Raw genomic sequence first — 131169 nt, 5'->3', positions numbered from 1 at the left:
GAATGCCGCCTCAGAGAAAAGAAAATGATGTTTTTGTCATAAGTGGTGCTGTGCTCCCAGGGAGCTTGCTGGGTGGGGAGAGAGAAAGGCGGGGAGCAGGGGCTGGGAGACTCAGGGGGAGGGAGGAGAAAGCCCATGTGGAAACGTTAGAATCTGGGGGAATCAGAGGTCTTTGTATTAATTCCTTTCGCAAATTTTTCAAACTCTGATATTAAATCAAAATAAAAAAGCTAAAAAAAAAAAAAACAAACTACCAGGACAGACATATACAAATATTATTAACTGAAATAAATGTTCCATTAAAAACGACTTACCTTAAGTACATGAGTTACATTATGATTTCTATTATTATTTTAATACTAGTCTCCATCCAGCACATCACTGGTCTTCAAGTGGAGGTAACTTTGCCCCTCAGGGGACATGTAGGTCTGTCTGGAGACTTTGTTAATTGTCACCACTGGGAAGCGCCCATGGCATTTAGTGGGTAGAGTTTGGTTAGGATGCTGAACACCCTGCGAAGCTCAGGACAGTGCACCACAACAAAGAATTCTGCCCTCCAAAATGACAGTACTGCTGAGGTGAAGAAACCCTCATCTAAAACCCGGCCAACGTGGTGAAACCCCGACTCTACTAAAAATACAAAAAATTAGCCAGACCTGGTGGCGGGTGCCTGTAATCCCAGCTACTCAGGAGGCTGAGGCAGGAGAATCGCTTGAACCAGGGAGGCGGAGGTTGCAGTGAGGTGAGGTTGCACCAATGCACTCCAGCCTAGGCGACAGAGTGAGAGTCTGTCAAGAAAGAAAGAGAGAGAGAGAGAGAGGAAGGAAAGAAGAAAGGAAGGAAGGGAGGGAGGGAGGGAAGGAAGGAACCCAGGAATGGGTCAAAAGTTGCAGTGGGAGAAACAAGGCCCTCAAAATTCTGGTGGCAGGAAGGAGACCAGAGGACCCACTTCCCTGAACACCAGGTGGCAGAAGGGAGCACCTTGAGATAATCTCAGCCAGTGCAGTCCCTGCAGGCATCAAGCTGCACATCAGGAATGACAGAAGGAGAACTGGGCAGGGAAACGGTCTACCAGGCGGACAGGCTGGGCAGCCTGGTCTTCCAGGGTACAGGGTAGGGAGTGTGGGACTCTTTCTGCCAGTCAGCCTGCAGGCATCCCTCTGCAGCTCTGAGCACATTATTCCAGAGCTGCTGGGGTAAGGCTAGGCAGGATGAACTGAACTTATTTTTGGAAGGTATCCACCCAGCCTGGGAAGCATGCTGAAACATTGTCTACCAAATACACGAAAATTAGCTGGCCATGGTGGCCCTTGCCTGTGGTCCCAGCTACTTGAGAAGCTGAGGCGGGAGGATCACTGGAGCCTGAGAAGTCGAGGCTGCAATGAGCCGTGATCATACCACTGCACTGCAGCCTGGGTGACAGAGTGAGACCCTGTCTCAAAAAAAAAAAAAAAAAGTAAAAAAAAAGTCAAATTTAAAAAGAAGGTATCTACCTATCGTGCATAGAAATGTCTCAAAAGTCACTGCCAATTTGCAATGACCTGACTGGACTCTCCCTGCATTTAACACCCCCATAGGGGTGGCCAAAAGTTGAATATATAATAAGCACCTGATGACTGCCACAGACATAGATATGAGTGATGCCAGTCACCACAGAGGCAGCCCCCTTCCCACTGTTCACCCACCCTTCCAAGCCGGCCAGAGACCCTCACCCAAAATGAATCGGCAAATTGTGCAAGCAGATGTTTTGATCTTTGGAGCCTTTAAAATAATGATCAACAGGAAAATTTACCAGGAGATAAGAGGATACCTTCCCTCAAAATCTCCTTGGAGTTTACTGCAAGGCATCTCAGACAGTGCTTTCCATATAGAAGAAGCCCACAGGTAATAGATATGCTGTAGCGTTTTATCTTGTTTGATTTTTTAAAATTTACTCATTGATGATGGTGACCCACTTGTGTTTTTTTTGTTGTTGCTTATTTGTTGTTGTTGTTTGCTATGTGTACCAGTAAGGGTTCTTCAAAATTTGAAGTGACACCACTAAGATAAGCCTGTAGGAAAAGTGTGTGTTTATTTATAAATGTGTCTATCTGTTATGGGAATTGGCTCACACAGTTTTGGACTGGAGAAGTCCCACGATCTGCTGACTGCAGGATAGAGAAGCGGGAAAGCCAGTGTTATCATTCAGAGTCTAAAGGCCTCAGAACAAAGGTAGGGGTGGGAGGCAATGCTATTAGTCCCTGATGAAGTCTGAAGGCCAGAGAACCAGGAGTGTGGATGTCCCAGGATAGGCGGAGATGGATGTCCCAGTCAGAAAGATCAAATTCACCCTTCCTCTGTCTTTTTCTTCTCTCTGGGCCCTGACAGTTTAGTGGATGCCCCCCTTCATTGCTGAAGGAAATCTTTGCTCAGTCTTCTCATTCAAAGGTGAATCTCTTCTGGAAATACCCTCACAAATACAATAATTTTACCAGCCATGTGAGCATCCCTTAGCTCAGTCAAGCTGATGCAGAAAATTAACCATCACATTATGCCACAGGAAACCTAGAACAGAATCACAATTAATTACATTGTGCCTATTGGAGAAAAGCCTTGACTGCCACAAGATCATTCTTTAACCTTTCTCCAGGAATTGACTAAGCCACAGGTAGAGAATGGGTAAACAGAGAGTTTTATACAGGAGATTCAAGGACAGGTAGATTCAAGGACAGGTAGACTGTGATTCATTGGCAGAAACATGCACACACAATAAACAAAAAAGGTGAAGGTAGAAAACTTGAAGGTATTCTTATAAATCTTTAAAAATATCATAAGATGAAACTGCGATCCCTCAAGTACCTAAGGTAGTGCAGAAAGATCCATGTGCCTTGCAGATGGCACCATGAATTAAGTTATTCTCTCTGGGCCGGGCACGGTGGCTCACGCCTGTAATCCTAGCACTTTGGGAGGCCAAGGCAGGCAGATCACCTGAGGTCAGGAGTTTGAGACCAGCCTGGCCAATATGGTGAAACCCCATCTCTACTAAAAATACAAAAATTAGCTGGGCGTGGTGGTGCGCACCTGTAATCCCAGCTACTCAGGAGGCAGAGGCAGAAGAATTGCTGGAACCCAGGAGGCAGAGGTTGCAGTAAGCTGACATCACGCCACTGCACTCCAGCCTGGGTGACAGAGCGAGACTCCATATCCAAAAAAAAAAAAAAAAAAAAGTTATTCTCTCTGGAGAGCAATCAATTTATCTACGATAATACCGTAACACCATCCTCACCTTTGCCTTGTAGTAATTGCCTTGGGGGACCAACTCAAATAAAGTAACCAAAAACCAGAGAAGGAATTAGTTTAAACATGATCACCCTGTTATAAAAAGAAATAAATCAGAAAAATCCACATGCCCAATAGGGTAAGAATGACTAGGCAAACTATAATTTATCCACAGGAAGTAGTGAGAGTCATTAAATGTTAGAAATAGGCATGCATATAGACTGCCAACATGTACAGATTCTTAAGTAAAATGTTAAAGAGGAAAAAACTGTAGAACCTAAGAATGTGTATGCACATCAATCTCACCTATCCAAAGAAGTAGGCATGAATACAAACCTAAGAGAATTTGAAGTGACACACTATGATGAGCGTATAATTTGTTTATAACTATTTAGTGAGAAGCTACTATGCTCAGGGACTGTCCTAAGTGATATGCAAACACCTGTAACATCAGTGAACAAGAAGAGACAAAAACACATGCCCTCATGACATTGACATCTTATGCAGGAAAGCAAACAAACACAAGCACACAAATAATGTAAGACATATGTGCATGCTTTTCACTGAAGTGTCATATACATACAGTGCACAGGCCTTAAGTGTGCTACCCTGTGGGCTTTTCCACTTGTATACTCTTCTGGAATCACCTCCCAGATAAAGAGAGAAAACTTACAGCACTCCACCAGGCGCCTTCAATAGGCAACCTTCCAGTTCTCACCAGGGTCACCAATCACCTGACCTGTGATACCATGGACTCATTTCCCTCTCCTGATTTTCATGTAAGTGGAATGAGATCGTGTGTCCTTTCTCCTGTCTGGATCCTTTTACTCAACACGCCTGTGAGGCCCATCCATGTTTTTGCACATAGCGTTAGCACGTTTACTTTCGTTATAGCGGAGTAAGTATTCCATTATACGAATGATGGAATTATGTTCATAAACCACAGTTCATTTGCTCATTCTTCTATTCAGGGAATTTGGATGGTTTTCAGTTATTGGCTATTTAAAATAAAGTTGCTTTTGGCATCATTATCCCTGGCTCTTGGAATCCATTAGGACTCATTCCTGTAGGGTAGGACTTCTGGGTCCTGGGGAGATGTATGTTTAGCTCTAGTTGACACTGCCAGTATTCCAAAGTGGCTCTCCCACCAGCAAGGCATGACAGTTCCAGTTACTCCATAAATCACCAACAATTGTCAGTCCTTTCAATGTCAGCCATTCTAGTGGGGATACAGTAGGACCTACGGGTTTTTAACTTTCTGTTGTCTAATGATGTTGAGCTTCTTCACATGAGCTTATTGGCCATTTGGATATTCATTTTTGGGAAATGCCTGTTCAAGTTTTCAGTCATCTTTTAATGGGTTGTATTTTTGGATCTACAGTTTTTGGAGAAGAGACCTTTGTTGATTTGTAGTAAGTTCTCCCTGCTGAGCATTACCTGAATTCCTGACCCAAAAAATTAACAACTATTCGTGGTAACACAGCTTGGGAACTGCTGAGCTGGGAGAACCTTCCGGTGGAGCAGCTCACGGTAGAGCTTGGGTCCTAGAGATCTAAGAGCTGTGATGGAGTCAGACAGTGTGGAAGACAGAAGGATCCTTGTTCTCTGTGATGGGAATTCCACCACCTCTGGGCATCTAAGACTTACTCACTGAGACTAGCTCTGCCTAACCATGGAAAGCACTGAATAATACTGAATATAAATAAATGAAGATCTAGGCCCAGAAAGAGGCATCCTTTCTATAGAGCACTTTATGTGGCTTCCTGCTGTAATGCGATCAGAAAAGGGATCAAGAAGTTGGAAACAGGGCCAGGCGTGGTGGCTCACACCTGCAATCCTAGCATTTTGGGATGCCAAGGTAAGAGGATTGCTTGAGCTCAGGAGTTCCAGACCAACCTGGGAAACATAAAGAGACACCATCTCTACAAAAATTTTTTAAATATGGCCAAGTATGGTGGCACACCTATAGTCTCAGCCATTTGGGAGGCTGAAGTGGGAGGATTGCTTGAGCCCAGGACTGGATGCTGCAGTAAGCTATGATCCCACCAGTGCCCTTCACCTTGGAAAGCAGGAGACCCTGTTTCAAACAAACAAACAAAAAAGTGTTAGAAACACCTTACTAAGCCCATCATAATTTCTATGAACCCAGCTACTGCCAGGGTCACTAGCCAGTCCCTCGGAAGGAGCAGTGACAGACACGGTCTGGGCAGCCAGGAGCAAATAAGACAAGACTATATATAGCAAATGTGGTTGAGGCTTTATTTTGATCAGGTAGGCCTAAGGCAGGGGCCATGCTACAGGAGCAGGGCCTGTAAACCAGTCAATGCTGCTCTTTCATGCAGCACGGGGACAGCTCGGGGCTGAGCTCCACAGGCGAGGGGCCAGGCAGGCCCCTCAAAGCAGACACAACCACTAACAGGAAGGAAGGTCAGGCTGGCTTTAGTGCAGGGAAGGGTAATGTTGGGAGGGGGATGTTCATGAAGGAAAGTGGGTAGCTAAGGCTTTAAAGCGCCTGCATGGGACAGGGGTTTAGGGGAAGTGAGGAAGCCCAATAAAGTCTTGGGGGTAAAGATGGGAATAAACAGGAGAAAAGGACGAGGAGCCAGGTGCTGGGATGCACAGTCCAGCTGCACTCCACAGCCTGGGCAGCAGGCTGAGTATGGGCTCCTCACTCCCACCTCCTGGCCTTCAAGGCATTACTTGTTGCCCCAGACAGCCACCCTTGTGTACAGAGGTTTTGGGAGGAAGCGGCTGGACTTCATGTAGGCAGAGATCTTCTCCAAGCCCTGAGATGGGGGAAAATAAGGCCAGAGCTCAAGGTCAGCTGCCCATGAGGGCTGGGGTAACCCCACTGCAGACACAGCAGGTCAGGGCCCTGGCCACAGCCTTTCCACATGGGCTCCAGTGCTGAGGCATCACACAGCCTCTTAGGGTCCCCAGATCTGCAGAGTTAACTCTTCCAATTTCCTTGAAATAATGTCATACCATAATAACAGCTACCACTTATGAAGATTCTACACTGTGCTGGGTGGTCTATATCCAAGAGAAATTACAACATAAGCTTCGAAAATCCACTTGACTATTCTGCAAGGCTGAATCTATTATCACCATTTCTCATGTGGGAAACAGAAGTTCAGCAACTACCTCACACTCAAATAGCTAGTAAGGGGGACAGAGCTGCAATGTAGCCTGGTTCTGTCTCTCTCCAGTTCTGGCATCTTTCTGCCAAATTCCCATCCTCCCCCAAATCCCTCAGGAGGTCCTCTTGCTCTCTGACTGCACAACATTCTCCTGTTTCATGGGGAGGTTCCTGGCTTGCCTAGGTTTGCACACACAGAGGGGACATCTGAAAATGTCCGTGCAGCCTGGAAGAGGGCCCAGATCTCACCCAAGGAGCCAGCAAAACCTGGATGAAAGTGGACAAGGTGCGTTGGGCTGGCAAAAGAAAGGTCAGACCAGGCTCTAATCATTCCTTGTAAAGCAGAAAGTCTAAACCTCCCCACCTGGTACCTGAGCTAAATACCACTGTGCCCTAACCCACCTCATCTCCAACCCCACTACCACAGACCAGGCTGTATGACACTCAGGTGTGCTCTGCACAATCTTCCCAGGATCAAATGGCCGTGTAATTTCTAAGGATTCAGACAGAGCCAGGGCTGCCTATTCCCAAAGGGCCACGCCCAGGCGGACCCTATGCTGCAGCCCTCAGCTCTCCTCCCCTCCCACCACCTCTTACATAACCCCAAGGCCACTCAGCCAGGACCAGAGCCAGAGCTGATGGGAACTAGCTGAGTAACCAGATCTCTTGATGGGGAGTGGGAAAGGAAAACAAATTCTAGGCTGAAAAACTTGTTGGACTAGTGCCTCAAATTCCCAAATTTGTACTAAAGTAGGATTTGCTGCTCTCAAACAAGTTCAGCACGGGTGAGATGGTTCCCCATGAGTGGGGGCAGGCCCTGGGCCCGTTACCCAGGTGGTGCCACACACACCTCACAGGCTGCTCTGCCTGCACTGCAGGCCTCTCACTGCACTCATTTCCAGGATGGGGCGGTCATCTATGCATCTCCCACTCTGCCTCACACCCTGCCTCATGCAGAGGAGAAGGTCGGTGAATAGGAGTAAAATCAGTGTGCTACTCATCTCACAGGGGGAACACTTGGAACATTGGAGGGAAAAAAGAGAGGAAGGAAGATAAAGAAGGAGAGTGCCCCAGCACAGAGCTCTTCAACACATACTCCTTCAACAGGGGCACCCACATATATAGCCTAATCCAGCTCCAGCCACAGCTCTGGCTCTCAGGATTTTCCACATGGGGGTCCGATCGTGCATAGCTTTTGGGGGTAGCTATGAATACTGCCTGTGGATTTCGTACTCAACATCAATGACACCGTGTGTCAGTCCTACTATTGCCAGCTGCATCCATGCTCCTAAAGTTCTCTGCCTCTTCCAAAGTGTCCTGGGTTGTGAAACCCAGGCTGGATGAGGCCTGAGGATTTTTTCTTTTGTCATAAAAGGGAGAGCCCTGACTGCCGCCCATAGATCCAGAGGCTCACAGGGAGCCCAGCACAGCCTCCACTGGCTCTGGGACCCTGAGCAAAGGCCTGACCGTCTCATTCTCAGTTTCCTTATCTCTAAAATGAGCAAGATAATTCTGTCACCCTGTAGGAATGTTGTAATGTTCAAATTCCACACAATAGGTATAATGTGCTAGGCACGGATCCTGGCATAAAGCCAGCACTCAATAAATGCAAGTTATTCTTTGTGTAGCTCCAGGACTGGGAAAGCATCTCAAAGGAGGTAACGGAACAAGGGGCATCAAAGAGAAAGGAGGATGGGGGCATCACCTCAAATCGGGAGATGAAGTCCTTCAGGTTTGGGAAGGCGTCCAAGCACTTCGGCTCAAATATACAGTGGAGGTCAAGGACATCATAGGCGAGGAAATCTACAAAGGTGATCTGCAGAAGGCCAAGAATGTGTGGGCTGGAATCTCCGTAACATAGGATGTATGACAAATCTCTAGTGTCCCCATCACATGCCCCCATTACCTTGTCTCCAACAAACCATGGCCTCTTCCCCAGGAACTGTGAGAAGTGCTGCATCATTGTAGGAAGTCCCTCCAAGTATTCTGGCTTCAGTTTCTCCTGAGGCAGAAAACAGCTGTCACCACCGTCAGACACAAGCTCCCTGCACAGATGCAGCCTCCCTAGTTCTGTGTATGGCCCCAGCCGGCCACGAGCAAGCAGCCATCTTCCCCACAGCTGGAACTGGCTTCAGTTGGACATACCAGCATTTATTAGACTCCAAATGGGTAGCTGGAGGCTTTTGTGGCGATGGGAAGGCAGAGAGGAATGCAACACTATCCCTGAATCTGTCCCCACTGACCTCCCAACCACACTCCTCTGGGTCAGCCCAGGAGCACCTGAGCACCTGGCAGGCTCTGGACCCAGACATGAGCAGAATCAAGGATACAAAGAACTTAAGGAGCTCAAAGAAGTTGAAAGTTCCTCCTAGTGGAGTGGCAGAATAATACAATGGACATTGAGTAGTTTCTGGAGAGATGAGATTTTGAGCGGCTGAGTGGAAGGAGACAGAGGAACAAAGGCCCTCTGGCCGCCACTGAGCTGCCTATTAGGAAAATGCATTCATCCCTGGGCGTGTCAAGGAGAAGCACTAGGAAAGGAATAGCACGGAATTCCACAGAGGAGGGTGCTATTACTTCTCCACTACGTACTTCTTTACCCCATAGTGTGAGTCTGCGTATTTCCCAAACAGGCAGATGGAGTGAACCAGCTGGGTTAGATGACCTGTGGCAGAGGTCAGGGGTCAGAGGTGAAGGGAATTCTGAATGCATGACTTTATTGTCTAGGAACTGAATTTCTAGCTTGGGATGTACGTACTTCCTATGATTGGTGGGGACTGATTTCAAGTTTTTAATTTATAGAGTTTAATGATATGTCAGTCACTCTGCTACAGTACAGGGAACCCTCAGAGAACCAATAGCAGTGAGGAGTTCAAATTGTGAATAGGACCAGAGTAGATGGGAATACAAGAAGCCTGGCTTCTGGCCCAGACCAGGGAGGTACTCACAAAATCAGGGCTGTAGCAGACTCTGGCCAGCTGATTGGAGACGTCCATAGCCTGGTTCTCCAAAATGTCCACACGAATCTTCTCCTCTTCTGTCTCCCCACCTGCCACCCACAAAACACACTCACTCTGAGCATCGCACCCCAATCCAGCCAAGGAGGAGGCCACTTCCCCCACACCCTGCAACAAACCACACTCACACAGGTTGTGCTTGCGGGCAATGTAGCGCAGGATGGCGTTGCTCTGGGTGATCTTGTGAGTCCCATCAATCAAGTAGGGCAGCTGGATGAATGGGAAACCAGGGAAGCTCAGTTGGGCCACCAGGCTCCCCAGCATCCCCTTCCCATAAGCAAGAACTTATGAGAAGAGAGGAGACCGGGCACTCACTGTGCCTGCTCATGGCAGGCCTGAGATAGAAATACTGTCACATGAATGAATGAGCTTGGACACAGAACATCATGGAAGGGCTGTGTAGACAGCCAGGAGTGACAGGAATTGGGCAGAAGACTCCTGATCCTAACCCCTCTAAGCTGGGGAGAGGAGATGCAGTCAGAGACACTTTGCACTTTCCCCCAAAACCGCCCCTTCCCCTGCACCTACATTGGGAAAGTCCAGGCCCAGCTTGAATTTTTCATTCAGCCACTGGCTTCTGTCATAGTCAGGAGCTGTGGTGGGGAAGATGAAGTGAAAACAAACCTCCCCTGAGCCCAGCCCTCCTTCCCCGGGACCCTCCCAAGGAGCCAGTGGCAAGACCCCTGAGACAGGTGGATCTAGAATCTGACCACTCAGTCCCACATCCCAGGGTTCAGAGAGAAAGAATCCCGGTGAGGGCTCTGGACCTCACACGACTAAGGCTTCCAGGGTTTAGGCAAGCCCTGAGGGACACCCATCCCAATTACCCAGACAGGGGGCCCAGCATCCCGTCCCAGCATTCTGCCTTGCAAGGCCAGAGGGCTCCCTCACCGGGGCTCAGGGAAGGGACAGCCTGCAGCTCCAGCAGGGGAGGCCTGCAGAGTCAGCCACAGGTGACCACCATGGGTTGCTTGGTGCCAACTCAGCGTGAGTGGGCAGGGCCCAGACACGAGGGTGCCCATTACCGTCCCCCATTGTGTACTTCTTTTCCTCATAGCTTGAGTCTGTGTATTCCAGGAGCAGGCGGATGGCGTGGGCCAGCTGGGAGAGATGGCCCGCAGCTCGGGTCAGAGATCGCGGGTCCCTGACTTGGTGAATTTCTCTGCACCAGGCGAGCCCCCAGTCTACACTGCACGCACCTACGCACCTGCCCTTCTTCTTCCCCCAGTCTACACTGCACTGCACTGCACCCCACCCCCACCCCTGGGGCGCACACACACACACACACACAGAGGCATGCACAGGCCCTCCTGTGAGAGACAGCCCTAAAGAGGAACCGTCCCTAGAGCCGGTCCCCAGCCGCTCCGCACTTCCCCGCCCACGCGCCCGGTCCCACCGTGCAGCGGACCCTCACTAACCCCGCGGATGTCCCAGTACCCCAGTGTCATGGACATGATGCTGGTTGGTGTGGATTCTGCAGACAGGCCTCAGCTGGGCACTTGCGACCTCCTCTGGGGTTCCTAGTGTGCAGGGGCGGGACCTAGCGCCAGGCCCGCCCCCTCGGCCCTGCTGCGCCCGCCGATCTTCAAGGTCGTCACTTCCAACCGGCCGATCTTCAAGGTCGTCACTTCCAAACAACAGGCGCGGGGGGAGGCACGGAGAAGATTGCTGGAGCCTCACTGGCTGGAAGGAGTAAGATCCACCGCTACCTCCGAGTGTTCAGGGAGCAACGTCAGGAGGCCCTAGGCGGGGCTCGACCTCGCCAGCTTCCGTAGCCACGCCCCGGGGCGCCCCGCCCCGCCCCGCCCCGCCGCGCTTCAGACCTCTGCTGGGTCCCCAGGGACTTGGCTGCGCCCGTGAGAGTCAAGCCAGAGCCTAAGAGAAAAGTTCTTTCCCAGGTTCCTCCTCCGGACGTCGTCCAGCCTTCCGCCTCTCGGTTGCCGAGTTTCCACAGGCTCTGGGAGACTGAGGCTGCCAGAGTCAGACCAGAGAGAGGTCTCAGAGAGTTTAATTCAACACTTCTTGGCAACTAAGTCTTAGAAGTCTGATGGTGTGCTCTCTCTGCTGACTTGGGGAGCGTGGATGGAGGCCATGTCACTGAAGCTGGTAGAGCGCAGTCTCTGTTCCAGATGCTCCCGACCCTTTTGCGCTGGGCCAGTTCCCCAGCTCTGAGACTGGGTCCAGCCTCAGGAAGTGGCCTGTGTGTCAAGGTGGATTCCCATGTAGGTTTGCCTACAGCAAGGCGATAGCAGCATGCACACACAAGTGCTTGGACTTCTGAATAGTTATACTTCTCATTATACATTAAGACATTAAGAATTTGTCATTCTGAGTCTTTTTTTTTTTGAAACGGAGACTCACTCTGTTGCCCAGGCTGGAGTGCAGTAGTGCGATCTCGGCTCATTGCAACCTCTGCCTCCCAGGCTCAAGTGATTCTCCTGCGTCAGCCTCCCGAGCAGCTGGGATTACAGGTGAGCGCCAGGACGCCCTGCTAACTTCTTTGTATTTTCTGTAGAGATGGGGTTTCACCCTGTTGACCAGACAGGTCTTGAACTCCTGGTCTCAAGTGATCCACCCGCCTCTGCCTCCCAACGTGCTGGGATTACAGGCATGAGCCACGGTGCGTAGCCTGTCATTCTGCGTTTATCCATCTTGAGCTGGGAAAGATAAAATGTCTAGGTCCAATTGTGAAAGTGATTTTTTAAGAAAGCTAACACTCATGAGAATAATAATTATGACAGAAACAGAACTGATATTGTTACATTAGTATTCACCCATTTGGTCATTCCTTTATTGAAATAACAGTTGTTGAGATCTTACCATATTCCAGGCACTGGGAATAAAACAATCCTTCAAAGATATTGTACTTTGGCCACCTAAGACTAGAAGGCAGGTGGGAACTACAGGGGAGATATTTTGAAAATACGGGACACTTCTTAGTGTTTTTGCACACTGAGAGTCAGTGGAGTGGGAGAGGGGTTGAGTGCAGGAGAGAGAAGCAGTGCCTGCTGTTGCAAGGACTCTGAGGAGCCAGGAAGACGGGGCCCAGGCCCCAGGTGGCTTCTTCAGAAGGAGGAGTACAGCTCTGCGGAAGGCGGGAAGGACTGGAACAGCAGGATCTCCAAAGTAAGGGCCACAGTGGCCACGAGGATCACACCAGTGTGGGAAGTGGGTCTGTGGACAGGGATCGGGAGCAGTGGGGATGGGGAGGCAGAAGTGGTACCCTGGGGAAGAATGTGCACGCTGTTGTCAGTTCATTTTCTGCATGTCTGTGAGATCTAACCAGTTCATTGTGTGTTCACATTCTGCATTTCCTTACTTACGTTCTATCTCAGCCTTTCCATAATTGAAAGAGGGGTTTTAAAGCCTCCCATTGTTAATGTAGAACTGTCTATTTCTCCCTTCAGTTCTGTCAAATTTTGCTGCATATATCTTGTTTTATTCCTACTATAGGAATTGCATCCTGTATGAGAGAAATCAGTTATCCTTCCTGGATGGTCTACCAGATTACCTGTGCTTTCCTCATTTTAGAAGCTTTTGGTTATTTATTTATTTATTTATTTTTTGAGATGGGAGTTTCACTCTTGTTGCCCAGGCTGGAGTGCCATGGCGCGATCTCGGCTCACCACAACCTCCACCTCCCGTGTTCAAGCAGTTCTCCTGCCTCAGCCTCCCAAGTAGCTGAGATTACAGGCACACACCACCATGCCCAGCTAATTTTGTATTTTTAGTAGAGACAAGGTTTCTCCATGTTGGTCAGGCTGGTCTCGAACTCCAACCTCAGGTGATCTGCCCCCCTCGGCCTCCCAAAGTGCTGGGATTACAGGTGTGAGCCACTGCGCCTGGCCACTTCTGGATATCTTTTTTAAGAAAACATGATTTCCTGGTGGGATGGTAGTTTTAAATATCTTGCAGTCTGTAACAATTCATTGGAATCACAGGGTAAGTTACTGTGCAGTGGACAGAATGAGCCTGATGTCATGTAAGAAATAAGATTTTAGTGGAGCACTGATTACACTGGTATTAAGTATCATTTATTACAATAGGAATGAGTCACTTTTGTGTTCCTCAAGATGGACAGATTCCTTGAGTAGAATTAAATAGTTTCTGCAACTCATGCGCAGATGTCTCTGAAGAAAGCAAACAACCATGGTAGCCAGAATAAACCCAATACTAGTCCTGATTGATTGGCCTTGTAACGGCCTCAGCAGAAGCAATTTGTTGGCATGAAGTCCAAGTGCAATTGTTGCAAGACTGAAGGTTGGGATTAATGATGTGAGTGAAACATAATTACCATAAGGAGCCAGTTAAAGGGAGGTTGCCTTGTGAAGTTTTTAAAAGGACAGCTATGAAATTTTTGTCAGCAGAGTTGTTAGATTCAGAGTGGCAGCAATGGTCTGGAAAAAAAAAGTATAAGAAAATTTTGTTTTCTATTAAGTGGTAGATCGAGAACATAAGAGGTCAGAAGTAATAGGATGAGGGCCAGGTACAGTGGCTTGTGCTCATCATACCAGGTACTTGGGAAACTGAGGTGGGAGGATCACTAGAGCCCAGGAGTCTGAGGTTGCGGTGAGCTATGATTGTTCCACTGTACTCCAGCCTGAGCAACAGAGTGAGACCCTGGCTCTAAAAAAAAAAAAAAAAAGAAGAAGTAATAGGATAAAAATAAGGAAGCTAACATTAATATTTTAGATGGCTTCAAAGTAGAATAATAGCCAGGAAAGGATATTGGGTCAGAATGTTAATCCTTATCCAGAGTGCTGGGCAGAAGCTATCCACCTCTGAAGTCAGCATCTTCTGCAGCATACCTAAGAATCTCAGTTGAAGATTTCCAGTGGAGGCCGGGCGCGGTGGCTCAAGCCTGTAATTCCAGCACTTTGGGAGGCCGAGGCGGGCGGATCACAAGGTCAGGAGATCAAGACCATCCTGGCTAACATGGTGAAACACCGTCTCTACTAAAAAATACAAAAAATTAGCCGGGCGTGGTGGCGGGCGCCTGTAGTCCCAGCTACTCAGGAGGTTGAGGCAGGAGAATGGCATGAACCCGGGAGGCGGAGCTTGCAGTGAGCCAAGATCGAGCCACTGCACTCCAGCCTGGGAGACAGAGCGAGACTCCATCTCAAAAAAAAAAAAAAGATTTCCAGTGGAATGGGTGTCCCAGAGTCAGGAGGAAATATTGTATGTCTTTTGAGCTAGGAAATAGTTAACCTAAGGATCCATACTTTGGAGTATTACTGCTGCGTCAGTTGTTAACAGTATCTGATAAGGTCCATTTCTTCGAGGATCAAACGTAGTTTATCTCAGGTCTTTTCCAGAACACTAAATCTCTTGTTGTGAATCATAGGTGAGTGGTTTGGAAATGCAGATCATATCTGTTGATGATAAAGTGGAAGATATTCTATGATGCCCTTGCAATTCTTAATCATATTTCATCATCATTGTAATAGGACCAAATCAAAGATTAGTAGTGAAATTTTCAAATACATGAACGGACCATTTTTCTTTTTCTTTTTTTTTAGAGACAGGGTGTTGCTATATTGCCCAGGCCGGAGTGCAGTAGCTATTCACAGGTGCAATCATAGTGCAGTACAGCCTCAAACTCTTGGCGTCAAGCAGTCTCCCACCTCAGCCTCCTGAGTAGCTAAGACTACCAACGCGAACCACCACACAGCTTGGCCTTGTATTAATTCATAACGAGGTAACCTGTTGGTCCCAGAAGGGGTTGATCTTATACACACTGAAGCTAGAGGTAAGATTTTATTTTATTTTTATTTTTCAATTTGAGAGCAGGTACTGTTTATTAACTGACCAGCTTAGAAAAATAATCATGGAAGACACCTTAGTTCATTCTTCTAATAAGCCTGTTGATCTGGTCCTCCCTGTTGCCAGGATCTCCACCTTCTACAAAATGGGTGGTCTTTTCCTTCATTCTACCTCGTGGAGAAGATAATTTGAAGGGCCACAGGAAGTTATTTGTTTCTTTGCAGAGTTTTCCAACAGTATAGATCTCATGAATCAGATCCTTCATGCAGATAATGCCATATTTACCAAGAGATCGAGCAATCAAAGCATTGTCTGTCAAAGCAATTCACTTCTTATTGATTTTGCCATAACCACGCTTGTAGATTAGCTCATTTACTGACTTCAGATTGGGGTATCCCCATGCAATATATGGTTCTACAATCCTCAGCATGTTAACTGAAGCCTTGTTGAGCTTCACAAAGGTTCCACTGAAGATTTGATGAAGGCGAAAAAGCTGAAACACCTTTCGGACCTTTGGGCTAACACCATTGATACCTCTGATGCTGATGACAAACACCAATGTGGGTTCTGCAGGCACATAGAAGTTGCCAGCTTTTCTTGCCCCCCTCGCTAGTTGAATTTCAGTTCTATACATCTGCCTATTCGCTTTTTCACAGATACGCTTCCTCCTTGTCTTTTGAAGCATCTTTTGGGCAAACTTATTTCTCAGGCGCTTGATCTTCAGTTCTGTGAAATTTGTTTTCTTTTTCTGAAGGTTTTCTGGCACAGCAGGAACCTTCTTCTTCTTCTCTTTGACACCCTCCATGGTTCCAGCCAGAAAAGAGAAGATTTTAGACCACTGGAGTTTAAGGGAGGTTTGTTCATCTTAGCTGCCAAATTTCATTAGTTCTCTCTGTTTTTCCTGAGGACCATGGATGATAAGGACAGTAAAATTTTGGGGTAAAAGGCAAACTTTACAGAGTTCCTTAGTAACAATACCAGTAAAATGAGTGTCGTTGTCGTTATTAGATAAATAAGTGGAAATTTCCAGGTTGGAAAACTAAATCAAGCAGAAATTTTTGCCACAGTTATAACAGCCATAACTCTCCAGCAAGGAAAAGCTTTAATCATCCATCTTGAAAGATAAAATAATAATAATAATAATAATAATCAGAACATATTTATAGTGCATTGCAGGAGGCATTCGTATAAAGTGATTGGAGGTCTGAAGGGCCCTCGAGATTTTAGTTCTTATTCATATCCCACCTTTGCATTTACTAGGATCACATTGCTGGCAGTAGGACAAGTTTTTACAATATCCTTAGGAATACCTCTAAAATTACCCCCACCAATGTTGGTTTAGTATTGTTGCCAGTTTATCCCTGCTATTATGAGTAATGTCACAAAGCATTTTTCTGAAATTCCACTTTAAATTATTTGGCATTATGTGTCAGCTATCCTGAGAGCATTAAATAATCTCTTTGGCCATGAACACCCAAACTTTTCCCACTTCCAGATTTGTTCACTTTTCTACTTTTTGGAATCAGAGGTTTGTCTCTGACAGTTAAAAATGGCCTCTTTGAATCCTCTAAGACCCCTCTTTTCTGTGTGATTTTCAGGAGCATTGATCTTGGTGATGCTACTTGGGTTAGCATGGTGGTCCGCTAAAGTATTACTAGAAATTCTGGGCCTTTGTGCATTGAATGGTGGTCTACTTTTATTACAGCTATTTCCTCAGGTAACAGCAAAGCAACTGAAAGTTTTATTTTTCATCCGTCATCCAATTTTTGCAGGTTTTTGTGGAGGTTAGAAAACTCTTCATTTTGGCCAGGCGCCGTGGCTCAAGCCTGTAATCCCAGCACTTTGGGAGGCCGAGACGGGCGGATCACAAGGTCAGGAGATCAAGACCATCCTGGCTAACCTGGTGAAACCCCGTCTCTACTAAAAAATACAAAAAACTAGCCGGGTGAGGTCGCAGGCGCCTGTAGTCCCAGCTACTCGAGAGGCTGAGGCAGGAGAATGGCGTAAACCCGGGAGGCAGAGCTTGCAGTGAGCTGAGTTCTGGCCACTGCACTCCAGCCTGGGTGACAGAGCGAGACTCTGTCTCAAAAAAAAAAAAAAAAAAAGAAAGAAAGAACACTCTTCATTTCCAAAGCATTCCCAATTCACAGACTCCCTAAAAGTGCATCTGCCATTAGTGTATATGCTTACTCTTTTACACTTTACCAGCCAGCAGACCCAGATGAGGGCAATTATTTCAGTCATTGCAGCTGATTTACTTTCTGGAGTGGTCTCTACTTTAAGGGTGAATTTAGGTTTGTGATAGCATTTTAAAATACGAACAAATAAAATCAGATCAGGGCTATCCAAGGGAATTTTCAACAAGATGTTTTAAGAGCATGTGAGAAACACTGAGAGTTAACAGAATAATTTGGTGAAAAAAAGAGCCTCTAGTAATCTGGTTGTAAGACAACTGAGTCATTTCACATGACAGAGCCAAATCCTAATTTTACTCCTTTAGTACATAATTTTCTAATAGATTATAATAAAGGCTCTATTAATATTCCTTTATTTGTATGCATTTAGGCATACACAGATATATAAATATACAAATAGGTAACAAATTAAAACTTTTTTTTTTTTTTTTTTTTTTTGTTGTTGTTGTTGTTGAGACGGAGTCTTGCTCTGTCGCCCAGGCTGGGGTGCAGTGGCCGGATCTCAGCTCACTGCAAGCTCCGCCTCCCGGGTTTATGCCATTCTCCTGCCTCAGCCTCCTGAGTAGCTGGGACTACAGGCTCCCGCCACCTCGCCCGGCTAGATTTTTGTATTTTTAGTAGAGACGGGGTTTCACCATGTTAGCCAGGATGGTCTCGAACTCCTGACCTCGTGATCCGCCCGTCTCGGCCTCCCAAAGTGCTGGGATTACAGGCTTGAGCCACCGCGCCCGGCCAAAACTTTTTTTAAGTTGTAATAAAAACACTTAAAATGAGATCTGCTTTTTAGCGGTGGAGGGCGTTCAGGTTCTTGGCATTTTGTTTTTTTGTTGTTGTTATACTTTAAGTTCTAGGGCACATGTGCACAACATGCAGGTTTGTTACATATGTATGCATGTGCCATGTTGGTGTGCTGTGCCCATTAACTCGTCATTTACATTAGGTATATCTCCTAATGCTATCCCTCCTCCAACCCCCTACTCCATGACAGGCCCTGGTGTGTGATGTTCCCCACCCTGTGACCAAGTGTTCTCATTGTTCAATTCCCACCTATGAGTGAGAACATGCGGTGTTTGGTTTTCTATCCTTGCGATAGTTTGCTCAGAATGATGGCTTCCAGCTTCATCCATGTCCCTGCAAAGGACATGAACTCATCCTTTTTTATGGCTGCATAGTATTCCATGGTGTATATGTGCCACATTGTCTTGATCCAGTCTATCGTTGATGGACATTTGAGTTGGTTCCAAGTCTTTGCTATTGTGAATAGTGGGTTCTTGGCATTTTGAACAAAGAACTGGACAGAACAAAGCAAGGAGAGAATGAAGCAACAAAAGCAGAGATTTATTGAAAATGAAAGTACACTCCACAGGGTGGGAGCAGGCCAAGCATAGGGGCTCAAGAGCTCGGATTCAGAATCTTCTGGGGTCCAAATACCTCCTAGAAGTTTCCCATTGGCCACTTGGTGTTCACCTCATGCAAATGAATAGTGGTCCACAATCAGAGGCTGAAGTGAAGTTACAAAGTTACACTCCTATGCAAATATGTGATTGGTTGCTTTCTGCAACCAATCAGAGGAACTGTCCATTTTCCACCTGCAGAGCCCAATAGCAGGGGGTTTGCAAAGGGAGTAGCTTCTCCTCCTTTTGTTACTTCAGCATGGAAAGTTGGGATTTTCTTTTCGATTTAGTTCTAGGAAGTCAGTGTGAATCAGCCTTAGGTTCCCTGCCTCCAGCCCCTATTCTCCTGCCTCATACTCTCTCTTTTTTTTTTTTTTTTTTTGTTGTTGTTGTTGAGACGGAGTCTCGCTCTGTCGCCCAGGCTGGAGTGCAGTGGCCGGATCTCAGCTCACTGCAAGCTCCGCCTCCCGGGTTTACGCCATTCTCCTGCCTCAGCCTCCGAGTAGCTGGGACTACAGGCGCCCGCCACCTCGCCCGGCTAGTTTTTTGTATTTTTAGTAGAGACGGGGTTTCACCGTGTTAGCCAGGATGGTCTCGATCTCCTGACCTCGTGATCCGCCCGTCTCGGCCTCCCAAAGTGCTGGGATTACAGGCTTGAGCCACCGCGCCCGGCCCTGCCTCATACTCTCTTAGCAAATTTTTAAGTACACAGGTACACAGTATTGTTAACTGTAAGCACAGTGTTGTACAGCAGATCTCTAGAATATGTTGTATAACTGAAACTTTATACCTCTTGAATAGCAACTCTTCATTTCATTACCGAAACACCAGGGATTCAGTCTGAGTCCTGCTGTTTGCTGCACAGATAGCCAACAACTGAGATGATTACTGCCAAGTAAGAAGGCTTTAACTGCTGCAGTAGAGGAGATGAGAGATCAGTCTCAAATCCATGTCCCTGACTGGCTAAAATTAGGGGTTTATATAGCAGAGAAAAAATGTAACTATATATGGGAAAACAGGAATTCTGGAGGGCTAAGGAAGCAATTATGACAAATGAGGGGCCTGGCATCTCATTGTCTGGATGTGGTGATCTGTTGAGTTTCCGTTCTTTGATACCTTTTGAGAGGCCTGCTATGTCATTATCTGGATCTGGTGAGATTCAAGCTTTAAGTTTGTTTCAAAAAACAAAAACTGTCTATGGCCGGGCGCAGTGGCTCACGCCTGTAATCCCAGCACTTTGGGAGGCCGAGGCAAGAGGATCATGAGGTCAGGAGATTGAGACGATCCTGGCTAACACAGTGAAACCCCGTCTCTACTAAAAACATGAAAAATTAGCCGGGTGTGGTGGCGGGCACCTGTAGTCCCAGCTACTAGGGAGGCTGAGGCAGGAGAATAGTGTGAACCCGGGAGGCAGAGCTTGCAGTGAGCCGAGATCGTGCCACTGCACTCCAGCCTGGGCAACAGAGCAAGACTCTGTCTCAAAAAAAAAAAAAAAAAAAAAAAAAAAAAACTGTCTATGGACAGTTGGATTGGTTTTAATTTCCTCCTCTCCCAATCCCCTGAAAACAGTCATTCTACTTTGTTTCTATGAGTTGGCCTATTTTGGATACCCCACGTCAGTGGAATCATGCAGTATTTGTTCTTCTGTGATGAGCTAATTTCTCTTAGCATAATGTCATCCAGGTTCATCCGTAGTGTTATATATTGCAGAATTTCCTTCTTTTTAAGACTGATTAATATTTCACTGAATGGCCGGGCGCGGTGGCTCAAGCCTGTAATCCCAGCACTTTGGGAGGCTGAGACGGGCGGATCACGAGGTCAGGAGATCGAGACCATCCTGGCTAACACGGTGAAACCCCGTCTCTACTAAAAAATACAAAAAACTAGCCAGGCGAGGTGGCGGGCGCCTGTAGTCCCAGCTACTCCGGAGGCTGAGGCAGGAGAATGGCATAAACCCGGGAGGCGGAGCTTGCAGTGAGCTGAGATCCGGCCACTGCACTCCAACCTGGGCGACAGAACGAGAGTCCGTCTCAAAAAAAAAAAAAAAAAAAAAATCAAATGATCATCTCAATAGATGCAGAAAAAGCATTTGACAAAATTCAACATCTTTTCATAGTAAAAACTCTCAACAAACTAGGTATAAAAGGAATATGCCTTGACAAAATAAAGACCATATATGACAAGCTCACAGCTAACATTATACTCAACAATGAAAAACTGAAAGCTTTGTCTGTAAGGTCAGGAACAAAGCAAAGGATACCTGCTCTTGCCACTTCTAGTCAACATAGGAAGTCCTAACAGAGCAATTAGGCAAGGAAAAGAAATTTAAAAGTCATACAAATTGGAAACGATTCAGTAACACTTTCTCTGTTTGCAGATGACATAATCTTATATGTAGAAAACCCTAAAGACTCCATACAAAAAAAACTGTTACAATGAATACACAAATTCCATAAAGTTGCAGGATACAAGATCAACATACAAAAGTTAGTTATGTTTTGGTACACTAACAACAAAGTATCCAAAAGAAAATTACAAAAAACAATCCCATTTGCAGTAGCACCAAGAAGAATAAAATAGTTAGGAATAAACTCAACCAAGGAGAGGAAAGACTTGTACATAACATTGATGAAAGAAATCAAAGAAAACTACATAATATTGATGAAGGAAATCAAAGAGGACATAAGTAGATGGAAAGACATCCCATGTTTATAGATTGAAAGATCTAATAATGTTGTTTAAATGTTCATGTTCATGCTGCTTTAAATGATCTACAGATTCAATGTGATCCCTATCAAAATCTAATGGCTTTTTTTTTTTTTTTGAGACAGAGTCTTGCTCTGTTGCCCAGGCTGGAGTGCAGTGACGCGATCTTGGCTCACTGCAACCTCTGCCTTCTGGGTTCAAGCGATTCTCCTGCCTCAGCCTCCAGAGTAGCTGGAATTATAGGCACCCGCCACCATGCCTGGCTAATTTTTGTATTTTTAGTAGAGACGGGTTTCACCTTGTTGGCCAGGTTGGTCTCAAACTCCTGACCTCAGGTGATCTGCCCATCTGGGCCTCCCAAAGTGCTGGGATTACAGGCATGAGCCACCTCACCCAGCCTCTAATGTTATTTTTTTACAGAAATAGGAAAAAAAAATCCTAAAATTCATATGAAACCACAAAAGATCCCAAATAACCAACACAATCTTGAGAAAGAAGAACAAAGCTGGAGGCATCAACTTCCTGATTTCAAAATATATTACAAAGCTATAGTAATTAAAACAGTATGGTACTGTCATGTAAACAGACACAAAGACCAATGGAACAAAACAGAGAGCCCAGAAATAACCTATGTGCATATAATCAACTGATCTTCAACAGGGTGCCAAGAATACACAATGGGAAAATGATGGCCTCTTTAACAAATGGTTTTGGGAAAACTGAATATCCACATACAAAAGAATAAAAGTGGACCCTTGTCTTACACCATACTCAAAAATGGGCTCACAACGGATTAAAGATTTAAATATAACACCTAAACCTGTAAGACTCCTAGAAGAAAACGTAGGAGAAGGTCTTCATGACATTGGTCTAAACGATGATTTCTTGTATATGATACCAAAAGCACAGGCAACAAAAGCAAAAATAGACAAATGGAATCACATTAAACTAAAAACCTGCACAGCAAAAGAAACAACAGTGAAAAAGCAGTCTATGGAATCAGAGAAAATATTTGCAAACCACATATCTGAGAAGAGGTTAACTAACATCCAAAATACATATAGAACTCCCACAACTCAATAGCAAAAGTTATTTTAAAGCTTTTAACTATAGGTTTAAAATATAATTGAATAAAATATGTGTATATTAAATGTATCTTTTGACTAAACTGTAGTAACTTTTCTAAATAAATAGAAAATCATACCTTATTCTGTACACATACCTGTATCTCTCTGCATTAGTGTGTCCAGTACAATTAACCATCTATTCTTATTATTATATTTAATTAGAATAAGCAATCTTTTCTTGTTTTCTCAAAAAAAAAAAAAAAAAAAAAAAAAACCCCAGAGAATAGAAAGTTTAAAAACTGTCCAGCTAAGACTGGGCACAGTCCCACCATGCCCAGCCCAGTACTGATATTTTCTGAGATTTGATCTCACACTTGGCTGCGGGCCTTTTACTTAATTCCTTGGAGAACAATCCTACCTCTGCTACCTTTGGCCAGCCATTGGAAGGGGCATCCAGCTCTCTGCCAGCCACCTCACCCTACTCAGACAGGGGGCCCAACTCCACCTCAAACCAGCAGAGGTGGAAAAGAGTTCGTCTGAAAGTGCAGGTCATCCCTAAATGCAAGTGGCAGTCCAGGTCTCCCCTGCACCCTGGAACATCCTTCTCCCTGGCCTCTGCTCCTGGGTGTCTTCAGGAACATAACTTCTTGATCACCAATTTAACTATGACAGTGGTGTTTAGAAAAAAGCTATGTTCCCTTTAAAGAAGGGGCTTATTCACTTTTGCTAATAACCCCAGCCAATACTTATTGAGTGTCTATGACATGTCTACTGTATGTACCTCTTCACCAAATTCTCAAAACATCTCTTCGAATTCTTTCTTTCTTCCCTCATTTTATGGATGAGAAAACTGAGTCTCAGGAAAATTAAGTAACTTGCCCAACGACACACAGCTAGCAAGTCACCAAGTTGTATCTAACTAGTCCAGTCAACCACAAGGCATGGGTCTACCCAGGACACCACACTGCCTACAAAAGGCTGCAGGGTGCAACCACAGGACCCGAAGAGCCAACAGCAATCCAAGGCTCTGCAGACACCGGGGGGGCTGAGAGTAGACAAACTTGCACTAAGCCGAGAGGCCCTCACGTGCCAAGCTCAGTAGGCATTTCTTAGAATTCTTTGTGTCTTTTGTTTTCATTATCAGCAAGAAATGCTAGTTCACAAGACTGGAATATTGCAGTGTAATGTAGATCCTATAAACACATGCTAAGCGGGGAGTAAACAAGGCAGCAGACATGCGGGGAGAGACCTGAGCCCGACTGTGTGGGAAAGCTGCAGAGCAGTGCACTGGGGAACACAAACACCATTGGCTGCAAAAAAAAAAAAAAAAAAAAAAAAAAGCTCCCTGTAATGAGTCTTTGGGGTTTACTGTTGCTGTTTCCCTAAATACAAGAAAGTGCACAGAGAGAATGAGGTCAAGAGGGGGAGGCGATGAGTTGGATCTGGCAGGAATGCAAAGTAGGTTTTAAAGACGGCCCCAGAAAACGGGAGCTGGGCTATAGATACATGCAGGGGTCTGACCTGGGGTTGGGGACAACCAGGTAGCAATCTTGGTGGTGGTGGGATTCTATCAGTTCTGTCTGTGGTGCAGCATCAGGGGTTAGGGATGTCCTCCAGAGGAGCGGCGAGGGAAACTAGGGGTGTCGGTAGACGATCTGGGATTCCAGGTCGCCTCCGGCCTGGCTGAGAACTGCCGGATCAAACAGAAAGCAGAGGTGATGCTTTCTCATGCAGACGAGCTGGGTGGGAAGGAAAGGCTGTGGCTTTATGGCACACACAAAGTGTGTGGGGTCAGGACATACCGCAGATCCCCAGCTCCTCTGCCTGCCTCTCCCGCGCTGGCCCAGCCCCGCAGGCAGAGGCACGGGCCATTGATGCAGTATTTGGGGGTGGCTGATCCCAAGCAGGAGGTGCAGCCTCTCCCCGAGAGGGGGTGCAGGCAGGAGAAGAGTGGGAGAGAAGCCTGGAGGTCTCCTGTGGCCAATGGGCCCCATGTCTGCCCCTCAGCAGCATGGGATGACTAGCGAACCCCGGCAGACCCCACATTTACTAGACTCCACGGCTACTTACTGGTATGGTTACAAGTTTAAGTGACTCTGAGGCCTAAACCTCCGTCCGATTTCTGGGAAGGGAGAGTCCAGCAGCGCGCCCTGGTGGCCAACCGTGCACCTCCCAGGTAGGGAAATGCCCGCGGGGTCCCTCCCGCCTGCGGGATCCCCAGGCCAGTCCCGCGGGCGCTGCTCTGCTCTCAGCGCTACCCACCAGTAAGGGGCACGGCTCTGACCACAGTAGAGGCACAGCCCTCTACCTCGCAGCAACAACTCTTTGGGCTTTTCGGTTCTTTGCGCAGGAACTTAAGCCACGTCTCCCAGGGGCCAAGAAAGAGATTTGGAGCACCCCTTGTTGCAACCCCAGAGAGTAGCATTCAGAGAACATTGGCTACCCTTTATTCAATAGCTGAATGCTGGCCACTTTGCGCCTATTATTTTATTCCTTACTCCCTCTCCATGAAATAAGTAGTGTTATTAGCCTCTTTTTACTAGTAAGAACACTGAGGCTGGTTTTTCTCTCTCTCTCTTTTTTTACATTGAAGTGAAATTCACACAATTTAAAACGAACAATTTTAGAGTGAACAATTCCGTGGCAACTAGTACATTCACAATGTTGGGCAACCGCCACCTCTATCTAGTTTCAAAACATTTTTATCACCCCCAAAAGACACCCCATACCCATTAAGCAGTTGCTCCCCATCATCCCACTTCCCCAGCCTCTGGAAACCACCAGTCTGTAGGTGTCTCTACAGATATACTTATTCTGGCTATTCCATATAGATACAGTCATACAACACGTGATCTTTGTGTCTTGTCTGGCTATTACTGCTCAGTATAATGTTTCCAGGTTCACCCACTGAATGGAAGCATCAGTACTTTGTCCCTTTTATGGCTGAATGACATTTCATTATATGGATATAACACATGTTGTTTATCCATTAATTTGTTGATGTACATTTGGACTATTTTCACCTTTTGGCTATTGTGAATATTACTGCTGTACACATGAGAGTGTGTGTGTGTGTATAAAACATTTATTTATTTATTTATTTATTTATTTATTTAGACAGAGTCTCACTCTGTCACCCAGGCTGAAGTGCAGTGGCACATTCTCGGCTCACTGCAACCTCCGCCTCAGGGGTTCAAGCGATTCTCCTGTCTCAGCCTCCTGAGTAGCTAGGATTACAGGTATGTAATCCGGCTAATTTTGTATTGTTTTAGTAGAGACGGGGTTTCACCATGTTGGTCAGGCTGGTCTCGAACTCCTGACCTCAGGTGATCCGCCTGCCTCGGCTTCCCAAAGTGCTGGGATTACAGGCGTGAGCCACCATGCCCAGAGAGTGTATATATATTTTTGAAGTACCAGTTTTCACTTCTTTGGGGAATATACCTGGGAGGGGAATTGCTGGGTCATGTGGCAATTATATGTCTCACATTTTGAAGAGCCATCAAACTGTTTTTCATCGTGGCTGCACCACTGTACATTTCCACGAGCAATTATGAGGGTTCCAATTTCCCCACATCCTTGCAACACTGATTTTCCATTCTTGTCTATTGTAGTCATCCTAGTGGGTGTAAAGTTGTGCTGAGGCTTATGTGGATAGGGTGGGTGAGACTGAGAAACTCAAGGCCTATAGCTTGGATAGAAAAGCGCTTTCTGCAGGCCTGTCCCTCTCTATTGGCCCCATCGCCTCCCCTCTAGTAGCCCATGCCAACCCCAACCCTAACTCCATAAGAGGGCAGCAAATCTTCTTTTCTATCCCCTGCCACACAGTGAGCTCCTGGTCATCCTCTTTAGGGCAAATCTCCTCAGTCAGAGGACCATCTTTTTGTCTCTCACCTTAATACCAAGAACCTAACCTTTGAGCCCCAAGTGTCCTTCCTGGGCTCTGCTATGGCCCTGTGTCCTTATCCAAGATCAGCAGAGTTCCCAGGGCTAAGCACACACTGGGAACAATGATTGGACTAAGTGTCATGGGACAAGCTTCCCGTGCCAGCAGAGCCTTTCCCTCTCTCTCTCTCCCTCTCTCTCTCTCTCTCTCTGAAGAAGGCAAGATCATCTGGTTTCGATTTCAGGGAGACACTAGTCTGAGGGTGAAGGGCAGTGCCATCCTCTTCTACCATGGGCCTTTGGAGCACTGACCCCACACCAAAGCAGGATGGGAAGATGCCCTCAACACAGTTCCCAAATGCCTTCCTCCCTCCTCCTCCTCCATGCAGGCTTTCCCCATCCTTACCATCTGGTCAAAGCCCATCTCCTCCTTGGAGACTTATTTAAGTGCCCCAGACCCTAGAGCTTCCTCCCTGCCCTGACTACCCACAGCCCATGTAAGCCTCTGCCAGGGCTCTTAGCAAGGAGCTTTATCTCCTTTGGGAGCTTTATCTCCTGGGGTGTGACCAGGCTATGAGGGTGACAATTAGGCCTTCCTCAAAGCTCTAAGGGTTACCAGAAAATCCACTCAGAGATGAAATAAACACCCCCAGAAAGGCCAGGCACGGTGGCTCATGCCTGTAATCCCAGCACTTTGGGAGACCAAGGTGTGTGGATTGCTTGAGGCCAGGAGTTCAAGACCAGGCTGGGCAACATAATGAGACCTCATCTCTATAAAAAGTACAAAAAGTAGCTGGGTGTAGTGGTGTGTGCCTATAGTCCCAGCTACCTGGGAGGATGAGGTGGAAGGATTGCTTAAGACCAAAGGTGGAGGTTGCAGTGAGCCAAGATCATGCCATCCTGGGCTAGAGAGCAAGACCCAGTCTCGAAAAACAAAAACAAACACGCCTACAGACATCATCTAGAAATTCAGAGGCATTCCACTTGAAGAGCAGGAAGAGTCTGGAAATCCCATTAGGTTTTGCCGATGTGAAGAAGATATGGCCGGCCGGGCGCAGTGGCTCAAGCCTGTAATCCCAGCACTTTGGGAGGCCGAGACGGGCGGATCACGATGTCAGGAGATCGAGACCATCCTGGCTAACACGGTGAAACCCCGTCTCTACTAAAAACTACAAAAAACTAGCCGGGCGAGGTGGCGGCGCCTGTAGTCCAAGCTACTCGGGAGGCTGAGGCAGGAGAATGGCATGAACCCGGGAGGCGGGGCTTGCAGTGAGCTGAGATCCGGCCACAGCACTCCAGCCTGGGTGACAGAGCGAGACTCCGTCTCAAAAAAAAAAAAAAAAAAAAAGAAGATATGGCCTAAACACATGTGGCCCACGTATCTGGAGGAAAAAATGTGGTCACGAGATAATGCGGGTAGTGTGGGGGCTTAGGACAGGACAGCCAAAAAGCCAGTGTGTGCATGTGGCTCCAGCCTTGCCCTGCAGAAAGGGGGTCTGCCTCAGCTAGTGGCAGTGCAGCTCTCCTAGTGGGGATCCTGGCGTGAACCTAAGCCATAGCTCTCACTGGAGGGGTCATGAACCAGCCTGCCCACCGCGCTGGTGGGTGGGGCCCCAGGTGTGCCCGCTGCCAAGTTAGTGGGCATGGGTGCCTAGAGAGGGTGCTGCAGCCCATCCATTCCCAGAACCCAACCTCAGGCAGGAGAAGCTGTTCTCAGGAGGTACCGCCACCCTGTGGACAAGTTGGGTACTGCACAAGGACTACCAGCCAAGGGGCAAGCAGGAGCTGAAACCCAGCCTACACTCTGCTCACCCAAGAACTCACACTGCACAGCTGCAGTCACCTGGAGAGAGAGACACTCTTGTTTACCAAAAGATGCCCTTCGTTCTTTGAGCTTTCAGGGGTATATCTGCCCAGAAGGCTCACCTTTTCCTAACTCACACAAAGGTGCAGGAGGGTGTTTCAGCTCTGGGTTTGTGCATGACCCCAGGGCTCAAGCAGCCCAGCAAGGTATCTGGTGCACGGGGAGAGGATGTGACAGAGGGAAAGGTGAGAGCCATACACTGGGGTTCTTCAGGGTGGGGGCTGTGGCCCCCATGGCCGACCACTCTGGGAACACTGAGGCATGAATATGCACACTCCTGTGGCAACCTGAGGCGCCTAGGCAGCTCTGTGGGCACTGAGCCATATTCAGCTGCAGGACACAATTGGGGTGGAGCTGGGGCTGCTGGAACTTCAGCTGATTTACAAACTCATGTAGGATGCTGCCTGGAACGTTCAGACCTGGCTAGGTGACATCCTCCAAGAGTAGGCACAAGAACTAGTGGCATCAGTGACAATGCAGCTACATGTGCACCCTCAGGCTGTGGGCGCTCCAGGGACCCCCAGCCAGGCTGACACAGATGTCAGGTGGGTTACATGCTGCGCAAGAGCCTCTGGGGGCGGTGGGGGGATCATGGACTGCAAGCCAGCCTGTGCTCTGCTGGCCAAGCTGTGCTCCCCATCAGGAGGCTGTGTCTACCCAATGAAGGGACATCTTTTTCTAAACCAATAAAGGCACTTTCTGGGCCAGCAGGGCTCTGCTCAAGTGCACATGGGTGCAGAGGAGAAGGAGGCCCAGGGCTGACCAAGACTCTTCAAAACCCCATTTCCAACCTACTGCTCATCAAGTCACTTCTGGTTGACTTTTTAAAAAAACCCTGTGCTTGTTGTTTGAGTCTTTATCATAAGCTGATAAGTAGCTTATCAGCTCCTGTGTGCTGGGTTAGAGGAATTTGTTTCTATGGGCAGTCATATTTGCATGAGAGAACAGAGCGAGGGCCTGCCCTGTGGCCTCCTGAACACCAGCTGCTGGTCCATCTTGCATCTGTCCACCCACGGCCTTCGATGAACCCCGTGGAGGAGCCTCTCCTCCTCTCTCACCTCCTCCTTCCACCTCGCCCCAGCACCTGCTTCTCTCCCAACCAACTTCCATCCTGACTCCAGGCTCTGAGGAAAGAGCTGCAACAGGCCAGGCACCTGCAACAGGCCAGGCACCTGCAGCAGGTATTGGCCTCCTGGCCTGCTGGGGAGAAGGAAGAGGTGGGTAGAGAGAGGGAGGCAGTGAGGAAGCCATCAGGAAGGCAGGAGGACCAGCTAGAGCAGGCTCACCCACGCAATGAGGCAAGAAATATTCCCCCACAAGGGAGCAGTTGGTGGGCCACTGGGTATTGTCCCGGGTTCCCCTGCTACACTGTGACAGAACCTGAAGGCTGCTCATCTCAGCCGCATCCTGGCTGGATGCTGCTGTGTCTCAGTTGATGTGGGATTCCGATGCTCTGAGACAGCTTGGTCATGCAGGATTCTGGAGGTTGGCAGTCCTCTGGAGACGATATGCCATAATGGTTCCGCTTGGAGTCTGGAACTGGATGGGCCTGGGGCTGAGTCCTGGCTCTACCTCATGCCCGCTGAGTGACCAGAGCCGATTACTTAATTTCTTTGTGCATTAGGATAACCATCTGTGAAATACGGATAACGCTAATACATACTGCACAGTGCTGCTGTGAGAGTTAAAAAAGAACAGTTACTCAGGAAAAGAAATGAGGTAAACGGGAGTTAGCTGATGGGGCCAGGAGCAGAAGAGCAGGGGCAGGTGCGAGAGAGGCTGAGATGAGGGCAGGGCGCTGAGCCTCCACAGCTGCCCAGGAGGTGCACTGAGATTCAGAGCCAGCAGGGGCTCTCCCAGAAGATGCACAGGCCCAAGGCGGTAGAAGGAGCAGAGAGGAGGGAGCTCAGCGGAGGTAAACGGACACACATGGGGCCAGGCGCAGTGGCTCATGCCTATAATCCCAGCACTTTGGGAGGCCAAGGTGGGTGAAATCACCTGAGGTCAGGAGTTCGAGACCAGCCTGGCCAACATGGTGAAACCCTATCTCTACTAAAAATAAAAAAATTAGCCAAGTGTGGTGGTGGGCACCTGTAATCCCAGCTACGTGGGAGGCTGAAGCAGGAGAATCACTTGAATCCGGGCGGCGGAGGTTGCAGTAAGCTGAGATCATGCCACTGCACTCCAGCCTGGGTGACAAGAGTGAGACTCCGTCTCAAAAAATAAAAACATAAATAAATAAATAAATAAATAAAGAGACATATGGGCACTTGCCTTTGAAAGTCTTGGCCAGGCGCGGTGGTTCATGCCTGCAATCCCAGCACTTTGGGAGGCTGAGGCAGGAGGATCAACCTGAGGTTGGGAGTTCAAGAGCAGCCTGACCAACATGGAGAAATCTCATCTCTACTAAAAATACCAAATTAGCCCAGTGTGGTGGCACATGCCTGTAATCCCAGCTACCTGGGAGGCTGAGGCAGGAGAATCGCTTGAACCCGGGAGGTGGAGGTTGCCGTGAGCAGAGATCGCACCATTGCGCTCCAGCCTGGGCAACAAGAGTGAAACTCCATCTCAAAACAACAACAGCAAAACAAAAGTCTTAGTGACCCCATCAAGGCCCAGACCTCACACCCTGTTCCACCCTCGCCATCCCCACCTCAGCTTCACGGTCACCTGGAGTCATCCTCCCACCCCCAGTTAAGGCCCCTGGCCAGGCTCGGACTCAAAGCTCCAGCAGGTCCCAAAGGGAGCACAAAGATAAGAGCACTGGGCTGGGAGTCCGGCGCCAGGACCTCACTCCACTCTCCACCTCCTATCCCCGTGACCAGGCAAAGTATGGGACTCTTTGACTTTTGGTACCATTATCCATTATGGACTTGTAACATTTTATGGCTTCTGTTTAGCTCACACCTGGTTCCAAAAGGATTTGAGGCTGCTGGGAGGAATAAACACACTCTTGACCAACTCAAAAGGCTGTTGCAAAAACTAAATATGGAAAATTATAAAGCACAAAGCAAGCATGGTATTGTTGCTATTTTCTCCAAAAAGGAATTAGCCCACCCTTCTCTGTCCCCCCAGTGGAGTTTCTGTCCTAGCTCCATAGTTGTTCAAGTCCCCTGTCCTTGAACTCAGCCTTATAAACAGCATTTAATCTCCATGGCAGGCCGGGCGCGGTGGCTCAAGCCTGTAATCCCAGCACTTTGGGAGGCCGAGACGGGCGGATCACGAGGTCAGGAGATCGAGACCACCCTGGCTAACCCGGTGAAACCCCATCTCTACTAAAAAATACAAAAAACTAGCCGGGCGAGGTGGCGGGCGCCTGTAGTCCCAGCTACTCGGGAGGCTGAGGCAGAAGAACGGCGTAAACCCGGGAGGCGGAGCTTGCAGTGAGCTGAGATCCGGCCACTGCATTCCAGCCTGGGCGACAGAGCGAGACTCAGTCTCCAAAAAAAAAAAAAAAAAACTCCATGGCAAACCAATACACATGGACTCTGATATCCTCATTTGATAGATCAGAGAACTAAAGCTCGGAGTTCCTAGAAATTTTTCAGGATCTTATGGCTAATAAGTGACAGCTGTGCCATGGGATAGACCCCGCCCCCCCCGCCAGGGATCACAAGCCCAGTATCTCCCTGGCCGTGTATAAGGACTGGGATGGGTATAAGGTAACCGGGAGGGGTCAGGCTAGCAGCCGCCTCAGAGCATTCATATTCTCCGTCTCTTACCAGGCTGTGCCAGCCAATCACAATCCTGTGGCCACCTCTACCGCCTCTGTCTTAACTACTGGTCTTAACAGCCTCCCCACAAAAGCTCCTCTCCACCCACACTGCCACCAGCCAGGTCCTTGTCAATCACACCCGGGATGTGGCAGGAGCCTCCTCCATGACCCTTCTGCCTCCAGACTCACCCGCCCTGATCCGTCTGCTCATCAGAGCCTGACCCTGTCCCTTCCCTAAGCACCCCACCCCTAGAGGGACCCCCTCAACCAGACACATATCCCAGGGACCATGATAGAGTAGGAGGAACAAAGACTTTGCAGCCTGACAGTTCTCAGGTCACATCCCAGCTCTGGCACTCATTAGCTGAGTCATCCTGGATGAGTTACATAACCTCCCAAACCTCATTCTCCCTGTTGACGTGCGGGAATATGGTGATAGAGATCATGCAGAGTCCTAGGAGCTGGAAGTACTTTCACACTTACAAAGAGCTCAGCCCACTGCCAGGTGCTCATAGGTGTTTTACCCCCCCATGGCAAATGCGTAGTAGATACACCAGCATACCCCAGCCGTGGCTTGGGACCCAGGCTGGTAATGGATTGGTAGCCACTCCCCTTTGCATATCTCCTCCAAGCCTGGGAAGTCAGGGAGGAGGGCTGACTTGCCCAAATAATAAACAGAACACTCAGGTTTAAACCCAGGTCAGTCTCTCATCTGCAAAGGGGAGACAGAAATTCCAGCTGTGCGTATCCATTGCACAGATTCAGGGAAGATGCCAGTGGCAGCAGTAGCTGCTCCAAATCTGCCCAGACTATTTAGGGAGGCAGGAGGGGCTGAAGGTGACGGCAAGACCAACAACTGAGCCAACCCCCTGGCCCAGAGTGGGACTGCGGGGCTGAGCCATTTTAAGTAAGTCCTTTATAGACCCTGCATCTGATTCTTGGAGGCCCCACCCTCACTTGCATTTAAAACGCACTCACACCCCTCATTAAATAGAACTCGGCTTTGCTTTGAAGGGGTTTTTATAAATTTGCTTTTGAAATTACTTGACTCTGAGTAACTCATTTAATTTACTATTGGCTATGATTTCTGTTTAATCATATTGCATATTCTGGAACTCTTGTCAAAAATCCAACTTACAAATTGTTTTCAAATATAATGACACGTGACTTAACAAATATTAAAGTTGACATGCAACTTTCTAAAGGCATTTCATTAAACATTTGTCAACTTCAACTTTTTTTTTTTTTTGCAGCCCTCAAAGATTTTCTTTCAGCTCTCCTGTGTTGCCCTGGGGGTGGGGTGGCATTGAGGTTCTGCCAGAAGACAGGTACGCGCACAAAATCAAGGCATTTGGATGGTCCCCATCTCTAGACCTGCAGGCTGCCCGCTTCAGGTCCAGCTGCAGAGACCATCCACCCCAGGTTGTTCAGGGCATCCTAATTTGGGCAATTTCACTCTCATTTTGAAAATAAAGTGATTTGTCAAACATTGGATTAAATCTGAGTTAATGCTTAGGCCTTTATTGGAATTTCATATGAATACATTCATAAGTGAGGCAATACTTTGATATGGTAAATGTTCTGATGTAGGGTTTAGAAATCAGGATTATTGTCACCCAACCAAACACGCTTACCCATCCTCTACCCCAGCCTGGGGGCCCAGATAGCTCCCCAGTTACTCTCCTCCACTCCCCCAGGAGTGGGCATGGAGAGGCGACCCCATGCAGGGCATGTGAGATGTGGCCTGGCACACGGCCCTCATGCTTCCCAGTCCGAAAGCTTTAGGGACAGATGAGGGACAGTCCCTCAGTGTTGACTTCACTCAGGACAGGCCCCAAACATTGGAAGGAGACAGGTTGGGTTGCCTGTTTTATTTACTCCCTCTGCCACCCACCCTCTTTCCCCCAGCCCCCGATTCCATGTAAGATCTGGCCACTGACCAGAAAGAAGATGTGGGCTCCTTCACACACACAGGCACACAGAGCAGGTCGAGAGGAAGGGCGGGGCATGGGGCTCCAAAAGAGGAGAGGAGGTGACGGGCTGGCATGGAAGGTGCAGGCAAGGTCGAGGGCAAGGAAATGACTTTTTATTTCGGCTCACATACTTTGATTCATTTCTATCAAGAACAGTAAAAAAATTCTACCTTGGACCTGGTGATTTCACTCAGGGCATCTACACTAAGGGAATAATCCGGAGAGATTTATGCAAAGATAATAATAGCTAATATTTACTGAGTTCTTGCTTAGTGCTTTATATCCAGTGGCCAATTGAATCCAAAATCAACCCACGAGAAAAGTGCTATTATTATCCCCATGAAATGGGTGAGGACGTAGAGGCACAGACAGGGGAAGTAACTTGCCTAAGATCACACAGCCTGAAAGTGGTGGAACCAAAAGTCAAACCCAGAGTGCACATTGTTGGTCACATTAGGCCACAGTTATTCTTAACAGAGGAGAGCTGTAATCATAAACCACGGGAGGCTCACCAGGGGGTGGTGCACAGTAGTTCACATTCATATTTGCAGAGTATTTTAATGACATGTGGAAAGAAGTATGTTAAAATAATTTTTAAAATAGGCCAGGGTCACGCACGGTGGTTCACACCTGTAATCCCAGCACTTTGGGAGGCTGAGGTGGGTGGATCAGCTGAGGTCAGGAGTTCGAGACCAGCCTGACCAACATGGTGAAACCCCCGTCTCTACTAAAAATACAAAAAATTGGCCAGATGTGGGTGTCATGCGCCTGTAATTCCAGCTACTTGGGAAGCTGAGGCAGGAGAATCACTTGAACCTGGGAGGCAAAGGTTACAGTGAGCCAAGATTGCACCACTGCACTCCAGCCTGGGCAACAGAGTGAGACTCCATCTCAAAAAATAAAAATAAAAAATTTTAAAAAGCCCAAATCATCCATGTGAAATCAATTCAAAAATACCATTTTAAAAAGACCTGAAAAGGCCAGGCACGGTGGCTCAAGCCTGTAATCCCAGCACTTTGGGAGGCCGAGACGGGCAGATCACGAGGTCAGGAGATCGAGACCATCCTGGCCAACACAATGAAACCCCGTCTCTACTAAAAATACAAAAAACTAGCCGAGCGAGGTGGCGGGCACCTGTAGTCCCAGCTACTTGGGAGGCTGAGGCAGGAGAATGGCGTGAACCCGGGAGGCGGAGCTTGCAGTGAGCTGAGATCCGGCCACTGCACTCCAGCCCGGGCGACAGAGCAAGACTCCGTCTCAAAAAAAAAAAAGACCTGAAAAGAACACACAAATATGCATAGATATGTATTAAAATATCTACATATATCTCAGGCATGCAACAAATATTTGGTGAAACTGAATTTGGTAGATTATGAGGGGGCTTTTTACTTCTTCCTGTTTTTCTTCATTTTCCAAATTTTTTTTAATGAAAACGATTTTCTTTTCAGATAAGAAGAAGTATTAGGGGCTTACTGTTTTAAGATTATTTTCTCTTCATAAATATTTGAAAGAGAAATTTCTGAGAAACTAAGAAACCAGAGGGAAGTTGTTTAAAAAACAAATTGTGGGTTGGGCGCGGTGGCTCACGCCTGTAATCCCAGGACTTTGAGCCCAGGAGTTCAGGACCAGCCTGCACAGCATGATGAAACCCCATCTACAGGTGGCACGTGCCTGTAGTCCCAGCTACTCATGAGGCTAGGGTGGGAGGATCACTTGAGCCCAGGAGGTCACTGCAGCCTGGATGATAGAGCAAGACCTTGTTTCAAAAATAAACCATGGAGAGGCTGCTAGGAACTTCAATTTAGTAAGATTCTTAGAGCTAAGCCTCAGCACACACTAAGAAAAACAGGAGACAAGAAAGTGAACTGAAGGATTCTATTAAATGACAAATTCAACGAGTAAATATGGAGTCCTAAGTGCTGGCAGACGGGACAGGCAGTTCTTGCCTCTGAAAGACCTTCTAGAAAGATCTTTTAATCCTGCTTCCTTGTTAAAACAAAGACAAGACACAGCTCAGGTGTGTTATTATTCACCTACTTGAAAAGTGAGTTCCTCTCACCCTTGTAAAGGGGGATCCTTGGGCAGCCAAGGCCCACCATGGGTGGGGGAGCCCCGGACTCACCACCTCCCACCCTCATTGGGCTCCAGCATTCAATTCTGTGACATGTAAGTGGCCAGGATGAATTGGCAAGGGGTGTCTTCTAAACTGAAGGGCCTTGGGTCTTGACCAGGAGAGGGCTTGGCCAATGGGAAGTGGGGAGGGATGAGGAGAGCTTCTTCCCGGGGCACCTGCTGGGAGGCCCAGGGCCAGGTGCAGACCTGCTTGCTGAAAGAGGCTGGGGTGAGGGAGAGCAGCTGACAAGAAGGGAGGAGGAAGCCAGCGGCCTCCCAGCCTCCCCCTCCTGCTCCAGCTGCTCTGGCTCTGGGCAGGCCCTGAATTACACAGGCTCATGCTGTTCCAGGGCTAATCGCTTCTGAGGCAGCCAGCCAGCCAGCAGCAGGGGCAGCGACAGGCTTCTCTCCGCCCACCCAGGACCCTGCACAGCCCAGGGCACATTCCACTTTCCTTCTTTACCTGGGGAACAGACTCCAGCAACCTCTGTGCCAGGGGGGTGCTCCAGAAATTGTGTATTAAACATGGGACAGAGGCTGAGGTTGTGGGGGGAGGCGCTGGAATCAGAATGCACAGGCTTGTTCCAACCTCTTGCAATAGAATCTGCCGGAGAGTTTGCAGATGTCTGTGCCACACCTTCTGCCTATTGAATCAGAATGTCTGAGAGTATGGCCTAGAGAGGGCCATCTAAATAAGACCCCCCAGAAGACCCTGGCCTTGGGTTTGCCTGTAGGTGCACAGTCCCCACCTACCAGGCCATCCCCTCAGAGGCTGGAAGAGGGGAAGAAGTACAAGGTGGGAAAGACACCAGCCCCCGAGCTGGTGTGACAGGGATGTGCTGCAGACCTGGGGCTAGCTGTCCCCCTCATGGGGGACAGGCTAGATGAGGGTCGGATGGGTATCTCCTCTCTCCCACAGTTTCCTTTGTCAGTTTCCACAAGCATAACATACACATCACCCAAGACTAGTCCCTCCCCTCAGAATGTGCAGTGCCTCCATCCACAGCCACCTCCCACCATGGTGCTTCCTCTCCCAACAGAAACCTCACCTGCTTCATTAATTAAATAATCTTTATTTCTCATGCACTAGGAAAGATGGGTCGTATGAAACACTGCAGTTCACAGCAAAGGCCTCGGTCCAGAACATAACACAGGGGCCAGCTGGGATCAGGATCTGGTCAAAGCTCTGGCAATCACACTGGGAACACCACTCCCAGCATTGAGTGGCAGATCCAGGACCTTGCAGCGACCGTGGCCCCAGACATAACACAAGGCAGCTGCCCTCTCCCACAGAGGCACAGGAAGCTGACACCCAAGGAGCACGTGGGCTGGGGATAGGACGGAGAAGGCTGCTGGGCAGTGACTTGGCGGAGATGTGGTCCAGCACCTCTGCCACCTGCGTCTACCCACTTAGGCCAGGAAGCCCGGGGCTGTGACTGAGCTCTCAGCCCAGCTCTAGCCAGTGCGGAGCTGTTGGAGCTCCACAGACCCTCAGCAGCCACGTGCCCACAGCAGAGGTGTACAGGTCCCCCGCCTGCCCCTCGGTTACATGAACAAGACAGGGGCCTAAACTCCAGCCCTGGCCAAGGCTTAGATTTGTCCAGGAAGGACCTGAAAGGCTAGAGGGGCCAGCCCCCCACAACCATCCCAAGCCCCTATGGACACTGGAGAAGCCCGCAGGACAGTCAGGCTTCTGAGGACCCCAGGACAGGGCCACCAGCAGGGGGGACCCTCAATACCTGGGCCGTCAGGTGCTACCTGAGCCCGAACAACAACGAGCAGATTCCCAGGCTTTGCTTTCACTGGGCGGCTCAGGGACAGTGACATGGTCGGAGACATGCAAGACAGAGACAGACAAGAACGGAGACATGCAGAAACCACACAGCATGGGAGGGGTCTGAGGACAAAACGTGGTAAAAGTGCTGCGATGTGGTGGGCACTTCATGGACCAGGCTCACTGAGGTCCTGGGCTCATGGTGATACCCGCCTCCTCCGGAATGGTCTCCAGCATCTCACTCTGGACTGCCTGCGTGATGAGCGCCAGCTCCTGGCACAAGGTCTCGTAGCGGTAGCCCACGCGGATGTCTGGTACATTGGTCCGGCGGATGTCATTCCCCTCAGGGCCTTCCTTGGTATAGTTGGGTCCCAGCCAGTGGCTCTTTACCTGCAGGGAGCAGGGGTAATGGGCAGGGCTGCAGCCAGTGCTGAGGGGCCGTGCCCCACCCCAAGCCATCCCAGGGACAGGTCAGGACCCCAAATGCAAAAGAGGGGAGGAGCAATGCCATGCCAAGTCCAGGTAGGCGCTGTAGTACCTTGTGCGAGAAGCCACTCATGAGCACGCTGTTGCGGGCCAGCTCACACATATCACAGGAGCTGAGCTTCCACACCTGGGTGGCAATGCTGTACTCCTCCATCAGCGGCTCCTGCACGGGCCAGGTTCCCTCAGACGAGTGCGTCCTGGCTAGCTGCCCCTGCCTCCCTTCCCCCACCTCCCCACATGCTCTACCCACCCCCGCCCCTCCATCCGCCCAACCCCCCAACTCCATAGGACTTGCCAATTGGCCTGCTATGCTCTACCACCAGGGGGCAGCACCAACCCGAGAGACCCACCCCCCCCCCCCCCCCCCCCCCCCGCAACCTGAAAGACCCCAGCGTCCTGGGACCCGCCCGCCTGCCTGGCTGCCTGCTGGGCTCTGACCTTGGTGAAATGGAACTGCAAGGGATCATCAGTGGACAGGGAGACCATGAGGCCGCGGGACAGGTACTCCGGTAGCGGATTCCGGTGGTAGCTGAGGAAGAGGCTGTTGTTGCTGAGCGGGGACATGGCGATGCCAATCTGGGCCAGGTAGTACAGGTACTGCAGGACGGGGGCCTGGGCAGGCAACAGGGAGGGAGGGCCTGTCAGGTGGCCTCGAGGCTGGGCAGGGCACAGTGATTCTGGGGGTCCAGGCCACAGCAGAGGGAAGGGGGAGGAGAATCCAGGCTGGGCCTGATGTGCAAAGGGTGAATTAGTCAAAATCCAAGTTGGGGCCCCAGGCTGGAGGCTGGGGCGGGGGAAGGGTAGTTACATTGGGAAGGCAGAATCTAATCTGAGGGCTGGGTGGGAGGAGGATCGGTTACTGAAGGGGCCCAAACGGTTCAGAGGAAGGTGAATAATTGGGAGGGAAGGCTGGGGGTGCAGATCCTGACCTTGCGCAGAAGCAGCCCGTGGGAAATGTTCTCAGCCAGCATGAAGGCTGACACCAGGTGGTGGATGGGTCCAGCCTCCCCACAGTGTGGCCTCAGTACGAACGTGTGGAAGCCCCTCTGCCTGGGGGACACGAAGACGGTGTCAGCTCCTGAGCCTGGGATCACCTGGGCTCACTGGAGCCCCTGACCTCCCAACCCAGCCTACGTATGTCCACCAGCCAATAACTATGCAGGCCTGGGATAAGGGGGACAGGGGTAGGTTACTGGCTGTGAGGGGTGAGAGATGTAGCTCCAAGGGCAGAGAAAGAACCCATCTAGTCCAGGCAACAGGTGGGTCAGAGGTCTAGTGGTCCCAGCCCAAGGTGCCAAGAGTGAAGTTTGTTGGGCAAGAGACGGCACAGCAAACAGACACAGGGTGGTGCAGGCACCTGCGCAGGTGGTTCAACATGGCCATGTTGGCAAAGGTGTAGTACAGGTAGTAGGCATACGGTGGGTTGTCCTCCTCCACCCACGCCTCAGGCAGGGGGCTCTCCAGGTTGAAGACATGGTTCTCAGGCTTGGACTCGTCATCCACACTGTCAAAACCATCCACCTAATACAGAACCCTGGGGTCAGACCCAGAGCTGCAGCTGGACGTGAAGCTGGCTGTGCTCCCCACACCCAGCCCTGTGCTGCCTGCTCACATGCTCCAAGAACAGATGCAGCTCCGGGTGGCTGGCAGGGTGCACAGTGGCCTCGAACAGTGGCAGGAAGATGTTCTCCAGCATCTCCTGGAAGTTGGCCAGCTGGCCCTTGGTACGGTACACATCACTGCAGGCGAGATATAACATGCAGGCATGTGCAAGTCAGGGCCAATGGGAGGAAACCCAGCAGGCCAGTAAGGGTCAGAGCTCGGCCCAAGAGCATAGGGGCGCATCTGAACCACAATGGGAAAGCAAAGATACCCAGGTGGGCCAGGCTGGACAGACCATGGGTGGGACCAAGAAGCCCTTCCTTGCACTCAGAAGGGTTGGCAGGGACAAGTGAGGCTCAGCCATCCTAGAAGGGCAGGAGGCAGGCCCTGACCCCTTGAACATGACCCCACAGGTTCCCCTCCCACTCCAAGGGACACTCACAAGAGGCGGGGCACCTGCACCAGCCAGCGCACGTTGGGGGAGTGTACACGGTGCATGACGGCCCAGCGCGCCAGCTTGTCCCACTCATCCCTCGAGCGCCCGTAAATGGAGAGCCGCAGCTCTGCATTCTGGTATTTGCTCTCCTCCAGGTCTGACATCACCTCCTAGACATGAGGTGAGCGGAGTCAGAGCTCTTCAGGGGGTCATCTGCCCACCCTCCTTGAGTCTCACCCCCTAAAAGCCCCCAGACCCTCAGGCTCGAGGCTTGGCAGGGAAGGCGGCCTCCTTACCTTAATGATGTGAGCAAAGTACTTCCCAGATACCCTGTTGTCCGTCTTGATGAAGATCTCTCGGAGGACGGACTCCCCAATAGGGTTGTATTTGGCATTAAACTTGTCAAAGCGATGGAAAGTGTTCCTGTCCTGGGGGACGTGGGAAGGCTCAGGTCACCCCTGACTCCTGGTCCCCTCACTGACTCAGTCCCACAGCCCACACCACTGGCACAGACCGCATGCACATCCAGCGTGTCCACACTCAGGTCGTAGGCCGTGAGATTCATGCTCTCAAAGACCTCCCGCAGCGTCTGTTCACGGCCCTGCTCCACGTGCACGATCTCCTCCAGGTGCCGCTTCATCGCCCGCTTGATGAAGCGCAGCAGATGCTTCTGGTTCATGCAGGACGAGGCATGGATGTGGGTGTCCACCTGGAGTGGAGCAGGGCACTGCTGATCCACCAGAGGCCAGGAAGGTCTGGGGCCCAGGGCAGTGCGATGGGAAAGGACCCTCTGTACTCGATGCTCTGTGGGGGGCCTGGCCCTTGAAGGGGAGGCTAGGCAGAGGTGTGGGATGAGGACATGGAGAGGGTCATGGGGTCAGGGCCCACCTTGCGGATGTTGTAGAAATCTCGGTGTGGCACTTTCTTCTGGGCAGCCAGCTCCTTCATCTCATTGAGTAGCACGTGCATCTGGAACTTGGAGCTCAGGTACTGCAGCCGGCGGTAGCAGAATGACTTTCTGGGCATGAGGAGAACAAGGCAGGGACTTAGACCCTGAAGGGAGGCACCTGGGGAGGGCTTAGGTAGCAGATCAGAGGGAGCAGGTGGGAGGGTAAGGATGGAGGCTGCCAAGAGGCCAGTAGACTGCAGGCAAGTAGAGGGCTCAGCAACTAGGAAGGGCAAGACACCAGGTGATGGGAGTCTGGGGCAGAACTGGGGCTGGAGAATCTGGGCTAGGAGGCAAGCTAAGTGTCTGGGATGGCAGGGGACTCACATGGGGCCATTGATAATCAGGGCCATCAGCACATTGACGTCAGCCACAAATTCCTGCAGGTCAGGGTATGGCAGCTCCACCTCTGAGCAACTGGCATGGAGGGGAGCTTGGGTGAGGAGAGCAAGCTGAGCCCTGTGGCCTCTCCCAAGCCAATGCAACCTCCCACGCTGCATCCCCCCAACACGCACCACACCCCTCTTACTGCTCGTCAGGTTCCCTTCGGGTGTAGACGTGCACCACACCCCGCACCATGCGCAGACCCAAGCCCAGGTCCCCAGGCATAGTGCTTGGCTCACAGTGCTCATACGGGTGCTGCTCCAGTGCAGGGGGGTGCACCGGGGCATCTGCAGGGGTGAGGAGGGTAAAGTCAGAGCAGGGCTCTTCCAAGCCACCCACTGCCCAACCCAAAGTCCCCACGGAGGGCAAGAGATGTTGAAGACCCAGTAGGTCAGACAGCTCCTGCCCAACCTCCACCCCTGCACACCAAGAGGTTGGAATGAGGCTGGGTGTAGGGAGAGGCAGGCAGGGCAGAGGTGCCCAGGCACTAGGCTGAGGAAGCCCAGGAGGTTAGGGCACATGGGGTGGGGCAGAGATGGGGGGTCCCACCAGCAGACACAGGGGTGTCGGGGCCCTGCTCATAGGTCCGGGTCTCCAGAGGCTTTTCAGCCAGCTGCTGCAGGTAGCGGCGGGTGGTGGGGCAGAAGCTCTGCAGGGACAGGGCCGTGTACTTCTCCCGGATGAAGAGCGCCCGCACCACACTCTTGGCTGCATCCAGCAGGTCTGTGAATGGCACCTGAAGATGAGGACATGCAATCACCATCCTCAGTCTCGGACTCAGAGACCTCCTCCCTGAGGCTTTATCTCAGACCCCAAACTATCCTCACTTCCCACAGGCCCTGGCCCCCAGGAATACTCAGATCACCCTGGTCCAGCACATCAAGTGGCTCCCAGCCAGCCCCTCTGCCCCTCCAGCTGCTGGAAAGAGAAACACCCTCTCCAGCCCCCACCCCTAGGTCTCCAGGTTGGGGGAACCCACTAAGACATAGGTGATGGAGATTCAAGGCCCTGCCCCATGTGCACCCCATACTCACCCCACACTTCTCCTCCCCGGAGATGGTGACCCGCTGAAACTCCCGTTCCAGCACATCACGCTCCCGCAGGCTCCGGTCACCCTGCCCCTCACCCTGTTCCTTGTAGAGCCTGCAGGGGATGCATTCAAGGGAGGGGTTTGGAGCTGGCAGAAGGGCAGACTCCAGCTCCGCATCCCCTGTGCCCCTCTGCCCTCCTCACTGTAGGTCCGAGTCACTGTCTGTCTTCAGGAAATCTTGCTTGGCCCGAAGCAGGATGTCCGGCTCCAGCCTAGAGGCAAAAGGGGTGAGAGGTCAGGCAGATCACGAGGGACGGCCCTTGCTCCCAGGTCCCGGCACCACACTAGGTGCTGTGCACATGTTGTCACATGTGATCCTCAAAGGCAGAGCTGCAGAACCCTGTGCTGTTCTCACCCACTTTAGAGATGAGAAAGCAGACCCATAAGTTAAGCAACATGACCCAGCCACACTGGCGGCTAGAAGACAGAACAGAACCCAGCAGCCCGACTCCAAAGCCCACTCTATGCTCCCTGTGCAGACCCCCCAAGGGAGGGCGCGAGGGAAAGAGGCAGAGAAGGGGCTCTGAAAGGGTCTGGACGGGTATGGAGGGAGACTAAGCAGCTGCCTGCTGGGCTCACTTGACATCCTGGCTGATCTGCCGCTCCAGCCGCTGCCGCCGCTCCTCCAGCTGTTCAATGGGGCTCTCCTCCGGGAACTCATACGGGGCACTGCGGAGCTCACTCTCAGCCAGCGAGCGGGTGAACAGCTCCTGCGGGGAGGGAAGGAAGGTCAGCATGGCTGGCCCTCCGCCCTCGGGCACTCTCCTACAGAGTCTAAGGGTGGGATGAGGGCAGCAGGACCAGGGGTACCTGGGAGAGGCTGAGGATCAGGAGACAGCCAAGCGTGAGGTGAGGGGACAGCTGAGGTGAGGGGTGTGGGGAGCAGAGGCAGGGCATGGAGACACAGGGTGAGGGTGCGGGTGGTGCCAGGTGATACCTCGGCGATCTCCTTGCATTTGCCATCCATAGACGTGCGCAGGTCGAGCGGGAAGTGCTTGAGGCAGGGGGCGGGGCCCGGCAGGGATCGGGCAGACTGCAGCGGAGGGGCCCCCAGACCACCCCGAGCCTCTGCAGAGACAGTGATGCCAGGGTCAAAGGGTGGAGGGGCAGCCCCTGAAAGCCCTGGGCCCCTGCCCTGACTAGGCCAGCTCCCGAGAGAGCCCAGGGTCGGGAAAGAGGGCAGTCTTTCCTCAGTAGCTGAGGAGTAGGCCTGTGTGTGTGGCTCCCAAAGGGCTCACCCTCACCTCTAACACAAGGATCCCTCACCATTTCAGGCTCGGGGTGGGGATTCTGAGTCTGCCCCTAGAACAAGTAGATTCATTACCTCCACAAATGAGAACTGAATCCCAGACTAGAGCCTGCTCCCTGAGGCCATGAGAATCTCCACATGACTACCTCTCAGAGGCAGGTGCACGTGTACATGTGCGCACACATGCACGTATGCACAGACACCCGCAGAGACACACACCAGGCGCTTGGTAAGGACCAGGCAGCCACACCAGGGACCCCCAGCTTGCAGCTCCCAGGGCAGACAACCCAGGATCAGACCCGTCCCTGGACTAGCAGATTCTCCAGTCAAAGGGGCAGGGCCCTGCGCCTGACATCCTGGACCTGTGCAGCACAAGAAAAGCCACAGCTGCTGCTCAGCTCTGACCTGAGGACCAGCCCTCAAGGGAAGAGGAGAGGAAGTGGAAGGCCTGGTTGGCAGGGGAACCCTACCTCCTCCCTGGAGGCCTGCCCTCTCCCCTAGGGCCCCACGGCTGCCAAAATGTGGCCTGGCCTGCCCCTCTAAAAGGAGCTGCCACAAACAGTCTATGTCACTCAGGCTCCAGGATCTGGGCTGGGGGCACCACAGAGGGCCCTGGGGAATGGAGTGTCAGAAGCCAGGGGTCTTTTTCCATCAAGACTAGACTTTTCATCTGTGCCACCCGGAGGATGGCACCAGAAGGCCGTGAAGCCGCCGATCTATGGGGGCTGCCAAGGCTTCCAGCCTACCCCGAAGGACCCTCCCTGGGCTCAGCAGCCCCAGCTCCTCAGTGGGAAGCTTTCCACACCCAAACTGCCTCTATCAGCCGGCTATAAGGAGTGCTCCCCTCCAGCACCCTCCACCCTGGCTTAGGGAAGGATTACAGGATCTGCCTGGATAGCCGGCCTTAAAGTCTCTGCACCCATTTCCCAATACTCCAGGACTGGTCCCAAAGCTGGACGAAGGGAAGAGGGAGGGGCCTTCCCCAGATCCAAGACCCCGTCCCCTGCACACCCTGGGCCCTGCCTGAACCCTACCTGCAGAGTGCAGGCAGCTCCAGCCAGCAGCCCTGTGCCCCTTGCCCGCCTGTTTGCCAGTGAAGCTGCAGCCAGTCCCTCAGGGGCTGGCACAGGCTGTACCAAGTGCAGCTGCAAGCAGGGGAGACCCTGAGATGGCCGTGAGCACAGAGCTAGGGGAGTTCAAGGGAGCCCAGAAACCAAGGAAAGGAGCATCAGAGTTGGGAGATAAGATGAACTCCAGAACTGAAGAGGGCCTCTACAGTGCCAGGGAGGACCCAGCCAGATGTGAGGCTCCTAAGGGGGAGTAGCAGGGTAGGCTGATTTGGGCAGGGCAGGCCGACAGGGAGGAGCCAAGCCTCCTTAAAATCCACTGCCCTAGGGGACAGTCAGTGGACAGGGCCTGGCTGGCCAAAGAGTAAGAGGGGAGAAAAAGGAAGGGAACAGCCCTCCTCATCTCCACACCCACAGCCCCAGGTCAGCCTCCCCTGGCAGTGGCCTTGTTGCTCACCACTGTCCTCTGGGCCCTGACTATGGGGTCCCTTAGGAGAGACAGGGCCTTTGCTGGGGAAGAAGCTAACTGGCAGTTGAGGAGATGGCCCAGTCTAGGTAGGGGCCAGTCACTGAGGCTTCCCCACTGCCCAGCTGCTCAGGGAGCTGGTTCACAGGCCCCTAGACTTGCAATCCCTGATCCAAGCCTCTCATCAGGGATGGGACAAACTGTCCAGAATAAGTTTGGGAGAAAGGGAGCTAGAATTTGGAGGGCATGGGTCTGATTCTGTTCCTGCTTCCAGGCATGTCTCTACCTACCACTGGAAGGCTTTGGGTCCTCATCTACAAGTGGGGCGGTAAGTGCTGCCTTCCCTGCCTAGCCACAACTGCCATAAGGCTCACAGAGATAATGGCTCTGCAAGTGTTCTGCAAAACACCAGGCTCTGTGTTGAGGCGAGGCCTGCAATTATGAACTCCTGGGACCCTCAAAATACATCCTACTTGTAGCTCTGCCCACTGAGGACAGTGGGAGGTTCTCTGGGCCCAGTGCAGGGTGAAGGCAATAGGCCAGTAAAGGGCAGTTAAGTGAACTTGGCAGGGGTGGAGATGGGGTGACTCTATCTCTTACTTGGAAAAGGACAAAGTAGAAAGAGGAAGAAAAGAGGGGAACCTGCCTCACCCCCAGAGTGTAAGATCTTTTCTTGCCCAAGAACCCTGATTCTACACACCTCCTCCCTACATATGGCCCCAGACCACTTCTAACTCCATCTAGGGGAGGCCGACCACAGACCTCCATGGCTGGTTCATATTGGGTTAGCAGGAGTTGAGTCAAAGGCCTAAATCTCAACCCCCTCTCCTAGCACAGGGGTCTGGGGCTCCACAGCAGTCCTGGGGTGAGCAGGACAGATTCCAACAGCCAACGCCATCCCCCCAGCCTGCCAGGCCACTCTCCAGGGCTGCCACAGGCTCACTGAAGGTGACACATAGGCAGTAACCTCTACGTTCTCAGAGGCCAGGCCTAGAGGACTCAGCTGCCTACTACTGGTCCTTTCTCTAGGGGCCAGCACCACACACATACACCCACACTTACAGAGAAGCCAAGCAAAAGCCAGAGTGGGCCGCTCCAGAGCCACTCCCACCAACTCTGAGATTCTGAGCACCCCATCTGCCCTCTCGACCAGGAGCCCCTCACACACTGCCAGGACTGCCTCAGTAGGCACAGGGGTGTCCACGGCTTTGACCCCACAAGTGTCAAATGCTCTTACCATCTGACCACTGAAGGGTCTCCAGTTCTGGGCTAGATCCGTATCAGTTGCCCTATTGCTGAACCAAACAGGGCCAGGGAGGGCCCCACCCAGGGGACACCCTTTCTGGATGGCACAGACCTGGGCACAGAGAACACCCTCAGGACAGTACAGACCATGCACCAGGCATCTTCAATGAAACAAGAAAATATAGGAGGTTGATAATAGGGCTATAGCTACAGACAGCTGCAAGGGTGGGGGCAGTCAGCATGATCTGGTCATCAAAGTCAGGGTGGGTCTTTCCTTAGCCACAAGGCCTGGGAGCAGACAGCAGGCAGACAGCCCTCTGCAAGCACAGAGCCAGGCAGCCAAGCCCTCACTGAGACAGGCACTGCCGCACCTCGCTGCCTGCTCCAAATGATGCAGAGATGCTTACTAGAGTGAGAGACGAACCAAAGGGTGCAGGAGCACACGCAGTGCGGGCGGCAGCCCCAGTCTGAAGCCTGCACGGACCTGACCAAGGACACCCCATACTCCTAAGGAGGCTCATGACATAGACAAGGAACAAGCAAACAGCAAACGATAGATACAGTCAAGCCTCCAGTTGTGGGATGCCAGCCAACAATGGTTGTGCCCAGATGTCAGACCCCCAGTGAAGGGGATCTAGATGTGAGGTCCTAAAAAGTGGAACTAGTCACAGAACAGCCTGAGCCTGTCTGGTAAAGGCACAGGCACCAGAGTGGCCAGTCCACAAAACAGTCCCACACACCCCCACTCCATTCACACATGCTCCACACGCAGTCTTAGCACATGCACACGCTGACACGTGTGCACACACACCTCTTGCTGCACCCACACCATGCCCACTCCTTGTGACAGAGGACAGCATCCCTGGCACAGATATCTCAGATCCACCCCCACCCCCCGGCAACCCCTCACCCCACCTTCCAAGCCGGTTGTCCCTGGGACTGAGGTTAAGAGGCATCACCACAGAGAGGATGCCAGAGGAGGTGTCCTCCTCTGAGGGGACCAGCAGCTTGGGCGAGAGGTGGCAAGACAGCCCAGCATCTATCCTGAGACCAGGAAGCACACACTCACCTGGAACTGCAGTGGAGGCCTGCAGGCTGGCCCGCTTCTTAAAGGGATATTTGGCCTTGGGCTTGCCAGAGCCAGATGGATAGGATGCCATGGCTGGGACCACGGCGGCGACAGCGGGGGAGTCTGAGCGGCACCGGCTGGGGCCTGGCTCTGCCACATCCAACCCCTTCCTCTGCCCCGCCCCCAGCGGGAGTGACTGATGCAGGAAGCAGCGGCTCCGCAGGCGGAAGAGGCCCTGGCCACGATTTCTCATGTTGTCTAGGCAACCTCGGGGAGTGGGGCCTCCATCTCTGCCCCCTATCCCTCCCCTCCCTCCTCAGTCCCAGGAGTGACGTGACTGATGGTGGCTGGGCTTGGCGGGGGGCGGGGGAGGGAGTGGGTGGAAAAGAAGATGGGGAAGGGCCAGCCCCCAGCTCTTCACTAACCCACCAAGAGCCCTCACCCCATTATGCCACGGCTCCAGGGCAAAGAAGCCAAAGTCTAGGCTAGCTGGTCCTTCCAGCTAGTCTGGAAGAAAAAAGAATAATAAATAGGAATTCAGCAGCGAGCGAGCCCAAGCTCAAACACAGTCCTCCCGGGGCAGGGCTGGCATACTCCGTGAAAACCCAGCACCCACTTTCCTTCCACATCTGACCCTCAGCTCCGGGGGTAGCTCAGCTCTGGGAGGAGAGGGAAGAACCGAGAATCCCAGCCCAGGAGGGAGGGGCCTGTCTTGGGAAAATTCCACCGTCGCCAAATAGCTACCTCCTAGGAAGGCAGGAAGGCCAGGAGACCCCCTTGTCTGGGGGTCTGTGACAGAGACCCTAGCCTCTTCGGATTTTTCCTCTGTCTCTGCACACTCTGGCTCTGCTCCCCAGGCCCTCGTAGGAAGAGCTGACCGCCTTCCCTACGTCCTGCTGCTGTGCTGTGACTCCCACCCTCTTGTCACCCTGGCCACAGCACTTCTCTGTCCCAGAGACCCTCCCTCCAACACACGTACACACACTCACCTGAGGCCATGCTGTCCGAGTTCCGAGGGGAGGCTGCCCGCGAGGGTCTGCACAGCAGAAAGCCCGGGTCCTGAGAGAGGGCAGGGTGGTCGGGCCCCAGACTCCGGCCAAGTCACTCCAAGGGCCCCTGCCCTGGCACTGAGATGGGGAAAGTAAGGCAGTCTTTCAAAATTGCCAGCTGGCCGGAGGTGGACTCCCGCAGATCTCGGCAGCCAGAGTGGCCTCAAGGCGACCCCGGTGTAGCGACCACCTAACCCCGCAATCGCAATCGAGAGACGGGTAGGCCACGTGCTCCCAAGGGAGCGGGACCCGGAACTCGTCCAGGTTTCTCTCAACACTCCCTGAGCATTCAGGGTCGGACTTCCGCGGCCGGACTGTGGGGGAGTCACGCAACAGGTGCGACCCCACGAAAATCTCGCCGGCTCCGCGCCAGGCTCTGCGGCCCTTGGCCCCGCCCCCGCCTGGCCCCGCCTCCGCCTGCCGACCCCGCCTCGCTATTTTTTTCTCTTCCTGGGCGCCACGTGGGCAGCCACCACACCGCGGTAGGGCTGGCCTGAGCCGACCCTGGGTCTTGGGCCAGTTTCGTGCGTCAGCTTCCTCATCCGTAAGATGGGGTAATGACAGTACCTCACTCAAAGGGGTTACTGTGAAGATTAAACGTAAAGTCTCTTTACACAGTGCCTGGCACGAAGTCAGGGCCCAGTGAAAGGTAGCTGTTGTTATCGTCCCAGGATTCATTTTAAGCAGAAGTCCTGCCCCTGCAATCTCACCTGGTCGTCTGTTTTCTTCCGGCCGGCATAGGTAGGAGGCTGTGCCCTGCAATTCTGGCTCCCCTTCCCACATTTCTGTATTTGGTGGTTAAGAGCTTTAACTCTAGCCAGAATGTCTGCGTTCAAATCCAGATTTCACCTACTTCCTGACTGATACTGGGCAAGTTACCTAACTTCTCTGTGCTTCTGTTTCTTCCGTAAAATGAGTGTAAGAGTACTTGCTTTATATGGTGGTTAAGATGAATGAGTTAATATAAGTTAACTGCTTAGAACTGTGCCTGGCCTGTAGTTAGTACTCAATATTCATGTATTACCATTGCTTTAGCCTTGGCCTTGGTTCTTTATTGACACTCACAGGTTGATTCACTTACAGCCGTTCTGGGGTCTGCAGACATCCTATCCAACAAGCATCCCCACTGCCAAGAGGTAGAAAATCCGACCTAAAGGGAACTTGTGGAGGGAAGTCCCTGAGACTTCACTGAATATAATTAAATGCATTAGCAGGAATTAATCTCTTCCCTATTTTCCCTCTTGTGGGAGGCCTTTGCTCCCCAAACCCAGTTGTTCTAATGCTGTTTGTCTGGCTCCTCCCAGTTCTCACCACCCCCACAGCAAAGTTCCTTCCCAGACTCTGCCTGCCTCTTCTCTCCCCACGCTGGATTCTGGACCTTGAACCCTGTGCTCCACCTGCATCTGGTGCCACTTGCATTGATCCCTGTCTACTGTTCCCTGAACAAACTTAAAAAAACTTGGCCTCTTCACCTCACACAGAATCCATAAAACTAAAAAGAGAACAGAGATAACCAGGTTTACCTATCAAAATAGCAAAGACTAAAAAACAAAAAAACAAACACTAATGCAGGTGGCAAGGGTATAGTTAGTGAGATGGGAGACACACATACACGTACATGTGCACACACATTACTGGTGGCCTTGAACACTGATATAATCTCTCTGAAAGCCATCTGGGAATATATAATCAAAAGTTTCGCAAAGGTTCTTATTATTTGACCCAGTAATCAATTTTCTGGAGTTTTTCTAAAAAGAGCTGCCAGAAAAATACGTATGCAAAAAGTTGCTCAGCACCACAATGTGTATTGCATAGGAAAGTTAGACACTTTAAAGGCCCAACAGTAGGGGAATGTTTATGTAAGATTCATACCATGAAATATAGCCATTAAAAATTGTTCTTGGAGAAATGTTTAATGATGTGGAAATGTTTACAATATAAAGTCAGGTAAAAGAATGGATGCAAAATACTATATACAGAATGGTCCAAGATATACCTGGGTAGAAAAGAAACACACCAACACGTTTACCAACACGTTTACCAATGATTATCTGTAGTGATGGAATTATGGGTTATATTTATTTGCATTTTGAAAATTATCATACATACCCATAACTTTTATAATCAAGGGACTAGAAATCAACAAAAATCTGTAAAAATCCATAATTGACTCCACAGTCCCCCCAGCCCAGACTTCCCTGGGTCTTAACCCCAGACTTAAACTAGTCTGTTTACATTTATGGCCCACTGAATTGGTCTTGGGGCCCTTAGGGATTTTGAGGCTGATGGACTCTCAAGAATGAATAAAATGAATCTCAAAAATCAAGTACCATGTAACTACATAGAATGTCATGTATCTTCTGATAAGATGCAAATGTTGACATAGTTTTAAAGATAGTATCTTGCATTGGGCCAGGCCTCTTGAGCATCCTGCTTAATGCAGACCTACCTACCTCAGCAGCCGATAGGTGGCAATCCTTGCCCTCCACCCAGCCCAGGCAAACCAGTTCATTAGTCCCTTTATGCTAGTCCCCTAGTCCCATCTGCAACACACCCCTCACTCTATAACCCTCCCCTATTTCCAGGTCATCTGGTGTATTGTCGCTGCTAGGAAGTCGGCCCTGATTACAGTTAAGCATCAGTCCCTCCACCCACTCAATACCAGCAAGAATCTCAGTGAGGTTTCATTGTCTATGCAGAATAGAGCTTGGGAAATAAAGGCGTGAGTCATCCTATGGCCTGGGCTTTTTTCACACTGAGGCCTTAACATTGCTTTTGAGCCTCTGGGATCTTCCCTAGCTCCAAACACAGCTTCCTCCCCTCCTAGCCTGTTCCCCATATGGCTCCTTAACTGACCCTCCTGGAATCCCAGCTCCCTAACTATGGTGCACTCCTGTTTCTCTGAAGAACTGCTTTTCTTTGCTTCTGGACTTCAGCTCACTGTGATGTCAGCCTCCCTAGCTAGGCCAGAACAATCTTCACAGATACTAAACTTGGAAGAGAATATCTGCATCTCCAAAAAGGTCCTTGGCCAGGGCAATTTCCCAAACCATAACTTATGCCTAGGCCCTTCTAGAAATAAGCTGTGCAGCTCTGCTTTCTCAGCTTCTCCCAGCAGCCAGCTCCCTCTACCCCCCACCTCAGTCACCCAGCATTGTGTTTATAGCACCATGCAGCTGTTTCCATCTGTACTTGTTTATAAGACCCCAGTGGGCCGGGGGCAGTGGCTCAAGCCTGTAATCCCAGCACTTTGGGAGGCCGAGACGGGCGGATCACGAGGTCAGGAGATCGAGACCATCCTGGCTAACACGGTGAAACCCCGTCTCTACTAAAAAATACAAAAAACTAGCCGGGCGAGGTGGCGGGCGCCTGTAGTCCCAGCTACTTGGGAGGCTGAGGCAGGAGAATGGCGTGAACCCGGGAGGCGGAGCTTGCAGTGAGCTGAGATCAGGCCACTGCACTCCAGCCTGGGTGACAGAGCAAGACTCCGTCTCAAAAAAAAAAAAAAAAAAAAAAAAAAAAAAAGACCCCAGTGGATTTTAGCCAAACCCCTTGCCATTGAAGGCGCTTCACTAACTGGCTCCAATTTCCCTTTCTTGTCCTTATCTTCACCTCCCAGCCCTCCACTCCATGTACCTTTCACTCCAGTCCAGTCACATCAAAGTCCAGGTCTTCTCTGAGCACACCTTGTACCTTGTACCTCTACCTCTTTTTTCATGCTCTTTCCTTTCCCCAAAACACTAATCTCCCATTTCCACTGTTGTTCTGCTTCTCTGTGGAAAGTCTATTCATTTCACGATCACCCTTTTCTTTCTTCTGCCCTAGAATTTGTCAATCTGACAGTCAGCTGTGTGTTTAATTGCCTTTCCTACCAGGAGTGAATGCTAGGTCTTAAACAGCTCTGAATTTCCCAGCACTACTGCAGTATCCCTTTCACTAATTTGTTTTTCTGTGAATTTCCCCCACCTCTGCCTATGGACTAGAAGGTCCTGAAGGTAGTTCCTCATCCTTCATGTCCTCCCACTCCATCTGGGACAAGTCTTTACCCACAGTTCACTTAAGACAAGGCTTACCATGGATGTCAGACAGATCTCTTAACTCAGGAAACATGCCCAAATCACTGAGAAACAGTGATTTACTTTTCATCCAAAATGATACGGTTATAAAGGGCTGTGAATCAAAACAACTGAGCTCTGGCTTGGCTTCTGATACTACCTTGCTTATTAATGTGAGGATCACTTTTCTGTACTTCAGTTCACTCACCTCCAAAATGGAAATAGCACTACATACCTTACTTACTTCATCAGGAAACTGTCCCTAAATGTGATCATAAAATGGAACAGCTACAGCAAAGGCACAGAGTTGACAACAGAGGCAGAGGCAGGAGGTCACGGGCATCAGGATGATGTATGCACAGTAATGGATCTGTGCTCTCAGGCCAGGCGAGGGCTAGCAGTTCCCTCTCTCAGCTTTCCAGTGAGAATGGGGAACTTCCACCCAGTAGGTCAGGGAACAAAGCAGAAGCAGCACAGAAGTTTGCAGAGGTAGTAGTAGAAAAAGGAACGAGCCCGCTTTCCCTATGTGTGAAACAAGTTAGTGGTTCCTTTAACAAGGGCTGCTGTTATCGAGTTCATGCATTTGCCCATGCTTTCTCTCTCTGGCTACTTATGTGGGAGTAATAGAAAGAAAGATCACTGGTTGTCTGTTTACTAGGCCATATAACTTTGTTTTTTTGTTTTTGAGACAGAGTCTCACTCTGTCGCCCAGGCTGGAGTGCAGTGGCGCAATCTCGGCTCAGTGCAACCTCTGCCTCCCGGGCTCAAGCGATTCTCGTGCCTCTATCTCCCAAGTAGCTGGATGTATGCCACCATGCTGGGCTTTTTTTTTTTTTTTCAGACAGAATCTTGCTGTCACCCAGGCTGGAGTGCAGCGCCTCCTGGGTTCAAGTGATTCTCCTGCCTCAGCCTCCCAAGTAGCTGGGATTACAGGTGCCTGCCACCATGCCCGGCTAATTTTTGTATTTTTTTTTTTTTAAGTAGAGATAGGGTTTCACCATGTTGACCAGGCTGTCTCGAACTCCTGACCTCAGATGATCTGCCCGTTTCGGCCTCCCAAAGTGTTGGGATTACAGGCATGAGCCACCACTCCCAGCCTACTTTTTGTATTTTTAGTAGATACAGGGTTTCACCATGTTGGCTAGGAACTCCTGACCTCAGGTGATCCGCCCACCTCAGCCTCCCAAAGTGCTGGGATTACAGGCATGAGCCATTGTGCCCAGCCAACTTTAAACGAGTTACTTAACTCTCAAGTCTCTGTTAATCTAGTCTGTAAATTGGGGACGATAGCAGTTATTGTGGGAATTAACTGTTATGAGCCACTTACATTGTTCAGCAGTTATTATAATAACTATAACATAATAATTATTAATAGTTCCAGGCAGCCTCTTGAACAGTGTAGCCTTCAGCATAGCTCTGGCCTCAGTGTGAGTTACCAGTATTGTGAGTAGGCTACAGCACATCTAGCAGTGGGGTATAATTACTGAAACCTTATAATGAAGATTCCAAGATAGTCACAATTTCAAAGAGACTCTCCTGTTTTCCCTTAGGTCAATAAGCACTTGCCAATTTGATGGGAAAACATGCTACCATGGAAAGCCCCTCAGCAGCTGCCTATTTCTCCATCAGCCCCGACAGTCGCTGAAAGGTGGTGTGAAGGAGGAAGATAATTAGCTATGGCTCAGGGTACCTGATAGGCGGGGAGACCTAGATTCTACTCCTGACCATGCCAGTCCCAACTGGCCACTGCTGCACAAGTCCAGCTCTAAAATGAAAGCGCAAATTACATCCTTCGAGCTCAGTTCTCCACCTTGGCTGTACACTAGAATCAGCTGGGATGTTTTTAAATTCTTGTGCCTGGACTGCACTCCAGACCAATTTAATCAGTATTTTTTAAAAAGCACTCCAGGTAAATGCCACTGTACACTAAAAGTTGAGAACTGTTTCAGGCCAGGGTTTTTCAAACTTCACAGACGTAATAACTACCTGTATTAGCTTAAAATATTTTCTCTGGCTCTGGAGTTTGATTCTAACATACCCTTTAAAAACATGTACACTATTTTAACATCTCAGAAAGCAGGGTGATCTTCTAGTCAGTGGCACCTAAGACTTGAGGACACACAGAAACCAGCAACCCAGCTGATTCTTAGGATTAGGTAAGTTTAGGGGAAAACAGTTCCCTAGGGCAGTGCTTCCCAATCTTTAATGTCTTTAGAGTCACCTGAGATCTTGTTAAAATGCGGATTGTGAATCAGGAGTTCTGGGTTAAAGCCTGAGATTCTGCATGTCTAATGAGCTTCTGGGTGACCTGATGTTGCTGGCTCTTGATCCGCATTTTGGGCAGCAAAATTCTAAAACATCTCCACCTGAGGAGGCTCCACCAGCAAGACTCATTTAAGTCAACTGAAATAATTGGCATAGAGGAGTACAACCTGTGGAGTCCTAAATGTCTGTGAGGCAGTTACGAGACCACACCCTCATTCTTCCCCCACGAAAGGGCAGCTGGGATGAGAGCCAGAGGGAGAGAGAGCTGCCCCAACCTTTGAGAAGCCAGAGTCTGGAGTCCAATTTCCCAAAGAAGCAGAGTTTGTTGTATGAGGCAGCACAAACCCCACACTGAATACCAGCAAAGTTCACTTATGAAGTGAAGCTGGGACTCAGCTGGCTTTAGTGGGCCGAAGGGAAGCAACCCCATTCTCTTCACCATACACCCTTTTTCTACATTTATTCATTCACCAAACCTTTTGATCCACGAATAAACTACAGGTTCTGAGAGGTTCAAAGATGAGTCAGATTTGGTCTGTTGAGCTCCAGGGGGAGAAATGCAGTGAGGGAAAAGATTTGTAAAACAACATACAATATGAAATGATAAGTGCCAATAACAGAAGTACAAAGAGAGGGGCCAGTACAAAGGAGCAATGCTAGTAGCTTCCTGGAGCAGCAGCCACTGTGGGAGCTGAAACATTCCTAATCTTCCCAAGGAAGGGCACCACCCAAAACAAATTTCCTTGCCAGGACCAACCTATGGTAAACGAGTATGCTTTGATACCCCGAAGCCCTTGAAACCAAGACCTCATAATCTGGAGACTCAACATAAGGAATGCTTCCTACCTATGTGCCCGTAATCTCTAGCTCTATGATGCAAATAAATCCAAGGAAGCAAGAGACTTTCAGGGGATGAGCCCCTTAAAGGATGGAAGTGGTTGTGCATCCTATCCTGCCAGAACCCAGCAGATCATTTCCCTAGTTACATAAACATTTGAGTCTTTACCCCTTGCCATATTGACAAAGCTCTTAATTGGCTTGACCTATCACATTGCTAGATATAAAGGCTACAATCCCCAGACTAAGAAGTAGGTCTCCAGTTGGAGTAGGGAGTCTCAGTCAATGTAGGCAGAGTACAAGACCCTACAGCCTGCTCTCTTACCTGGCCTCGTACAGACCAGCTTTTAGGGGAGCCACGTTGGGATACTCAATTCCAACTCTTTTCCTTCTCTTCCGTCTCACGTACAGGAAACTTTACGAGAAAGGTTTAGGGGCCTGAAAAAGGTGACAAGACGGCAAAGATGGGAAGTGGAGCCAGTGCTGAGGACAAAGAACTGGCCAAGAGGTCCAAGGAGCTAGAAAAGAAGCTGCAGGAAGATGCTGATAAGGAAGCCAAGACTGTCAAGCTGCTGCTGCTGGGTGAGTGAGATTGGAAGATCAGCCAGAGAAGGCAGGGGTCATTCCTGCTTTCCTGAAGGGTCAGTGGGTTCTACCTCACCCCATGGGAAGGAGGGGTGACAGGTCATTTTTCCTGTCCTCTACACAGTCTCAGGCTAGGTGATCAGGAGATCTAGAGCTGAGTTAATATGGGGCTTAAAGAGCCACCCCAAGGGGATCCAGAATGCCAAGGCTATTCCGGAATTTTTCTACTCTTGAGTGAGGAATAGTGCAAGGGCCACCATGAACCCTCCCATTTCCAAATCTAACCAAACCTAACGTATCCTTTAGGCTTCAAGGACCCTGGACTTGCACATTGTACCCAATCTGCAGTCAGAGAACCCTAAGCCAAGAAATCAGAAGAGAACAGGACCTTCCCTCACCAACAGGCTCACAAGTCCCAACATACAGTCAGTGCCAACAGTCCCAGAGATAGTCCCACTGGTTTTTGCCAAGTATAGTGGTTTCTTCTTGTTTGCAGTAAAAATTCTGGAAGTAGGGGGCCCTGAGTGAGGAGGAATGGTGTCTATGTATAGCAGTCCCTTCCTGGCTCTCTATTCAATAGCCACCTTCAAAGCCCCTGCCAGATGGAAGGTTCATCAACTTGATGAGCTCCTAAGCAGGTCACTGGTCTGTGTTGAGAAAATAAAAGCACCTCAATTTGTCAGGGAAATTGATCATGGCTGTAAATAAAACCAAGACAAGAACATTTGAGACATGTGGCTTAGGAAAAGAAACCACTGGTACCACAGAAGTAGGGTAGCTGGAGCAGGTGGGGTCTATGTAGCAGAAGATTGGATGCCTGAGCTGGGTTTCCAAGCCCTCATAAGGGATCTGGGAATTGACGCACTAGGCTAAGGTGCCTTCTTTTCCCCCAGCTGATCTGTGGCACAGTAGTAAGGACACACTAAAGGAGCGTATCTCTGTAAGCTGGACCCAGACTCTAAGGAGCCCAGGAGGTTACGCAGGGGGAAACAGAGATGGCGGGGCCACTGAGAGATCTTTTAAGCCTAAGCAGATTTCTTCTAGATTCAGGATAAGCTGCTTAGAGGGAACAAGCACAAGTGAAATGGGAGGAGGTCGAGGCATTAGGGTGGGAGGAGGTCGAGGCATTAGGGTAGTATAAACTCAGTATTGAAGGTATAAGTTTTTGATGGGGAGAGCAGAGTGTGACTGAGGACATTAGGACACTTTAGTCAATAAAGGAAACCCACTTAGTCCCATCCAACATCAGGCTGAGCAACATGGTGAAACCCTGTCTCTACAAAAAAAAAAAAAAAAAGGCTGAATGCAGTGGTGCACGCCTGTAATCCCAGCACTTTGGGAGGCCAAGACAGGTGGATCACCTGAGGTCAGGAGTTTGAGACCAGCCTGGCTAACGTAGTGAAACCCTGTTTCTACTAAAAATACAAAAATTAGTCAGGCATGGTGGCATGCACCTGTAGAGTCCCAGCTACGCAGGAGGCTGAGGCAGAAGAATTGCTTAAAACCTGGGAGGCAGAGGTTGCAGTGAGCCAAGATAGCACCACTGCACTCCAGCCTGGGAGACAGAGCAAGACTGTCTCAAAAAGAAAAAAAAAAAAAAAAAATGTAGCCGGGCATGATGTCGCACGCCTGGAATCCCAACTACTCAGGAGACTGAGGTGGGACGATCACTTGAGCCCGGGAAGTCGAGGTTGCAGTAAGCCGAGATCATACCATGACACGCCAGCCTGAGCTACAAACCTGAGACCCTGTCTCAAAAAAAAAGGGAACCGGCAAGGTGATGAAAATATAGTATTTTGGTGAAATGATCCAGCTCTCTCCAATCCTACCCCAAGATCACTCTCCTGAGTCAAAAATAGGCACAGAGGAGAAATGTTAAAGGACTCCCCCTGAATCTGTTAGTGGTTTTCAACAGGGAGATTTTGACTCCCAGTGGTCATCTGGAAATGTCTGGAGACACTTTTGTTTGTCACAACTAGGGAAGTGGGGTGCTATTGGCCTCTAGTGGGTAGAGGCCAGGAATGCTGCTGAACATCCTACCATGCATGAGACAGCCCAAACTAAATAGTACTGAAGTTAAGAAACTGCTCTAAATCCAGGTTGAATGGCCTAAGCTCAAGCCTGCCAGAAATTGAGGGCAGCAGTCATCCCTATGTGTTCTCCTCTAACAAGACCCCCAAGCAAGCAGTGGCTCTGACTTCTCCCAAGCCATCTCCTGGAAGGCTGGGGAGAACTGGTGGAAATCGAAAGCATAAGCATTTTTCCTTCCAGGTGCTGGGGAGTCAGGAAAGAGCACCATCGTCAAACAGATGAAGTGAGTAGCAACAAAGCCCCAAAGTACTGGGATAGGGTGAAGAAGTCAGCCAGTGGAGGTATTCAAAGTGAAAGGCTCTTTAGCCTCAAGCAGCCCAGGTATAAAGGATCTGATTCCAATGCCCCTCATCTGTACCTCTTGCCCCCACCCTCCACTTTGAGAAAGCAGTAGCAACAGAGAGATAGGATTCTTATGACCCTTTAAATACCCCCAAATTCCTAATCCCTTAGGTCTGGTTACTCAGGTCCAACTAAAGACAAAGAGTGTCTGCCCCTTGCAGGATCATTCACCAGGATGGCTATTCACCAGAAGAATGCCTGGAGTTCAAGGCTATCATCTATGGAAATGTGCTGCAGTCCATCCTGGCTATCATCCGGGCCATGACCACACTGGGCATCGACTATGCTGAATCAAGCTGTGCGGTATGTGGTTACTATTATGTGGTTAAGGGTGGAAGCAGAAAGGCTAGAAGAAACATACAAACTATATGGAAAGATGGGTAAGAAAAATAGTAACTAAAATCCCACCTGCTGAGTTTCAAATCTCTTAATGCAGTCCTGGAGAAGTAAGCAACCTCCACCCTTATCTTTACTGGGACAGGGTCTTGCTCTCTTGCCCAAGCTGAAATGCAGTGGTGTGATCATGGCTCATTGCAATCTCACCCTCCCAGGCTTAAGTGATTCTCACACCTCAGCCCCAGTAGGTGGGACCACAGGTGTGCACCACCATGCCCAGCTATTTTTTTTTTTTTTTTTTTTTTTTTGTCAAACTCCTGGCCTTAAGCAATCCTCTGGCCTCAAACTCCCAAGGTGTTGGGATTACAGGCGTGAGCCACCGTGCCTGGCCTCAAGCCCTACTTTATAAGAAATATTTACAAAATAAAGTTGCTCACAGCTTCCTCTGCTTTTTTACTTTATTTTACGTTTAAATTGCTACCCTTGGGTTCCTGGCCATGGAACTTTTGTAAGTGAAATCCCTACTTCTAGTATTGGCCTTTTTCTAGCTTTAAATCGCTGAAGAACAAAGGTGATGGGTCCCTGTCTTCTATCTTGTCTATTTCATGGTCAATCTGGCCTTTACATTCCCAGTCTCTCTGCAGCAGAGGACCCACGTTTTGTGGCGGTAAACTTTCAGACTAAGGATGGAAGCCAGAAACTCCAGAGAGGAAATACCTGGGACCCCTGCCCTGCTTTAGACACATCCCAGAGCTGGGTATAGTGCCACCCTCTGCATCTGGGGAGCATACTCAAAAATTAATCAGTAGTTTTCTTTTTTTTTTTTTTTTTTGAGACGGAGTCTTGCTCTGCCGCCCAGGCTGGAGTGCAGTGGCCGGCTCTCAGCTCACTGCAAGCTCCGCCTCCCGGGTTCACGCCATTCTCCTGTCTCAGCCTCCCGAGTAGCTGGGACTACAGGCGCCCGCCTCGTCGCCCGGCTAGTTTTTTGTATTGTTTAGTAGAGACGGGGTTTCACCGTATTAGCCAGGATGGTCTCGATCTCCTGACCTCGTGATCCGCCCGTCTCGGCCTCCCAACGTGCTGGGATTACAGGCTTGAGCCACCGCGCCCGGCCCAATCAGTAGTTTTCTTACATAGAATCTTCACTGGAGATTGCTTCCATCTTAGGTCTTTGTAGTAATGTAAAATGCTCCATTCAGCAGTCTTCCCAGAAGCCTCTTGGAAAGCTATTACTCCTGTGAAGTTCTTAACCAGGTTTCTGCATTACAGGACGATGGGCGACAGCTCAACAACCTGGCTGACTCCATTGAGGAGGGTACCATGCCTCCGGAGCTCGTGGAGGTCATTAGGAGGTTGTGGAAGGATGGCGGGGTGCAAGCCTGCTTCGAGAGAGCTGCAGAATACCAGCTCAATGACTCCGCATCTTAGTAAGACTCTTGACTGGGGAGAGGGTGGGTTGATGCTTAAGCAATCTTCTAGCCAGTCTTCTCTGTGGTTGGGAGAAATCTCACCCAACCCAAAATTTCAGGCATTGAAAGCTGGAGACCCAGACTGAATTCAGCCTGTGGATCTGTTTTGTTAGGCTTCAGCAATGTTTTGAATTTAATGCTATGTGGAGGTCTGCCATAGTTGTCACTATTTTATATTGCTTTACACTGGCTCACTACAGCCTACAAGGCTGAAGATGCAAAATTCAAGAGGTGCTCTGCCTCATAGCCCTCAGCCCTGTTCTCCTGAGGTATACACTGAGCCTCTCCTTCCAGAACCCTAAGATAGCCCTGCAGTTCTGTCATACACTCTCCCAGGAGTAATGTGATTCATGATGGCTCTTTCAGGGCAGAATTTTCTATCTGGTAATCTAGGGTCTACTTAGGCCACTAAGCAGAAATGAGTCTCCTACACCTGGAGCATCTTATGTCAGGATGCCAAGGTAGGGGACACAAATTACGAGGGCAAACCAAAGGAAGGTGGTCAGGAATTAGTACCATCATTGCAAAGCTGCTTCCAAAAAGATAAGGGACATAATTTATCAATCCTACCTCAGACAGTATGGGATCATAGAAAAGCATGGGCTTCGAAGTCAAACCTGAGTTTATTTAACCTAACCATCTGTCTCCTAATCTTGTAATAATGCTATCACTTACTGTTCCTGGAGCACTCAAATCCCAGCCACTGCTAGGTGTACTGTGTATATCATCTCAAGGCCTTTTACCCATCTACACAATAAGACTTTAAGGTAGATGGTACCTTTCTAATTAGCCTCATTTTACACACGAAAAACTGAAGTTCAGAGAAGTTAATCAACTGCCCAAGGTCATGTAGATAAATGGCAGAGAATGCATTTATATTGGGCTGCTTGACTACAAAGCTGAATATTTTTCATAATACACCACAATTTCTCTTGACCCTAGCCAAGTCTTTAACTCTCCTGAGTTTCTCCATCTGTAAAATGGGGATATGAAACTTGATGGCTTAGGAGTTTAAACGAGAATCTGCACATGAAAATGCCTGGCATACAGCAGGCACTTGTGTTACTTGTGCTTCCCTCCTCCTCTCAGTCATCTCAGGTCACATCTGCCTTCCTCCTGCCTTTTCTTTTAAAAAACTAACTTTTTCTTTTTTATGGTAACTTTCAAACATATACGAAAGTAGAAATAATATAACGAATTACCCCTCAACAGTTATCAACTCGTGGCCAATCTTATTTCATTTTACCTCCATTCCCTACTGGATTATTGTGAAGCAAATTCCAGGTATCATTTCATGCTAAAAATGTCATTATGAATCTCTAAAATATTGACCCTTTTTATAAAAAGAATATAATCACACCCAAATAGTTAAAAATTCTTTAATAGCATCAAATATCACCAAGTCAGTCTTCAAATTTCCCCGGTTATCTCAAATGTTTCCTCCCCAGTTTGATTCAGGATATAAACAAAGTCCATGTGTTGCATTGGTTCATGTCTCTAAAGTCTCTTTCAATTTACTGCCTCTTGATGGAACTTTTAGCACCCACTGAAACCACTAAATCTCATTCCAAAATCTACAAAAGCTTGCAATCAGGGGAAACCCAAGGAAAACTTACCTAACTTGATTTAAATGTGCTGGAACCCCAGCCACAAGTGGGCTTGTTCCTCAGTCCATCCCCCATTTCCTCTAGTTAATGACTTATGAAGGTTTAAAGGAAAGAATCCTAAATTTAACAGTATGGCTTCTAGTCCTGCTTTCTACCACCAAATTAGCTGTGTGACTTTGGGTAAGATACCTTTTACATCTCTTAGCCTTATCTGTGGAAAACTTGTCACTGATGCTAATCACTTTTCTCTAGCTACCTGAACCAATTAGAACGAATCACAGACCCTGAGTACCTCCCTAGTGAGCAAGATGTGCTCCGATCCAGAGTCAAAACCACGGGCATCATTGAAACCAAGTTTTCCGTCAAAGACTTGAATTTCAGGTAAGTGCATGGTTCCCTGGGGCACCTCGGATACACGTGTGAAATCCCGAAAAGGGGCACAGGCAGGCTTCTTGGCCTTTGGTGAAGCCTAATCTAAATTACTGTTCTGCTTCTCCCCCTTTTCCTCTCCCACTTCATGGGGTGAACATCAAAGGCCTATGGGTCAGATGCTGGGCATACCTATGAAAATAGCTGCTTCTTCCCTCAGGATGTTTGATGTGGGAGGGCAGAGATCAGAGAGAAAGAAGTGGATCCACTGCTTTGAGGGAGTCACCTGCATCATTTTCTGTGCAGCCCTCAGTGCCTATGATATGGTGCTGGTGGAAGATGACGAAGTGGTGAGTGGCCCTTGCACCAAGCACCTTTGGTAGAACAAGTTCTCCCCATGAGCCTTTCTGTAAGTCTTGTGTCACTCTACTGCCCAACTTAGGTAATTTCAGTCTAGCAGACCAATCAATGTCTCATGCAAATAATTCTAGAAAAACAACTTCTTTTGCAGGTTCTAGGTTAGCATTTTAGAGCTCCAAATTTACTGAGAGTGAGCTTGGTCTCAAATTAGACGTCGAAGTATCACTTGGACATCACAAAGCTCGTAAGAGGAATTGAATGTAAAGAGATAAGGGACCATCAACTAGGCAAAGCAAAGGAGTTACACTTAGTACTCTCCCAAGTTGCCTAAGGAAGGAGATGAAAATGACAGAACAGAGAAAATAGCATATATGAATCTTCATTACAACATAATAGAGGGGTTGAACTAGTAACCCCACTTAGAAGGCTAAAAATGTACTGTCCATAGGAGTAAGGAGAGACTGGCAGACCAGCTCTCATGCCATATTAAACTGGCAGCTGGAAGACTACCCAACAGTGGTTCTCTTTAGCCTGTAGAATTCTGTAGGACAGGAGTTCTACAACACAAGTGTTAGAGCCCAGCCAGTTACCTTCTCTGAATTGAGAAAGGTTAGAGGCGTGAAAAACGTTAATTTCACCCAAACATCTGCTTACAAATGGAGGTCCACAGCTTGCTGATGAAAGGGATACTCCTATCCCTTGCCACAGCTTGTTTTCTTCCCTTCCCCTTGGTAGTTTTAACTTCACATTAGGGCACTCTGAATATCATCTAACCAAAATGGCTTACAGAGCTATTCACTTCCCATCTTTAACCCTAAAGATTAAAGTATATGAGACTTTCCATCTTTAACCTTAAAGTCTATAAACCAAGTCTGTAAGACCTTAAAGGGTTGTACAGGAGTATTATGGGGGGGAAAGCCACAAATGAGATTGTTCTTGTTTTATTAGATAAGTAGACTGAACTCAAGTCAACTGACAGCATACTTCAAAATCCTAAAGACCTGCTCCCTAAAAGCAGGCCAGGCTGGGGCAATGGGCAGCCTCTGCAGATATACAGCACGACTTCTCGCTCTCTAAGTAGCAATCAGAGGAGGAAATGAGAGAGCAGAAATGCTTGTGGTATGGCACTGGGAAATTCTCCAACCCTCACCATGTGGCAACAGGACCAAAGTAGCCCAAACTGAGATCTGGGACCCCATGAAAGAAGCCTATCAAAATCATCCTGGAGATGCATATGGGCACATGCTAACTTGGGCCTGTTTCAACCCATTATCAGCACTACTTACAAAATGTCAAGTTCTCAGTTGCACCCTGGCTGCTAAAGATCTGCATAACACTTATTATAGACCTATATGCCAGCCACTATCATGGACACAATACATACACAATCTCATTTAGCTTTCATTATAACCCTATAAGACAGGAAAACAGACTCAGAAAAAGCTCAATAATTTTCCACAAGTCACACAGCTATTAAAAAGACAGGGAACTAGAATGAACCCACATCTCTCTTGCTTTACTCTGGTACATTAAAAAGAGATAAGCTGTTCTCTGTCTTGCTTTTTACATTTGGAGCACTGGTCTCTCCAAGGGGAACAAGAGCAGGAAGTAGGTAGCTATTCATAAGCCAAATCTGATATTTCCAATGGTGTTTCCTCTTACTAGAATCGTATGCATGAGTCTTTGCATCTGTTCAACAGCATATGTAACCACAAGTTCTTTGCGGCTACTTCCATTGTCCTCTTTCTCAACAAGAAAGATCTCTTTGAGGAAAAAATCAAGAAAGTCCATCTCAGCATTTGTTTTCCAGAGTATGATGGTAAGTGTCAGGGGCTGGAAATAATAATAATGTCTTTTAGTAGTGACTGGCAATTGTCTCATTTTTTAGGCTAAGGTGACATAAAGGAACTTAAGGGAAAACCTTGGGCACAGTTACAGGGTTTAAATTCAGATTCTCTGGAATACAGCAGGGATTAGATGCAGGAGGGCCACTGACTTCATATGATACCTACTGAAAACCAAAGGTGGAGAGACACCTCTCCTCAATTTCTTTTCAACTGAAGTGAGAAACATTGGAGTGCAATCGAGAACCTTCCCTCCAAAAACAGGCCCCCAACTGCTGTTGTCCACATTTTAAGGATCAAGTCAATCACCTAAAGTGAGTCAGCAACTAACAAGGGTTCATTTATTCTACTTTTTCACTATTTTTCTGGAAAACCAGGTAACAACTCCTATGATGATGCGGGGAATTACATCAAGAGCCAGTTCCTTGACCTCAATATGCGAAAAGATGTCAAAGAAATCTACAGTCACATGACCTGTGCTACAGATACACAGAATGTCAAATTTGTGTTTGATGCAGTTACAGATATTATCATCAAAGAAAACCTCAAGGACTGTGGCCTCTTCTAATCCTCACCATTCCTCAGGTATAAGTTCTATAAACAGGCTTGGAATCTGGGTAATTAAAAACAGAAAATTATAGTCAATATACTATGACATGAAGAATGAATCCATTCTTTGGAAATGAAGTATACATGACTGCAACTGTGTTTCATACATTCTTTTCAAAGTGGGATAGCTAGTGCAGCTTAAAGAGCACAGGCCAGTAGTTAGAAGATGCCCTAGGTTCCAGTACTGGTTTTCCAACTTAATACAAAAATGTGAATACTTTATTTCTGAGTCTTGAGTCTTTCAACTATAAAATGAAGACGACTTCCCTGCCTACTTCACAGGGTTATTCTGAGGAGCACGAACACAACTGAAGGGAAGACACGTAAAAACTGCTTGTGCAGGCCGGGCGCAGTGGCTCATGCTTGTAATCCCAGCACATTGGGAGGCCGAGGTGGGCGGATCACGAGATCAGGAGTTTGAGACCAGTCTAGCCAACACAGTGAAACCCTGTGTCTACCAAAAATACAAAAATTAGCTGGGCATGGTGGCAGACGCCTGTAATCCCAGCTACTCAGGAGGCTGAGGCAAGAGAATTGCTTGAACCCAGGAGGTAAAGGTTGCAGTGAGCCAAGGTCACGCCACTGCACTCCAACCTGGGCAGAGTTAGAATCTGTCTCAAAAAAAAAAGAAAAAAGAAAACTGCTTGTGTTTAGGATCACAGAAATAAATCCTATATAAAATCTGCCATATATTAAATTCAACACCTGGTTTTTAGAATAAACTACTGCAACAAACTATTCCAAGCAAAATAGCAAGGCTTCCTATAGTCTGTAAAAAGCTAGTATTAACCAAACCTAAATAAACCTGCCATTCCCTTTTTACTAACAGACCTCTATGTGCCTTAGCTCAGAGATCTGGATCACTGGATAGAAGATGCGAGTTTGTTAGTTTCTAAGGCACACATCCCAAAACGATCATCTTTATTAAGCAAAAATTATCCCTCTGCCCCTATCAAACAGACCTTTATCTCTACAAATGTTTCTTAGCTACAAAAGATACTTTCTGAATAAACTTAGAGGACATCAAATACTCTTATTTAGAGTATTAATGATTGTGCTGCTGCCGCTTCTCTGTCATAGAATTTGGAACAAGTGAACAATTCTAAACTTTCATTTCAACTGCTACATGTTTCAGAAGAACCAAGACAGGTGAGCTTGTTTTAGGCACTGAAAATCTTTGCAACTGGGTCCATGTGATGGTGGATGAAAACAACATCTCCCCAAACACGCCAACAAGTTTTCCTTTGAACTCCTTTGAGGGGAAATGCAGTTTGCATTTATCTTGACAGAAGGTGATGAAGTTAGGTATATAGATTTAGCATTTACAACTACCAGTGAAGAAAGCTCTTGGCATCCAAAATTTAGTACATAGAAGAAAATGTCAATTAAAATGGAAATTGCTCCTTGCCAGAAACACCCACTCACACTTAGGCTGCTACTAGCAATATTAATACTAGAGAGCCATATGAGCTTGAAATACACAAAAATAAATTTGTAGCTAAATTAATTCATTTAATAGTTAAATTCATTTAATAGTCTTTCTGATTCCCTAAAAAGAAAGCAGCTTGGGAGAATTATCCAAGAAACTACTCTGGCTACTGCTGATGAAAATACAAGCCAAAGAACAAACCTGGCCGGGCACAGTAGCTCACACCTGTAACCCTAGCACTTTGGGATGCCAAGGCAGATGGATCACCTGAGGTCAGGGGTTCGAGACCAGCCTGGCCAACAGGGCAAAACCCCGTCTCTACTAAAAATACAAAAATTAGCCAGGCGTTGTGGCGCATGCCTGTAATCCCAGCTATTCAGGAGGCTGAGGCAGGAGAATCACCTGAACCCAGGAGGCAGAGGTTGCAGTGAGCCAAGATCATGCCACTGCACTTCCAGCTTGGGCGACAGAGTGAGATTCCATCTCAAAAAAACAAAACAAAAAACCTAGGAAAGACTTCTCATATTCAAGAGCTGTTCAGGAACTACTCTGGGTATCATGCTGCAACCATTACTAACCTGTTCACTTTAACTCAACATACAGGAGTTCTGAATCTGTTTTGTATCATGGATCCTTCCAGCAGTCTGATGAAACCATGTACCTCTTTTCATCATATTTTTAAACACATAAAACTAAATTCAGAGAATTACAAAGAAAACTAGCGTATCCAATAGTCTCTCTGTAGACTCATGGAGCTCTGAAGCCCCAGGTTAAGAACCCTCACTATACAGCTATGCTCTTATCTATTCAGGTCCCAAACATAATTTATCCCATTTATTCCATCTCCATATAGGACAGCCCTACTTTCCCTCACATAGTACTAGATTGTTGCTTATTTTATTAACTTTTCCTTGGTCTTTCAATCTAGGTACAAATTGGTTATCGACCCAACTATAAGTCTAACTCAGGATCCTTGGTTATTAATGTTCACACAGAACCTGCCTTATAGTACTAGTACAGAAGCAGAGCCAGTGGGACAGGTCTTCCGTCAGAAGACAAGTCGCTAGCAGACTAAAACAGGGTTGTATTTAGTCCCCTTCTTTTGGGATAGCTGGTGGATATCCCAACTTTTAACTGGTTTATAAACAAACTCACACAAGCCACCTTGTACAAACTTTATGTAAAGCATTCATCTTGGAGGACAGAGGATAAGATAGTAGCACTTAAAGCAACATTATATAGCTGTTTTTTACTGAGGTTGGGATCTGCCTATATTCATCTTATGATGTTTTCAAGCTAAAACTCTTCTGGCAAGTCTACATGAAATGCAACAGGGGCCCTTGAACACCCATTCACCTATTACCTTAGAACAAAGTCAAAATAATTTTCTCAAACTTTTGGTCCAGATTGGGCTCTCCCGTGATTAAAGGTAAGAGGACTTCACTTCGATGCTCTTGATAGGCTTCCAGAAGAGGCATTCACCCTTACCCTAGCTTAACTGTTAGGCCCAACGATTGTTCCCAAACCTTACATGTTAGAGCTAGAGAAAAAGTGCATTTGTACTTTTCCTTCATAATTAGCTTATTTTTATCTCATGGACATTTTGACTGTATTCATGAAAAGTTCTTATATAAAACAGCTGTAAGATTAAAATAAAAATTAAGTCATATATTCTGCTGTCATTATCTTTCTTCTTTTGCCTCATTTTAAATTTATACTGTACTGTTGAATTTTTATTTACTTTAAGCCATCAAGTTTTTTTTGGTAAACACATCAGAAACAAATATTTAACCCTATTTTCTGGCACTGTAACCTTAATTCTTAAGACTGCTAAAGTTAGAACGAACTTCAAAATATTCCAGCCCCATCACGAGCAATTTGTAGATAGAAAACTGAAGCCCAGGGAGGAAGAGTATCTTCATCAAGATCACAGTGCTAGGCAGTAGCAGAACTAGAACTCCAAAACAGGTCTTCTGAATCCAAAGCCTGTGGTGACGTCCAGCTACCAACAGCCCACCATACACTATAAAATCAAAGCCAATTTCTCATTCTTCTAGGCTCCTCCCATTCCCAACCAAATTCTTGGTTATTTTTTCATTATGCCATCTCTAAATTATGGACATTTAACAAAACCATCTCCAAGCTAAGACAAATAGATCTCAAAATAGAATATGAAAATAGCATAAAATCACAAAAACATAACTAAGTTTGCTTGTTTGTTGAAGGTAAAATTTCCTCTTCATATTCTTAGAGGGAAAGACTATAATGTACTTCCCTAGTATAGCACAATTAAAGAGACATTACTAACAATAAATCCAATGTAAATTATGTTACATTTCACATAAATCTGAAAGTTTTCCTTTTTTAGACAAAAATACAATATGATTGACACAAAAGGACAAATACTATGATTCTACTTATATGAGGTATCTAAAATAGTCAAATTCATAGAGACAAAGGAAAATGCTGGTTACCAGGGGCTGAAAGAAGACGGGGCATGGGGAGTTATTATTTAACAGGTATAGAGTTTCAGTTCGGGAAGATGAAAAAAGTTCTGGAAGTGGATGATGGTGATGCCTGTGCAACAGTGTGAATGTACTTAATGCCACTGAACTGTATACTTAAGATGGCAAATTTTATGTTATATATGCTTTATCACAATTTTAAAAATAGAAAAAATACACTATAATTAGAAATTTGTATTTCTGTGGATAAAAGGAAGAATGGATAAAAGCGGCATAAAAGTTGTCTTAAAAGCAACATAAAAGACATGTTAACTTGAAACAGCTCCTACTCTGATAATAAAATCCACTCACATGTACCCCCAAATAGTCCAAATCAGAGTATTCCTTCCCATCCCCACAGTAAGACATAACAGCATTCAAACCCACTCTATACTTGGAGATGTGCCGTAGACCAAAGTGTGCCGGCCATGCTGGGTGGAGAAGGTGGTGAAGGGTGAAGAGCTCTTACCTCCCACTGCCCTCTCTACCCGGCACAGCCCCCGGAGCACAGATTCCAGCAGGATTTCGGTGTTGGGCCAGGGACTGCAAGTGTGACAGAGCCTCTGGTGGTCCTGCTAGGTAAAAGCATGAAGACATTTCTGTGAGGTCAGAAGACACTGGAGACTGCAGAAGGGAACTTTTCTTTTTGCCATGAAAAATCACTAGTATAAGCAGAAAATAGACAGCTGGATCTAAATGTAAAACAAAGCAAAGACCTTTTCACCCTGCTTCACGAATTTTAGAGCAATTTATAGTTCAACTTCATTTCAGGTCTTCAAAATGAATATGGGCAAAGTAATGCTGTAAAAGACCACAAGCTACGTTGAATACCTTTGTCGGTGCTGCCTTAGGATTTTTTTTTTTTCCCCTGTGGAGTATAATCCTGAGTATCACAACATTACAAAGCACTTTCAAATATGTTATTTCTATTTGATGAGAGCCCCAGAATACCATAGAAGGAAGGAATAATTTAGTCCATCTTTAGATAACAGATGAGCGATGTAAGACTGAAAGAATACACAAGATTCCATAGCTAGTTGGAAGCAGAGAAAAGACCAGAACCCAGCATTCCAAACAACTCTCCAACCTCTTAAGATTCTGAGAGGTCTCAGGACCTTTATCCTACATGAGCAAGAATAAACAGAACAGGTAATTTCTTGTGTTTTGTTATGTCTACTGGAAATCTCTCTTACATATAAATAAGCCTCTTAGTAAAAATGTCTGGATAACCCAAGGAGAATTTTGGGGGTAGAGAGAGGTAAAAGAGGAGACAGATAAAAAATATTAAATAAATAATTTAATATTCCTGCTGTCAAAAATTTTACAGCTTAGTGAATGCTAGTACACTGAGATATGTCTATCCCAGTAGTGTATTAATATTTATTAATATTTGATTATTTCTGGTACCTCGTGATTCTCACTGGATTTCAGAAAAACACTAGCACTGGGCATACAAAGGCTTTTACATGTGACTCAATCATTCCCCTTACGTACCCCCTTACCCATTTCAAAATGACTTTCACTCTAGTTTAGAGCTAGTTAGCTTTGCTTTCTCTACCAAGTGTAAATAAATATTCATGTTATTATATACACCGTTACCTGTCACAGGGTTTTATCTTTAATTTGGTGTATCTTTCAATTTTCACTGCATAAATGCAGTAAAATAAATGAAGTAAATGTTTGGACATCCTAGGTTTCTTGTTGTCTTAATTTTGTATTTTTTTTTTCTTTTTTTCTTTTTTTTCTTCTTTGTATAAAACTAAATACTGTGTATCCAAAGTGTAGGAATGTTATATGACCCAACAGTCTTCAGTAATTTTCTTGGTAGAAGGCACTTTAAGTCATGTACAAATGGAACTTCTTCTCAGGAAAAAATGGGTCATTCGCTAGTGATTTTGAGGTTATTTGTGCACTGAAGTTGCTTTTCAATGTTTGTGTTGACTTTAAAAAAAAACAAACGGAGTCTCATTCCGTCGCCCAGGCTGGAGTGCAGTGGTGCGATCTCCGCTCACTGCAACCTCCGCCTCCCAGGTTCAAGTGATTCTCCTGCCTCAGCCTCCCGAGTAGCTGGGATTACAGGTGTCCACCACCATGCCTGGCTAATTTTTGTATTTTTAGTAAAGATGGGGTTTCACCATGTTGGCCAGGCTGGTCTCAAACTCCTGACCTCAAGTGATCTGCTCACCTCGGCCTCCCAAAGTGCTGGGATTACAGACATGAGCCACTGTGCCCAGCCTGTGTTGATCTTTTTTTTTTTTTTTTTGAGACAGAGTCTCGCTCTGTCACCCAGGCTGGAGTGCAATGGCCGGATCTCAGCTCACTGCAAGCTGCACCTCCCGGGTTTATGCCATTCTCCTGCCTCAGCCTCCCAAGTGGCTGGGACTACAGGCGCCTGCCACCTCGCCCGGCTATTTTTTTTTTGTATTTTTTAGTAGAGACGGAGTTTCACTGTGTTAGCCAGGATGGTCTCGATCTCCTGACCTCGTGATCCGCCCGTCTCGGCCTCCCAAAGTGCTGGGATTACAGGCTTGAGCCACCGCGCCCGGCCGCCTGCGTTGATCTTTAATATAGATTGAGCATTTCAAACCTGAAAATCCAAAATCTAAAATGCTCCAAAATTGGAAGCTTTTTGAGTGACAACATAATGCTCAAAGGAAGCACGCACTGGGGCATTTTGGATTTCAGATTTTTGGATTTGGAATCCTGAACCAGTAAGTATATAATGCAAATATTTCAAAACATGACAAAAATTGAACTCTCAAACACTTCTGATTCCAAGAGATTTGGATAAGGGCTACTCAACCTGTATTAGGTCCTCCTCAGTTGTCCTCAAATGTTGGCCCAGATTGGCTATATCAAAATCACCTGAGGAATGTATTAAAAACATGTATATTCCCATGATCTGGCTCAGACATTTTAATTTACTAGGGTTTAGCCAAAGAATCCGCTAAATCAAATTAACCACGTACCCCAGGTAACTACTGCTGTTTAACATTCCTTATTACCTCTTATTCCTGAGAAGATCTGAGTCAGCCCAGGTCTAGGCCTGATAAGGTATCAGAAAAAAAAACTGCCCTGAGTGGGTGGAGTGGTTCATACCTGTAATCTCAGCACTTTGGGAGGACGAGGCAGGCAAATCACTTGAGGTCAGGAGTTCGAGACCAGCCTGGCTACCATGGTGAAACCCTGTCTCTCCTAAAAATACAAAAGTTAGTCAGGTATGGTGGCACACGCCTGTAATCACAGCTACTTGGGAGGCTGAGGCACAAGAATCGCTTGAACCCACGAGGCAAAGGTTGCAGTGAGCAGAGATCGTGCCACTACACTCCAGCCTGGGCAACAGAGCAAGACTGTCTCAAAAAAAAAAAGAAAAAGAAAAAGAAAAACAAGAGAAAAAACTGCCCTATCCTGACATGTTCTGAAGTATGTTGTTCTCAACAGAACTCAGAAATGTTGAGAAAACTGAAGGGAAAGGAGGGAGAGAAGGGATCTTAAAAACTAAAACATAAAGGAATAAAGACCTTGATCATCATTAAAGTTAGTTCTCCAGTGCCTGAAAAAGCCTTTCTTTTACTCCCTGACAGTTGTCAGCAAAATCAACTTTGAACTTGAGGTCTCTAGGCAGCCTGCCTTTTTCTCTTGTGCTTGTTGGGAGCAATACAACAAAATATGATGACCATAAAACTATGTAAAGAGCTGAGGGTGATCCAGGTCAGATCTCTGATTTGCACTACGAAGCCTAAAGTAGAACACAATAATTACCTGGCACTGGCAAACTAAGATCATTGTTCTTAAAATCAGTATTACACATGAAAAAGAAAGATCCCACAAGTACTACCGCTCAAGGAAAACAGTGACGTTTTAGGGTTATAAAATGAGTAGAGGGCTGCTGATTTTTTTTTTTTTTTTGAACATATAAAAAGGGAAAATAATCAATGGTAGGTTTTTAATAGGAACAAGAGGCTGACTTTACCTTATATATGACTGCAATACAGCAAGGAGTTCTGCAACAGGAAACTCCAGAACTATGTCACACATGCTAAGCAAATGAAAAAATTATATTAAGTAACTAATCAGGCCAGGGAAGCAATGTCCAAAGCATGTCACAGCTATAAATGAGAGAATAATGACCAGAATATAAGAATATAGAGTGACTGAATGAATTACAAAAACCAGCTGTTATTTTAAAATAGTCTAATGTGTATATACAACAAATAGAATATATATGAAAATTTAAAAAACAAGGCAACAAATTTTTTAAAAAATTTTGGTCCCATCTAGTCTTACACTGTAAAAATGTAGTACCTTGTGAAAAATAACGATCCATCAGTAAAAATTTAAAAAATGATTCACTGAGAACTAGAGATTTAGAATTCAAACTGTCCAAGATGAAAATGTCATCTCAAGATCCACTTACGAATAATTGTTAAAGTTTTTGGAATTTTCATCCTAGGAGGTAAAATCTGTTGCAAAGCTGAATTTATAAGGTTGGGGGGACTGTCCATTAAGAATACCTCTTCTTTACACAGAGACTAATGGCTTCTTAAATGGTCCAAAGCATAGGCACCTGAATTCTGAAACATTATCCATCACAAATCTCCAGCATTCTCCAGAGGAAACACACAAGGCAACTTTTAGCTTCTTTGATTACAAATGCTGAAGTTTTTTTTCAGGCTAGTAGATTTAATGTTTCATCCCACATTTTAGCCCTGCTACAAGAAAATATCTTTTGTTTCAATACAAACCAGTGATTTGCAAGCCTGACTGTAATCAAAATCACCTTTTAAAAATTATAAATTGCCGGCCGGGTGCGGTGGCTCACACCTGTAATCCAGCACTTTGGGAGGTCGAGGCGGGCGGATCACGAGGTCAAGAGATCAAGAGCATCCTGGCTAACACAGTGAAACCCTGTCTCTACTAAAACATACCAAAAAATTAGCCGGGTGTGGTGGCAGGCACCTGTAGTCCCAGCAGAATGGCGTGAACCCGGGAGGCGGCGCTTGCAGTGACCCAAGATCGCGCCACTGCACTCCAGCCTGGGCAACAGAGCGAGACCACGTCTCAAAAAAAAAAAAAAAAAAATTATCGATTGCCAGCCCACCAGCCAAAAGTCAATCTCTTAGATGGGTCCAAGTGATTTTTACTTAAGTCATATTAAAGACCACTGACTTAAATTGTCTCCCTGTGTCCTCCAGGAATGTGCATTTAGATAAGTTATTTGGGATGGTGAAATAAGAGTGATCTTCATGTAAACAAACAGAGAGCAAATGTAAATGGTACAAAGGCAGAAAATGGGGACCTGCTGTTTTTCTTTAACAGAAGGGCTAAAAATTTAACATATCAGATAGATATTCAAATGAAAATACAAATTCAAAATAAAATGAACTTTTTTGGATTACTGGTTATTTTAGATTATCAGTAACACCATTCCATTAGTCCACAATATAGAAAGACTAAAGTTGAAAATAATATTCCACCAGTTCTCATTTCCAGATGATCCCATATTACAGAATACAATAAGGAAAAGATATATTCAAAATGAATAAGAACTACCAACCCTGTTTACATTGTGGGCATTGAATCAATCACCAATTGAAGCTGATAATTTTCTTTCAGATCAAGTTTTCCCAAATCTAAAGAAAATTTCATTATATAATACAGTTATACCATCTGTAAGCTATGATTTTCCAAAAAGAATCAGAAAAAAAGTTAAAAACTACCAACAAAGGCACTGAACTGCTATGACTTGCTTTTTTGTTGACACCAACCTTTTTCTGTAAACTAGTGAAAGGTCACATCAAAAGATGAAAAAGAATCCAATTCAAAAAGATTGGACCCCAAAAGGCACTGCTCAAACTTCTGAATTTGAAATGCTCAAAATGCATTCTCTTCATTTGTCTTCCCCCAATAGAGCATTCAATATTTAATGACATTTGCTGTACATTATACAAAAGGGTCTGTAGGTTGAAGTGAATATAACTCTCCACACAAGCAAAATGTAAATCTGCAAAATGAATGATGATCACATCCACTCGTATGCAGATATAACACAAAACCTAAGGTTCAACAATACTATTACACCAAAGGACTAGACCTTCAGGAAACCCTTCCACCTAAACCCATTCTCACACAAAGGCTAAAAACACATTCTGCAAAGGCAAAAGGAAACAGAAGACAGTATTTCCATTAAATACTAGTTACAAACAGGAGCAAACCTGGGCTCTTTACTCACCATTTTAATACTGCTGCCAACTATAACAGATTAAAAATGTACACATGACAAAGTGGAAAAAAGTCCCAAAATGCAACAGTTTCAGCAAAAGAACATACTGACTAAGGATTACTACAGTTAACATTGCTACAGTAAAAACGATGGCAAACAGGGATTTGGCACCACATTTACAAAGTAAAAGCATGCACTGTTAATACACTTTAGATGTCTCTCAACAGAAAAGGCCATGAAGATGGAAAACAAGAGGCACCTTGTACAAAACTCCCTATAACTGAGACAAACAAGCAAGAATCAAAGTGGTCAATTTAGTAAATATGTAGCAGCAAAGTCACTGGTTCTGTTTGGAATTTAGCAATTTGCATTTCTGATTGGCAGCTGTCCTGGGTGTGTCTGTATCCAAGAAGCTGACTTTATCATACTACATCACAGCAGTAATTTGGTAATCTGCATAAACAAGGTTGACCTTCAACCATAAGCTTAAAGAAAAGAGAGAACTAGAATCTTACTGCAGAACTTTCCAATGTAATTACCATATGGAAACCATAATGGTACTTTGAGCAAGATAATAACATAAATTTCATCAAAAAAGTTGTATGCATAGCCCCAGTAACTGGAAAGCATTATTAAGTAATTATGGAAGTATTATATTCTGACCACACCAAGAGTTAAAAACAAAGAGTTCCTACTAAAGAGGAATATTTTCAAGATGATCTGGTCACATCATGTGCATAGTTAACATTGAGTTTTAATAAAGATTCTTTTGCAAATAAAGAAATAAAATTTAGTAAAGTTATTCTTCTCTTGATGAAAAAACCCTAAAAATGAACCACTGGTGGTTTGTTAAGAAGGGGGAAAAAAAGAGTAAGCTATATATTGAAAGTTCTAGAATGCAGCACCTCAACTTCACATCTTCCATAAGCATTTAAGATTAAGAAATCCAAGTGATGTCTTGATCAAATCACACTTTACAGTTCTTCCAATTCCAATGTCTGAATTTAGCATCTCATGTCAATTAAAAGTTCCCTAATATAGAAGATTGTGCTAAAGAGTGCTAAGATTCTGCATGCTGCTGCCATTCCCTGGTCCCGTTCATGCTTGTAGCTGCCCCATAAGACAGCAAAAGGTGTCTGGTCTCAACACTCCACACTGTAGTAACTAGAAGAGAAGAATATTCTGAATTAGAAAAAGTTTACAAAGCTAAGAGACATCACTATAGCACTATAACTACCTTGTATGAAACTTTACCTTTCACTAACATCCATGCTTTTCAATAAAGTCCACATTCCTTTAAGTTGTTTTTAATGATGACATCTGTAACAGCATCAAAAACAAACTGCACATTCTTCGTGTCTGTGGCACAGGTGAAGTGAGTATAGATCTCCTTGGTATCTTTTCTTCTGTTCAGATCTTCAAACTGGCATTGAATATAGGCAGCTGCCTCTTCATATGTATTGGAACCTAAAACAGACACCCAGTACTCTCAGTTCAAATTGTAACAGCTGCCTGAACTCAACTAGGTCAGACCATTACCATTTACTTATGGAGAGGAAACATAACCCAATTAAATATGAATAGAATTCTCTATTTCTATAATCATTAGATGTTTCTATAATTAGGTTCTTCGTGAGAGTAGACTCTCATGGTAACTAAAATAAAATCACACACAAAGATTGAAGAAAACATAACGTTGTTTCTCTTTACCCTTTCATTTAGACTTTTCAGCTAAAAAAAATCTAGAAAGTATAAAAGGAAACTAGGAAAGTAGGAAGGTGCATTTCTAGGGAACACAACTGCTTCAAAGGTCTGAGAGAGGCTGTGTTCCTTGGAGTGATCTTGGAGTAAAAATTCAACAGGGTAGTGCTCACTTCGGTAGCACATGTACTAAAATTGGAACAATACAGAGAACATTAGCATGGCCACTGTGCAAGGATGACACGCAAATTCGTGAAGCGTTCCATATTTTTGAAAACAACTGGGTCGGATCATGCTAAAAGGAGATAATATTACTCTGCTACAAAGTGTTTCCAACTAGAAAGGATCAATGAAGTGAGAAATTGTTGAGAAGGATACAGTTTGCTTTTAGATGTCCTTTGTCCAATATGAACATTTATTCATATTCATAAGTAACATTAAGCATAACAAAAATATCAATAACAAAGATATAAAGAAGACCAGGTAACAAAATGGAGCTTAAGAAAAAAGGAGCTGGGTGGGGTGGTTCACACCTGGGGCCACGGCAGGTGGATCGCTTGAGGTCAGGAGTTCGAGACCAACCTGGCCAACACTGTGAAACCCCATCTCTACTAAAAATCAAAAAATCATTAGCTAGGCCTAGTGGTGGGCACCTGTAGTGGAGCTGAGGCACAAGAAGCACTTGAATCTGGGGGGTGAAGGTTTCAGTGAGCAGAGATCATGCCACTGCATTTCTGTCTGGGAGACAGAGCAAGACATTGTCTCAAAAAAAGAAAAAAAAAGGAAAGGAAAAGAATATTAATTAAAATATTTAAATAACTGAAGGAAAACAGCTTTGTAGGTGCTTGCAGCACGTTCTTAAAATCTGGAAAACAACCTCTGTAAATTAGAGGCCAATGAGTGAAAAGTGAATTTTGTCTGCTAGGAACAGATACTAATACCTGGCAAATAAGGACTGTAAGAATCTGTACGTAGAATGAAAACAATGGAGGATAGGCTCGGAAGTTAACAACAACAAAGAAAATGGATATGAGATTAAAGGCTCTTTGCTTTATGTGAAGACTCTAAGCTGGGCCTTCAACATTAATGCCAATTCTTTTACTTGTCTTACATCTCTCTCCCCCAATCCTAAAACTTGGTTGATTTCTATAAATCACCTGATTCTCACCTCCCTCTGTTCTTTACTCTGAACAGGTAACCACATTTCCAACTTCCTTGAGAAAACAGAGGCCATGAGGATTAAACTACATCTCAACTTTTTGTCCTACCACCTCACTCAAAATGTTACATATCTGCACTTATCTGTACTTCTGGTCTTAGAGGTGTCTTACTTCTTCCTCAAAAATCGATTGCTCTACCTATACTCTTTTTAAAAATTGAGGAAAATTAACATAACAGATATTTAACCATTTTAAAGTATACAATTCAGTGGCACTTAGTGTATTCACAATGTTATGCAATCACCACCTCTCTCTAGCGACAAAACTTTTTCAATGCCCTATTCCCATTAAGTAATCACTCCCTTTTCTTCCCATTCTCCCAATTCTCATAACCACTAATATGCTTTCTGTCTCTATGGATTTGCCTATTTTGGATATATCATAGAATAGAAGTATTGGCCTCTTTTACTTAGCACAGTGTTTTGAGTTTCATACAAGTTGTACCATCTATTATTATTCCTTTTCTTGGGTAAATAATATTCATTGTATGTATATAACACAATTTGTTTATCCATTTTTCCTACCTAGACTCGTAATTCCTTTTTTCCCATCTGCTTGCAAATCTTGCTCATTCAATTACATTTGTTTTTTCAACATCTCTTTTGCTTATAGGATCTTAGCCCTCAACCTATAAACATTCTTAAATCTCTCCCTTTTACCACGTTGCTCAAGAGTAGTCTACACTTGTCTTCTTTCTTCACTTTCCATTCTGTAACTCACTGTACTCACCTTTCCATTGACACTGCTCTCAAGAGCAGGTCACCGACCTCCTAACTGTTAACTCCAAGGCCATTTTTCAGTATTTATCTTACTTATCTGCAGATAACACTGTTGACTGAAATATTTAATCAACTCACTTTTTAAGCTCTCCTTTTGGTTATGATATCTTTCTTTCTCTCCTGCCAATAGAGGCTGCTATTCTCTCTCATTTTATCTGTGGTCCTTTTTCTCCTCATTCTATATTATTATCTCCATAGGTCATTTCACCCATTTCCATGTTTTCATTACTGATGATCTCAAACTCCAACCTCTCCCCAACCTCAAATATAACTGCCCATGAGATATTATTTCGACGTTCCATAAATAATTAAAAATCAACATTCCTAAATATGAATTCAGGTCAGAGCACCAGCATCCAAGACAGAAACCTGGGAGTACCTCTGACTCTTCCCATTTCCTTAACCCTGCTTTACCCCTTCACTTTATTGATTGACTGACTGATGGATGGAGACTCACTCTGTTTTCAGGCTGGAGTGCAGTGGTGCAATCTCAGCTCACTGCAACCTCCGCCCCCTGGGTTCAAGCGATTCTCCCGCCTCAGCCTCCCGAGTAGCTGGGATTACAGGTGCGTGCCACCATGCCCAGCTAATTTTTCTATTTTTAGTATAGACAGGGTTTCACCACATTGTCCAGGATGGTCGCGATCTCTTTACCTCATGATCCACCCACCACGGCCTCCCAAAGTGCTGGGATTACGGGCATGAGCCACCGCACCCGGCCTCACTTTATTATAGAAAGCATTTACAGTGTCTCCGCTAATAAGAGTTCCTATTCTCTGGAAATACCTGACTCTGATCTCCTAGTTTCATAGTGATCCATCCCTGGCAGTTACATTTCTGCCCCTGACCTCAACTGATTGGCCTACAGATTTCTGCCTGACTTAACCATGGCCAGAATCTCTCTCCTTGGAATTTGAAACCAAGGCCAAGCAATCCCGGTCTAGTCTTACCTTTTTTTTGTTTTTGTTATTGAGATGGTGTCTTGCTCAGTCGCCCAGGCTGAAGTGCAGTGGTGCGATCTCGGCTCACTGCAAGCTCCACCTCCCAGGTTCACACCATTCTCCTGCCTCAGTCTCCCGAGTAGCTGGGACTACAGGTGCCTGCCACCATGCCCAGCTAATTTTTTTTTTTTTTTGTATTTTTAGTAGAGACGGGGTTTCACTGTGTTAGCCAGGATGGTCTCAATCTCCTGACCTCGTGATCTACTCAGCCTCCCAAAGTGCTGGGATTACAGGTGTGAGCCACCACACCCGGCCTAGTCTGATCTTTTTAACAGAGATATAGAAACTGTGACTAGGCTGTTATCACATAAACTGAATAGCAGAGAAAGCTGGTAAGGAGAGAAAGAATAATAAAAAAGATACACAGAGGAGAGAAAAAAGATGGGGATAAAGAGTGCTTCCAGGCTTCCTGACAATTATTTCCTAGTTCTAATTCCATTCTAAGACTTGTGCATTCTTGCCTTTGGGTTCTAAGATATATCCCTTAATCCCCATCAAAAGTTTTTATTTCCATCCTGAGTTCTTACTAATTCAAATCTACTACTATCTTTATTATTTATTGCATAATCTTTCTAAAGCACAGTTTCTTCTATATGATGTACCCCATGATATGGATCATGGAAGGATATTAAACCTTCAACTGATCATCATTGTCTCAGCATGAGATATAAGGCCCTCCATGAGTTGATCTCTGACCATCTCTCCAACCACTTCTTCCCTGCCACTGTAAACTCTAGTAATACCAAACTCCTTCTGAGTTCCACGACTGGTCACACCATTTTCCTACCTCCATATTTTCATATATGCAATTCCTCTTTTCTAAAATGCTTTTATTCCCCTGTCTGCCTGATGATTTCTATTTCATCCTCTTAGCAGCTCTAGAAAAAGACTACACTGACCCCATCAGAAGTAACCACTTCTATTCCATTTCTGTTAATGCACATTTTACACTACAATAAATTTATTTATGTCCCTCAGCAACTACATGTCAGTTTCTTGGGCACAATGATTACAACTTACCCTTGTATTTTCTTCGACATATACCAAGTTTTACTTTATTTTTTGTGAGACAGGATGTCACTATGTTGCCTAGGCTGATCTCAAACTCTTGGGCTCAAATGATCCTCCTGCCTCAACCTTCCAAGTAGCTAGAATTATAGCCACCATGCCCAGCTCCCAAATTTACTTTTTCTCCTTTTTTATTTTCCTCAAAAAATGAAGAGAGAAATTTAAAATAAACACAGAAAATTCAATTGTGTCTGATATGGCACTCTTGACTCAGGGGGTTTTAATCACAGGCTTAATGCCAATGCCACTACCACTGAATACTCTCCATCAATCACTAAAAAAAAAAAAAAGTTTTATGAATGCCACCAAAGTGTCGATCTAAGTAAGATGTGTACCTCCAACAAAATCTTTCATAACCTCTTACCTGTGTACTCTGGATAACAGATAGTTAACGGACTCCTCTTTATTTTTTCCTCAAAAAGGTCTTTCTTGTTAAGGAAGAGAATGATTGAAGTTTCTGTAAACCATTTGTTATTACAAATGCTGTCAAACAGTTTCATGCTTTCATGCATTCGGTTCTGAAAAAGAAATAAAGGATGATAGGTCAGTAGCAGATAGTAAAAGTGGATTAACTTAATGAAAAAGACAAACCGGCCGGGCGCGGTGGCTCAAGCCTGTAATCCCAGCACTTTGGGAGGCCGAGACGGGCGGATCACGAGGTCAGGAGATCGACACCATCCTGGCTAATACGGTGAAACCCTGTCTCTACTTAAAAATACAAAAAACTAGCCGGGCGACGTGGCGGGCGCCTGTAGTCCCAGCTACTCGGGAGGCTGAGGCAGGAGAATGGCATAAACCCGGGAGGCGGAGCTTGCAGTGAGCTGAGATCCGGCCACTGCACTCCAGCCTGGGTGGCAGAGCAAGACTCCGTCTCAAAAAAAAAAAAAAAAAAGACAAACCAACAAATTTTGCAGCACTGAATGGCATTAATGGAAATAAGTCAAACACCAATAAGATAAAGTTGAGTGTCAGTCCTCATTTGTATAATTTTGAGGTGAGAGGAGGTAGGAGGAAGGGCTGGCTAACATCCTTTCCACATACTCAATGTGATTATAACATCTTTTTGAGAGTAATAGGACACAGATCAAAAAAATTAAAGATACTAAGTTTTGACTGAATGAGCAAATGGATGCAGACAATCTTCCTAATAAGTTATTTTCTATTTCCTGGTTACATTAGACAGACTTTTTACCAGAAGCTCCAACATACCATCTCCTCGTCCTCAGCCAGAACAAGGTCATAATCACTGAGGGCCACACAGAAAATAATTGCTGTCACTCCCTCAAAACAGTGAATCCACTTTTTTCGTTCTGATCTTTGGCCACCTACATCAAACATCCTGACAAGGGGAAAGAAAGCACAAATTCAGCAAGGTCACACATACACCTCTCCCTAAACTGAAATAATTAGTAAACTTCCCACTATTACATATTCAAAACTTCATTTACAATAGAAGACAAACAAGGAATAGATTAAATGCAGTCAAAATAATTACCTTGACTAAAAGTACAAGACAACAACATGAGAAAATAAAATTTGTGAATAATCTGGATTCTAATTTTAGACAGATAGTTGAGCCTCCTCTCTATCAAAGCTTGTACCAGATGTGTGAAAAGTCAGCAGAATAAACACTGAAATGGATTAAAGGAAGAGGGGAAAAGATAGGAAAAGCAAAGAGCTAAATAATACAGTTTGAGATAATAATAATAATGGCATATTTATTGAGTGCTTACCATGGTGCCAGACACTACTACTAAACATCTTAACTCACTTTGCCCTTGTAACACTCCTCTAAGTACTATTATTATTATCCCAATTATACAGATAAAGAAATTGAGGCAATTCAATGTTAAATGATTTGCTCAAAGGTACACTACTAACAAACAGGGACTGGGGATCTGAACCTAGGCACTCTAACTCCAGCACCCATGTTCTGACTCTCAAAATGGTTTGCCTATAAATGCCCAATGTGCACTCTGCTTCCATAACTTCTTCCTACTAAGTTTGTTTTCCTTACCTTAAAAAAAAATTTGGAGATTAATTGTAAAAACAAATAAATTATATTTTTATGGTAGGATTCTATGAACCCAATAACCAAAAAAGAGCCTTGACCAATATTTCCAAACTCCAAGTCTTACTTAAACCTAATTAACAAAAACAAAGTCTCAACTGTTCACAAACTTTATGTTCCACTCCAGATCAGTTTTAGTCCAATACTCTCTTCTGGGCGACTTACTTGGTATTCTGAGTCAACTGCTGAACTTCTATCAGCAGCATCCTCAACTACCTCCTACAGTAAAAAGAAGATCTGCACTGCTTTGTGTTTTAGCTGATACCTAGGTCTAATGACGTACACATGCAAATGGTTACTCTGTGATCTGTGTTTGAAGAAAATGATAAAATTTTTAAAGGCTAAACTCTGCCGAACTGGTTTAATGTATAAGATCAATAGTGACTAGAGGCCTACATTTCCAGAGATGTTTTTGCCCAGAAATTGAAAGAAATAAGACACAGTTGGTGATTTCTCAATGTATGCTTGAAAGGAATTATCTCTTTACGACCCAACTCTTCCTTTGGGTTGATCTTGCACAATTCTTTTTGACCTTTGGTCATGACACCTGAAATGATGTAATCACAAGCTGGCTTTAATATAGGGTCATAATACAGGTTTTAGGAAGGCTAACATCATATATTTCACCATGGAAGTCTCAAGGGGAGACACACCAATAACTTCAATTTACTCCCCCATTTTCTCTACAAAGTCTATACAACACTGTGAAGTTCCAAGGTGGGCTTTTAGCACATATTAACATTTACAATACCATTCACTAAGAGATCAACATTTCATAAACATTACCTCATTAACTGAGAGGCAAGTAAGCAATTACACAATGCCTTGCATATGGTAGATGCTCAATAAATGTTTGAATAAATGGATAGTAGTTTTGCCTAGAGAGAAGAGGAAAAGGAAGAAATGATAGTACTTCATAACAAGATAACTACATGCCAATAATCAAGTAGGTGTGGCACCTTAATTAGATCTGGCTATTGATCATGGCATAAAAAGACAGGACAGTTAGGATTTGCCTAACTAAGACTGATCTATATAACAACACCAATAAGAAAGTTTCCAACACTAAATAATGATCACAACTTTTAATTATAAGTAGATTACAAACCTTATACAAAGAAATCTCATTCTTATGGTCTCATGAGTGATAATCCATGTGGTCTTTGCTGCTCTTGCTAAATAAATTCATCAGTACTAAAGATAAGCAGCAAGTCTATTCTAAAAGCATTCACAGCTGAACTACTATTTTCCTGCACCAGGAAAAAATCTAGTTTGGTGTATTAGGATTTCAAGACCCTGACTGGTATCTAGTAATAAGTAAACCCTATGTGGATTTCACGAATCCTGTGTTAAGAGTTGGTTTCAGACAAAAAACCTGACAGGCTCTGAGGTAGTAGTTACATCTGTATGCAATAATGCTGAACATCACATTCTACATATAAGCATAATAACATAACTAAAGAACACATGGTATACTGAAGGAGAAAAGTTTACTCCTAATCTCAAAGGTCACAAAAGAAGAAAATGGGAACCAAAAAAACATTTCTAATATTTATAAAAGACCATTAACACAGAGACAAGCTGAGGCTTGTTTTAGAATTACTAATGCTGCCAGGCATGGTGGCTCACACCTGTAATCCCAGCATTTTGGGAAGCCGAGGCGGGCAGATCACAAGGTCAGGAGATAGAGACCATCCTGGCTAACACGGTAAAAGCCCGTCTCTACTAAAAGTACAACAACAACAACAAAATTAGCCGGGCGTGGTGGCGGGCGCCTGTACTCCCAGCTACTCAGGAGGCTGAGGCAAGAGAATCACTTGAATCCGGGAGGCAGAGGTTGCAATGAGCCAAGATCGCACCACTGAACTCCAGCCTGGCGACAGAGCAAGACTCCGTCTCAAAAAAAAAAAAAAAAAAAAGAATTACTAACGCTAATGAGAAAGTTATTTGTATTAGAATACTAGAATCTTCTCTCTCTAAAACTATCACAGTTGGACTGGGCATGGTGGCTCACACTTGCAATCCCAGCACTTTGAGAGGCTAAAGCGGGAGAATCACCTGAGCCCAGGAGTTTGAGACCAGCCTGAGCAGTAAAGAGAGATCCTGTCTCTACATATTTGGTTTTTTTTGGTAAACATTAGCCAGGCACAGTGGCATGAGCCTATAGTCCCAGCAACTTGGAAGGCTGAGGCAGAAGGATCACTTGAGCCCAGAAAGTCAAGGCTGCAGTGAGCCATGATCACACCACTCCACTCCAGCTTGGATGACAGAGAAAGACCCTGTCTCTAAAAAATAAAATTTTAAAAACAAACCAAAAAAAATCACTGTTTAAATGTCATCTTACCAACCCAAAATACCTCTATCCTCATATTTCTGCACTGTACTAAGAACTTAATTGTACATGACACTACGCACAAATTACTTCAAGAGCCATGGTAATACTTGCTCCATTCCATTCAACTAGAAGGGAAATTCAAACCAAAAAGAAGTGACACTGGGGAGAAAAGCATTTCTATTTTAATATCAAAATGGCAAAACAAAACCATGTAACTAGCCAAAAAAACTGGTTTTCATAAGTTTAATATTGTTACCCTATTAAACATTCAATATCTGTTTTGGTGAGTCTAACAAGCAGCTGAAAAGAATAAAATTAAAACAAACCAGTTATCACAGGAAAAATTTTACTGGGAGGCAAGTTACAATTTATTTTTGAATTTAAATTCCTCTAAATGGACACAAACATTTGATGCTATTTGGAGAAACAAGAGATGTTTGGGCCCGCATTCAGTTAAAACATTCAAACAATGCTGATAAATAGGTTAAGTTTCTAAACTAAGGAATACTGCCCAGAGAAATTTTACCCTGTTTAAGAGATGGTAAACTAAAACAAAAGATACCTGTATTTGGCACACCTAGCAAAAAGGCTAATGACTTACTTGAAGTATAGGTCTTTGAAGGTGAAATGCGTTTCTACAATGCCTGTGGTCTTCACTCGTGTCCGAAGAACATCTTGCTGAGTTGGAATGTAGTTAGACTGGGATATTCTATCCAGATCATTTAGATAACTAAATAAAAGACACATTTACTTTTACTTGGTGAAGCCAACCATGTGCACTGCAAATCAACAGACTAAATTAGTTCCTATTCTAAACCTGTTACTAGTTACTAAAGTGGCAAAACAGAATCAGATCTTCAGTATCACAGAAAAGATAAGAAGCCAGGCATGGTGGCTCATGTCTGTAATCCCCACACTTTGGGAGGCCAAGGCAGGAAGATTGCTTGAGGTCAGGAGTTCAAGACCAGCCTGGGCAACATAAAGAGACCCTTGTCTTTACAAGATATTTTAAAAATTAACTAAGCATGGTGGTGCAGGCCTGTAGTCCTAGCTAATCCTCCTACCCTTGAGTGAAGCAGAAGGATCACTTGAACCCAAGAGGTCAAGGCTGCAGGGTGCCACTGTACTCCAGCCTGAGTGACAGAGTGAGACCCTCGTCTCTTAAAAAAAGAAATAATAAGAAAAAATATGAATCCAACATAGGACAATTAAAGTATAGAGTCTATATACATTAACAAAAGTAGGTTTTTGTTTTGTTTTCTTTTCTTTTTGTTTTTGTTGTTTTTTTTTTTTTGAGACAGAGTCTCACTCTGTCACCTAGGCTGCAATGCAGAGGTGTGATCTCGGCTCACTGCAACCTCCATCTTCCGGGTTCAAGTGATTCTCCTGCTTCAGCCCCCTGAACAGCTGGGATTACAGATGCTCACCACTACGCCCAGCTAATTTTTTATATTTTTAGTAGAGACGGGGTTTCACCATGTTGGCTAGGCTGGTCTCAAACTCCTGACCTCAGGTGATTCGCCTGCCTTGGTCTCCCAAAGTGCTGGGATTATAGGCGTGAGCCACCGCGCCCAGACACAAAAATAGGTTTAATTCTACAGAATTAAACTGTGAAGGCCAATTTAAAAAATTAAAATAACAGGAACAGGAAATGTTTTTAGTAAAGAAAAATTCCTGAAATGTAATACTAAATTAACTGTGTACTGTATAATACCAAAACCAAACTATACCAAAAGTCCTCAGACAATTAAATAGGTCATGTGTGTTTAACCATTTGACAGGACATTAGAGAATGGTGTTTGATTTACTAAAATTAAGAGAACTATAGTAAGAATATTTTCCGTTTTCTTTCAGTAAACAGAAGAGTTGGGGAGGTTTGGGTTTTTTTAAAATCTAAACCAAAAACAAATTGTAAATACCTCCAAAAAAATTAATTTGTTCAGGGAAATAATTAAAAGACTGCTTCAAAACTATATTCTTTGCTGATTCCAGGCTAGAAAACTGATGAGCAGATGGCACCAATATAAGTGAATCATTAATGATCTATAAAACCAAATACTATCACTAATGTAAAGAGGCAAACTTAGATCAACTGTTATGAAAATCTCTATAATATAAGCACATGTAGTTAGAGGATTCAGAGCTTTCTGAATGAATGATGAAAAAGCAATTATAATCTACTTTTGATGACCACTGGTAGAATTATTTAAGCTCTCAATACCTGCAACTAAAACATATTAAAAGGTAGGCAAGAATCCTGAAACATTTCTAAAGCCAAGTTCTCACTGAAAGAATAAGAAAGTTTTCAAATACAGTCATGTGCTGCATAACAATGTTTTGGTCAACAACAGACTCCATAAATGTATGCTAGTGATCCTGTAAGATTATAATGGAGCTGAAACACTCCTAGTCCCTAGTGACATCATGGGCCATATTATCCTTTTATATGTTTAGAGATGTTGAGATATACAAATACTTACCATTATGTTACAATTGCCTACAGTATTTAGTACAATAACATGCTGTACAGGTTCATAGTCTAGGGGCAACAGGCTATATACCACAGAGCTTAGGTGTGTGGTAGGCTATACCATCTAATTCTGTGTATGCATAGTCTATGACGTTCACACAATGACAAATCACCTAATGATGCATGTTTCAGAATGTATCCCTGTCCTTATGCACAGCCGGACTATATCATTTAATTTCTTCTTGTAACAATTTAAGCTAGAATGATGATGTGAAAAGTAGGAAAACAATAATATTGGAGAAAAAACCTTAATGCTTAAAAGTACAAAGAGAAATACAGATAACAAGTGCTCACCAGGCTCCGTAAAAGTACATTTAAAAAAATACATTCTGGGCTGGGCACAGGTGGCTCACTCCTATAATCCAAGCACTTTGGGAGGCCGAGGTGGGTGGATCACAAGGTCAGGAGATCGAGACCATCCTGGCTAACACAGTGAAACCCCATCTCTACTACAAATACAAAAAATTAGCCAAGTGTGGTGGCGGGCGCCTGTAGTCCCAGCTACTCGGGAGGCTGAGGCAGGAGAATGGTGTGAACGTGGGAGGTGGAGCACGCAGTCAGCGGAGATCGCGCCACTGCACTCCAGCCTGGGCGACAAAGCGAGACTCCGTCTCAAAAAAAAAAAAAAAAAATTCTGATTTTAGGTTTTATAAATAAGTATATGTAAAAGAGGTAAAATAGGATAACACGTAATAGCTTCATATAAGTGTTCATTACAAATTCTCTAAAACTATGTTAACACTCAAGATAATATCCTTGACAAAAAGATACTTCAACTTCATTCCATGACTCAACCTTCTCTTTCTATACAAAGTCTACTATTGTGATCTGGCAAAATATTTATTAGTGAAATCCACAGTGCAGCCCAGACACAGAGAGCTGGCTGCATAAAAAGAAATACCACAATTCTAATTTCCCTCTCTAGCTGGCTATCAGTGCCAAGCCCTTACACAGAGGAACTTATGAGTTGGAACAGATTCAGAACCCAGCCACAATAAATGTCTCTCCTCCTTCACTTGCTTATAATAAAATGCCATGGAACTAATTTAGTGGTGCCAAGTATCCCATTTACATTCCAAGAGGGAACTTTTTTCTCCAAATCATACAAATGACCAAGGGCTCTATAATCCTAACCTTAGACAATTTTTATAAAGCATCCTATAAACTTCTAAGAGTGTCTATTACTTAAACATTTCCTTAAGGATGGGCACTAAACTTTCTCTAGTGTCACCAAGTTATTCTCTGTTATAGTTTCACAGAGAAAAATTACTTACTATGAAGCAGAATCATTGAGCTGATATTCCCTGGATCTGCTGAAGCAAGCTTGTACCCCACCATCTCGCCATAACCGTTTAATCACTCCTGCTAGTTCTGGAGTCATGACTCCTTCTTCAGCACTGCCAGCTAAAACAAATAATTGTCGGGCATCATCCTGAAGAAAGCAGTTAAGAAAGAGACAGATGACTCTCCATTTCCTTCAGACTTGATGACAGTCTCTTTAAAATACACACACATTACATGTTATGTTAAAAGAGGTGTTGTTACAGAGACCTTTTCTGACAGGCCAGCATGACAGAATTTATAATTAAGTCTTTCCTCATTCTCATTCCACTACCATTTTAAGTCCAGAACTGAGCTGAGAAATTATTTTACTTCCCCACCACTCCTCTACACATCACCATCCCTAGAAAAGATCATTTCTGGCCAGCCCACAAATCTCCATCCAGATTGCTAATAATTTTTGAGAGAAAAAAACTGGTTTATGAGACAGGCTTATGTAAAACATTCCCGTTCTATTAAAGGAAGCCTACAATAAAAATAGAAATAAAAAGACTAGCACATAAGAGGTAAAGTCTAAACACCTTAAAGGGAGTAAAACATTAATCAAGTTTAAGAAAAAGTATTCTCTTCTTTGCCTTCAGCCTAGACAGCAGAACAAGAAGAGGAGATGGAGGCACTTAAGGAGTCTAGAAGTCTAATGGGGGAAATAAATCCCTCAGGGAAAGATTCAAACAGTCCCTAGATTTCCCTAAAGGAATAATAATAATGTTCTGAGAGAGGGAAAGGAAGGCAGCAGGAGGAAAAGAAAGTAACCAAAACTTAATGAGTCATAGCCACAGTTTTTTCTTTTCTTTTTCTTTTTTTTTTTTTTTTGAGACAGAGTTTCGCTCTTGTCACTCAGGCTGGAGTGCAATGGTGTGATCTCTGCTCATTGTAACCTCCACCTCCTGGGTTCCAGTGATTCTCCTGCCTCAGCCTCCCAAGTAGCTGGGATTACAGGCGTCTGCCACCACATCCAGCTAATTTTTCTATTTTTAGTAGAGATGGGGTTTCACCATGTTGGCTAGGCTGGTCTCGAACACCTGACCTCAAGTGATCCGCTCGCTTCAGCCTCCCAAAGTGCTGGGATTACAGGCATGAGCCACCAGGCCCGGACATAGCCATAGTTTTCTAGGTTGTTACAGTTTTTATACATAAAATATGTGACAGAGAGGACAGAAATGGATTATGAGATTTTTATCGTTTTGCTTTATTCTATCCATCTCTACTTGTTGTTTAAAAATAAACACAGGTCGCCGGGCGCGGTGGCTCAAGCCTGTAATCCCAGCACTTTGGGAGGCCGAGACGGGTGGATCACGAGGTCAGGAGATCGAGACCATCCTGGCTAACACGGTGAAACCCCGTCTCTACTAAAAATACAAAAACTAGCCGGGCAAGGTGGCAGGCGCCTGTAGTCCCAGCTACTCCGGAGGCTGAGGCAGGAGAATGGCGTAAACCCAGGAGGCGGAGCTTGCAGTGGGCTGAGATCCGGCCACTGCGCTCCAGTCCGGGCGACAGAGCGAGACTCCGCCTCAAAAAAAAAAAAAAAATAAATAAATAAATAAATAAATAAATAAATAAATAAACACAGGTCTTGCAGAATGATTTTCCCAACCACATCTAATATTTATGTACCCTGAGAGATTCCAAATAACTATAAAAATAAAAAATTGAAAAAGTATATAACATGTAAAGAAAAAGTAAAGGAGAAAAGGGAGCAATCATTTGTATCTTAAGTAGTCATCAGGACAAGTAAACTAATAAACAGAAGTCATTTCAGACCACAGGTGAACTCACAACCAAAAACTCCAAAGACTTGTGAATTACCAGAACTTGTGCGTCCACCTTAGCAAAACAAAACCATCCGAAGTGCATTCAAATTATTGTTGCCAAACTCTGGGTCTCCAGCTCTAATGGTTTTTACCTAGTAATATTTCCTCCTTTATGATCCTTTCCTGTATTCTTTCTAGTAATATTTAGGCTCAACCCACTCTCATTTAGCTTCTTCTTTTTTTTTTTTTTTTTTTTTTTTTTTTGAGACGGAGTCTTGCTCTGTCGCCCAGGCTGGAGTGCAGTGGCCGGATCTCAGCTCACTGCAAGCTCCGCCTCCCGGGTTTACTCCATTCTCCTGCCTCAGCCTCCCGAGTAGCTGGGACTACAGGCGCCCGCCACCACGCCCGGCTAGTTTTTTGTATTTTTTAGTAGAGACGGGGTTTCACCATGTTAGCCAGACTGGTGTCGATCTCCTGATCTCGTGATCCACCCGTCTCGGCCTCCCAAAGTGCTGCGATTACAGGCTTGAGCCACCGCGCCCGGCCTCATTTAGCTTCTGAGATTAGGCGCATTCAGGGTGGCGTGGCGGTAGACTAGGCTCAACTCTAAGAAACCTTAGCTGGCTGGGCGCGGTGGCTCACGCCTGTAATCCCAGCACTTTGGGAGGCCGAGGCGGGCGGATCATGAGGTCAAGAGATTGAGACCATCCTGGCCAACACATGGTGAAACCCCGTCTCTACTAAAACGACAAAAATTAGCTGGGCGTGGTGGCGTGTGCTTGTAGTCCCAGCTACTCGGGAGACTGAGGCAGGAAAACTGCTTGAACCCAGGAGGCGGAGGTTGCAGTGAGCTGAGATGGTGCCACTGCACACTAGCCCTGGCGACAGAGCAAAACTCCATCTCAAAAAAAAAAAAAGAAAGAAAAGAAACCTTAGCTGAGATCTATATGCTCCTCCCTTTCTTTTCAAAGATAAAATTTTAAACAAATGAAAAAGTTGAAACATTAGACAAATTGGCAAACATACTCAACAGTGAGCATGTCCTTCTACACATGCAAGGTATGGTGCTTTATCTAACATTTGAAGTCTTTATAATCCCTTGGTTCTGAAATTTGACTTATACTCATGCACATATTCTAATAATCTTATTAAGCATTACTTAAAAATAAAAAAACATGATTCTAACTTTAGAAGCTTCAAAAGAGAGGGAATTATTACTACTTTTTTTGCTGTCCTGACTCTATAAATATTCTTTTAGGAGGAAACACTTTTTTCTTATCACTTAATTTCTTCCACTGACCTGCTCTTGCTTCCCCACAATAAACCCTCTCTAAAGGTCTATAAAGAGGTCCCTCTTGGCCAGGCATGGTGGCTCACGCCTGTAATCCCAATACTTTGGGCAGCCGAGGCAGATGGATCACCTGAAGTCAAGAGTTTGAGACTAGCCTGACCAACACGGAGAAACCCCCATCTGTACTAAAAATACAAAAAAATTAGGTGGGCATGGTGGTGCATGCCTGTAATCCCAGCTACTCAGGAGGCTGAGGCAGGAGAATCGCTTGAACCCAGGAGGCAGAGGTTGCAGTGAGCCGAGGCCACACCATTGCACTCCATCCTGGGCAACAAGAGCGAAACTCCGTCTCAAAAAAAAAAAAAAGAAGAGGCCCCTCTTAATAATAAACTTCACACCCCCACACTTAAGCAGATGTGAAAAAGTAACCCATTCCACACCCAGCTCTATTTCTTTTTTTTCATTCACACTCTCTAACCAACTATAAAAAACTAGAGTAGAGGCCGGGCACAGTGAATCACGCCTGTAATCCCAGCACTTGGGGAGGACGAGGCAAGTGGATCACCTGAGGTCAGGAATTCAAGACCAGCCTGGCCAACATGATGAAACCCCGTTTCTACTAAAAATACAAAAATTAGCCAGGCATAATGGCGGGTGCCTGTAATCCCAGCTACTCGGGAGGCTGAGGTAGGAGAATCGCTTGAACCCAGGAGGCAGAGGTTGCAGTGAGCCAGGATCATGCCGTTACACTCCAGCCTGGGTGACAAGAGCAAAACTCTGTCTCAAAAAACAAACAAAAACACTAGAGGACAATAAGAGAGGAGCTATAAACATAAAACCTTACACATGGGGAAAAAAAAAGAAACATTTAAAAATTATAATACAGGATTACAGATTAGGTTATGTGGACACCAGAAAGCTGGATGATTTAGGAGGCCTGACAGGGATTCATGATGTCAACTGCATCTGGTGACACAGGAGTGTTAGGACCCAAAGATTAATGACAATTGATTTCATAATGGAAAGAAATGGGGCCGGGCGCCGTGGCTCACGCCTGTAATCCCAGCACTTTGGGAGGCTGAAGCGGGCGGATTACGAGGTCAGGAGTTCGAGACCAGCTTGCCCAACATGGTGAAACTCCATCTCTACTAAAAATACAAAAATTAGCTATAATCTCAGATGCTCAGGAGGCTGAGGCAGGAGAATCACTTGAATCCGGGAGGCGGAGGTTACAGTGAGCTGAGATTGCGCCATTGCACTCCAGCCTGGGTGACAGGGAGAGAGTCCGTCTCAAAAAAAAAAAAAAGAAAGAAAGAAAGAAATGAAAGGGTAGGGAGATAAACAAAGGAAGACAGACAGTGGGGAATAACATTAAAGAGGGAAAGAGAAAAGGGACAAACTAAAAGAATCAATAACTGAGATGGAGAAAAAGCCAACAGAGAGAGGGAAGAGAATAAATACAGTACTACTGACCAGTTATCAGATACAACAAATACAACAGAGAAGTAGAGTTAGGTAACAGGGAGAAATGAGAAATGGGAAAAAGAAAATAAGACCACAGATAGAGCTGGTATGAAGAAGAAAAAAAGGAAAAGAAGGAATGAAAAGCAGGAGGTGGGAGAAGGAATAGGAAAGGGTAAGACAAGGATAAACGCTTTTTTTTGCTTGACTGCCAAACTTCCCCACGCGGACACATAGAAAAATAGTTTCTATGTGATATATTTTACAAAAATATGAAAGTCACATTCACATATTTTCTCTTATTTTGTGATACTCATCTCTCATTTTACAATCCCTAATCTAGCTCCTCTTCCTTTATGCCATTTCTAAGACACTTTCCAGTCTAACACTATCCAACTGTGACCACCCTTTCGGTATTTCCCCTCAACAATTTCCTATCTTTTTATCAAATATAAATTCACATTTGGTAAGTTGGAAGTGGCTTATAAGAGTTCCTAAGCGACTTCATAGACATACAGGTTTTGCCTTTCCAGGCAGACTTCCCAAATCATCTCCTTTTATTTCGCCATGGCATGTAAGTATGACACTCTGAACACAGCCAGTAAGTCTTAGATGTAGGAAATAATTCTATAATTTCCCAGCCTTTTCTGGAATTTAACTGATAGTAATATCAAAGATCTCCTGCCTTCATTTTGGCCCCCTCCCCAATGGCATAAAACATCCTAATTATACGTGGTCTAATTTTATAAACTAGATCTTCAGGGTCCACTAAGTATTATTATAATAACACAACTTTTTAAATAGCTGACATGTGCAAGGCATTAAAGAATTATACTAGGGCATGGTATACGCCAATTCTATAGCCTAAGGTTCCATGTAGTATACAGTATTCTTGAATATCTGACTTAGATATTCAAGAATTCGGACTTAGTGCTCATGTCCTTACAGAATTTATTCTGCAAGACTGATTTTGGCCTTTAATCTGTACACCTCAGAAAGCAGAACTACGTATCATGGCAACCTTTCTCTTAGATTATTATTTTAATGTACTATTATCAACTACTATAAAAGTCAACAGTGCTATTAAAAAAAAAAAAAGGCAACTGAATAGAACAGTTATCCCAGAAACTTATGATGCATCCACAGAATCCCATTTCCAAGACTCCTCTTGGGGTGGTTACATCTAACACCTTCTAAAGTAGATTGCTAACACTTCTCAAGTGAGCACAAAGTACTTTACTACATTTTATCTTGTTGCTTAAGTTCATTTCCCTAAAACATGAAGCAAAAATTTTGCTTAACTTAAAACTGTATCTGCTGAATAAGAGCAAGTGAAGAGGAAATGAGAAACACTTACTGCCCTGGCAGCTTCCCCAAAGTCAATCTTTAGCCGTCCCATGGCTCTTATGATTGCAATGATGGACTGTATAGTATTGCTGTAGACAACTACTTTATATTGTTTACATTCATCCTCTGAATACCCATCCTCATGAATGATTCTTTAAAACAAAGAAAACCACAAGTCAATAGCGTGGACCTAAAATGAAAAGATACTATGAATTTTATATGCATTAGGAGAAATCCTAGTCTAACAAAATGCCATATTCCAACTTACTTCATCTGTTTCACAATGGTGCTTTTACCAGATTCTCCAGCACCTGAAAGAAAAGAAAACCAGACTTTGAATTTCTCGGTAATCAACATAAAAGTATAATATCAACATGAATGATAAGTCTAGATTGATGGAAACCACAGGTCCTAGGGAAAATTTTGGTGAGGCTTTCATGTCTATCAAGAAAACGTATGGAGCTTCTCCACTATAGCATTTTACTTTCTTTACATAACTCAGCAACCAAGTATAATTTATTGAAAGTGTCCTAGGGCTTGCTTGGTATCGTTTGTGTAAAATAGGCATATCCAAGGACAGATGGTAACATAAACTTTTGAAGGAACTCATTCACTACATAAAACATGATATAAACACTGAATATGGGCAAAAATGAAATGATTATTTTTTGGTCTATTCATTTTTATTAATTCCTCTGTTGCTGCCTGCCCATACCAGAGAAATGTTCTGAGGGCAATCCTATCAGTCACAGAACTAAAGATGTTTTAAATAGAAGCAGAGAAGGCACTGTTCCTATCAATTTCTCACCATATACCATCTCAAGACCACCCTGCCCTCCTTAGCCAGCTGGAATCACTTTAAACAAATGACCACAAATGTCAAGCTGGCCTTCTGACCTCCTTGACAAAGCCACCTGCTAGATCTTCCCTAGTCAACTCACTTTCATATCTTTCAAGATCCCTATATCACACCACTTCCCCTCTCTCAAATTTTATAAACCCCTTCCCACTTCTGACTCTCAGCTGATGATCCTGCCCTACTTTTCCATAAAAATTAAAGCAATCAGAAAAAACTACCTCATTTTCCCACAACCACATCTACCAGTCTATCTGTACCTCCATTAATATTCTCTACCTTCATCAACGGATGCAAAGTCTCTGCCAATGTTTTAAAATCAACTTCTCCCCTTGCGCACCTTCATTTTACCTACTCAAGGTCATGGCTGCTGCAATTTCCCATGATATTTCCCATGTCTCAAATATGATCAATTTTTTCTTTCCACTGGGTCATTCTCATCAGCATACAAGCTTACTATACTATTTTCCATCTTTAAATCAACACACATACACACCCCTAACTTTCCTTGACCCCACACATTTTCTTCTAGCTACCACTCCATTTTCTCTATCCCTCTTTGCAGCAAAACTCCTCTAATGTGCCATCTCTACTCACTGCCTCCAATTTTGTACATTCAATTCTGTCCTTCAGCTATGCTAATCAGGCTTTCATCCCCACCACTCTACTGAAACCACTTCTCAAGGTCTCCAAAAACTTCCATCTTGACAAACCCAGTTGGTCAATTCTTGCTGCTCATCTTAGCCTCTTAAGCAGAATTTGTCTAAGTTGAAATATTTTCTTCACTAGGCAGGCTTCTAGCCAACACACCCTTCAGATTTGATTCCTACTTCACTCCTCAATCTCCTCTCTCCAGTTTCTGAATCCTTTTTTTTTCTTTCTTTTCTTTCTTTTTTTTTTTTTTGAGATGGAGTCCCACTCTGTAGCCCAGACTGGAGTGCAATGGTACAATCTCGGCTCACCACAACCTCCGCCTCCCAGGTTCAAGCAATTCTCCTGTCTCAGCCTCCTGAGTAGCTGGGATTACAGGCTCCCACCTTAACACCTGGCTAATTTTTGTATTTTTAGTAGAGATAGGGTTTCGCCATGTTAGCCAGGCTGGTCACAAACTCCTGACCTCAGGTGATCTGCCTGCCTCAGCCTCCCAAAATGCTGGTATTACAGGCGTGAGCCACCACACCTGGCCCAGTTTCTGAATTCTAAAGGTTGTATTGCTTCAGGGCTCCCTCCTTGGCCCCTTTCCCTATCTAAACTCATTCTCTAAGTTATCTAATCTCATCGCCTATTTTTTGGAGACAGACTCTTGCTCCGTCACCCAGGCTAGAGTGCAGTGGCGCAATCTTGGCTCACTGCAACATCTACCTCCCAGGTTCAAGTGATTCTCCTGCCTCAGCCTCCTGAGTAGCTGGGGCTACAAGCACGCGCCACCACATCTGGCTAATTTTTGTATTTTTAGTAGAGACGGGGTTTCACCATGTTCACCAGGCTGCTCTCGAACTCCTGGGCTCAAGCGATCCACCTGCCTCGACCTCCCAAAGTGCTGGGATTACAGAAGTGAGCCACCACACCCGGCCCTAATCTCATGGCTTAAGTACTATTCATAAACCAATCATAACAGGTAACATCTAGTGAGTAACCTCAGCCATGCTGTTCTAACCACTTTGTTTGTAACAACTAATCTAATCCTCACAATAACCCTATGAGGTAGACATTATCATCCCCATTTTACAGATGAGACTAATGATGCAGACAGATGTCAAGTAACTTGCCTACAATTACACAGTTAGTAAGTGGCAGAACTGAAATCTGCATTCACAGTTTGGCTCCAAAGCTGGTGTTTACTGCGTCTATACTACTGATTTCCAAATTTAGATCTCTAATCTTGGCTTCTAACCGTGGTTCCAGATTCATATATCTAAACCTGATATTAGATTTCTAGCAGGTATTTAGATTTCACAAACCTAAAATGCTCAAAACTGAGATACTGATTCCCCAACTCACTCTCACCTCAAAACAAACCCTGCTACTCCCTCAGTCTTCTCATTCCAGTAAATGGCACCAACATTCACCAGTTGCTCAAGTCAAAAATGTTAAGTGACACGTGACTAACATGCAGATAAGACAAGGATGCCGGTGCCAATCTGTATATTAAATATTAGTAAAGCTTAATCTTTTTAATAAAGCAATATAAATAGTTAATGTAATAGTTTTAACAGTTTGTTCCTGAACATTGAAAACCATAGGCCAGATCACTGCAAAAGCTTCCTAAATAGTCCAGTGCTTCAGACCTTGCCTTTTCTACAGCCAGTTTGCCAGTCAGTAGGTAGAATAAACTTCGTAAAATGTAAATTAGAACATGTCACACGATCTCCAGTTATACACAAAATCTATGGGCATTTTTGTGCAATATACTCTGGCCCCTGCCTACCTCTTCACCCTCATCTCTTGTTACTCTCCACTTTGTCCTCGCTGCTCTTGTCAGACCAGCATTCTTGCTTTTCCTCCAACATACCAAACCGGTTCTTACTGAGTTAGGTCCTGACTCTGTCTTTCCTGTCTTTAAGTTTACTGTTACCTGAAATAAGTTTTGCAAGATTTTCTTTTTCACAGGAACAGCCTTTTCTGACTAATCTATCTAAATAGTTCTCACCCCGTCACAGTCTCTCCCCTTATTCTGTGTTATATTTTTTCATAGCACTTACCACTTCCTCACACGACAGATTAGCTCATTTCTTATCTTCCGCACTAAAATATAAGCTCCATGAAGGCTTATTCATCCCTGCATTCCCAGGGCCTTAAATTGGTCATGACATAAATTATCTACTCAAATAAATATTACTAAACAATGAATAATATTTAGTAACCATGATTCTTTACTAAATATTTCTCAACTTTACTAACCAAAAGTTAATTAAAATCCAAATATAAAAATTCTAGACAACTACATTCTTATAGAATCAAAAGGTACATTTATATATGACCTTGTCTTATTACATAATCGATAATCGGGTAGTACTACATAGTTAATATTCAAGTAGAACATAGTGACTTTCTTAGGATGCTGTTATAAAAAGGTGAATCCTCTCATTCATATCTAAAAAAACCAATGATTCTACTCTGGGGAAGAAAATACAAATGCATACCAGTTATATTTTAAATTGTTTAAAAGACAAAATTCCCAGATTATCCATATTAACAAGAGCTACTAAATTAAGAAAAGTTGAGATTAATAAATCAATGTGTACTATTCTTTTATATATTGAAAACCACATTTCCATCATTCATGTGAGATTATCTTGAATGAAATAATAAATCTATTAATCTCAGAATCAGTTTCTACCTACCTCATTAATCCTAGCCTACGGATGTGCTGATTAAAAAAAAAAAAACCCTCTGTTGCCCTACCTCTCTCACATTTTTCCAAGGCTCCCTGAGAAAATGTCAGTTTGCCTTTCCCTTTATTATCACACTAACATCTTCTTCCGAGCTTCCAGTAATCCCAGCACTTTGGGAGGCCGAGGCTGATGGATCACCTGAGGTCAGGAGTTCAAGACCAGCCATGGCCAACATGGTGAAACTCCGTCTCTACTAAAAATACAAAAAATTAGCCAGGCGTGGTGGTGGGCACCTGTAATCCCAGCTACTTAAGAGGCTGAGGTATGAGAATCACTTGAACCCGGGAGGCAGAGGTTGCAGTGAGCCAAGATCACACCATGGCACTCCACCCTGGGCAACAGATCGAGACTCTGTCTTTAAAAAAAAAAAAAAAAAAAAGGCACTTCTAACTGCCCACAGAACTAAATACGGATTTGTTTCAGTGGGTGTTCCGGGGGGCATTTTATACAAATAAAGAGTGAATCACTTTATACCAAAAGTCTTTGACCCACTCGGCTTCTAGATCACCATTTTTTTTTTTTTTTTTTTTTTTGAGACGGCGTCTCGCTCTGTCGCCCAGGCTGGAGTACAGTGGCGCGATCTCGGCTCACTGCAAGCTCCGCCTCCCGGGTCTACGCCATTCTCCTGCCTCAGCCTCCCAAATAACTGGGACTACAGGCGCCCGGCACATCGCCCGGCTAGTTTTTTTGTATTTTTTTAGTAGAGACGGGGTTTCACCATGTTAGCCAGGATGGTCTCGATCTCCTGACCTCGTGATCCCCCCATCTCGGCCTCTCAAAGTGCTGGGATTACAGGCTTGAGGCACCGCGCCCAGCCATTCTAGATCACCATGAAGGGTGCCACCATCTTATCCATCTTCCAAGTATGAAATATAAGAGTCATCTGGAACCCACTCACTTCTCTTCTCTCCTTACCAAGCTGTAACAAAATCTTCTTTCTTCTTACGCATTTCTCAAATTAATCCTTTCTATCCTTCACATGTCTGAGCCTGATGTTGCACCTATTATACGTTACTGCTGTGATTTTCTGAAGCTTCCAGCTCAAAGCCCCTCTCCCTTCTCATCATTTCCAAACGGCACTTTTTTTTTTTTTTAATAGTCTTGCTCCATTGCCCAGACTGGAGTGCAATGGTGCAAACTCAGTTCACTGCAACCTCTGTCTCCCAGGTTCAAGCAATTCTCCTGCCTCGGCCTCCCAAGTAGCTGGGATTACAGGCCCTGCCCCAAGTGGCACTATTTTTAAAACCATCAGTTTATCTAACAATTCTCCAAATTATTGAAACACTTTCTATAACCCTTTCTTATTAGGTCTGGGTTCTTCACTTTTACCTCAACTCGCTGTGCTCCATTGTTCTAGCAGTAAGCTCCCTTTTCATAACATCTCATTGTTGCATTTTCCCCAAGCTGCTTCCTATGTTCCATCTCCCTACCCCACAACACACGTGGTGTTTGGAACTTCCTAATTTTATCGGCATCTTTTATCTCTTTTTTCAAAAATTTATCACAAGTTTAAGGGGAGATTCAGTTGCCCATCTTCAATACACCAGGGAAGTGATAGTTGAAATACAAAGAATGGGAAGATGCAAAGGATATTGCAAAGACAGCATCTATGGCTTGGAAAGGGAGGAACTGAAGAGGACTCTATGCAGAAGGGATGGAACTGCGCAGGGGGTTAGGATATACAGGGGAGAAAAAGTTGGAAAGGTCCCAGAAACAGGAGGGAATAGGATCCATTCAACATAGAAGCTTTGTCCTTTAAAAGATATCCTATGTAAGTAGGGAAAAAGGATGAGAGGTGAAGTCACAGAGATTTTTGAGAATAAAAGGAGGAAGGAAGCCATGTTAGTCTCATTCTCAATAAAAGAGGCAAGGCAATCTGCATAGAATAAAGGAAGAGGATTAATTTAGAAAACTATCTGGGGACAGGGCATGGTTGGTTCACACCTATAATCCCACCACTCTGGGAGGCCAAGGCAGGAAGATCACTTGAGGCTATGAGTTCAAGACCAGTCTAGGCAACACAGGCAAACCTCATATCTACCAAAAAAAAAAAAAAAAAAAAAAAAAAAACCAACAAAACAAAACAAGAATAACACAAAAAATTAGCTGGGCCTAGTAGCACACACCTGTAATCTCAGCTACTTGGGAAAATCTCTTGAGCCCAGGAATTCAAGGTTGCAGTGAGTTACAAGTGTGCTACTACACTCAAACCTGGGCACAGAGCAAGACCTTGTCCCAGCAAAAAGAAAAAGAAAATAATCTGTGTTTATCTACAATTTGAATACATAATCATCAACACTGTTAAACCAAAAAAAAATTCACCAATATGGAGCTGGGCACGGTGGCTCATGCCTGTAATCCCAGCACTTGGGGAGGCCGAGACCGGCAGATCACAAGGTCAGGAGATCGAGACCATCCTGGCTAACACGGTGAAACCCCGTCTCCACTAAAAATATAAAAAAAATTAGCCAGGCATGGTGGCGGACACCTGCAGTCCCCGCTACTCGGGAGGTTGAGGCAGGAGAATGGCGTGAACCCAGGAGGCAGAGCTTGCAGTAAGCCGAGATCGCGCCACTGTACTCCAGCCTGGATGACTGAGCGAGACTCCATATCAAAAAAAAAAAAAAAAAAAAAAAAAATTCACCAACATGTACTCTAATGTAGAATCACTGTATTTACCTAAACATGGGTTTTTGTTTGTTTTTTGTTTTGAGACAGAGTCTTACTCTGTCACCCAGGTTGGAGTGTAGTGGCACAATCACAGATCACTGCAGTCTCAATTTCCCGGGCTCAAGCAATCCTCCTCCCTCAGCCTCCTGAGTAGCTGGGCGTAGCTAGGACTACAGGTGCACACCATCGTGCCTGGCTAATTTTTTTTTTTATTTTTAGTAGAGATGAAGTCTCACTATGTTGCCCAGGCTGGCCTCAAACTCCTGAGCTCAAGCAATCCTCCTGCCTCACCTCCCAAAGTGCTGGGATTACAGGGGCAAGCCACTGCACCCAGCCACATGTTCTTAATTGAATTTTTAAAATGATCTCTGAGCAGGTACCAGAGCATATGCTCTCCACCCCTCAATAACATATATTACATTATGGGTATGCAAAGTGAGAGATGGTGATAATTTCTTTGCAAGATAATTTTTAAACAAGGCCTAAAGTGATTGGAATTTGGAACTGCTAAAACAAATAAACCATTATCATATATGAGCAAACTCATTCAGCTCACATACAGACTGATTTTAAAAATTAACCCTGACAGACGGCTAATTCTCAAAAAAAACACTATCCCCTGAGGCCTTCTCTTTTTTCTCTTTCATTTGACTAAAGCCAGTCCAAAGAAGATACATGAGTATATTATGCGAATTTCTATTTCTGTGCCTTCAAGCACAATGAATTTCCTCATTTGAATGGAGGTCAATAGAAAATGCTTAAAACAGTGCCTGGCACACAGTAAATGTTTCATAAATGTTAGCTAGTTATTATTTATGAATGCTGTTTTCAATGTTGAGAATATCACCAAGTAATGTTAAGGCCTTGCAAAGTTTCATTTAGTAATAACAACTTGGATACTGATGTTGGTTCAAAATTCCAGTAAAAATGGTATAACTATTTAGCAGTGGTTTCATAATAATAAAATCCTAGACAGAATCTGGATTCACACACTTAAACTGCAACTTATAACCTGAAAGTTACAGCAAACTATAATATATCAAAGCATTAGTCGTTTTCTTCACCCTATCCTGAAGGACAAAAACACTCTCTTCCTTAAATGTATTTTCAGCCCCAGATATTTCTGTCTACTATCGCCTCTCCTTTTCATCCATTTACATCTCTATAGCTTTTCCTTGAAGCTTTCTCACAGGTCTCTCTGTACCACTACCACCTGAGATAGCGGTTATTCCAGGGGTGCCTGAAACATCTCCTCTTCCTGTTAAATACTGGTTTCTATAGAGAAATCTTAAAATTTTTAGTAGCAGGATTATAATTAGAGTATAGCCCCTCTTCCAGAGGTCTGGACAGTCAAGTCCCAGTATGGCACTATTTTTAGATAACCTTCTAGTCAGTGCTAGACCAACACTCTTTCTTCTACCAGCCCCCATTATCAGACATATAGGAACATATGACCAGAATAGGCGCAGACAGCCCTGCTCTCACAGCACGCTGAAAGCTTGATCAGCAAATAAAATAGATTTTTTTGCTAACTTATTCTCGCCTTTCATTTACAACAGGAAAGAAAAAAGAATTGTGAGCATCTACAACTAAAGATCATAGGAGAAAGCCCATGCTATTTCCAATAGGAGTACCTACTGCTCCTGGTTGATTCCTTTTAGTAACAGGTATAAGTATGTAACTCTAAAAATTCAGAGTAAGGTTAAAAATGACATTTTAGGCCGGGTGCGGTGGCTCATGCCTGTAATGCCAGCACTTTGGGAGGCTGAGGCGGGTGGATCACCTGAGGTCAGGAGTTCAAGACCAGCCTGGCCAACATAGTGAAACCTCGTCTCTACTAAAAATACAAAAAATTAGCCAGGTGTGGTGGCAGACACCTGTAATCCCAGCTATTCAGGAGGCTGAGGCAGGAGAATCGCTTGAATCTAGGAGGTGGAGGTTGCAGTGAGCCAAGACCATACCATTGCACTCTGGCCTGGGCAACGAGAGCAAAACACCGTCTCAAACAAACAAACAAAAAATGACATTTCATTCAAACGGCTTTTCAAGGTACTACACTTAATTTAAAAACCAGTTGCTTCTTAGTTCAATAAAAGAAAAGGCTAGAAGAATAACAGATAGGAAAAACAGCACTGAGGAAATAAAAATTTTTTTAACAAACATGTCTCCTACATGCCTTTCGAAAAGGCTGAAAATTGTGACTTCAAATACAAATAAGTTTATGGACTTTATGGTCTGGTGGGAGAAGTTAGAGATCTATTTTTCTTGTGAAATTACCAAGTTTCCTTAGCCTACAATCTCAAAACAGTTTTTCAGCCAGCCCACTATCCCTCTAAACATGACAAGCCTCTATATATGCTATCAACATCCGTGAAACTCCTATTTAACTCAGACTTCAACTCCTTGCTGAAGCCCTCCTCATTCATTCTGAACAGTTATCACTTCCACTCTGGTGGCTGACATAGATTACTCCCTTTGCACATCAGTTCAAGAGGTTAACTTCCAAAACTAGCTCCCAAACTGTCCTTTCCAGCCACCTCACCTCATTTTATCTCTAGCCAGCTCTGGCTACTGTAAAAAAATTATTTGACTCTCTTCCTAGCTCCTAATCTCCTTGCTTCTCATAAGTTGCTAATTGGTTTTCCTGATTTTGATTAAAATAGTAATGAAACTCTTTCTGTCACAACCTGAAAACCCTTCCATATCTATGTAATTCGCCCTCAAGGCACCCTGACCAGGCTCAACCTGGCTTTACAGGGTAATGTCAAACACTACTACATTAGTACTTGGTCAAATTATCGTAATTATTCGGGTTTGTGCCTGTTTAGGACTCCACTAGCCCTAAGCTCAAAGCACAATCCTTGAAAGCACAAAATTGTGATTTCTTTTTGTGTACCCCCCGCCAATCTAGAGCAAAATCTAGGACAGAGCAGGCACTTAATGACTATCTGTGAGATGAATGGCTTGAGTTTCTACAATATTCAGTGGTTGCTTAATCACATGAATCTCAATGCCAGATGTAATGGATGGAATCTTCAATGTGGGTAGTTAACAGAAACAAAAGATGTCCATTCCTATGCTATCTTTATTCGGCCTCACACCCACTCTTGGCCCTTCAACTGTTATCCCATGACTGTACTGATAATAAATTTGGACTCACTCACTAACCTCACTCCCTTCTAGCCTTACTCTCAAACCCTTGTCCTAGTTCCCTTGCACTCATCATCTCATTCTATCCCTAACCCCTAGAAGAGTATATAAAACATAGTGAGCACTCATTTATTATTTGTTCAGGGAGATCATCAATGAGTGTGTTGTTTTTTTTTTTTTTTTTTTGAGACAGAGTCTCACTCTGTTACCCAGTGGCACAATCTCGGCTCACTGCAACCTCTGCTGCCCGGGTTCAAGTGATTCTCCTGTCTCAGCCTCCCAAGTAGCTGGGGATTACAGGCGCCTGCCACCACGCCCGTCCTATTTTTTTTGTAGTTTTAGTAGAGACGGGGTTTCACCATCTTGGCCAGGCTGGTCTTGAACTCCTGATCTCATGATCCACCAGCCTCAGCCTCCCGAAGTGCTAGGATTACAGGCGTGAGCCACAGTGCCTGGCTACGAATGAATATCTTAAGGATAAAAGAAGGCAGTGAGTTGTAACTGGAAGAGAGCTAATGGTCTTTTCTTTGAAAAAGATTGTTCTAGGAAGCAATCACATACCAATTATCAAAAAAGCTTAAAGGGCATATGAGAAAATTTTGATAAACTTAACTGACATATTAGAATTTCAAAACACCTGCCTGCCCATAATCTCTTCTATAAAAATCCCTACTTCACTACCTCAGTGGGGAATGGCCCACACGATCTAGGCCACATCCTTTCCTATGACTGAATTGAGAGTAAATACCTAACACAGGAGTCACCCAGTCACAGACTGTTGGGGGCCTACGTGACCTAGCTCTAAAAGATGAGCAGGACCAATTGGATTATCTGAGGAATCTGCACTAGGAGATACATGTGAAAAAAACCTAGGCTACCATAATAGAGCTTCATGCACAACAAGGTCACAAAGGAAGAGATTCAGAGGAAGGCTGGTCTGGAGAGAAGAGAACAGACAAATGTGCCGTGAGACTTAAAGGAGAGAGTTCACAAAAAAAGAGACATCAAGTAAGTGAGGAAACAGAGAGTGAATGGGGGAAGGGCACCTTTTTTTTTTACAACAAAGGTTGTTGCCCCAGTTTAAAAAACAAAAGACAAACAAACACACAAACAAAAACACAAATGGATGGGACCAAGGAAAGAGAAAGAGGGGAACAAGAAAAGGTAAGAAAGCAAAAAAATTAAATAAATAAAATAAAATAAAATAAAGGCAGAAACAGTGAAGCCAGCAAGAGGCAAAAACAGACAAAAAAGAGATAACAGTCTGGCCAAAGAGCTGCCTCAGTTCCTGCGGCCTGATTCTCCAACTCTTCCTGTATTCCCACATATACCTTTCTATAGTCTAACAATAACCTATCAACACACCAACTTTTGGTCCTAGTTTGAATGAATTTTCTTTTCCTTGCCACCAAAAAAAAAAAAAAACAAAACACAAAAAAACTGAATGGAATTGGCTTTAAGGACATGAAAATTACCTTTTTTGCCTTTAAAACTTTAGGTTGTTTTTATTAAAAAATATTGTATACATAAAAGGGAATACTTACAGCAAATGTATATAACAAAAATATCTATGTACCTATTGTCCAGCATAAAAAATTAAACATTACCATTTACCTTTGAAGCAACCTATGTGTCCCTCCCAATATCAGTTACTGTTTCATTAAATATTTCTAGAGGGTAAAATATGTAATGACAGAGGGGGAGATGTTTTTTAAAGGCCCTAACAACCAAATGGTTTGTTCTGAGTTTCACATCCTTCATCAATTACATACATAGACAATAATTCTATCATTTTACAAGCATCACAAACCATAAAGCAGAAAGTAAATAGGCATTTTACATTCATAAATCATCTAAGGAAGGGCTGGTTTGAGTTTATTTTAAAAAAAGGCAGCTCACTCAGCTAAGCAGCTCTCCTCAAAATGTTATCACTTAAAGGGGGAGAAGTACATAGAGTTCCTTCCTTGGCTTTGAATGCTTAAGGGAGCAGTCACTTGTGAGCAAGGACAGGGATCATCCTCTGGCTGCCTCAGTGGTTTTTGTTTGTTTGTTTTCTGAGACAGTGTCTTGCTCTGTCATCCAGGCTAGAGTGCAGTGGCATAATCTCTGCTCACCGCAACCTCTGCCCCGCCCCAGGGCTCAAGCAATCCTTCCCCCTCAGCCTCTGGAGGAGGGGACCACAGGCGCACATCACCACACCAGCTAATTTTTGTATTTTTAGTAGAGATGGAGTTTCACCATGTTGCCCAGGCTAGTATCAAACTCCTGAGTTCAAGCAATCCCAAAATGATGAGATTACAGGCATGCGCCACTGTGCCCAGTCTCAGTGTTCTAATTTTGGCCTGTGGTATGTTTCCCTCTACTTATTTGAAAGTAGGGCAGCAAAAAGCCATTTTGATGCTAATATTAAATTACGCAGTATTTATATATGACATGACTGAAAACTGTCTTTTGTTTAAAGGGAACAGAACTGACAGAAGCAACTATAATGCACAAATAATCCAAAGATTTCATTTTAACCTTTTAACCCATAGAAATAATTATTCATTACATTGCAGATGTCCTCCAAAGTTAATTGCAATGCTAAATCACTTATCAAAACACCTACATCCTAAAATTCTACAATTTTGGGATTTAAAATGTTGAAATCATATTCCTCCCTACCTAGGACCCTCTAACATCGATAGCTGCATAGAGCACGTTTCTACAGGTGTATTTAATCAAATGTAAATCAAACTACACTTTCAAAATTCACTAACAGCAAACACTACACACTGAGTTGCCAGATAAGAATGCCTGCAATTTCAATTTCCTTTACTATAATAAATGCTCACCAAAGCTGTTAAGCTAAAACCCAAAACAGTCTGGATTTCACATATGTATTTACTTCTACTTAACCTTTTGTTACAGCATGAATTAGTGGAGGAATGGCAAAAAAAAAAAAAAAAAAAAAAAGCTGGTAATAAGAAGGAGAACAATGCAATCTCTGGGATGAGTTCCCCTAAATTTTATACACACACACATACCTTGGTATCCACAGGGGATTGGTTCCAGGACTCCCCTAGGATACCAAAATCCACCAATGCTCAAGTCCCTTACATAAAATGGTGTAGTATTTGCATATAACCTACACACAATCTGCTGTAAAGTTTAAATCCTCTCTAGATTATTTATAATACCTAATAAAATGTAAATGCTATGTAAATAGTTGTTATAATTTTTGTCATATTATTTTATTTTTCCCAATATTTTTGATGTCATTGGTTAAATCCAGATGCAGAACCTACTCCATATGTGTGCATATATATTTTGTGTATGTATATACACACACACATATATTCATAGTATACACATACATACATAATACAGCTTAAACTACAGCTACCAAAAAAATTCACATAAACACTCTCCAAATCCTCTGCATACCTTTCAGGCTCACCTTCTACACTCTTCCTGTACCAACCCTTCATTTCTTTTTTTTTTTTCTTTTTGAGACGGAGTCTCGCTCAGTCGCCCAGGCTGGAGCGCAGTGGCGCGAACCCGGCTCACTGCAAGCTCCGCCTCCCGGGTTCACGCCATTCTCCTGCCTCAGCCTCCGAAGTAGCTGGGGCTACAGGCGCCCGCCGCCACGCCCGGCTAATTTTTTGCATTTTTAGTAGAGATGGGGGTTTCACCGTGTCGGCCAGGATGGTCTCGATCTCCTGACCTCGTGATCCACCCGCCTTGGCCTCCCAAAGTGCTGGGATTACAGGCGTGAGCCACCCCGCCCGGCACCAACCATTCATTTAAATCAAATCTATTTGCTCACTCATGTTCTGAGTCTTTGTGCTTACTATTCCCTTTGTCTGGATATCCTTCTCTCCAGCCTCTGCCTTAAGAGTTCCTATTTAACTTTCATCCCAGCTTTCTGCTTGGTTAAATATTCTAAAAGGAAGAAACTAAAAAAAAAAAAAAAGAAAAGAAAAGTTGCTATTTAATTTTCAAAGCCCATTTCAAATGTCACCTCCTCTGGGAGGGCCTCCCTGATGTAAATCTCTCTCTCTCTTCCTCCTCCTCCTCCTTACAAAATTGATTATTCCTTCTGTAATCACATTTTATTACCATTGTTTACTTGCATATCTCCCCTACTTGAACTGCTTAAGAATTCTGTGTATTTCTCATTTATATCTCCAGGCTGGAAAATAAGTTAATACATGAGCCTTCCACTGAACAGTGCAACACTGAAAACCAAAAAGCTCAATAAAAAGTAGCCTTGACTAAATGCAATAGCGTATCCTGGATTGGATCCTGAAGCAGAAAATTAGTGGGAAAACTGCTGAAATCTAAATAAAATGTGAAGTTTAGTTAACATTAAGGCACCAATATTAATCTCTGAGTGTTTACAAATGTACCATAGCTACGTAAGGTATCAACATTAAGGAAAAACAGGTGTAAAGTATATAGGGACTCTGCACTATCTGCAATGATTTTCTGTAAATCTAAAATTTTCCCAAAATTAAAAGTTTATTTTAAAAAAATTGAGTAGTCTAGAAAAAGTTTAAAGAACTACTTCAACTTTTGCTGGGGACATGAATGTGGATTTTAATTACAAACATAATAACAAAAATAGAATAAGAAATACTTTTCTTCTTAGAAGCAGAAGGAGAAAGGAAGCAAATTATTCTCAATACCCTGGAATGAACCAAAATTAAGACTGCACTATCCTAACATATACCTCAGGACTACATTACCTACATAAGTCATGGTAGTAGTTTTTTTTTTTTTTTTTTTTTTTTTTTTTTGAGGCGGAGTCTCGCTCTGTCGCCCGGACTGGAGTGCAGTGGCCAGATCTCAGCTCACTGCAAGCTCCGCCTCCCGGGTTTACGCCATTCTCCTGCCTCAGCCTCCCGAGTAGCTGGGACTACAGGCGCCCGCCACCTCGCCCGGCTAGTTTTTTTTTGTATTTTTAGTAGAGACGGGGTTTCACCGTGTTAGCCAGGATGGTCTCGATCTCCTGACCTCGTGATCCGCCCGTCTCGGCCTCCCAAAGTGCTGGGATTACAGGCTTGAGCCACCGCGTCCGGCCAAGTCATGGTAGTAGTTTTATCATTATATCAAACAAAGCCCTGTTTTGAAGTTAATGATTCCCAAGTTCTAACTTGAAGAAATACAGGGAAAATGTTCTGTTAAAGATATGTCACTTTAAAACAACCCTTCAAAACTCACTTTCACATCAGCTCTTTAAGAGCAGTGAATCAGGTCAGATAAGGTGGCTCACACCTGTAATCCCACCACTTTGGGAGGCTGAGTTGAGAGGATCACTTGAGCCCAGGAGTTAAAGACTACCCTGGGCACTGTAGACAGACCCCATGTCTACCAAAAATTTAAATTAGCCTAGCATAGTGGTGCATGCCTGTAGTTCCAGCTACTCAGGAAGCTGAGGCAGGAGGATCACAAGAGCATTGACTAGAGAGGACTTTTGCTGTTTCTCAAATGACTTTTTTTTTTTTTTTTTTTAAGAGACAGGGTCTCACTCTGTTAAATTTTTTGTAGAGACAAGGTCTGGTCATCTTGCCCAGGCCAGTCCTCCGGCCTCAGCTTCCCAAAGTCCTGGGATTACAAGACTCTGCCCAGCCAGTACAATTTAAATATACAAACAGAGTGTATGTTTTGATCACAGCAAGGCATGCCTGACTCAATAGCTGCTACAGCTAGAAAAAATTCAGAATATTATACTGAGCAGCAAAATAATTATTATTATTATTACGACTTAGAATACTATCTACTTCCAAGAGCAATAAGAATTCCTTGAGATATAAAATACTAACATTGTTCAAAACACAGATGTTTTGTATTAATATTAAAAACATGGCCGGGCGCGGTGGCTCAAGCCTGTAATCCCAGCACTTTGGGAGGCCGAGACGGGTGGATCACGAGGTCAGGAGATCGAGACCATCCTGGCTAACATGGTGAAACCCCGTTTCTACTAAAAAATACAAAAAAAAAACTAGCCGGGCGAGCTGGCGGGCGCCTGTAGTCCCAGCTACTCGGGAGGCTGAGGCAGGAGAATGGCATAAACCCAGGAGACAGAGCTTGCAGTGAGCTGAGATCCGGCCACTGCACTCCAGCCTGGGCGACAAAGCAAGACTCCGTCTCAAAAAAAAAAAAAAAACATTTATCCATCTGAAAACGTGACTTGGTGACAAAAAGAGGCCCTAACAGCAATTAGTAATGGGATCAACAAACACAATAACATCTCAGCTAATCCTTAACAATCTTCCTTAAACTTTTAGGTATCCAAGTCTAACTTGGAAATCAAAGGAAGTTCAGATCTGAGGACTAGCTCTTCCTGAAACTTGTTTCTAAGATCACTAGACCATTATTCAGGTACAAGTTAAACAAATTTGGTCTTTTAGGTATCTTTCTTCTTTGCATAGTTCACATCAGACATATCAATTTGTTACAACTTAACAGAAAGTCATGAAAAATAGGGTATTTCACTTACATAAAGCACTGTATCTATCAAAACTAGAACAATTAAACAGTGATCCTAACACAATGTTATTGAGTTCAAGCAGCTTGAATTACAGAAATGATACAGCTGATTACTAAGCCGGTAACAGGATCACCTGGACAGATAAAGGCTTAAAGATAACTTTAACTTGCTAAACACCGAAAAAGAATTATACCAAAAGACAATTAAAATTGGAGGGGAAGTCAAATACTAGAGTGATTTCTTTGTATTTTCTTTTGAACATTGACATTAGGGGTACTTCATGAATTTACATTTTTCAGGTTTTTAACTTCAGTTTTTAACTATCTTTCTAACCAGCTTTATGATATTAAACTAATTTCAATCAAACTCAAGAATAAGAGACATAACACAAAAATAGTTATCTTTATAATTTGCTAAAATATTCCATCTGGTTAACAATACTAAGTTCACAGACAAAGGACCCCTGAGGTTCAATTTAATTAAATCCCTCAGTAGTAAAAAGAAAGGAAAATGAAGCTCAGTGATAAGGACTAATCTCTCAATTTTCAGTCTCTTTGCCCTATATTAATTGCATGGTATCTTCTATTTCTGATGTGAGTTACCAGTTCAAAGAGATGTGTTTTATTATTGCTAGTCTACTATATTTTACTGACTAGAAAACAAAGTTTAAAAATGAACTTCCGTAACGTGAACAAATTCAGTGCACACTGCTCTAGACATTTATTTTTCCTTTTTTTTTTTGAGACAGAGTCTCGCTCTGTCACGCAGGCTGGATGGAGTGCAGTGGCACAATCTCAGCTCACTGCAACCTCCGCCTCCTGGGTTCAAGCAATTCTCCTGCCTCAGCCTCCTAAATAGCTGGGATTACAGGCGCACACCACCATGCCCGGCTAATTTTTTGTATTTTTAGTAGAGAGAGAGTTTCACCATGCTGGCCAGGCTGGTCTCCAACTCCTGACCTAGTGATCTGCCTGCCTCGGCCTCCCAAAGTGCTGGGATTATAGGTGTGAGACACTGCGCCTGGCCGACATTTCTTATTAATGAAGACCTGCATCCCTTCTTCCCCATTCCCTTCAACAAGCCCTGTGCTCCCGCCACAGAACTAAACTAAAGGTAAAAACAAAGCATGGATAGCTTAACTCTATGAGCAATCTACTTTGCCAAATGTTTTTACCTACTCTCTAACAAAAACTTAGAAGCAAAATTATTAATAAGGAGCAAAAATAGTGTTTTATTTCTTCCCTTAGCTTTGGACAATTTTCTGATACTCATAAAAGTAGTAAGAGGAAAAATTAGCACCAAAAAAAAAAAAAAAAAAAAAAAAAAAAAAAAAAAAAAGCCAGGGTGATGATGAAGCAAAGACCCTGAGCTAGTTATATGCATTTTAAAAAATTAATTCCTAAATTAAAATCAAAGGTAATTAAATTCAGGTTACATTAACTATTCTGAGTTGAATGTGTTGATAATGGGACTTTAAAATCCTGTACCCTACTTCAATTTAATTTTAAATTTTGTTTTTGTTTTTTGAGTCAGAGTCTCACTCTGTCACCCAGGCTAGAGTGCAGTTGTGCCACATTGGATGCCTGCAACATCCATCCTCCCAGGTTCACGTGATTCTCATGCCTCAGCCTCCCAAGTAGCTGGGATTACAGGTGTGTGCCACCACACCTGGCTAATTTTTGTATTTTTAGTAGAGACAGGGCTTCAGCATGTTGGCCAGGCTAGTCTGGAACTCCTGACATCAGGTGATCTGCCCACCTCAGCCTCCCAAAGTGCTGGGATTACAAGCATGAGCCACTGTGCCTGGCCTAATTTTAAATCTGAATTTAAGTTCTCTCTCCCAACCTTACAAGATAGTAATATTGAGAATGAGCAGGCACATTCTCATGAACTAACGAGAAAGTAAAGCAGTGATATGTTTAGTTCCTCAATATTCCCATGTCATTCCATTATGTTCAACTTATATTTAGTGAGTGCCTACTAGGTGTTAGGCATTGTCATCTCTTTATTAAGCATTAATTCTCTGGCCATGCCTTTAATAGAGAATTTGACCTACTCTAGTCCTTGAAAGGGTTACCTTATAAAACTCATGATACCCCATCAACCCTGCTATACCCCAACCATACATGACTGGATTGTGGTTGGCACATGACAAGGTTGGGCCAATCTGATACTCTTTCCCAGGAATGGGAATGGGATCCTGCGAGCCTGCATCAGATAACATGAAGCACTTGAACTACCAGGTCGGGCAGTGTGTGAGCCCCAGAAGATGTCAGAGTAAGCCAAAGTTGAAGACTCGGGGGAGGTCATTCTGCTCTAGGAGAAATAGGGGAGAGGGTGGGGGTTGGGTATCACAATCCACATACATACAACCTACCTGTATTTCATTTCTTACCTATTCTTGAATGTCTAACACCTATGAAGTTGCCTACTGTGTCCTTTCAATATATCTCTTTTACTTGTGACTTGTATGAGTGGTGTTCCTATTCCTTATGGGCAAAACCACTTTAGCATTATATTAGGTCCTGCAACAAATACAAAGATGAGAAATACTGAGTCCTCCTGCCCTAAAAGACCATATTGTTAGGACCAGATAAGTTCATAAATAACCATATATAAGGCAGACTATAAGTGGCATAAAAAGTACTATGAGGTTTCAAAAAGAGAGAGTCATGTCATATCCAATTCAGAACATCAAAACAGTTTCACCAATGGTGAGGCATGGTGACTCACATTTGTAATCCCAGCACTTTGGGAGGTCAAGGCAGGGTAGATGACTTTAGGCCAGAAGTTTGAGACCAGCCTGGCCAACATAGTGAAACCCCATCTCTACTAAAAATACAAAAAGCAACTGGGTACAGTGGTGCACACCTGTAATCTCAGCTACTCAGAAGGCTCAGGCACAAGAATTGCTCGAACCTGGGAGGCAGAGGTTGCAGTGATGCAAGATTGTGCCACTACATTCCAGTCTGGGCAACAGAGTGAGACTGTCTCAAAAGTTTCACGGAGGAAAGAGAACTAAATAGTAATCATAACAGACAGCAATCTGAGATTTTTTAAATGTATTTACTAAGAAAAATAAAATATTAAAATCCTCGGTCAGTCTACCAAAAACCTTAAAGACCAAAAATCTGGAATCTAGTAATGACTGAGTCATAGGACCTCACAACTGACTGGTTGTAAGAGAGGAGTTAAAAACAAGTGCTGTTTTCAGTCTAGATGATGTTGAGAATGGTGGTACTGAAACAGAAAAGTTCCCAACAGGTGGATTTGGGGGTGAAGAGTGAAGGCAAGTTCTGTACTGGATAAACTGACTTGAGGTAAGTAGCAGGATGTAGTTCATTAATACGCTGGGGGAAGAGCAGAAAGAGAAGCCATCTCAAGTAGAGAGAACAGATGTTTCAAAAATTCCAAGTAAAAAACTGTCCTCTAATAAAGGAACCAAAAGCCTCTTCACAATGTCTCAGTTTTTTCTTCCGCGTTTTGAACATTCCATTTTTGCATAGCTACTGATTTTCCTGCCATCTGTCTCTCTATATTGTTTTTTCCTAGTTACAGATGAGGGACTTTTAAGAATGGAAGTTAGAGCCTGAGCACAGTGGCTCAGCCTATAATCTCAACATTTTGGGACACTGAGGTGGGCGAATCACTTGAACCCAGAAGTTCAAGGCCAGCCTGGGCAAGATGGCAAAACCCTATCTCTACAAAAAATTAGCCAGGGGTGGTGGCATTAGCCTGTAGTCCAAGTTACTCAGGAGGCCGAGATGGGAGGATCGTTTGAGCCCGGGAGGCAGAGGTTGCAGTGAGATTGCGGAGGTTGCATTGAGATTGCACCCGGGCGACACTCCAGCCTGGGCGACACTCCAGCCTGGGCGACACTGCACTCCAGCCTGGGCGACAGAGCAAGACTCTGTCTAAAAAAAAAAAAAAAAAAAAAAGAGTGGAAATTAGTGGAAGGACCTGATGAAACACACACACACACACTCCTTTCCCCAAGAGAAAGTATGCTGTAGAAGAAACCAGGGAAGGAAGAGAGACAGGATAGGAAAAAAGGAAATATCTGCAGAGGCCTAACAACTCCCTTTTCCTTCCCAAGAAGCTAGAGGATGAAGAAGCTCAGCACCACGGGGGAGGAATGGCATAGTGCTTCAGGTTTTACTAACCATCTCTAAAAGATCTCTAGGCCAGGAATCACTTTTTTTTTTTTTTTTTAACAACTGGTAATCAATTTATTAAAATAGTTGACTTAAGCATCTGCAATGGTGACTTCCATCTCAACTCCTGGCTCAATACTGATGGAAGTAATCTGCTTAACAATCTCAGAAGGACTGTGCAAGTCAATGAGTCACTTGTGGATTCTCATCTGGAAACGATCCCATGTCTTAGGACCTTCACCACAAGGAGTTTTTCTTGTAGTGATTCTCAAAGTCTTGGTAGGCATTCGAACTGGTCCTTTCACTCTCAGGTTCTTTTCCTTCGCGCCTCTGATCAAGTCAGCACACACCTTTTCCAAGGATTTAACGTTGCGGCTCATTAGGGTGATTCGAATTCGGTGAATTGCCACCTCCAGCTCCACGGGTGTTTTCCCGGTATCCTTAAAAGCCATGGCTGCTGCGCAGCTTCCTGACCGACTTGTTCCTCGGCGAGAGCGAACAGCGGTGAGTCAGGAGCAGGAGCGTGCGAACCAAAGATCCGCAAGTCCTACAACCGCGTCTTCCTCGAAAAGGAGGAATCACTTTTAACAGAGACAACTGCCTAAAAACTAAAAGACTTTTTTGTAATAGTGCATATAAGTTTAATACGCTAAAAATTATTTTTTAAAGAAACGTAGTAGCAGCACTTATTAGAACCATCCATGCCCTGTCAAATCTAGTATTAAGCACCCTACTCTATGGCCATCAGTGTACTACAGGAATAGTGCAGTCGGGGAAGATTACATTATTTTAATTCCTGAAAAGGGCCATATTTTCAGACTGTAAAAGTGATTAGTGCTTCTACATGTGGCTTGTCAATTATCCCAGCACCATTTGTGGAATTGGGTGTCCTTTCCCCACTTCACATTTTTGTTTCCTTGTCAAAGATCAGTTGACTGGAAGTTATTTGGCTTTATTTCTGGGTTCTCTATTCTGTACCATTGGTCTATATGCCAGTTTTTACACCAGTACCATGCTGTTTTGGTGATTATGGCCTTATAGTATAGTTTGAAATTGGGTAATGTAATGCCTCTAGGCTTATTCTTTTGCTTAGTCTTGCTTTGGCTATGCGGGCTCTTCTTTGGTTCCACATGAATTTTAGGATTCTTTTTTCTAATTCTGTGAAGAATGATGGTGATACTTTAGTGGGAATTGCATTGAATTTGTAGATTGCTTTTGGCACTATGGTCATTTTCACAATATTGAATCTACTCATCCATGAGCATGGGATGTGTTCCCATTTATTTGTGTCATCTATGATTTATGTCAGCCATGTTTTGTAGTTTTCCTCGTAGAGGTGTTTCACTTTCTTGGTCAAGTATATTCCTATGGTATTTTTGTTTGTTTTTTGTTTGCAGCTATTGTAAAGGGGATTGAGTTCGTGATTTCATTCTCAGCTTGGTTACTGTTGGTGTATAGGGCTAATGACTTAAATCTAAGACCCAAAACCATAAAAATTCTAGACGATAACATTGGAAAAACCCTTCTAGTCATTGGCTTAGGCAAAGACTTCATGACCAAGAACCCAAAAGCAAACGCAAAGACAAAAACAAAAATTAAAAAAAGGGGTTTAGGCCGGGCGCGGTGGCTCAAGCCTGTAATCCCAGCACTCTGGGAGGCCGAGACGGGCGGATCACGAGGTCAGGAGATCGAGACCATCCTGGCTAATACGGTGAAACCCTGTCTCTACTTAAAAATACAAAAAACTAGCCGGGCGACGAGGCGGGCGCCTGTAGTCCCAGCTACTCCGGAGGCTGAGGCAGAAGAATGGCGTAAACCCGGGAGGCGGAGCTTGCAGTGAGCTGAGATCTGGCCACTGCACTCCAGCCTGGGTGGCAGAGCAAGACTCCGTCTCAAAAAAAAAAAAGGGGGGGGGGGTTTAACTAAACTAAAAAGCTTCTGAACAACAAAAGAAATCAGCAGAGTACACACAACCCACAGAGTGGGAGAAAATCTTCACTATCTATACATCTGACCAAGGACTAATATCCAGAATCTACAAGGAACTCAAATCAGCACGAGAAAAACAATCCCATCAAAAAGTGGGCTAAGGACATGAATAGACAATTCTCACAAGAAGATATACAAATTGCCAACAAACTTATGAAAACATGCTCAACATCACTAATTATCAGGGAAATACATATCAAAACCACAATGTGATACCAACTTACTCCTGCAATAATGGCCATAATAAATAAATAATAAAAAAAAATAGATGTTGGCATGGATGTGATGAAAAGGGAACACTTTCACACTGTTGGTAGGAATGTAAACTAATACAACCACTATGGAAAACAGTGTGGAGGTTCCTTAAAGAACTAAAAGTTTATCTACCATTTGATGCACGAATCTCACACCTGGGTATCTATCCTGAGGAAAGAAGCCATAATACAAAAAAGGTACCTGCACATGCATGTTTATAGCAGCACAATTCACAATGGCAAAATATGGAACCAGCCCAAATGCTCATCAATCAACGAGTAAAGAAAATGTGATATATACACACACACACACACACACACCCCTCTACACCCATGGAACACTACTCAGCCATAAAAAGGAATGAAATAACAGCATCTGCAGCAACCTGGATGGAACTGGAGACCAGTACTCTAAGTGAAGTAACTCAGGAATGGAAAACCAAACATTGTATGTTCTCACTCATAAGTGGGCGCTGAGCTATGAGGACACAAAGGTATAAGAATGATACAATGGACTTTGGGGACTCGGGGAAAAGGGTGGGAGGGGAGTGAGGGATAAAGGACTATACATTGGGTACCGTGTACACTGCTCAGGTGATGGGTGCACCAAAATCTCAGAAATCACTGCTAAACTTATTCATGTAACCAAACACAACCTGTTCCCCAAAAACTTATTGAAATGTTAAAAAAAGGAAAAAAAAAAGTGACTAATGCATTTAAATAAAAGACACAAAGAATGATAAGTGCTTATAAAACACAAAGCTTTTCTTCCCCGAGACACAAGATGCATCCTCACATGAAATGTAACAGGCTATGAACCTTATCCCAAGTAAATGGCAAACATAATAAAGGGTACAATCCTATAGGAGGATATAATGTAATGGCATGTTTACCAAAGGGCAGTCTTATTCTCAATAATAAGCATATTCAGCCAATAATATGCAGTGATTTAAATATAAATAACTAACTGTATAATGAACAGTTCAAGTACATTAGATGATTCCAGTTCTCTGCATGCAACTGGCTTTTTGCCATACTACCACCAGCAAATCCCAAAGAACAAAGTATTTTTTTAAGTTTTCTCAGAACCTGCTAAAGGAAACTATCAAGAAATGGAAATTCAGAGAGCAGATCACTCAACAACTGACAAAACTAAATATCTTCATTAGTATAGTGACGAGTAAAAAAAGGACTAACATTTAATTCCTTTCACCACAAAAGGATATTAAAATTATTTGAAGATCTTTGAAAAGAGTATATTAATACGGAAAATAACAAAATAGCTGTCTGAAAAACCTCTGAAAAAAGTAGCTAAAATGGTAAGTCTCACAATCATTGACAGAAGTGATTGATCACTTACTATTTTTTATTTGCTAGGCACTAATGTGAAGCATTTTACATGCATTATCTCATTTCATATTATGAAACATCATCTCTGCTTTACATATGTAAAAATTATGATTCTTATGGTTAAGTTACTTGCTCTGGGTCTCAGAGCTAATAAATGGAGGTGGAACTTAAATTCAGTTTTGTGTGAATCCAAAAGCACTGCTCTTATCCATTATACCAGTGCTTCCCAACCTTTGTCACATGATGGCACATATTAAAAATATTTGTAAGGCTCATTGGGGTGAGCTGAAAGAGCTTGGTGGAAAAAAAAATTTTCTTGCTTGTCCTCAGGTCAAAACAAAACAAAACAAAACCCACACACACAAAATTTCTTTTTATTATGAAATTATGGCATAAAAAATACAAAGTATTACAGATGATATTAAATATAAAATTGGTATAAATTTAGTATTTATACCAAATACAATTTTTTCAAATTACCAAATTCATGGTAGGGTAGGCACAGTGGCTCACACTGGTAATCCCAACACTTTGGGAGGCTGAGATGGGAGAATCATATGAGGCCAAGCATTTGAGATCAGCCTGGGCAACATAAGGAGACCCCCATCTCTACCTTGTTAAATAGTAAATAACCAAATTACCAAATTCAGGAATTTTAAAGAGGAAATCATACCAAAGATGTTCAAATGTAATTTCAACTGCTGTAAAAGTTTGAACTTCTAAAAATGATTTAAAATTTCAATGCTATAAAAATTTGTAAACAGCACACCTATATGCCATCCTAAGCACTGGAACATTGGTTGGGGAAGCTTTGCATAGTATTTTTTCAACAGAATGTCATAATTAAACACTAATTTGATATACCTACCAAGATCTTTCCAAGAACACTTTTTTTTTTTTTTTTTTTTTGAGACAAAAGTCTCACTGTGTCACCCAGGCTAGAGTACAGTGGCGCCATCTCTGCTCACTGCAACTTCTGCCTCCCAGGTTCAAGTGATTCTCCTGCCTCAGCCTCCCAAGTAGCTGGGACTACAGGTGCACACCACCACACCCGGCTAATTTTTGTACTTTTAGTAGAGATGGTGTTTCACCATGTTGGCCAGGTTGGTCTTGAACTCCTAACCTCAGGTGATTCTACCAGCCTTGGCCTCCCAAAGTGATGGGATTACAGGAATGAGTCACCATGCCCAGCCCTTTCCAAGAACATCTAAAGGAAATTCAAACCAAAGGTTATCAAAGGAAGAACTATAATACTGAAGTGTCTGTTAATAATCTGGCCCACACTAGCTTCTTAATTTGGTATGACTTCCATAATACCTACAATCTGTAACATTCATTTTGACTTAATAAGAATAGCTAATCTTCATGAAGCTAGTACTATGTGCCAAGCTGTGTTCTGCTTTACATCATTATCATATTTAATCCTCACAGCAATCCTAGAAGTAGCTCTATTTTCTCCATTTTAAAGATAAGAAAACTGAGGCCAAGAGAAATTAACTTTCCCAAGGCTATAACTAGTAAATGGGAATTAGGATTTGAAGCAGTCTGACTTCAGGACCCATGCTATTAATCACCATGTTAAACTATACTCCCATAAGAAAATATATCATGTGTCAGGAGACACAAGGGTAGGCAGATAGATCTCTAAGTTCCATAGTGATAAAGTAAAAACGACTTGCATCTACAGCAAAGGAGATATTATCCAGGAAAAAGAAAATTGTATACTGTTTTGGGTACATTTTGCTTACAGAAATAGCATAGAAGATAATTTTAATTTTCTATGTGTGTTACGATATGGCTCAAGCAAGAACATATGTTTCTGCAAACTACTTGAATTTCTGGACTTAACTTGCTCAAGAATACTTTTTTTAAAAATCTTACTTAAGGCCGGGCGCGGTGGCTCAAGCCTGTAATCCCAGCGCTTTGGGAGGCCGAGACGGGCGGATCACGAGGTCAGAAGATCGAGACCATCCTGGCTAACATGGTGAAACCCCGTCTCTACTAAAAAATACAAAAAAACTAGCCGGGTGAGGTGGCGGGCGCCTGTAGTCCCAGCTACTCGGGAGGCTGAGGCAGGAGAATGGCGTAAACCCGGGAGGCGGAGCTTGCAGTGAGCTGAGATCCGGCCACTGCACTCCAGCCCGGGCGACAGAGCGAGACTCCGTCTCAAAAAAAAAAAAAAAAAAAAAAAAAAAAAAAAAATCTTACTTAAAAAAGAATGAAGTTGATAAAAATTGAAAGCAAATATGTTTAGTACTTTGATTTTTACTCACTGCCTTTCAAGTTCCCTAAGTCATCAAGTGTCTAATTTTGTTTTTAATTAAATGCACTATTTGTAAAATCCTGAATAAAAATTCTTCTAGACATATGGACAAGTTCTGCCTGTCCAAATTGTGCCTGCCTAATCCTGCCTTTTGGAAGAAAGTCTCAAAGTTTCCAATTACATTACAATAAGCTGATGTCCTGAGGGTATCTCTGTTGGTCAGTGTAAATCAGATCACTCACAGAAGATGAGAATACATCTTTAATTTCATAACCAATAAATCAATAAAGAAAATGTTGGCCAGGCGCGGTGGCTCACTCCTGTAATCCCAGCACTTTGGGAGGCTGAGGCAGGTGGATCACGAGGTCAGGAGATCGAGGCCATCCTGGCTAACACAGTGAAACCCCGTCTCTACCAAAAACGCAAAAAATTAGCCGGGTGTGGTGGCAGGCGCCTGTAGTCCCAGCTACTCGGGAAGCTGAGGCAAGAGAATGGCGTGAATCCGGGAGGCAGAGCGTGCAGTGAGCCAACATCGCGCCTGGCGATAGAGGGAGACTCCGTCTCAAAAAAAAAAAAAAAGTGAATGCCCTAAATGTTATAGTTTATATCAAATTTCTCAAAGGCCCCAAGAACCAATGTTCAACATTTGCTGGCTCAGGCTGGTTAACAGTAAATATTTAAGGAGCACCTACTATGTACCAGGGACCATGCTTATCCACCTGTTACACAGACAGTGGCAGTCTAGAACAATCTGAACTCGCATCTTCTGAAAGTTCAAGTATACAAACCGGAAGCTTAAGCTCCAATACATAACTTTCCCTTTATAGTATATCCAAAAAAGCTATTACCAGAGCCTCTGCAATCTACAACCAACCAAATACGTTAAGAAGAGACTACCGGGGCACTTAGCATGTCCTAGAGTACAAAATAAGTCTTGGGTTACAACGGTACATTCTGTCCTCTGGAGCTTTATACCACGAAAATTTAGCACTTCCCCTAAAGTGACTCCTTTTCCTCAAAAATCAATTGTTTTAAAAAGTAAATTTCTATTGCTTACAGAAACCCCTACTCCTACTTATTCATCTCTAATGGAAATACTACCCTAGAAAATACTAATAATGAAGAAATGTGGCTTGATTTATTAATAAGCTAATGCCAGGATTCTTTGTATGATTTACTGAGCCTCTCAAAAATTTTAAAACCCGTGTTGAGTAAGACACATCCGACTGCACAAAAAAAGCCACTTAAAACGACTATCAGATAACATAAACAGTAATTCCTGAAGCCAATGGTTTTGCTTTGAAGAGGCCAAAATGGATACAATAGCCACCAGAAGTCTACCATAGTCTTTACAGTAAATATGTCCAACTCTGTAACTTATCCTAAGATAACTATTCCAACTGCACATCATCTATAGCAACTGTTCAGCACTCTCCAATGTGTAATCTCTTGTTCACTATATCTTCTGCTACAAAGCTCAAACAAATCTTCTTTAAATTTCTTCAGCTCACACCATTTCCCATCCTTTTATAAAAACAGAAGAAGGCGTTATAAAACTTTGAAAATAAAAATGATAGAAAGCGGTGGAAAGGTAGAGATGGCCTCTGCACCCAAGCTCTTTTCCTTTATACTTGATAACTTGTCATTTATCTCATCTACCTACCCTCATGTTCCTGGATAATCCAGGGTTCCTCCAACAGTTCAAAAGGCTCTCTTACTAACAAATGTCAACGTCCTTATGTGACCATTCTGTTCCAGTCTCTATACCATCCATTCAAGCCTCCTAGCTTTATCCTGCCAAAGAACCACGACGCTCCAAACTCACAAACCATTACCAACACGCTCCAACCCAATGTAAAACCTGCCCGAGTATCAACTTTTCCTTTATGAGCTTTCCCCATATTCCTACTCCCTCAATATCCTACCAGCCCATACTCCCAAGTCTCTCTGCTAAACGAATTCCAGCCCGGAGTCACACCCTCTACAGCCTAATTCCCGCAACCCCAAAACCCCACCCCCCTCATCACGCCCTCTGGGGCCTCAGCTATGAACCCCAACACCCCGGCACGCCCTCCAGATCCCTTTAGAGTCCTTTTCGTCTGCCCGACTAGACCCCGTTCAGGCCTTCCAAGCGCCTAGGCTCTCCCGACCACCACTGAGTCCCCGCCTCCAGTCTCTCACCGAGTAGCAGCAGCTTCACTTCTTTGGCCGCTTTTTCCCCGTCCTCCCGTAAGTTGCGGTCGATCATCTTGCTTCGCTCCACTGCCGCCTTGTCTTCGGCGCTCAACGTGCAGCCCATGGTGGCAGCGGAAGAGGGGACACCGGCCCGGGCTCACTCACACACCGCGGGAACTGCGGCTCGGCAGGTTAAGGCGGCGTCTACTGCTGGGCGGCGGCCCTCTCCGTCAGCTCCCTTAGCGCCGTGAAGAACCGGATATCCGGCGTTTACGACACTTCCGGCGACGCCCCGCAGCCTTCACTGTTTAAACCACTCTCCTCGGGGAGAGGAGTAGAGACCGAAAGCGGAAGTCACGGGGACCTGGAGGCTAGGTTGGGCGGCGGATCTATAGTTTCGAGGTTCTGTCAAGTTCGCTGCCCGCCGCCCAACTTGTAGCCTCATTTACCTTTCGGCTACCTGATTTGGATAAATGGAGAAAAACCGGGGCCTCCAACAAATAATGCCCTCCCTCGTTCAAAATGCCAGTTTTGGGGAGGAGATGTCTAAATTAAAGCCTTCATCCCGCGCGGGAATTTCTGCTGATAATTTCTCTGCTGTTAGAAAACCCCTTTGATCTCTTGCTCTGGAGACTCGGGGCCCCTACCCAAGTGTGGGACACTGCCTCTGTTGGGGTTGTATCGGATCAATGGAATGGGAACAAGCTGCCCGGCCTGGGCGCCGTTCACGTCTCACATCTGAGACCGTAACACCGACTGTGTTCAGGACCTTAGCAATATCTTTTCGCCCTCTCTGGCCCACTGACTCCTCTCAAAGTGTCCCCTGGTCCTTATGCCTTTCACGTTTTTTTGTGGGCTTGAGATTTGCTTAACTCCTATGTTGGCAAAAGGCCACATGAAATCGCTAGCAGATACTCGATAACCTTAAAGGTAAGCCCGTAGTTCCTCCATAAAATTTCCATGCTGCCCTTCTCTCCAGCATAATTCAGATCTTCCTACCTTAGGGTCTTAGAACTAAAACCAAGATAAGTCAACTTCAGTTCCACACCCTGAAACAAACCAGTGCATCCTGTGAATCTCCTATTAAAATTTCCTGTTGCGATTACATACAAAAGGAGAAATTCTAGTAAAATTTGCCTCTCAGCCCTATTCTCACCTGAAACAAGTCGGACTGTGAAAGCCCCAGGCCGATAGCATCTTTCACGAATAACCCTGGATACTGCGTGAAGGTAGTCCTAAATGAACTTTTCAGGCAAATAAGCCCATAATTACTATACATTCTAGGGAAGGGAACTCAGTCCCTAAAACCTTTCCCTGTGATTGTAAATTACTTTCTTTCTCTAATAGAATCTGAACTTGAGAATGTAAGGTCCCAACAGAAAGGTCTATATAGTGATGATTCATTAATTAGAAGGATTTAATTAGAGGATTAGAGCCACTTTAAAAAGCCTCGTCCACCATAACTCTTAGCAATGCCAATTCTTCAAGGTTTGAATAGTCCCCCAGTCATTCCCAAATGACTGTTAGAATGAAAGGGACCGCTTTTCCATTATCAATACTTTTGGGGAAAAAGGGCAAGAGGAAAGGGAAGTAAAACCAATATTTATTGAGTACCTATTTGCCAGATATGGCTAGGTGCCTCCACATCCCATCTTTTAATCCTCACAACAACCCTGTGAGGTAGGTAATAAAGATCCCCATTTTTACAGGTGAGGAAGTAGGCTCAGAGAAATTAAGCAGCTTTCCCAACTTCACACAGTGAGTAAGTAGATCTCTCTGACCCCAGAGTTACCTTTTTCTATCATGCCCCTCTACGATATTGCCTGGGGACACCTGACAACAGAAAGTCTAAGGTTTTCATCTAGGATTGGGAGTTACCCCAACACCAGCAGGATGCAGGAAAAAGTAACTGACCGGATGGTTGCCTCAATCTGTTGATTCTTCAGTGAGTTAGCTCAGATTTTGTCCAGGAACAGCTTTCAGAGCCAAAGATTACGTATTGAACTTTACCAAGGCATCCTGGTGACTAGAAAACTCCTGGAAGGTGGTCATAGCAGAAATTGTTGGGAAAGTTCTCAGCATAATAAAAGAGAAATTTTTATTTCCTTCATGATCCACTCCTACAGGGAAAAATAAATGGCAAATGAACCCATGTATGTCAAACTCTGTAATAAACACCAGTGAGATCACAGTGTCAGGAAATTTCAGCCTGAATTAAAGATACCCTTACTCTTAAAACTTTCTTCTTTGATGTATGTGAAGGAAGGGTTGGAGGGCAAAGTCAAAGGAAAAGGCAAAATAAATTAACAAAATGGCTGCCAGGCAATGTTTAATGCCCTCCCCTTCCTCCTCCCACCACATACACTCGCGTTTCCTCCTTCCATTGGACTCACACTGCCACCTGCTGGCAATACTTTGTATCTAATAGCTGATTAGTGGTATTGGAAAGAAGTTTTTTCCCTGTCTAGGAATGATTGATTCCTCAGTATGCATTTATTTTAATAGGGAGGAGAGGTGAACATGTTTTTCAATCACAAACGACTCTCCTCCCTATATATACTATGTTTTTAGGTGACTTCCTCAGTGTAATAGGCCCTAGACTGGTATAATAATCTAGTGGTAGGAAGACAAACCTAGAAATTTTCCTACAACAAAGGGGGAAAGCTGTTTGCCCAGTTTCATTTAATTTTTTTTTTCTTCATTAGAGAGTTTCATTTACAACCCCTATGCTTTCTACAATCTGCAGGAATCTTCCAGGTATGCATCTTGCTGCCATGGGCTGAACTCTCAGAAGTTAGAACCATGGACATATTCTCCAGTACATTTCTGAAGCACATTCTGTAGTGCTTTATCAGATCAAAGTGCTTTGTGAAAATACAAGGTATCTCATCAAATTAGACTATGAACTCCTTAAAAGCAGTGACCACACACCCTGTGTGGGTCCCAGGGACTAGTGGGTGTTCAACTATTATGCACTGAATTGAACTAAAGGAGTCAATGTTGATATCAGTATAACCTTTTATAAAAATTATTTATTAACTGTTTAAAGGGGAGACTATCCCACTCCCACCAGCCCATTTGATGCTCAGTGAGCCAGGAATTTGTTCAAATGCAGACCACACCACCTTCTGGCCCTGCCTTGACCCTTTAGTGTTACCTGATTCAATTGAGGGAAGTAGGATGGACAGGTGGTCCCAGATAGGTGTCCTGTCCAGTTTGCAATTATTCCCTCTTTGTTGAAAATACCACCACCAATACCAACCAACACAGTTCCTACAGTCTCAATCAATGAACAGCCAAGACCAACTCCTGTGCCCTCTCTCCAACCCAGTGCTGCAGATAGGAGAGAGATTTAAGTCTTTGTCACTGAAGCTAATTTTGAGAGCGATGAATGGGAGTAGGAAGGCATTTAATGGATCATGGAAACCCCACCCTTCCCATGCCCAACCTTAAGTCTCTTGTACCCGATTGTCCACGGGACTGGAGGTGGGTCGCTGCCATGAGGAGAGAGATCAGGGAAGCCAGTCCTGGAAAGAAAAGATTCGCAGTATTATTGATCAGGCTGATTACCTGGACTCTCTGTATCCAGCTACTTTACCAATTCAAATGCTAACCTCCACCCTCGCCCATCTGACCCCCAGGCATTCTAGTTCTTCCTCCTAAAAGAGAGGAAAGCCATTCTGCCTTATTCTTGTCTCTGCTGAGATCAGGCTCTACCCTTGATCTCCTGTGTGCAGGAGAAAGAGAAATAGAACAGAAGGGCTTATCCTGAAGAGTGGGAGAGTGGTCAGCTTTCCTATCTTCTACTCCATGGACCCTAATTTCTATTTTGCCTTGTTTCTGGACAAACTCAGTAAAGGAATACACCCTACTGGTCCTCTCGTTTTAAGGAAATCTCAGGTATAAAACCAGAAAAACGAGCTATTAACTCAAGTGGAAACACTTGGCTATAATTTAGTTCTTTTTAAACCTAGCAAGGAAATGAGAAAACATGGGTCATTTTCTTACCTTGCTTGGGTGCAATTACTGCCCTGGATAATTACACTGAAAAATAAAATATCCTAAATGGCCCCTAGAATAACTCCAAACCTGGCCTGCTGCCCTGTATCCTCCAACTCCTACCCTTAGAGAATTCCCTGCCTCTGGAAGCATGGAAATTTCACTGGTTGAGAGGCTTCACCTCACCTTTGTGACCCTTTTCTCTCGTCACCGTCTCACCATACCCAGGTTCCCTCCCCCAGCAGTCAAAGATCACAGCCAAGTCCAAGGCTTTTGCACACGTTCGTCCTGTTGACTCTGTTCCTGACCCAGGAAACACTAAGCAAAAGCTGTGTGCAGAGACCCCAGCCTCAGCCCTAGCCAGCTGGGAAAAGGTGATCCCACAAGGTGGTCCTTGCGATCATAACTGGCCCCCAGCCCCATATCCCTCCGAGTGTCCAGCGGCCCATCATGACTCCAGCCGGGGTGAGGGGGCAGGACGGAGGTAGCTGTCTGACATGATGATGTCGCTGGTGAGTTGCTGCTCCAGGAACTCAGGGGTCTCCTCAGCTATCTGGCCTGGGATTCGAAAGTCAACAGCAGGTGGCTCCTGCTTGGGGCTGGGTAAGGGTCGGGAAACCCAGGACTCAGAAGGACAGCCAGTCCCCTGAAGGAACTGCAGGAAATTCTCCTCAATGGAGCCCTCCCGGCTAGGTAGCCTCAGCTCCTCCTCTGGAGCTGGCTTGAAGAAGCAGACAAACTGCTTGCTGAGCTCCCCCCGGATCTGCCGGTTGAGACATCCATAGAAGAAAGGGTTGGAAGTGAAGCAAAAGTAGCCGATCCAGGTCACCACACTCTCCACCTGCCCAGTTGAAATGGGCTGAGCACTCAGGGCAACATAGAGGTGGAAAGAGAAGTAGGGCAACCAACAGAGCAGGAACTGTCCCCCCACAGCCAGAAGAACCACTGCTGCTTTCCCTCCCCCAAACGTCCGGTGTGGGGTGGTCTGGGGGGCCCCCGAGCTGGTGACCATCGTGGAGCGGCTGCTGAGAGATTCAGAGCGTTGCCGGGGTGTCTCCATCCACGTGGGCAGCGGCCCGTGCTGCATGGCAGCCACGCGGGCCACTCGGAACATGCTGCAGTAGACCACAAGGATAAGAAGCAGGGGCAGCAGGAAGTAAAGGACAGCAAAGACCACCACAAAAAGCTGGCAGTAGGCACTGTGGCTCCATTGGAGTGAACAGCCTGGGGGGACACTGGGAGCTCCTTCCTCCCAGGTGACCCTTCCCAACACTGGCACAGAAGCCATAGCCAAGGCCTTCACCCACACACCCACCAGCACAGAGGCTACCAGCCCCAGCGTCATGCGCACCTCGTAGCGCATGGGGTGGACCACGTAATAGTAGCGCTCCACATTGATGGCCGACACTGAGAGGATGGCCAGGCTGACAAAGCACACGCTCAGGAACAAGTAGAGGCGGCAGGCCACCTCCCCAAAGAGGGCGTGGTCAAAGAGGGCGGAGCTGGAGAGCATGGCCAGGGGCATGAGGGTCAGGGCAGCCAGCAGGTCCACCAGGCAGAGGTGGAAGACAAAGACAAATTTTCGGAGGGCGGGCGTCTTGGCGATCACGGCCATCACAGCAGCATTGCCAGCCACAGCAGTCAAGTCCAGCAGGAGCATGAAGAAGAGGGCCACAGATTCCGAAGCGACATCCCGCAGCCCCACCTCCGGGACCCCACTGGCAGTAGAGGGACCTGGGGTTTGAGGGACCCTCCCCAAAGTCGAAGTGTTCCCTGATGACTGGGGGATGGGTGAGGACTCCATGGGGCCGAAAGAGGACACCCAGGGTACCTCCTGTCACAGGCCCATCCCCCATCCTAGTCCAGCGACCCTGGGATGGCGAGCCCAGGCCCAGGCTTCCCGGTTTCGTAGGGGGCGCCTCCCACTGGAGCCTCTTGGGCAGGTTTGTCTGCGTACAGAGCGCCAGGCCAGGCAGCTGAAGGATCAGAAGCTCATATCCCCTTTCCGGCCAGAGGTAGCTCCAGGATCTGCCTTGGTGACTGCTAAGAAGCAGGAGACGTGAGAGGTACAGGAGCCTGACCCACTCAACACTTCGCCTTTGAAATGGCCTTCACCTCTTCCTTTTCCATCTCCTTTCTGCCATTCTCATTCTCCATACCATTCTACCCTTTCCAGAACTGTTAGCCGGGGATTCTAAATCCTCTGTCTCTCCTTCTCAGGGTCCTGCTGATCTCTGGGATGGTGCCTCAGTTTTAGGGTTCCTCATGTAAATTTCCTGATTTCTTGTCTCCTCAGAATGGCAGGAGCTGCTGGGGAGTAGAAGGAGCACAAAATTTAGTTTCTAGTCCCAGTTCTGGGCATTACTAACTCTGTGAATCTTCTGAAGTTCAGTTTCCTCATAAATCCATCTGTAAAATGAAAGGAAGAAGACTTGCTTCACAACTGTGTTTCTGGATCCTGCGTGATTTGTTAATAATAATATTAATGACAAGCAGTAGCATTAATATGGCGTTTTCCACATGCCAGGCCCTGTTCTCAGCACTCTACCTATATTAACTCATTTTATTCCTCACACAACCCTATGAGGTAGATATTATTTTTATCTCCATTTTGCAAGGGGTGAAACTGAGGTCTAGAGAGGTTAGGTAACTTACCCAAGGTCACACAGC

At 45.0% G+C, this 131169-nt stretch overlaps 5 protein-coding genes, 1 non-coding gene and 2 pseudogenes across 15 annotated transcripts; 2 read left to right on the top strand and 6 right to left on the bottom strand.

Annotated features, from left to right (window-relative positions):
- Positions 1-1686: 1686 nt before the first annotated feature.
- Positions 1687-11183, bottom strand: GSTM4 (glutathione S-transferase mu 4). Of its 4 annotated transcripts, XM_030935091.1 has the most exons (9): positions 10833-11177; positions 10440-10515; positions 9943-10007; positions 9543-9624; positions 9346-9446; positions 8304-8399; positions 8103-8213; positions 5222-5335; positions 1687-2544 (listed from the first exon to the last, which is right to left on the bottom strand). In XM_030935091.1, exons 1-8 carry the CDS (start codon positions 10866-10868, stop codon positions 5222-5224), a joined length of 681 nt encoding a protein of 226 aa, XP_030790951.1. In that variant the 5' UTR covers positions 10869-11177; the 3' UTR covers positions 1687-2544. The 4 variants fall into 4 exon arrangements, with proteins under 4 accessions (XP_030790951.1, XP_010353950.1, XP_010353941.1 ...); XM_010355648.1 differs by lacking the exons at positions 1687-2544; positions 5222-5335 and adding an exon at positions 5502-6044 and having other exon boundaries at positions 10833-11183; XM_010355639.2 differs by lacking the exons at positions 1687-2544; positions 5222-5335 and adding an exon at positions 5502-6044 and having other exon boundaries at positions 8103-8399; positions 10833-11179.
- Positions 11184-15253: 4070 nt separating this feature from the next.
- Positions 15254-15982, bottom strand: LOC104656028 (annotated as a pseudogene).
- A 21156-nt stretch (positions 15983-37138) lies between these two features.
- AMPD2 (adenosine monophosphate deaminase 2) lies at positions 37139-74890 on the bottom strand. 5 transcript variants are annotated; one of them, XM_030936045.1, is made up of 21 exons: positions 73624-74890; positions 70120-70222; positions 48889-49026; positions 47900-48406; positions 43741-43871; positions 43383-43513; positions 42947-43015; positions 42748-42856; positions 42263-42449; positions 41859-42000; positions 41657-41746; positions 41272-41401; positions 40898-41092; positions 40680-40811; positions 40390-40553; positions 39958-40084; positions 39703-39866; positions 39275-39395; positions 38784-38957; positions 38398-38508; positions 37139-38249 (listed from the first exon to the last, which is right to left on the bottom strand). In XM_030936045.1, exons 4-21 carry the CDS (start codon positions 48150-48152, stop codon positions 38040-38042), a joined length of 2640 nt encoding a protein of 879 aa, XP_030791905.1. In that variant the 5' UTR covers positions 48153-48406; positions 48889-49026; positions 70120-70222; positions 73624-74890; the 3' UTR covers positions 37139-38039. The 5 variants fall into 5 exon arrangements, with proteins under 5 accessions (XP_030791905.1, XP_030791906.1, XP_010353916.1 ...); XM_030936046.1 differs by lacking the exons at positions 43741-43871; positions 70120-70222; positions 73624-74890 and having other exon boundaries at positions 48889-49010; XM_010355614.2 differs by lacking the exons at positions 47900-48406; positions 48889-49026; positions 70120-70222; positions 73624-74890 and adding an exon at positions 46823-47665.
- Positions 49511-66221, top strand: GNAT2 (G protein subunit alpha transducin 2). Of its 2 annotated transcripts, XM_010355592.2 has the most exons (9): positions 49511-49689; positions 56517-56687; positions 58962-59004; positions 59285-59426; positions 60729-60886; positions 62788-62916; positions 63125-63254; positions 64930-65083; positions 65486-66221. In XM_010355592.2, exons 2-9 carry the CDS (start codon positions 56570-56572, stop codon positions 65674-65676), a joined length of 1065 nt encoding a protein of 354 aa, XP_010353894.1. In that variant the 5' UTR covers positions 49511-49689; positions 56517-56569; the 3' UTR covers positions 65677-66221. The 2 variants fall into 2 exon arrangements, with proteins under 2 accessions (XP_010353894.1, XP_030791908.1); XM_030936048.1 differs by lacking the exon at positions 49511-49689 and having other exon boundaries at positions 56356-56687; positions 65486-65763.
- A 143-nt stretch (positions 74891-75033) lies between the features above and the next one.
- Positions 75034-124836, bottom strand: GNAI3 (G protein subunit alpha i3). The gene is made up of 9 exons (XM_010355568.2): positions 124507-124836; positions 96038-96080; positions 95780-95921; positions 89853-90010; positions 86650-86778; positions 82852-82981; positions 82007-82160; positions 77128-77340; positions 75034-77037 (listed from the first exon to the last, which is right to left on the bottom strand). Exons 1-8 carry the CDS (start codon positions 124622-124624, stop codon positions 77150-77152), a joined length of 1065 nt encoding a protein of 354 aa, XP_010353870.1. The 5' UTR covers positions 124625-124836; the 3' UTR covers positions 75034-77037; positions 77128-77149.
- On the top strand, positions 77740-77846 carry LOC115899344. The gene has a single exon (XR_004059073.1). It is a non-coding gene; the product is annotated as a U6 spliceosomal RNA (small nuclear RNA).
- On the bottom strand, positions 116542-117027 carry LOC115899124 (annotated as a pseudogene). Its single transcript, XR_004058794.1, has one exon. The product of XR_004058794.1 is annotated as a 40S ribosomal protein S20 pseudogene (transcript).
- Positions 124837-128887: 4051 nt separating the features above from the next.
- Positions 128888-130366, bottom strand: GPR61 (G protein-coupled receptor 61). Its single transcript, XM_030936044.1, has one exon. It carries the CDS (start codon positions 130301-130303, stop codon positions 128948-128950), a length of 1356 nt encoding a protein of 451 aa, XP_030791904.1. The 5' UTR covers positions 130304-130366; the 3' UTR covers positions 128888-128947.
- Positions 130367-131169: the final 803 nt, after the last annotated feature.

The sequence above is a fragment of the Rhinopithecus roxellana genome, chromosome 8 (assembly GCF_007565055.1).
Source record: "Rhinopithecus roxellana isolate Shanxi Qingling chromosome 8, ASM756505v1, whole genome shotgun sequence".
In the NCBI taxonomy this organism is placed as follows: Eukaryota; Metazoa; Chordata; class Mammalia; order Primates; family Cercopithecidae; genus Rhinopithecus; species Rhinopithecus roxellana.
The sequence above is the reverse complement of the archived record's forward strand: the minus strand, read 5'-3'. Positions and strand labels throughout refer to the sequence as shown.

Bases quoted from the DNA above. Each gene is read 5' to 3' on its own strand.
- AMPD2 (XM_030936045.1), bottom strand. From the start codon at position 48,152: ATGAGAAATCGTGGCCAGGGCCTCTTCCGCCTGCGGAGCCGCTGCTTC. The intron at 41,747-41,858 runs GTAAGAGGGGTG...CCTCCATGCCAG, and splicing joins CGAAGGGAACCTGACGAGCA to TTGCTCAGAGGTGGAGCTGC. The intron at 41,402-41,656 runs GTGAGTCCCCTG...CCTCATGCCCAG, and splicing joins CTGATTATCAATGGCCCCAT to AAAGTCATTCTGCTACCGCC.
- GPR61 (XM_030936044.1), bottom strand. From the start codon at position 130,303: ATGGAGTCCTCACCCATCCCCCAGTCATCAGGGAACACTTCGACTTTG.
- GSTM4 (XM_010355639.2), bottom strand. From the start codon at position 10,868: ATGTCCATGACACTGGGGTACTGGGACATCCGCGGG. The intron at 10,008-10,439 runs GTAATGGGCACC...TCCCCACCACAG, and splicing joins GAAGTACACAATGGGGGACG to CTCCTGACTATGACAGAAGC. The intron at 8,400-9,345 runs GTGAGTACCTCC...TTTCTGCCTCAG, and splicing joins TCTGCTACAGCCCTGATTTT to GAGAAACTGAAGCCAGAATA.
- GNAI3 (XM_010355568.2), bottom strand. From the start codon at position 124,624: ATGGGCTGCACGTTGAGCGCCGAAGACAAGGCGGCAGTGGAGCGAAGC. The intron at 96,081-124,506 runs GTGAGAGACTGG...CTTTTCTTTCAG, and splicing joins AGTGAAGCTGCTGCTACTCG to GTGCTGGAGAATCTGGTAAA. The intron at 82,161-82,851 runs GTATGTTGGAGC...TTTCTTTTTCAG, and splicing joins TGGCTGAGGACGAGGAGATG to AACCGAATGCATGAAAGCAT.
- GNAT2 (XM_010355592.2), top strand. From the start codon at position 56,570: ATGGGAAGTGGAGCCAGTGCTGAGGACAAAGAACTGGCCAAGAGGTCC. The intron at 59,427-60,728 runs GTATGTGGTTAC...TCTGCATTACAG, and splicing joins ATGCTGAATCAAGCTGTGCG to GACGATGGGCGACAGCTCAA. The intron at 65,084-65,485 runs GTAAGTGTCAGG...CTGGAAAACCAG, and splicing joins TTGTTTTCCAGAGTATGATG to GTAACAACTCCTATGATGAT.